The sequence below is a fragment of the Pararge aegeria genome, chromosome 26 (assembly GCF_905163445.1).
Source record: "Pararge aegeria chromosome 26, ilParAegt1.1, whole genome shotgun sequence".
NCBI lineage: Eukaryota > Metazoa > Arthropoda > Insecta > Lepidoptera > Nymphalidae > Pararge > Pararge aegeria.
In genome coordinates this window covers 3,911,865-4,033,760 of record NC_053205.1, presented here as the reverse complement: position 1 = coordinate 4,033,760, position 121,896 = coordinate 3,911,865, and the positions used below count along the sequence as shown (strand labels likewise).

Here is a 121,896-nt window from a genome sequence, read left to right as displayed (position 1 = left end):
CCATTCGCCATACTCATTTCTGCTGCGGATCAGCATTGCTGTGTTCCAGTAATAGCCTGCGTAACACGTTCATGAAGCTCAACCACGCCTCAGGTAGAAGAAGGTAGAATTCGTAGGAATTGTTTACATTGTAAACAGTGCAAGTGTTCTCGTCTTTCTCTTTTATAGTCGATGGTTTTCCGCTTATTACCAGGTAGGTCCACCATCTTCTTAGTCCTTCAAATCCTTGCGAATATAATTAATGTGAAAGTTTGTTTGTTTGCCCTTCCTTCACGTCTTAACTAAGCAGTGGCGTGCACTTCATACATGCACAAAAGCACTGCCTATCCTAATTGTTTGTATATACCTCGTATAAGAGGAGGATTTTAGTCGTTTTATGCAAGTTTCTTGATTGAATTTTTTTGAATAACCAATTCACTTGATTTTAGCCATAAATTAGTTGAAAGGACAAAGAGTAACATAGACTTATTTTTTTCCAGAAAAACAAACGATTTCGTTAATAAAAATATACACGCTACAGCTATTATATTTCTAAGAAAAAAATTAGTTCAGAAATTCAACTGTATTTGCCAATGTTATCGATATATGCAAGCGCATCACCACGCCGCATTTTGTTTACACATCGCAGTTCAAGCGAGAGTGTTATCATTCCTGATTTGTGTTTATTGTTTACACACGCTTTTTGTGTTCGCGCGTGACAGTGTGTTTAGCGAAGTAAACAGTGCAATTATGGATGTGATCAGTTGCGGTGAGTATATTATTCTAGTTTTCGATAGAAGCAGGCGTTATTTTGCGGAATTCCATGATAAACTATAAAAATTAAGCTTAATTTGTCATACTCCGCGAAAAGCAGTAGAATCTGTACAGTGTAATTTATAATTTCTTCAATCCTTATACTTCACATCAAACAGAACTTCGGCAATGTACTAAGCAAGTTTCGCTCCGATACCGAAGCATCCTTAGCATCCTAGCATCCTTAGCATGTTGACTGTATGAATAATTATTGTAAATTTCATAGTATAATTATAAATAAATAAATAAATAAATAAATAAATATACTACGACAATACACACATCGCCATCTAGCCCCTAAGTAAGCGTAGCTTGTGTTATGGGTACTGAGATAGCTGATAATTATTTTTTTATGAATATAATACACATAAATACTTATAATATACAGATAAACACCCAGACACTGAAAAACATTCATGTACACACAAACACTCTCCAGTTGTGGGAATCGAACCCACGGCCTTGGACTCAGAAAGCAGGGTCGCTGCCCACTGCGCCACTCGGCCGTCCAATTATTATAGTAACATTAAATCAATGATTTAATTAGTTACATTAATTAACAATGTTTTATTTATTTACTAGATATATAAATAGGTATTTATAACTATACTCACTGTTGCCCGCGACTTCGTCTGCGTTTGATTTTGTTTTTTGATGTGTGATTCAATTTAGTTCTAGTTCTAAAAAAATTCAAAGTATTCAGTATCGCAGGGGTTTGCTGCTGTCCGCTGAGAATTTCTGTCCTCTATCTCCGAGCACATTCATCAGATCTACACAAAGTTTGGGCAAAATTAAACACATATTACAACCGCTATAGTAAAAAGATAATTATTTAGATCGGTTATAATTTGTCGGAGTTATGGTGTAAAATCGTCAAACCCTTTCATCCCCTCTCACAAAGGAGCCGAGCTTGATGTCGGGATAAAAAGTATTCTATATTACTTCTAACACTTCCAAGAATATGTGCACAAAGTTTCATGAGGATCGGTTAAGTGGTTTTTACGTGAAATCGTAACAAACAACCTTACATTGACATTTATAATATTAGTAGGGATAGGGATAGGGAAGTAGGGATATTTTTATTTATTATAAAAGCTCCGATTTTATATAAATACTGCATCCAACTCGATTTGATATTTCAACATAGTATTTCTTATATCTATAATAATAATGTAATCTAAAACGTCTTCGTAACGACTGCAGCGAGGCATATTGCCTAAGATGCAATGCAATCATTCCAATACTAAGATCTTATCTATATATATAGCACATCTTTTTTTGGAGCCAGTAGTTAAGATGCCGACAACAAACTTGCCTGGGTATTCTTTTGTTATCACCATCTCCATTGCCGTTTAAAAATAAGTATTTAAAAAGCAACTTGGTTAGAGCAATAATAGACACCCAAGCTTTATTGTTTCGGTAATTCTGTATAGGACTTCAATTTAAGCTTACATTTTATACAAACTTTGAACTTTGACATCTCCGAGAAACTACCGGTTGACACAACCTGTAGTTTTACTGTAAAATTGTAGGTAGCAAAGTATACACTGCGACGTTAATTTCGATTTTAATGTGCAAATTATTGCTAAGAGAAATGTCCTATTAGAACTTTTTTTTTCTTTTATTCCACTACAAGTTAGCCCCTGATTTCTATCACACCTTATCGGAAGTGATGATGCTACTAAGATAGTAGCAGGCTAATCTCTTAGAAGTATGGCAATTAGAAGCTATAGCCCTAATCGGTTTCTACTGGCGTCGTACTGGATCGCTAAACCTCTTTGTCGGTAGGATAACTACCTAACTACTGGCAATAACGCAGATACAACTGAAATAATTTCTTTTTTTTTTCAATGGCACTCGGCATTTTAATGTATATTATAATAATAATTAATAAATGCTTTTAATTCATTCCAAATACCCATATGACAAAAATTTAAACAAAAAATACTGTGTGGATAAGCGAATACAAACTACGAAAATAAAACTTAAAATAAATTAAAATTGCAAACAAAACAAAAAAAAATTCTTTATTTAATTAATCGAATGGCTATTATATTTATCTATGATCATAAGTTGTTCTTACATATACTAATATATAAAGTGTATCACAAAGAAAATCCAGTTTATATATCATATTATCTGAGATTGTTTCATAAATAAACGAGACCGGTTTTGAAGCCGTCACCTCTTCAATGCGAGGCGAGCTGCATATCTGCTGAGCCGGAGGTAAAACTGCAAGTTACGTCATATAGTTTTGATTTGTCTTTGTCTAGTTTTTCTTCGTAAGTGAATGGAGTTTACTTCACTAACAAGTTTTAATAATTAACATTCTATAAAACCAGCACTACGTAGGTACAAAACAAGTTTAAAAATGTACAATGATAGCGCAGTGGGTAGGAGCTCAACTTCACTTTCGGGGGGCCGAGTTCGAATCCCAGCACGCACCTCTAACTTTTCTAAGTTATGTGCGTTTTTGGTAAATATAATATCACTAGATTCAACGGTGAAGGAAAACATCGTGAGGAAACCTGCTTGCCCTAGAGTTTTCCATAATGTTCTCAAAGGTGTGTGCAGTCCACTAATCCGCACTGGTCCAGACTACGGCCTTAACCTCTTCTCATTGTGGAAGGAGACCCGTGCCCTGTAGTGGGCCGGTAATGGATTGATATAATAATGAATGTGTATGACATTGTAATGGAATTGTAATTGAGTGTATATGTCTATGGCCTTAACCCCTTCTCATTGTGGAAGGAGACCCGTGCCCTGTAGTGGGCCGGTAATGGATTGATATAATAATGAATCTGTATGACATTGTAATGGAATTGTAATTGAGTGTATATGTCTATGGCCTTAACCCCTTCTCATTGTGGAAGGAGACCCGTGCCCTGTAGTGGGCCGGTAATGGATTGATATAATAATGAATCTGTATGACATTGTAATGGAATTGTAATTGAGTGAATATGTCTATGGCCTTAACCCCTTCGAATTGTGGAAGGAGACCCGTGCCCTGTAGTGGGCCGGTAATGGATTGATATAATAATGAATCTGTATGACATTGTAATGGAATTGTAATTGAGTGAATATGTCTATGGCCTTAACCCCTTCGAATTGTGGAAGGAGACCCGTGCCCTGTAGTGGGCCGGTAATGGATTGATATAATAATGAATCTGTATGACATTGTAATGGAATTGTAATTGAGTGTATATGTCTATGGCCTTAACCCCTTCTCATTGTGGAAGGAGACCCGTGCCCTGTAGTGGGCCGGTAATGGATTGATATAATAATGAATCTGTATGACATTGTAATGGAATTGTAATTGAGTGAATATGTCTATGGCCTTAACCCCTTCGAATTGTGGAAGGAGACCCGTGCCCTGTAGTGGGCCGGTAATGGATTGATATAATAATGAATCTGTATGACATTGTAATGGAATTGTAATTGAGTGAATATGTCTATGGCCTTAACCCCTTCGAATTGTGGAAGGAGACCCGTGCCCTGTAGTGGGCCGGTAATGGATTGATATAATAATGAATCTGTATGACATTGTAATGGAATTGTAATTGAGTGTATATGTCTATGGCCTTAACCCCTTCTCATTGTGGAAGGAGACCCGTGCCCTGTAGTGGGCCGGTAATGGATTGATATAATAATGAATCTGTATGACATTGTAATGGAATTGTAATTGAGTGTATATGTCTATGGCCTTAACCCCTTCTCATTGTGGAAGGAGACCCGTGCCCTGTAGTGGGCCGGTAATGGATTGATATAATAATGAATGTGTATGACATTGTAATGGAATTGTAATTGAGTGTATATGTCTATGGCCTTAACCCCTTCTCATTGTGGAAGGAGACCCGTGCCCTGTAGTGGGCCGGTAATGGATTGATATAATAATGAATCTGTATGACATTGTAATGGAATTGTAATTGAATAAAAAAAAACAGTTTTTTTTTTTGCGCAAACCTAACGCAAAAAGTTATGTGCATTTTAAGTAAATAAAATATCACTTGCTTCAACTGAGAAAGAGAACATCGTGAGGAAACCTGCATGCCTGAGAGTTCTACATGTTCTCGAAGGTGTTTGGAGTCCACCAATCCGCACTGGGCCAGCGTGTTGGACTATGGCCTTAACCCCTTCTCATTGTGGGAGGAGACCCGTGCCGTAGTGGGCCGATAAAAAGTTGATGTGATGATGATGAAGGATCTACAATCTATACAGGGTTAAATTAAAAATAACAGAAAGCTCTCGTTCTGTAGTTGTTAACATTAAAATTAAAAACTTTTGTTCTACGACAAAAATATTTAACGTAACGAATTTGTTATAATTTATTTTTTTCAATAAAAGACAAGTAAGAAAATATTGGTTTGGTTTTTTTAGGGTACTTCGTGAATGTATCAATAAATAATAGGTACTACCTATGTCCATATATAGGTGGAACTCTCCACGTCATTGCAGCATATTGACCTTTTGCTGACGTCAATAAACTTATTAATTTTCCGTTTTAACGAAGACCAATGCCCTCGGCTTTGGCAGCAAGTTTTTTCGTTATGGCGGCAAAGAGGATCGAATTCCACAGTGACCTTGGTGTAGGGTCCTATAGTGAAATATGCAATGTCATTTAAAGCTTTTACTGTACGGGAATTGCCCTTTTCCGATGTGACAGGGTTTAGTATTTAAAATATACATTTTTGTAGTAAAAACTTGTTTAGCGCACTGCACACAGATTTTTCCATAGGTAGTAAATAGAACTATTACTTAACCACGCCACTTTAGAAGGGTTTTTCGAACATACAATTTAGCAGTTGAGAGTAATGTTTTACCTCTAATGTTCTAAGCGTTCACTATTAAATGGGAAAATGGAAAAAAATACGGCTGATCCGTCACGCTATGAGGTGAAAGGGTCGATCGGGTGAACTCGGGACCACCGAGGGTACCCGAACGAGACAGATACAGCTGCTTTTCGCTGTAGTGTCGCTGCGTTTAGTATATATTATATATATATATTCATATCTAATAATTGTCTTTGTTAATTTGAAAGTTATTATATTTGTTATTTATAATAATAATCTCTTTATTAGAACAACTAAGGTCCGGTCCACCTTTGTTAGTAATACAACTTAAACGACTATGTTAGTATTAATTAATTATATTATAGAATTATATTATATAATAGGATAAATTCAAGACTGTTTGCTTCACCGTACAAGCACCGACATGAAGTGTTGCAAGATGGGTGAATCAAACTTTCCCGCTAACATATTCAGGATACTGTTGGAGCTCGACCGCAACCTTGTCAGGACGGATGACGTCTTTTTCCTTATAATGGCGTAAAAATCGTCGTTTCGCTCCTGAGCGAACATCCCAGACGCCGAACAGAACCTCGGCAAACCCAACAGTATCCTAATCCCATTATTATACTGTACACGTAATGTGTTCAGTGCCCTTTGAGTATAGTTAACCCACAGGCCTTACAAACCTATTGTAATTATCACACACTCATTCGCTGGAGACAACTCCAAGGAATGAACCATTCTCGAGTGCTAATAAAACCATTCAACAAAAGGGCCGCCTCTGAGGCATTAGCACTCAACAGAAAAAACCTATGCATACTGGTGCGAGCGCTTACGGGGCACTGTGGGCTTAATAGACACATGTTTAACCTAAAGCTGCAGGATACAGATCTATGTAGACTCTGTAAGGAGGCTGCGGAGACGCCGCTGCATTTGATCTGTTCCTGCCCCGCGCTGATGCATAAACGCAGCACTCTTTTGGGGAAACACATAATGCAACCAGAGGATGCTAAATTTCTTCCAGCAAGGAAAGTGCTGCTTTTCCTGAAGGCGACCAACGCTTGCTGGGAGATCTAGACAGCGGCGTCACAATAGATCGTAGCCGGTCGACGTGACACCAGGGACCAGACGAACCTAAGCCGCAAGCAGAAGAAGAAGAAGAAACCCACAGGCCTCCCGTGTAGAAGGTTTGACAATAGGCCTTAAACAACGTTACTTTCACTTCCTTGCTACGTCGAGCGAACCTGCGGGCCAACATGTTACATTTGACAGCCAGAGATCTACGTTCTCGTTCTATGCCGACGTGATCCTTAAGGTCCTCCATTAAATAATGGCCCAAATATTTAAATTGGGTCACACGATTAAGTGTTATAATTGGCTCGTATTGCACTCGCTTACGTGGGGCCTTAAAGATCAGGTTTTCACTTTTCGAGAAGAGGAAAATTGATGCTTTAGAGATGTGGTGTTGGAGACGTATGCTTGGAGTGTCATGGAATGAATTTCGCACCAATATTTCCATTATCCGAGAACTGGACATCAAGCAACGTCTCTCAAGATTAGTGCATAGCCGCATATTAAAATTCTTCGGTCACGTCTCCCGGAGAGACAGCAACTCCATAGAACGCCTTGTTGTGCAGGGCAAGGTAGAAGGCACTAGAGCACGCGGTAGGTCACCCATGCGATGGACCGATCAAATCAAATCTTCAGTGGGAGGTCCCTTGCATGAGTGTACCAGACTATCTGCAAACAGGGAGAAGTGGCGAATGATCGTGAGGCGAGTAACAACTGCCACAAACAATGTCCCACCGTGATGACCACGACCACTCTGGCAAGAGTGTTACGACAAAGAAGATTCACTTTTAGCCACATTGTATATCAGACCATGGCTAGTTAAGTTTTTTTTTTTTATATTAATAGCGGACAAACGAGCATGTGGGTCACCTGACGATAAGTGATCACCGCGGCCCATAAACATCTGCAGCACCAGAGGAGCCACCGATGCGTTGCCGGCTTTTAAGGAATTTGTTTATCCGCCCCTTGAATAACCCAAGATTGTATTTTTGAGGAAACACATCAGATGGGAGATTGTTCCGTAGTTTGCAAGTGCGCGGTAGAAATTATCTGGTATTTCGAAGAGTTGAAGAATACCAGGCATCCAGATGATGAGGGTGGAATTTATTTCTACGGCGTGAGGTGCGGTCAGAGAACAGGGAAGGAAGTATCAACGCAAACAACTCTTCGGAACACTCTCCATTATAGAATCGATAGAACACACAAAGGGAGCTAACATCTCTTCGGCGCCCCAGGGACTCCAAACTGCAAGTCAATTTTCGATTGTCAACAAGTCGAACTGCCCGCTTTTGTATCCGATCAAATAGAAGGAGTTGGTAAAGAGGTGCCCCAGCCCAAAGATGCGAGCAGTACTCCATGTGAGGTCTTACTTGCGCTTTATAGAGCTGGAGTCTATGCTATGACGCAAAGTAACGTTTTGCTCTGTTGAGCACACCAAGCTTTTTGGAAGCTAATTTAGCGTGTGTAATGTAAGCATAGATAATATTATATATTGAAAAAAAAACATCAAAACATTAAAGCTGCCCGTAAACAAAGGATTCTCACGGGATTTATAAAAACCTTAATAAATGCTGAAAAGAATAAAAAATCTAAAATAACTTGAATACTAATTAATGGTTTTAAATGAAATGTGTTTCTATAGTAATAATTATTTATTAACGACCGTCGCAGAATCGATGCACTGGAAATGTGGTGCTGGCGGCGACTGTTGTGGATCCCTTGGACGGCTTTTCGAACGATCCTGGAGGAACTAAAAATCAAAGAGAGGTTATCGTCGACTGTGCAGATACGAATCCTCAAGTTCTTTGGACACATAACTAGGAAAAAACACTCCACTGAGCGACTCCAGGGGAAAGTGGAAGGCAAACGGTCACGCGGTCGATCACCCACGCGTTGGAAATACATAATAATGACAATATTGCTTGGAAGCATCCGGCACCGCTTTCATCTTTCAAAAGATAGAAAAATGAATGTTAAAATACATTTTAACAATTTACAAATTGTTAATGTTGGAAAAGAGCAACTACTGAGTTTCTTGCCGGCTTCTTCTCGGTAGAATCTGCCTTCCGAACCGGTGGTAGAGTCACTACAAACAGACAGACTTGACGTTTCAATAGTGCTTATATTATTCCTACTTGAAAGAAATGAATTTAGAATTTTGAAAAGCTGCAACACAAACCTCCATAGTCCAATGTTTCCGAAACGCTGAAGATCGTAACAAGTGGAAGCGCAGTGGGGCTGCTGTAGCCAAAGAAAATAAATCATCGTCAATCACGACCAGTCTGTCAAGAGTGAACGACCAAGGAGGAGTAATCATTGATGGAGAAAGCAGATGGCTCAATTATACCATCGCATATAAACATGCCATTCATTTAGTCCAGCAAATTCGAAGTGGTTACACCGCCACTTGTCGGTCGCCAGAGCCAAGTCGGTTAGACAGCAGGGCGCACCACGCGCAGGTGAGGTTAGCACCTTGTGAGGCTGACTGGTACTCGCCTCCCACTTACACCCAGCTGGAGGCAATCGGCCCAGGACCGTGTATTGTAGAACTCCCTGCAAAAGACCCATGTCCAGCAGAGGACGTCGATTGGTTGACATGATGATATAAACATAGCAACACTTCGCAGGGCATGTAAGGAATCGTCTAGTACCCTTCTTCATGACCCTGACTATCAGATTACTACCTACTGATAATGCTACCTATCAGGACACACAATCAATCTCTGCACAGCGACTTCGCCGGGGAAGACGAGGTCTCCGACTTCTGACGTCATCCGGACGTTGGGGCATACGACCTCGGAGGCGTGAGCACGAATCACCGTCCAAAAATGGAGTTTCGGCCCTCCAAGCGTTGCCTGAGCCGAGGTTCGACCTCGCGTGCTCAGGCCGACGATCCCTTCGTTTCTCCGCGCTCTAAGGTTCAAACTCCTGGTAGAGCCAATACGCCAACAAGCCCACGTTACGCTGTTAAATCTTTAAAGTTCATCAGCTTCACACAATTTGTAGCCTTACTTCTCCGAACGAGCTCCGTCACAAAAACTCTTGGTACTATTACCCAAAAGTCAGCCAGTCCCGTTTTTTACTAGTAGAGGTCAGTGTTTTAAATGACAATGCGTCCACGGATTCCTTTGTTTACAATATTTTTAGTGCAACCGTACTAGACCGTTGATTGTTTTTATTTACTAAACAACCTTATCTGAATGTCGGTACAAAGTTGAATGCACTAGATGTTGATAACGTATTTTATTATTTGAATAAAGAGGACGCCGAAGGTCTTATCAAGGAATAAATAAAACTCTTATACTATTGGTATTAATTTATACAAAACCCGGCTCAGTTTGTTGTGGTCTCTAACCAAGTCGAAAAAACAGAGCACTCCAGAGTCTGCTGTCCATCAGCCCTTTTTTTCCTTATTCTTTCCCGTAGGGCAATGGCAAAGGTATACTACCGCACAGCCATGTCTTCAGCTTATTATGCATATATCTCATCGTCCACTAGCTCCTATCTCATAGGAGAGTGTTCTAGAGCATAAACATAGATAATAATTTTTATCTTTATCTAGATTGCTAGAAATAGCCGTAAATTTATGAAAATTTGATCAATAAAATACGTATACCTAATAGTAATCCATGTCACGATCTTGAAACATATTTAAAAAATTACCAAGGTCCTTTATAATGTGCATTTTATTTTATCATTTAGTGAATCCTTTGACTAACAGATGTTGTAATGTTAAAGAACCAAATTTTTATCGTTTTCTTACATAATAACAAAAAGCCACATTGGCTGTCTTTGATAAGTATGATCTTTAACGGCGGGGGTTGTACTTGATTCGACATGGTCCCTTGACGGTGCCACAATTTCCACACGCAGAACGTGTAGCTACAAACATTATGAAATGCTGAGCGAGCGTTAGAATTACATCATAGTCGGTCCGGTTGCGTTGTAACTCAGTAGAAAGTAGATATTTCCTTATAGATATAGCAATAATCCGTTGCGTCGCAAGCTTCCGTTTCTGATTGTTTTGATTATGAGCACGTTCGAGCTAATCAATAATCTATATCTCTTCCTGTGACGGCCGATTGGCGCAGCGACCCCGCTTTCTGAGTCCAGAGCTGTGGGTTGGATTCCCACAAACTGAAAAATGTTAATGTGATTAATGTTTTTCAGTCTAGGTGTTTTATCTGTAAACAATAAGTATTTATGTGTCCAGGGAGTCGTCCTCCGGCGGGTCGTTGCGATGCATCTAATCAAAAGATATCATCATTTAATTCATTGCCGGATTAAGACTGATGCCATAAGCAAGGGCTGTAAGGGCTTTAAATGTTGTTTTATAATAATGTTTATAATACTCCTTTCAATGTGTAGTTGAAATAAAGACGAAATTGCGTTTCTGTGAAAATACAAGAAGCAACATTTAAAGCCCTTACAGGTTACCTTAAAGGTCTTTAAAATCAAATAATTTCTTCTTAAAATAAACTCTTAAACATCTTTTTTAAATGTCATTTATCAATGTAAAAAACATTGGTGACTTTCAGAAAAGGTTCGATATATGAACTCGAGAAAAGAGTTCTTTACATTTATTCATTTATATTCTATTTCATACAGTCCTCCTAACCCTTTCTCTTCCCGCGGGTGTCGTAGGTACGAGGCGACTTAGGGAATACAACGTAGAACGGGCGATTCGGCCACGAAGAGTCTCTATCCGATGATTTTGACAAATTATCCCTCCGTCACAAGGTGACCTTGTATAACACGTGCATACGTCCCATTATGATATACGCCAGCGTCGTATTCGCCCACCGCCCTCACAGCTCCTACAGGAGCTTTCAAGTCCTGCAGAACAAGTTTATGCGTATGACCACGGACAGCCCGTGGTTCATGCGCAAAGTAGATCTCCACCGAGACCTCGATCTTCCCACCATAGCCCAGTTCATGAAATCATTATCAAAGACCTACTTTGAAAATGCAGTCCGACACCCCAACCCCCTAGTGGTCGAGGCGTCCACTTATACCCCCGTCCCCGACGTCGAGCCAAAGCGGCGACGTCCGAAGCATGTCCTTGACGACCCTGACGATAAAATAACTACCGACAACGTGTCCCAACAATACACACACACGCAACAAACACAGCGCCTTCGCCGGCGAAGACGAGGGCCCCGATTTCTGACGTCATCCGGATCCTTACCACTCCCCCCCCATGTCGTCGAGCCCTAGGGCTCTTCTCATGGCGAGCTTTCGCGCTCGCCCCACTCCCCCGGTGACGCCGTAGCAGCCCCTCAGGTGGTTATCGGCAAATGTCCTTCCGAAAAAGCAAAAAAAGTCCACGGAGATCTACTCTACTATAGTATAGTATAGTATAGTAAATCTGCTGCGATCTCAAAACGGTCTGCTCAGCGTGGTGACCATGGGCAAAGCCTCCATTTGGGAAAGGCCATTAATCCGGCAGTGGATTGACATAGGCTATTGATGATGGTATCTTCTCTGTATGTATCTCTATGCAGCATAAAAATATCTGTTAACTTCTAAATCACGCAACGGATTTTTTTTTCACCTTCGCTTAAATATTTTAATAAGATTGTTTATATTTTTAATAAAGCCTAATGAAGTTTTCTTTGTAAGGTAGAAAAATTAACATAACATTACAACTAATTCGCCATGCGTTCCAAATTTTATCAAAATCTGGGAAGTGGTTGAACCGAACATACAAACAACAAACGTACAAAGAAACAAAAGTATGGAAGTATGGTCTTATATAGTTTTGCAATTAACTTATTATATTTATATTTTAAATTCCAGATGTTGGACCGCGAGGGCTGTGCGGCTGGCAAGAGATTTTCACAGATTTTGACAGCTGGTTATGCAAATTCAGCAGGCATTTGAACCAAAAAAGGTAAACACCTTGTATGATCTTATTAGTAAAGGTTAAGCTTTCAAGTAGTATATAATTAGACTCATAAATTTAAAATTGGTAGAGCATATCTTTTTTAATTACGTACCTTTAGCTAGGCGAAAAGCAAATTTTTCAATTGCGTTATGTTAAGATTTTCTATCTATGTTTACTGATTCGACCGTGCGAGAGGTAAATTCAAATTCAAATTCAAAATTCATTTATTTCAAGTAGGCCTAATATAAGCACTTTTGAAACGTCAAGTCTGTCTGTTTGTAGTGATTCTACCACCGGTTCGGAAGGCAGATTCTACCGAGAAGAAGCTGGCAAGAAACTCAGCAGTTGCTCTTTTCTAACATCAACAATGTACATTTTGCATTTTAACATTCATTTTTCTATCTTGTTAGAGCTGAAAGCGGAGCCGGATGCTTCCAAGCAACCTTGTCATTAAAAAATTCATCACTTGTATAGTAACCTCGCTGTAATAAATGTGTTTTAACAAATTCTTTAAACTTGTGCATTGGCAGGTCCAAAATCACCTTAGGAATCATATTATAAAAGTTTATACTCAATCCCACAAATGATCCCTGTACCTTACGCAGACGATATGCGGTACGGTAAGGTAGTAAAGGTATGAAAAGAGTGCCGTTTACTTATTTTCAATGATGGAAAACGCTTGTAGGTAAAAAATCTTATATTAGGCACCCAGGATGTGTACGCGATTTTGGAGATCCGATTATCTTAGCCATAAAGGAAAAATCGGGCCCCCACCATAGATTGTACCCTAAAAATCCCACTGCAGAGAAATAAGCTTTTGTGTTGCTAAACTTATCTCTTTCTTTTTTACAGATCTTCACGTGTAATTAAATCTGTTGAATTAATAATAGAAGATTCTCCAATAAAAACTGTAAGCAACAAAGCCATTGCTGATGAAGAAAAAGAAAAAAAAATGGGTTCTTTAACATTACAACACCTGTTAGTCGAAGGATTCAGTATAGAAAAATGTACAATATCAAATGACAGAAGCAAAATGCACATTATGAAGGACCTGGGTCATTTTTTAAATATTTTCCAAGATGGCGACGAGTTTATGGATTACAATTATTTATTGGTTCGATTATTGAGTGGCGGAAAGAAGTATTTTTATCAATACACGAGATCAAAACTTTTATTTGGTTTTTTTTTTCATTCCTGGAATTTTACCGGGCACAATTATCTACAAGATATCCAAGTAATATAACTAGAAAATATATGGAGAAATGAACTATAGCTACTATATACTGAACCTTCAAAGCTTGCTTAGATTGGTTATAGTTTGTCGGAGTTATGGTGTAAAATCGTCAAACACTTTCATCTCCTCCCCAAAAAGAACTGAGCTTAATGTCGGGATAAAAAGTATCCTATATTACTTGTAACACTTCCAAGAATATGTTTACAAAGTTTCATGAGGATTGGTTAAGTAGTTTTTGCGTGAAAGCGTAACAAACAACTTACATTGACATTTATATTATAAGTAGGGAGTAGGCATAGGGATTATAAGTATTTATGTATCTGTATATTATTTATAAAATTATTCATCAGTCATCTTAGTACCCATAACACAAACTGCGCTTACTTTAAGACTAGATTGCGATGAGTGTATTGTCGTAGTAGACTTATTATTATTATATATGATGAGGGATGGTCACAACTGTATTCTGATTCTGATTCATTGCAGCAGTGTGGTGGGTCGAAGCTCTACCACTTTAAAAGGTTAATAAAAATTTATATAGATATTTTAAATTAAGATAGTTTGTATGTTTTAACGCGAATGAAACCGCGGATCACATCTAGTAATGTTGAAGGGGTTTTTTTTATTCCTTCTTTCTCCTCTACAATTAAGCCGTTGACTGCAATCTCACCTGGTGGTAAATGATGATGCAGTCTAAGATAATAATAATACATAAATAAATATACAACGACAATGCACACATCGCCATATGACAATGCACACAGCCCCAAAGTAAGCGTAGCTTGTGTTACGGGTACTAAGATGACAGTTGAATATTTTTTTGAATAATATACACTGAAAAACATTCATGCTCATCACACAAACATTTTCCAGTTGTGGGAATCGAACCCACGGCCTTGGACTCAGAAAGCAGGGTCGCTGCCCACTGCGCCACTCGGCCGTCAAGTCATACTCCTTTTTTCTTTGTGGCGTATTGACAAGCGAATTGACGGAAGTTACGTGGAACTCCCCACTCTAAAGGGGTATAGCCTAGCTAAAAACCACCACGGCATGTTATGCTTGATGGCTTTGTTAGACGTCCGGGGAAATTGAAGACCCCAAACGGTTTCTACGCGACATCGCACCGGAACACTAAATCGCTTAGCGGCACGTCTGTGTCAGTAAAAGTTTTATGTTTGTATAAGCTCTCTAATCTTAAGACGAAACGGTCCGATAAGAAAATTATCGCATTTGTGTTCGATAACCTGTTAAAGATTAAAAGCTGTAACTATATGACAATGCCCCGATAGAGTGTCATGTCATTTTTATAAATTTTAAATGCATATAAAAATTTTCGGAACCGACAGGATTTGAACCTGCGACTCTCGGGCAATCCACCACTGAGACGACTAAGCTATGCCTTTTTTTTGCTTTTTCGGAAGGACACTTGCCGATAACCACCTGAGGGGTTGCTACGGCGTCACCGGGGGAGTGGGGCGAGCGCGAAAGCTCGCCATGAGAAGAGCCCCAGGGCTCGAAGACATCGGGGGGGGAAATATACTAAGACTAAGCTATGCCGAAATTAGTATATTATGCATTTATATCAGTGTTATAGCGACTGTAGCGCCATCTAGTAGGGAGCATTGTAGTTTCGATCTACTTTTCTAAGGTCCATATTACAATGATACATTAAAATATAAATTACTAGCTGTTGCCCGCGACTTCGTCTGCTTTTGTTTTTTTGTTTTTTCATTTGGTATTACATTTAGTTGTAGATCTAAAAAAAAAAAAAAATTCAGTATCGCTAAGCCTTAAATGAGGGGTTTGCTGCTGTCCGCTGAGGAGTTCTGTCCTCTATCTCCAACCACAGTTTGGGCAAAATTAAACACATATCATAACCTCTATAGTACAAAAATAATTCTTTTAATCGGTTATAATTTGTCGGAGTTATGGTGTAAAATCGTCAAACACTTTCATCCCCTCTCCCAAAAAGAACCGAGCTTAATGTCGGGATAAAAAGTATCCTATATTACTTCTAACGCTTCCAAGAATATGTGTACAAAGTTTCATGAGGATCGATTAAAATAAATATATCCCTACTTTGTTACGCTTTCACGCGGAAACTACTAAACCCATCTTCATGAAACTTTTTAAACATATTCTTGGAGGTATTAGAAATAATATAGTATACTTTTCATTGAAAAAAAAAATACGAACGATAAAAAAAAAATCTGAAAAAATCGTATGTAGCAGTACGCTGCCTCCCCAAATTAGCGGGCGAAGCCGCAAGGCATATGTAGTAGAATATAAATAAATAAATACAACAAAATCGTCCTTGGGGGTCGACCAACGCTGCGTTTTCCGGTTCGAGGTCGCCATTCCAACACCTTAGGACCCCAACAGTGGCGTGCACTTCATACATGCACAAAAGCACTGCTTACCCTAAAATTGAAATATAGCTCGTCTAGGAGGAGGATTTTTGCCATTTTATGCAATTTTCCTGCCGTATGCATACCCCGGTGAGAAACCAAGTGCACGCCACTGGACCCCAACGTCCATCGGTTCTCCGAGCTATGTGCCTTTATACTTTAATATACCTACCTTGAAGTAAAATAAATAAATGCATAGCTAGATAAAGGTAATAAAAAAAGAAATATTATCGTGAGAATAATAATAATTTGTAATAATTAGTGATAAGAAAAAAATGACCTTTGTATGAAGTTACTTCACCATAGAGCTACACATTAGCAACACGACCAGCCAAAAAGAAACCCGTAACTAACCTAACAGCTGACTAAAAAAACGATTTTATTTCGTACTGGTTAGTGAGAGCACTTTTTTGAAAAATATATGAATAATAAAGTTTGGTTTATCCCAGCAATGTTTGGGAGCGGTAATAGGGAAAAAGGGCATTAACCGTTCAATAATTTGTTAGACAAAACATTAGTCTTCATAAGAAGATAATAATCAACCTACATAGGTACTTGAAAATGACAAACTAGTGTCAACGGCCTTACGTCCGCGAAAGGTAAAGAAATCATTTGATTATATCCATACGAACAATACTTAAAACTGTATCTGTTTGTTTCTTACATCTGATCGGATCAACCGCTGCACCGATCTTAATGAATTTTGCCACAGGCCTGTATTCTAAAAGTGGATAAATAATAGAAATTTTATAAATTTAAATTGCATATAAAAAATTTCGGAACCGACGGATTTAACCTGCAACTTTATAAATTAAATTTATAATATTGATATTACTACAATTGTAGGTAAAAACACTATAAAAATATAAAATTATAAAAGATATATGTCATGTATGGATGACTTCACGGGAAAGGTAGCTTTACCGCTATTCTGGATTAATAAAGCATACTTTTTATCTTGGAAGAACAACGACTTCAACCAAATTTTCATAAAATATAAAAATACGCAATAAAATTAATCCGAACCGGTTGAAGTGGCTACAAACAGAAAGACTTGATGTTTTACAAAACTTATACAGTAGGCCAGAATTTATTTGATTATATTATTTTCCATATTTGACAAAATCATACAAATATTTCAGTTACTTTGCGGAATTCCATGGCATACAATAAAAATTAAGCTAAATTTGCTATGCTCTGCAAAAAGCAGGAGAGTCTGTATGATGTAATTTATCGTTTCTCCAATATTTATACTCAACACCAAACCGATCTTCGGCAATGTACTCTCTACGCCCGTTTCGCTCCGACACCGGAGCATCCTCAGAATATGTTGACTTTACCAAGAATAATCTTAATCTATATATATAAAAGAGAAAGTGTATGTTCCGTATAGGCTCCGAAACGGCTGGACTGATTTCAATGAAACTTTCAGGGAATCTCCGGATTGACCTGGCGAGTAATCCTGTAAAGTTTGGTGACGATCGGAGCACTCCTGTTTTTGAACTGTCAAACTGTCAAATACAGCTTTTATTAAAAATTTGATGATGTAAGTTTATTGTTTTAATAAAATAAAGCAAAATCTAGCCCGGCGAAGCGGGCTGGGTACGCTAGTACTTAATACAATGTCGCGGAGCAAATGAACCAAAATTTTCAATGTATATATAAAACAAATACGTCGGTACGCATAAAATAGTACAAAATATATATATTTATTATCTTCATAATCATCATCATCATATTAACCCAATACCGGACCACTACAGCCGTATCGTAGACCTTAATCAACTAGACTGGAAATATATATACATATATTAAGTATTCTAATTATTCACGCAGTTAATCAAAATTTCCGCGACCCAGTGGTCCTGTACTTTGGCAGAAGGGAACGCAGCGAAACCAACTCTCCTTCGAGGAAAATACCGTGTTTGCAGCAGGCGTCATAATCACTGGCCTGTTCATTTTATAATAAAAAAAAAGTAGTAGGTTATACCTATATTTGAACGTGTTTTGTTTTTCATCAGTGGTTTATCAAGGAAATAATATTGTAAATGGTGGGTGAAAGTAAGGAATGGTGTGTAAAAGCACCTTGGGGCAACATTGCTTGTAAGTTTTATGTACATTTTATTTAGTTGGATCTCTTTTTATTATTTTAGAGCTTCTATTATTTTGCTAAAAAGTTTCTTTGGCTACATTTAAAATAATAAATACCGAACTATTGTGTACATGGTAGGAAAGTACTTAATTAAGAAAGTTGGATTTTTTTAAATAGGTATCCTAATACCTACAATACGTAGTAGGTACCTACCCTTTTGTTTTTAATTTGTTCAGAAGAAAAAGAGAATCTACTCTTTTTCTTCTTCGTACTCAGAAAACACTTATCACTGTCAGTGTCAGACTGCTGTAGTGATGTCTCAATCCAACAATACCGGTTATCGTTTCGATTCGAAAATCGATACTAATCGAACTTAAGATTAATAATTCAATAATTAAGTCTGCAGATATTTTTCTTTATAATAATTAATTAGCTAGCCAGGAAATCTCAATGAAGAAAAGTTTTGAGTATGAATCAATCAATCTGCAAATAAACGATTTGATTTGATTTGATTTTGATTTTATGAACTAAAATGAAAAACTAATCAGTTTTTGAGACAGATTTATTTCTCACAAAATATTTAGTTCTAGTTCTATAATTAAGCATTATGCTATAAGATTTATCAGCAGTAATACTTTCATAACAAAATGAACATTAAAAAAAAAAAAATAGACAGACGAACGTAGAAAACTTCTTTATATGTACAACTGACAGATAAAAAAGATGAAACTGTAAAAGGGTTTGGGCCCTTAAATTATTTACTTAATACTTATTTTTCCTGAGGCGTATCATGGGGTATACCACAAAATCGGCCAGTACTCATGGTTCACGGCTACATGGACACTGCTGCCACCTTCATACCGATTGTCAAGCATTTACCTGATGACTACTTTTATCTTGCAGTTGACTTACCTGGTAAGTTTGTTTATAATTACATTTACTATTATATTTTATCTGTGTACGTTCAGGTAAATAGGTATGTGTTATTCCTGATTTAAATTGAAGCGTAATATGGAAAAGACCGTTGCCAAGCTATGTAAACTGATTGATAGATGGTTTATTTATATTCCCAGGACATGGCAGGTCGGATCCGTTTCCAATTGGTCTCCTGATATCACACGTTCACCAAGTAGAAGCAATTCGTCGTGTTGTGGAATACTTTAAGTGGGACAAATTTGTGTACATGACGCATTCCGTTGGCTTTGCAATAGGTAAGTTACCAGAAATTATTTTTAGTATCAATAACAGCTTATGGGCTTCATACAAATAATTAACCAATCGATAATTTAAGCCAAATTGGGAATATGAAAACCTATGTTTTAAACAAATAAATATTATTTCAATTATTATTTGAACTCTTTATTGGTACACCACATCAAGTTAAGAATATATAAAAGAAAAACTGAATACGTGTATATTGGTTTTGTACAAATGTTCTTGCTTTACAGGAATTCTGTTCAATTTCTTCTACCCCTTTAAGATATTGAAGATGGTAAATCTGGACCCCGTGCCGCCTCTGTCGACATACTGCTTCCACGAGTACAGCCCCATGCTTTGGTACCAGTACCAGTATGATGATTATTATGAAAATTACTCAAGGTAACATGCAACCACAAAAACAAGTCTATTAAGGCATATTTTTGTACATTACGAACTCTTCGTCGCTAAGCTAGATATCAGCTTCACGTCTGCATGAAATATTATATTTAGTATATTGGTTAGGTTATTTAACAATATATTGTTGCCGAATTCTATTTGGTAAGGGGTTGTTTGCTTGAGGAATTTGGTGTACCATCCCCGAATCAGGAAGTTGCTGGTGTCGATGCTTCTGAGAGCACATAAGGCGGGCACCAGTTTTTTTTAATCCCAATCCTCTTAATGAATCCGGCCTAATATAAACAGCGCGGTCAGACAATGCTCATTATCTTTTCTCCCATGAAAAACAACTCAGGATTTGAAGCGAGAAACCTGACAATTTTTCACGATATTGCTTTGTAAATTCGATAAATTGATACATTATCAATATTTTCTTATTTTTTTTCATTTAACTGTCATAGTGGCAATCACTTATCTGCCACTATGATATAGCTACATATATGGTGTTTAAGTTGCTACGATGATTTTTTTTTGCAGATGGGAAAATCATCGCAATAAACAATACACATACGATCAAGCGCTTGATTTATTGGTACGAAGTAGGAAATTGTCAAGAGAACAGTCCGCAGTGGTAATGTCTAGAGTACTCATACCGTTGGGCGATGGTATGTATAGGTATGTAATAAAATATATGATAATATTAAATTGTTTTGGTAATTTATAGAAACTCCTTGGATACTTAAACAATAATAGTATTTGATTTCTTTTAAAAGCTAGATCTCATCTGGTGGTGAGTTATTATACAGTCTGAGATGGTACACTTTTTTTGTTTACTTTTAAAACATAGTGTCAATACTTTTAAACCATAAAAAGTTATGAAAAGATGATTTACGTTATAAGACAAGAACGAAGAAATAGGATTTAGCTAAGTGTCGTTAGGGGTATGGCAGTCATAGTATACCCATATCCCCAATCGGTTTCTACATGACATCGTCTCAAAACGCAGGGTGCTAACTAGCCACGGCAAAGCCTCCCACCAGACAAGACCCGAAAAAATTATGAAACATATGACATTTTACAGATTATCATGGGAGCCAACTATGAAAAAAGTTGTTGGCGTTGCTGTAACTGAAGATATGCTAAGTAGTATTGTTACAAAAAACGCGCCACCAATGCTAAACATCGTTGCATCGGTGGATGAAACAATAACAATTTTCAAGAAAAATGGCGTCCGGCTAATGAACAGATTCAAGAAATCCATACCAAACTTTTTCGTACTCAACGTAACCGGCTCTCATGACATCCACATAACTAACCCGGAATCTTTTGTCGACGATATTGTTGAGTTTTTGAATACCGATTTCAGTAGTTCGGTGAAGGCGAAATTATAGTATAATTATTGACCCAGTTTGCACAAACCGCGAGTCATAAAACTAAAATTTAATTGAATAATATAGTTATTATTAATTGGTTGTTTCCTTTCCTTATTCCCACTTAATACAAAAAAAAACTTAATTTTCGTAATTTACTTTTCGTATATAAACTGAACATAACGTTAACCACTAGACTAAGAATGTTCAACTACGGTTTACAAGGTTCTGGGGTCGAAACCCGGGTTTTTCCAAAAAATTATACAAGGCAAAAGAATTTTTAATACCTTGGAGTTAGGAAATTGGCGGTGACAAACCCCGTGCTTCGGAGAGTCGTTAGAGTTCGCCAACCCGCATTGGGGCAGCGTTGTAGGTCTATGCTCCGATACCATATCTACTATGAGAGAAAAGACGTGTTCCCAGCATTGGGACGATAATGAGCTGCGGATGATACTGTAAGCTGCACTATCGATTACCGGTTTTAATGTAATTCCAATCGTATAAGTACATCACTAATTTTCTAATGACAGTTACAATTATTTATATGATGCCATTAAAACATTATTGAATTTAATTGAGTATAAATTTATAAATTCGAATTCAGCATTGAACCGTCATGCGATGTTCTAATGCAATTATTTGTAAATTAGGACAAAATTAAATTTGTAAAAAATAAATTTGTGCAATCCCAAAACTTGTCTCAAACGATTCAATTCTTTCTTATTCAATGTAAACCTTGTGCATAAAGTCAAACGTGACGATTTTAATATATTTTAATATGCAGATCAGAGTGAACTTCGTATTATCCACAGAGTATAATAAAAGTTTGATCACAGTTAAAGGTAGCATATTAAGAACTCCTTTTAGAATCTATTGAAACTTTAAAGTAATCTATACTGTACCTACTGTATTATAAAAGACATAACAGATATGTAGATACCTGTACGATGTTATTTAAATTTTAATTTCAGTCAATAAAAACTGGTGACATTACAAAAGTAAAATGAAAATAATAAAGGAATGGTTTTTAAACGTTCATTGGGGGAAAATAGCATGTAAGTTATATTCCAAATAATATTGCTTTATTCTTTATGGAATTAAAATATCACTTGTTTTAATTGTGAACACAAACATTATAACTGTAACAATATAAATATTAGAAGCAAAAATAAACTTGTTGTGCAGTTTACTAGGCAACACAAAATTGCAAATTCATTCAATTGCAATTGTATATTATTTTATAACAAATTACCAAATGATGTCTTTGAGATGTCTAGAAGTAAGCTTACAGAATAATCCTTTTATAATATTAAGGATTACTTAAACAATAAAAAAGCTTGGGTGTGAATTGCTCTAGCTTCATAGCTTAATAAATTTACTGTGAGATGGTGATAACAAAAAAAATTTACCCAGCTAAGTTTGTTGTGGGCTCTTCTTAGACCAGGGCGCGTTTGGAACCCTCGTAGCTTTAGGTTTAAGTTGGCGAACGAAGCTATCACCATCCCCTTACAATTATGTTAACATGTATGTATGAATGCTTCATAAGTGCCTGTGATAGGCCTACATGAATAAAGAAATTTTGAATTTTGAATTTGAATTATGAGGAAACTGATGTACACTCTGTCACTGTGGTGGCTCAACAACTCGCGAAGTGCTGGAAAGTCAAAGTCATAGTCAAAAATATCTTTATATACATAGGCCCGTTGATGACACTTATGATGAGTACATTACATGTATTTCTACCGCGCACTTGCAAACTACGGAACAATCTCCCATCTGATGTGTTTCCTCAAAAATACAATTTTGGGTTATTCAAGGGGCGGATAAACAAATTCCTTAAAAGCCGGCAACGCATCGGTGGCTCCTCTGGTGCTGCAGATGTTTATGGGCGGCGGTGATCACTTACCATCAGGTGACCCATTTGCTCGTTTGCCTGCTATTAATATAAAAAAAATAAAAATTACATGAGAAATGTGTACACTCAGTGGCATGCGCTTGGTTTCTTACCAGGGTATGCATACAGCAGGAAAATGGCATAAAATGGAAGAAATCCACCTCTTATACGGGCTATATTTCAATTTTAGGGTATGCAGTGCTTTTGTGCATGTATGAAGTGCACGCCACTGTGTACACTGTAGTAAGGAGACTGCAATAACAATACCTAAAACCCTTCTCGTTCTGCGAGGAGCCCCATGCTCTGTAGTGGACTGGTAATGTTTTTATATTCATAATGGTAATGATTGTTTGATTCATTTAGGTTTTTTTGTTTAGTTAGCCAAAACAGTAATAGGAATGACAATAACCTAATAACAATGAGTCCGACGCGAAAAAGATTTTCTCCAACAAGACCAAAATTATATTATACTAGTGAACCCAGCCCGCTTCGCAGGGCTAGATTTTGCTTCATTTTAATTAAACAATAAACTTTCCTCATTAAATTTTTAATTTAAGTCTCATAATATATTAAATCATTTGTTTCTCTCTGTATTCATTAGAATAATGTTTGTATAAATGTTTGTAAACAAAAAGTTGATATAAACAGTCGACTAACTAGAAAGGGACATAAATTAGTGATATCTGCATAACGTCTGAGAAAAGTACAGAAATCCTTTGTGGGGATGGGTATATGCTTTTATAACATGATACCGAAGGTAATATTAGATCTACCTTTACCTAAGTTTAAACAATATATTAAAACACATTTAATAAATCGTGGTTACTACAGGATTGATGAATTCCTAAACGACAAGGCTGCTTGGAAGCAGGCCACTCCGCTCTCATCTATCACAAAACAGAAAAATTCTAAAGATTGTTAAACTTTAAAATGATGTTGGAAAAGAGCAATCTGCTGAGTTTCTTGCCGGCTCTTCTCAGTGGAATCTGCCTTCCGAACCGGTGGTAGAGTCACTACAAACAGACTTGACGTTTCAGAAGTGCTTATTAATTAGGCCTACTTGAAATAAATTAATTTTGAATTTTGAATTTTTGGAATTGTTTGAATTTTGTATATATGAAGGGAATATCGAAGACGAAATTGCATTTCTGTGAAAATACAAGAAACAAAATTTAAAGCCTTTACTTCAGCTCTTTAAATCAAATAATTTCTTTTTAAAATAAACTCTTAAAATCTATTTTTAAATGTCACTTATGACTGTAAAAAGAACTTTAGAAAAGAGTTCTTTGCATATATAACTTTGTATATATATTTCTCGTTAAAAAAGAATGACTGCAAATTTTTGTTTAAATAATAAAGACCGATTCGAATTATATATCCTGAATTTTTATTTTGGTTACTTTTTTCGCTATCTTTCAATTTTTTCAATTCCTTACAAGGTATGTTTGTCCCACTGCGCAGTATAGTTCTACAGCGTGCCGGTGACGGAGTACGAATAAAGTAACAGTCAGTATGGCCGGCGGCGAGAAAAAGTAGTTTGAATATGACTATACGTTGAGGTCACCGGTGACCCCCATGCCGCTATGATAGAGGCAGGGTGAGGTCACCGGTGACCCCCATGGCGTTTGACGTGTCAATAATTCTATTTAATAATATATACATATATATATTTATATAAACATTTTCAGTAATATCTTGGGGCAACACTGAAGGTGAGCCAGTTTTGCTCGTGCACGGACGTCAGGACAGTGCAGCTACCTTCTTGCCCCTCCTGGAACACCTGCCTGATGTGTACCACTACGTGGGGTTCGACTTTCCGGGGCACGGCAAATCTGATGGCTTTCCTATAGGTAACATAGTTCACTATCCATGTCAGCAGTGGCGTGCACTTCATACATGCACAAAAGCACTGCCTACCATAAATTTGATGACGGCCGATTGGTGCAGTTTGCAGCGACCCTGCTCTCTGAGCCCAAGGCCGTGGGTTCGATTCCCACTACTGGAAAATGTTTGTGTGACGAGCATGAATGTTTTTCAATGTCTGGGTGTTTATATGTATATTCTAAGTATTTATGTATATTATTCATAAAAATATTCATCAGTCATCTTAGTACCCATAACACAAGCTACGCTTACTTTGGGACTAGATGGCGATGTGTGTATTGTCGTAGTATATTTATTTATTTATTTAATTTATATATAATCGTATAGGGGGAGGATTATTGCCTTCTTATGTAAATTTCCTGCTGTATGCACAGTGGCGTGCACTTCATACATCCACAAAAGCACTGCCTACCATAAATTTGATGACGGCCGATTGGCGCAGTTTGCAGCGACCCTGCTTTCTGAGCCCAAGGCCGTGGGTTCGATTCCCACTACTGGAAAAGTCGCGAAAGGCGGCCTCGCTTATATAATACCACTCATCTCTGCCTGAGCGTAATTTTGTGGAGGGAAACTAATTAAGATGTGATATGTTGAATTGTTTTTGATGTCACAAAAACTTTACGACTTTAAAAAAATAAAATCAAAATTTCTTCATTCATGTAGGCAGGTATAACAGGCACTTATGAAGCGTTTATACATATATGTTTATTTTTAATTATTTTTTATTTATTTATACACTTTTTTTTGTACACCACAAATAGTAAAAAAAAACAATGGACACAACAAAAATAAACTTAAAAAGTAGGATACAAAGGGCGGCCTTGTCGCTTAGTAGCGATCTCTTCCAGGCAACCTTAGGATTAGGAAAACCAAGGGAAACCGATTGGTGGGAAGTATTATTATTATATACATACTTACGAACAATTACACACTAATACTTATCAAGATTACACACATAAAATACTAATAATAATAAATATAAAAAATAATAAACTAATATATACTCATCATCATCATCATCAGCCATTGTGCGTCCACTGCTGAACATAGGCCTCTTTCAAGCAGCGCCAACTTTTCCTATTTTCGGCTTTCCTCATCCAGTCGATGCCTGCCACTTTTCGGAGGTCGTCGCTCCATCTAGTAGGGGGGCGTCCGACACTCCGTTTACCGACACGCGGTCTCCACTCGAGAACCTTTCGACTCCAACGTCCATCGGTCCTCCGACAAACGTGACCAGCCCACTGCCACTTTAGTACGCTAACACGAAAGGCTATGTCAGTTACTTTAGTTCTTTGGCGAATCACTTCGTTACGGATCTTATCCCTCAAAGAAATACCAAGCATAGCTCTTTCCATAGTATATATCTCTTTCCATAATATATACTAAAACATACTTAAATATGAGTAAGAGTTAATCACTGTCGTCTTTATTGTTCAAGATAATGGGCTTTAACAGCATTTTTGAATATGTCTAGTGACCTTGACTGTCGTATGCTTATTGGGAGTGCATTCCACAGTTCAGTAGCTTGAACAATACATAATTGTAAGGGGATGGTGATAATTTCGTTCGCCAACAAATATACGAGTACAGTACAATCTCACTAATCCGGCACTATTAAAAACCGGCGGGTGCCGGATTATTGGAATGTTCGGATTACTGGGTTATACTGAAAAAATCATAGGTAATAAATAAAATAAAGCATTTCATACAGAGAATAAATGTACATAATGTATTAAATTAACATGTAGGTAGATATGTAATTAACTAGTTTTGAAATAATCCTTAATTGAGGTCTGACTGAGGTTAGACTGCTAGTCGACGACGCAGCGCAGCGCAGCGTATATATAAATATAATACACAAATAATTATAATATAGAGTTAAACCTTCAATTCAATTCAATTTTATTTATTTGCTGATACAGGTAAATAGGTGTTACAGGAAAAAAAAATATATATGCAGCTCTTAACTGTACCACGCCAAATTGGCATGCAAATCGTTGTCAGGGTAGTGTTTAAAATTTTAATTTGTTACTACTAGAAACATCCGTGTTCGTCACACATACATTTTTCAGTTGTGGGAATCGAACCCACGGCTTCGAGCTCGGAAAGCAGGGTCGCTGCCCACTGCGCCAAAAATAAAGAAGTTACTCTTGATAAATAAAAAAAAAATAAAAAAAATTACATTCACTTTTCAGGTGTGGCTATAACGAGATTCATTAATGTGGCAGCATTGGATGCTGTGCTTGAGCATCTAAGATGGACGCATTTCACTTACATTGGCCACTCTTTGGGCGTTGAAATTGGTAAGGCATTTTATATTAAACAGATACAAAATGCATTCTCAAGTTTTTTTTTTTTATATATATATTTTATTTCATTTGTTTTGTGGTAGCGGGCTTATCCGTTATAGTCGTAAAAATGTAATAGGCCCGTTTTGACATTTGTGCAAGACCATAGAATGAGATGGTGATAACAAAAAAAAAAAAAATACCCGGCTTAGTTTGTTGTGGGCTTCTTCTTAGACCAGGACGCGTTTGGAACCCTCGTAGGTTTATTTTTAAGTTTACGAATGTGGTTATCGCCATCATCTCACTACCGTGTGGTTCTTATGTACGCATCAAAAGTGCCACCTGTGGGCCTACTTGAATAAAGATATTTTTGACTTTGACTTTGAATGTAACTTGGAACGAAACTGAAAGAAACAATAAAATAAAAATCAATTACATACAGTGTTTTAAAAAATACGTAAATTTTTTTGGGACGTTAAATAATATGAAAGAATATATCGCGAGTATTCTTTTTGCGCTTACTTCATAGTAGCATGCAATTTATAATTGTTGCGAAACGTTCCGAAAACAGTTGCGTTCTCAGTCTTTTTTTTTTTTTTACTGAATATCGAAATTAAATATTGTGTTATCTTAGTTATCTTTACTGCAAAGAATCAGCTTGGTTCTCAAAATGGGTTCTAAATAATGAGTCTGAGTTGATGTATCTGACCAAGCGGCACATGACTGAAGCGTCCCCGCGCGCACTGCACAGTTTTTCGTTCCTCATCTTGTAAAGTTGACTGTGCGCTCGTTTAAGTTTGATATATATTGTTTGCTATTACGTTAACTATGGCTCATAGTGATTTGACTCGATTTTTGTGTTTGTTGTTATATAGTACTAACTCTGTTTCAACATGTTGAAAAGTGGACGTATAATCAACAGCCAGTCACGCGTATTGGTTGTGAAGTTAAAGGAATACTTTGAACGTACGAACACTTTACAATACATAATAATATCAATCAAGTACTGATACAAACTTGAATTGATTTATCGTGAGTATCGAGTCCCGAGTCTTATGGTTCCATAACTAGTTACGTCGCGATGACAAATGTCTAAACGGGCCTATTACTTTTTTACGACTATAGGGAGTATAGTAGTCATATACACACTAAATCGCTTAGCGGCACATCATTGTCGGTAGGGTTGTAACTAGCCACGACCGAAGCCTCCAGATGGACCAGACCGAAAAAATACTAAAGAAAATGTGTTTGAATCCAGTGTTCTGAGATGGTTTTTTTTCAGGAATGCCTCCTTCACGTTGCGCGTTTGGAAACCTCGAAGCTTTAGTTTTAAGTTGACGAATTTATTTACCGACATGAACTCACACCTATGTCATATTTTACATGTAATGTACGCATCAAAAGTGCCATCTATGTGCATATTCGAATAAAGGAATATTTAAATACATAAATAAATAAATATACTACGACAATACACACATCGCCATCTAGCCCCAAAGTAAGCGTAGCTTGTGTTATGGTTACTAAGATAGCTGATAAATATTTTTATGAATACAATACACATAATTACCTTTAAAATACAGATAAACACCCAGACACTGAAAAACATCTATGTTCATCACACAAACACTTTCCAGCTGTGGGAATCGAACCCGCGGCCTTGGACTCAGAAAGCAGGGTCGCTGCCCACTGCGCCAACCGGCTGTCTAATGACTTTGACCGTTATCGTCTTTTTTAGGGCTTTTCTTCAACGCCATATATCCAAACAAAGTAAGGAAGTTCATACTTCTAGATCCAGGGCCCGCCCTTCAACGGCTGGTGATCGATGTTTTTCCAAAATTCTACTTCTTCTATGACAATTATTATAAAAACTATAGTAAATTGAATAGAAATGACCGTGTGTACACCAAAGCTGAAGCCTTAGCCGCTGTTATGAAGGCAAGAGGTATGACGGAAAGTCAGGCGGACGTTATACTGTCGAGGAATTTGAAGGAAGTCGGAGAAAATCGGTACAGGTTGGTATATTTCGTGTTTTTTTTTATTCTACTACAAGTTATTCAAATTCAAATTCATAATTTCTTTATTCATGTAGGCCTTTCACAGGCGCTTATGAAGCGTTCATACATATATGTTTACATAATTGTAACGGGATGGTGATAACTTCGTTCGCCAACTTAAATCTAAAGCTACGAGGGTTCCAAACGCGCCCTGGTCTAAGAAGAGCCCACAACAAACTTAGCCGGGTTATTTTTTTTTTGTTATCACCATCTTCCAGTAAATTTATATTAAGCTATGAAGCTAGAGCAATTCACACCCAAGCTTTTTTATCGTTTAAGTAATCCTTAATATTATAATAGGATTTTGAACTGATTGAGAGACATCTCAAAGATTTAATTTGGTAATTTGTTATAAAATAATATACAATTGCCCTTGAATGAATTTGCAATTTTGTGCAGCCTAGTAAACTGCACAACGAGTTTATTTTTGCTTTTGCTCTGTCACAAAAAATCTGTGCTATTTGTAGTAGCAGAGATTATTTGCGACAGAGCTCGCCCTAGGAAGTACTAACGCATTAACGGCCATGGATTCAATTCACTCATGGGCTAATCTGTGTAATGTAATGTAATAAGCTAGAAGAAAAAAAATGATCTCAGATTCCAATTTTAATTTATCAATTAAGTTAGTTTTTTTTTTTTTTGGTTGGTGTACACAGGTTGGCACGTTGCAGGACATGTTCCATACATGCCCTACGTAGTATTGCTCTGTTTATAAGCGACGGTTTTCAACTCCCCATCAGGTGGGCCATCTGCCTCGTCCGTGCCGTTTTCACTAAATCTAGGAAACGCTTAAATCGGAAAAAACTTTCCTCCAGCACTTAGATGATGACTAACTATGTTAGGCGCCATCTAAAGTAACGACACCGATTCGGCGATGCGTAATGTTTAGGGAACTCGTAAACTGACACTTGACAGATGAAAAAAATAAAATCCATTTCCTTTGATACTTTAAATCCATTCGAAAAGTGAAAAATATGATAATACAAACACAAAATACCACACCTTGTGGCAGGAACCATAGACAAGTTGGGTTATGTGAGTTGCCAAGTGGTGTTGATTGGTGATAGGTAAATGTTTATCTTTTATTGCCTATAACGGGCATGCAGGTTTCCTCACGATAATTTCCTTCTCAGTTAAAGCAAGTGATATTTAATTATTCCAATCGCACTAAACTCTGTAAAGTTAGAGGTACGCGCGTGCTCTAGACACCATCGCTATCACCGCCATCTTGAATATAGTGTTTGGATTACCAATGTAAGTAAAACACGAATTTCGATGCAATTTTGTTTTTTTTTTAGCCTATCCTGGGACAAAAGAACAAAACTCATGCCACCTACTAACTACCCTCCGGAGTATTATTACCAACTATTTACAAAAAACTCCCCCCCTACTCTATGCATAAACGCAACGAAAAGCTACAATTTTTATATAGAAGGAAAGGATATTGTGGACAAACTTTTAGCTGATATGGAGAAGAATTTGAAGAACTTCACAATTCTGAGGGTGGATGGAAACCACGACTTTCATTTTCTACATCCTGAGAGAATTAGTGATTTTGTTTGTTCGTTTTTAGAAAAAGATGTTTTACTTAAAAATTCTAAACTTTAGTCTTAATAAGTCAAAATAAGACTAGTTCCGATTTCATACCTCTTAAATGCCACCCCCCACCAATCGTAACGGAACGCTGAATCGATTGGTCAGACAATTAGAATTTTAAAGCTTTCTAGGTCAAAGTTAAGTACTTTGACTTAAACAAGGAACTATGCGAGGTGGCGGATAGTTTAAGATATATCATCATTGATCTTCTGTTTTAAAAATGCATGCTAAAGAAATAAATTTTTTTTTTTTATAAAATATTGATTGTTACTAGGCAAAGATAAATACCCTTACAGCCTGATAAAATTTGCTAAATTTAAATATATTTTTTATATTGATTGTTTTTAAAATATGTTTTTGTTACTGCGTATGGAAGGGGAATATTGTAAAAATATTAAATTTAATAAGCATTTATTTAAATTGTATTGTTTTTTAATAAAATTGGACCTAATTCCAATTTTAGTCCCTCTAACACTCGTATTACCGCTTCACAACTTACCAAAAGGCCCAAATGGTGCCAATAAATTCACAAAAGCATAGTGACAACAGCCTGACCAAAGACAATAATAGACCTCTGTGGTCAATGTGTTAATGGCGTATGGCTGTTGCCATCTTGCAGTTGTCAGTTTCATATTAATCTATTACCAGCCCACTACAGAGCAAAGCTCTCCTCCTCGAATGAGAGTGGTTTACGCCGTTGTCCACCACGCTGGCCCAGTACGCATTGGTGGACTCCGTAGTGGAGTATCTGGCAACGTCATCAGAAATAATCCCCGGGCTGATCACATGCAAATCATGGTTCCCTGGTACCATTTTATATCTATAATTCCCGTTCAGCCAAGCGTTCTTATCCGATATACATTACCTAAGTGTGTACACACCCTGACTGATCTACCATGTCTTGTAGGCCAATATAGATAAAGTTGGTACGTCTGTTTATGTTTAATAGCTCTAAGGTCTCGCTGAGTTTAGCAACATTAAAAATTCGTACAACGTACGTAACAGTAAAAATAAATCATACTACTAGAGTAAAATTATTTATTTACGCATTATAACTTAGCAATACATAATCAAGAAGATATAATAACCCTCATTAAGCTGTTTGCGTGCAGTGCATTGCGTCTAAAACAGTAAAAAAGCCCCGCGTGTGTCTCACTTCACACCCGCGAAATGTTTCCCCATTTTATGGTAAACGTTTAGAACATTAGAAGTTAAATAATTACTGTCAACTGCTAAATGAAGTGAAGTAACAAACCGCCTGTTTGAGAAGCGCTACTAAAGTGGAGTGGTTTTTGATGCGTCAATAGTACTTGCGTATACGGTTGCCATATGTTCGTAATTATGTGCTTAGCAATATACACAAATGAGTTGCCATACACGATCTTTTGCTAGAAAATTACAATTTCGACATCTTCGGGTAACCCTCAAGTAGAAAACTGGCGACGTCATCAGAAATAGCCCCCGGGGTGTTCACATGCAAGTCGTGGTTCCCAGGTACCACTTTATATCTATAATTCCCGTTCGGCCAAGCGTTTTCATCCGACACGAAGGGAACATGCGTGTACAAGCCCCGATCTACCAATTCTTGGGCTAGTATAGCCAAAGTTGGTACGTCTGTCTGTGTGTACATTGCTCGTAGGTTTTCCGCCGTGAACGGCAGTACGAAGGGGCTTTTCATACGTTGGTCGTACGTTAATCTGGAATAAGGAGGCTGGTTTAGCACTGGAACGTACGCATCACACAAATTTTCCTACGAGTATAACCATACAAACTGGACTTGCATCAACAAAGCATTCCTTCACTGAACTAAGACGCCACCCAATGAAAGAGATCGCAAGTAATCTAATATAAATTTAAATAAAACAAATTACAAATTAAAATTAAAACGAAAAAATTACAAAATCATTCTTTTTTTATTTTAATTTTTTTTTTTTCTTTCAAAATTCATTTATTTCAAGTAGGCCTAATTAATAAGCACTTTTGAAACGTCAAGTCAGTCTGTTTGTAGTGACTCTACCACCGGTTCGGAAGGCAGATTGCACTGAGAAGAGCCGGCAAGAAACTCAGCAGATTGCTCTTTTCCAACATCATTTTTGAGTTTAACAATCTTCAGAATTTTTCTGTTTTGTGAGAGATGAGAGCGGAGTGGCCTGCTTCCAAGCAGCCTTGTCGTTAAGAAATTCATATATCGTGTAGTAACCACGATTTGTTAAATGTGTTTTAATATATTGTTTAAACTTGGGTAAAGGTACCTATATCTAATATTACCTTCGGTATCATGTTATAAAAGCTTATACCCATCCCCACAAAGGATTTCTTTACTATTCTCAGACGATGTGCAGTTTAAGTTAAGTTTGCTTTATATAATTTTGCCTGTTAAATTGTCAAACGTTTGTTAATAAGACCATAGATATAGGGAAGACATTGCCTCCTGTAACACAGTTTAACTACCGCGGGAGATAGGGCTTCACACCGATGAAATATAGGTATACGTTTTTCTGATAAAATAAAGATATTCTTCGCTGGTCAGAGATGATGGTTACTAATGCCCGTTTTAACTGTACATCGGTCGGTTCTATACCCATCCAAACTTAATTTACATCAAAAATAGTCACCCAATGAGAAAGATTGAACGTAATCATTGCGCTGGGCAGAGAGGATTGCGATCGCAGTGGATCATATTATAAAATAAATAAAAATAAAAAAAGCTTTTTATTTTTCCCTCATTGAAAATATAAACAAAAGAAAAACATAATAAATATTAAAATAAAAAAAGAATTTTTATTTTTCCCTCATTGAAAATATAAACCAAAGAAATACATAATAAATATTAAAATAGATAAGAACTTATATTGTTATCTATTGCAAATTTGTTACGTTTTTTCTTTGTGACAAATTGAGTTATGAAACCAAGGACCCCTTGTGTGTAAAGGCCTGCTCCATTTTCTGCCACTCAGCTCTGTTTAGGGCTTTTTCAAGCCAGTTCTAGCCAGCCACACTCTCAATTTCATCTGCCTATCGTGCCTTTGGTCGACCCCGTTTTTAATGCCCTTAATTACATAGGTACATGGTACAAACCAAGCGGGCGATGGAGAGAGCTATGCTCGGAGTATCTCTACGCGATCAAATTAGAAATGTGCAGATTCGTAGAAGAACCAGAGTCACCGACATAGCTCAACAAGTCGCGAAGCTGAAGTGGCAATGGGCCGGGCACATCGTTCGGAGAAAGGATGGACGTTGGGGCCCCAAGGTGCTGGAATGGCAGCCCCGAACTAGTAAACGCAGCGTTGGTCGACCCCAAACGAGGTGGACAGACGACATAAAGCGCGTCGCAGGTAGCCGCTGGATCCAAGCGGCACAGAACCGTGGAATTTGGAACTCCCTACAAAAGACTTATGTCCAGCTGTGGACGTCTATCGGTTGATATGAAAAAATGAACACCACGCGACCTAGCCACACTACAGTAACGCGTTGAGGCCTCGTTAATGCGTGCACTGTGTGAACGCTATTTCGCACGTTTGTTCGCAGTTTCCATTATCCTTTAATATTATATTAACACACAAAGGAAGCTATATTCCGTATAGCTATATCTTCCGTAGTCACCGATATATTCCGTAGTCGCTGTCGCTGTGACAACCCCACAACGATATTTTGATCTGTAATCAGCACACGGCATTTTCCAACTGTACCGTTAGAATATGTAGTGAAAAATAAAAAGTTACGAGTACCTATAAAGGCCATCGCCCATAGGCTCCAACAGTCGTTCCAAATTGCAATCCGCTGCTTCGTCGGTAAGACCCTGTACTTTAATAAACATCTCCTTGGCCTAAAACGAATAATTCATCATTGTTTATTCCCGACATTCATTGGCGGCCGACTGGCGCAATGGGCAGATACCCTGCTTTCTTGGTTTCTTCACACATCACACCCAAATAAGCGTAGCTTGTGTTATGGGTACTAAGATTGGTTGCGCCAAGTTATAATTAAGTCTTAAATAATAATTTAAAATTTCATTGGTGTTCCTATTCTCCCATATCCAACCTAAAACAGCACTGAACGATTCTCCGTGAAGAGACTGGCGCCCTCATACGCCTCAAAAACACTAGAACGCAGAGCTGTCACTTAAATTAACGGAAGCAAACGATTAAGACGTTTGCGGACGACTTGCTTTCCCATTGCAAAAAGTAACGGGCAATACGAGTTTACTGGCTGCCTGAAAATAAGCCATAAAATATCATAATATATCTTAGAAGTTTCAATAAGATCCTTTTAAGCATAATTCTATATTTATGTGTGTGCCGAAATATAAAATAAGTGGTGGTGTTCGAGAAGAGAAGACTTCGTGAGGAATATTTGGATCAACGGACGGCGTGCTCCTACCGGATACCCATGAAAAATAAGGTCAAGTAAGTGCTGTCTTCCTTGTGCTCTGATTCCTTTGTATCTTTCTTTTGTACACCAATTTACCGCAAAAATACAGTCCACTCATTCAAAATAAAAATCTTAAATAACTTAATATAACTTGGCGCATACAAAGATGACTGATGAATATTTTACGATAAACACACAGCTACTGAAAAATATTCATGTTCATCACACAAACATTTTTCATTTGTGGGAGAATGGGGCTGTCTTGGACTCAGAAAGCAGAGTCGTTACCCACTGCGCCAAATAAACGATTATATAGATACTTATTACAACTGTTGTTATTGAAGTAAAACGGTACGGTATAGGAGAAATTTTGTAGCAATGTCACATTTATACTATCAAAATTAAGCTTAATTTGCTATACTCCGCGAAAAGCAGGAAAATCTCTATGGTGTAATTTATAATTTCTTCAATCGTTATACTCCACACCAAACAGATCTTCGGCAATATACCCTCTACGCACGTTTCGCTCCGAAACCGGAGCATCCTCAGGAGATGTTGACTTTACAATGAACAACTGTTAAGTGTATTTAACAGTTGTTCATTGTTCATTGTTGTTCAGATTCTCCTGCTTTTCGCGGAGTATAGCAAATTAAGCTTAATTTTGATAATATATCATGGATTTCCGCAAAGTAACACCTGCTTCTATCCAATAAGTCACCTTTATTTAACGCGCCATATTTATTTCTAAAGGTGCGCTAACAATGAGCAAAATCCTATCTAAATAAACGTAGTCACGTTAGTTAAATCACGTATTTCTGTTACGCGCCTTGTTCATTTCTAAAACTCAGTAAGTAGTGACGTGAAAAATGATATTTCAATAAGTGATTGGCGAAAAAAAATTCATAATGTAAATGGCAAAAAGAATACTTAAAAGTTTATTCCAATTCCAGTGAACTTCTAACGGAAGTATGTATTTAAACCTTTTTGAAGTTATACTTCTTTAGCGGCGTTAGGAAAAAATCATGGGAGTGAAATTATACAATGTAACGAAATGCGCGCGCACATGGTTACACGATTTTAACAGGATGAAGGTAGTTGCGAAACTGAGATGGGAATATATCGTTCGTCAGCTCACTTTTTACGATGCGCGCGCACTTTCACAAAAAACCTGCATCCTGAAGTTAGCTATAAGGATTGACAGTGTACACATTCAGTTCTCAAAGTCTGCGGGCTCATTCCGGTGTTGTAATTGGTTCAATTGTACAAAAATCTCAAATTTTAATGTTCAGTGAAACTTGTAAGTCTGATAATGAGAACTATATAATGTGTTATAATAAAACTTTCAATGTATTAAATACCTTTTTCTCTACAAACGTAGAACAAGATACAATTTTTGAAAAGATTTTTATCTTGTAACGGCAAAGAAGTATAACTTCTAACGCGTGTACATAACTTCTAATACATTCAACAAGTGTGTGTGATTATGGTATATATTTGTTTTATAAATGTCATACAGAAGTTTCACTTCCTACGTGTGTAATACACACACACATTTTTTGACGTGACAACGTCTTATAATACGGTGGAGCCGGCTGCACGCACGAAAAAACATGACAACATGCGGCGTTACCTCGCTCCGAGGCGTTCCATTTAAGACTTGAAGTGCAAGCGAGAGCGCGGAACGAGCGACAAAGAGGCACAATGTCAGCGTGGACAGCTGCTATACAATAATACATTTACATGTTTTCGTCAAGTATGAAGTGCAGTGAAAAGTGAATGTGGTGTCAATTGTTTATAGCAACGATGATTATAGAAACTATGTACATTGTAAAAAAAATTGACATAATTGTATTCATGCGTACAAATAAATGTAACTTGATCAATTCAATTGTGATTTCAATCTATCTACTTTCTATGTCCATACAAAATATCTATCAAACAATTAAAATTAAAATTTTCTTTTGAAAAATGCAACCACTCCATAAGTATTCTCTTATGACATTGTCACGTTTAACTATCGTCAGTAAACCGAATTTACAGACAATCGATTTTTTATGCTAAAGTATATAATACCTGTTGGTAGGTATACAAAGGCGCCTTTTCCTTCCCACCGGTGTGTTTCCGGTACGCCTCATCGGAATAATGACCCCCGTACATCCTCTCGTACCATTTGGCGATCTCGTGGTACGCCACCGTATGGTACGCTGGTACGGGATCCAGTTCCACTATGCGTGTCATACGACCCGGGTACGCCATTTCGAAGAACTTACCTGACAAATATCAACCAGTAAGACCTGATCTTAAGTTATCACCATTATCATTGCCGATAAATGGCGGCCGATTGGCGCAGTGGGCAGCGACCCTGCTTTCTGAGTCCAAGGCCGTGGGTTCGATTCCCACAACTGGAAAATGTTTGTGTGATGAACATGATTGTTTTTCAGTGTCTGGGTATTTATCTGTATATTATAAGTATTTATATGTATTATATTCATAAAGATATTCAACAGCTATCTTAGTACCCATAACACAAGCTACGCTTACTTTGGGGCTAGATGGTGATGTGTGTATTGTCGTAGTATATTTATTTATTTATTATTTATTATTTATCATTATAGTTATATAATACTAGCTGTTGCCCGCGACTTCGTCTGCGTTTTTTTTTGTTTTTCAAAAGCCATGTTAAGTTCGATTTAGGTTTAATTCTACGCACTTTATGTATTTAGGATAGCTAAGCCTTAAATGACGGGTTGGCTGCCATCCGCTGAGGAGTTGTGTCCTCAATCTCCAATCACATTCTTCAGATCTACACGAAATTTGGGCAAAATTAAACACACATTATAACCTCTAAAGTACAATAGTTATTATTTAAATCGGTTATCTATGGTGTAAAATCGTCAAACACCTTAAGGCTTCTACCCCTCTCCCAAAAGAACTGAGCTTAATTTCGGGATAAAAAAAATCCTATATTAATTCTAATACCTTCAGAAATATGTGTACAAAGTTTCATGATGATCGGTTTAGTAGTTTTTGCGTGAAAGCGTAACAAACAAACTCACATTCACATTTATAATATTAAGTAAAGTAAAGTTAGTAAGTAAGGATTACTAGCGGACCCTCGCGACTTCGTCCGCGTATCAGTAAATCGAGAAGCTAGAATAGATATGCTAACACCATAATCTTCTATGTACCCACTATTACTTTACGTGGTATACTGAGTTAGTAAGTTGTCATTATTTTAGTTTATACATACATACATACATAGATACATCCATACATCCACCCTCACAAACTTTCGCATTTATAATATAAAGTACGCATACAGTATGGTACGCATGCATTCGAACGTTGTCCCATATGCCTTGCTACTTGCTGTTATTTGTGAAGAGTTATGTTCTTTATCTCCGACAATATTTATCAGATCTTCATTGAAATTAGACACTACATGTTTTATAGTATACACTTTAAAATAAAAAAATAATTATTAAAATCGGTTCGAATTTAACGGAGCTATGAAATTTTATTTAAATCCGTTCCGTTCCGTTCGAAATTTTCGTGTGATGTCCGGACCGACAGATAGACAGACAGACAGACAAAAATTAATTAAAAATCCGTTTTGGACTCTGTATCGATTATAAAGCGTCCCCCGGTTAAAATTTTCAAAATATATTGAATGTACAGAAATCTTCCAGTTACAGATTTATTATAAGTATAGATATAGATTATAGTTCTGTCACTAAAAAAAGAACATAACAACTGGGAAATGTTGTCTTACGATTTGCTCACTAGCAATCGAGGAGTCCTTTCCCATGTCAAACTCTGTATCCTCAAAGTAAAAAAAAATAATTGGAAAATCCAAAAGTGCACGACTCATAATGCTCATTTAATTATCAAATATTGAAAAATATAAAAAAAAAAAAGAAAAAAAAAAAATTTTAAAACAGCTGTACTAGGAAAGTGATGCACAGGCGCCCCGTGGTGGAATAAAATGTACATAATAGATATATCACCATCCATGTTAATTTTACATGGATAAATATAGATATACAGTCTTGCAGTTTTCGTTTTTTATTAATTGCAATTAAACTACACTGAATTAATTAATCATTCGCATTCAGTGACCTACAATCGTCGATTAGAATTTTTTTTTTTTTAATTTAACTCAAATAATGGATTTTTTCACAAGTTAGAGTGTTTTCGGGTTTCACACATGACGGACAGGAACATTTTTTGACCTATTTTGGTGTTTTTTTCCAATTCTATTGCAGTAAATCAATTTTTTAAAAGTATGGAATTTATCTCCATTAAATTATCTCGACAATAGTATGTAAAATATCTTGATTCCGTGAACTACTATAATAATAAAAATAGCCGCCGAAATGAGGCGAAAAAAATTTTTCGATCGTAAAGCACTCTCTGATGCTTCGCATCATGAGTCGTGCAATACTATATACAGAGTTCTGAGCTAACAAACATAAAAAAATATTACAACCGAATTTAGAACCTCCTCCTTTTTTAAAATGTTTAAATTCGTCTTCGTCTTCGTCTAGCTTTTCGTCTCAAATCTCTTTAAGAGTCGTTCTGATTTTTGTTTTACAAACGTCCTGTCAAAAATCCGAGCTACGAAAGAATTGTAGGCAAACTTGTGTTTTATTCAAATGGAAATAAGATCTATTTCACTCCGATGTTCAAGTAGCCTTAGTGCAAGATTGGCTTGCTCGCAATCTAAGTCGTTTTCGAGTATGCAAATAATTGAACAACAAACTTAGATCTTATTTCCATTGAATTAACGTTCAAATTTGCCTACACTTTCAGCTTACCACCTTACCACCAGGTGAGATTTCAGTCAAGGGCTAACATGTAGTAGAATAAAAAAAAAATTAAGAAAAAAACTACAAAAGACCTATGTCCGTCAATATTGTTAATCCCTACTAATATTATAAATGTCAATGTAAGTTTGTTTGTTATGCTTTCACGCAAAAACTATTCAACCGATCATCATGAAACTTTTTACACATATTCTTGGAAGTGTTAGAAGTAATATAGGATACTTACTTTTTATCCCGACAGTAAGCTCGTTTCCTTTGGGAGACGATTTTACACCATAACTCCTTCAAATTATAACCGATTTAAATAATTATTTTTGTACTACAGAGGTTATAATATGTGTTTCAATTTGCCCAAACTGTGGTTGGAGATAGAGGAAATAACTCCTCAGCGGACAGCAGCAAACCCCTCATTTAAGGCTTAGCCATACTGAATACTTCAATTTTTTTTAGATAAACAATTAATTTAATGCCACATCACAAAAACAATATCAAACGCAGACGAAGTCGCGGGCAACAGCTAGTGTACAATAAATTCGTTCATGTGAAGAGGAGAGCGCTGGCAACTATAATACGAGTATATATTAATACTTTAGTGGTCAAACAAAGTGGTATTATATGTTGAGATAATATTAAAAAGTAGGTAAACTCACCCACAGCCGCGCCGAGAGAATGGCCGATATAAGCGAATCTCTCCCAACCAAAATGCTCGACCACTTTCAAAACTGTCGGTATGAAATCGTATGTCGTGAAACGTAAGCCTTTCGGGAAATGATCGGAGAATCCGTTGCCTGGAAAATCTATCGCTACGTAATAAAACTTCTGCGGGAGTTTATGGACCAGAGGGCGAAAAGCTGAGCAGGGTTCGATACGGCCAGGTGCTAGCAATACGGGCGGATCCGATGGCTGACCCCATGTTAAACCTGAAACATTTCAACTAAGTTGTAGAACTTTTCGTGACTACTACCGCCATGCTCAATTCCGTCGCAAAGTAAGCATTGTTGCAGTGCAGTGCCAGGCGACGACACAGACGAAACTACATACAGATTTGACAGCCGGTTGGCGCAGTGGGCAGCGACCCTGCTTTCTGCGTCCAAGGCCGTGGGTACGATTCCCACAACTTGAAAGAATGTTTTCAGTGTCCGGGTGTTTATCTGTATATTATAAGTATTTATGTGTATTATATTCATAAAAATATTCATCAGCTATCTTAGTACCCATAACACAAGCTACGCTTACTTTGGGGCTAGATGGCGATGTGTTTATTGTATATATTTATTTATTTATTTACATAGTTTACAGCGCCGTCGCAATGTTGTCTGTTAATCCGTTTTTTAAAACCTCTGGGCGGGGCACATAGCCCGGAGAACCGATGGACGTTGGGGTCTTAAGGTGCTGGATTGGCGACCCCGCAACGGTAAGCGCAGCGTAGGTCGGCCCGCTGGTGGACATATGACATCAGGCGAGTCGCTGGGAGCCGCTGGAGGCGAGCGGCTCAGGTAGAAGCGGCTATTGTGGAACTCCCTACAAAAGACCTATGTCCAGCAGTCGACGTCAATTGGTTGAGATGATGGTGATGATACCTCTGTGTGTGTGCTCAGGAAGTTCACAATCTTGTTCCTCCGTTCTACCACAGAACAGCGAGCACGGCATTGCATCCTTACGTGTTATATATTCCATCCTTCCCTTACAATTATGTAAACATACCCTTGGACCCTTACAAAGAAGGTGGTGCACCGGCTCAAAGTGGCTCAGCGGGCAATGGAAAGTGCGATGTTAGGTTTGTCTCTATTAGATAAGATTCCCAACGTAGAGATCAGAAACCGAACTGGAATCACTGACATCGTTCAAAGAGCAGCGGCCCTGAAATGGAACTGGACGGCGGTGGAGCCGAGTGATTCTGGATTGGAAACCGCGCACTGGACACAGAAGCATTGGCCGACCACCAGCTCGATGGAGAGATAATATTGTAAAGGCAGTACGGAAGAACTGGATGCAGCTAACCAGCAATAGACCGAGATGGCGTGCGAATGAAGAGGCCTTAGTCCAGCAGTGGACTGAGATAGGCTGATGATGATGACGACATGTATGAACGCGATAGTATATAAACGATAGTATTCCAATTACCATCAGGGTCATCTCCTTGGTCCGGCTATTAAAATTGTCAAAAATAAATGTTTTGTTTTCTCAGGTTTAATGGTGTCCCATATCCTTTTCCGAATCGTAATTTCTAATCATAATCATAATTCGCGTGTGGACCATTATCGTAGTGTTTTTCAAAGATGAGTTGACGTTTGTCATTTGTCACAACAACAATTGCCTTATAAAGCTACATGATGCGTCAAATGAGGCCTATATGTAACTGGGCCTGCTCTAATTCAAGAAACTAGGAACGCCACTGTTAATGCAAACTATATTAATTATGCTGTCTGTTATACGAAGACGAACGACTTACCCGCAATATTTCCCCATGGCGCCTTTATGATCACTTCCTTTTCCGTCTCCCGAAATGTCATTACACTGTCGAAAATAAAAAAAGAAAGTGGTTACTATTTGGATTTTTTATTACAAAATTAGACATTCTATAGTCCTTTGGCTATGTTCGATGTTTAAATGTTTAAAAAAGTAGCTGTACTCGTGTATTATAGACTTTTCCCGCCATTATATAACCATTACACTACGGATCATAACGTCGGATTCGAGATTCGAAATAAGAAAAAGAAATATTAAGAGCTTAGAAATATTAGGTATTGGATTTTTCTTTTAAAAGCTCTCAGTAAAAGCCCAAGGCAGTTTGCGGTGTCCACCCATTTGCCTCGGATAGCACGTTAAGTCGCAACATAATAATAGTTAGAACCCACGAACCCGCTTTGGAGAAGCGTGGTGGGTCTAGGCGTCCTGTGCTCAGCAGAGGGATGTATTAAGCTAATGGCAACCCGAAGTGATACGTATAGCAACTACTAGTATTTAATAATTGTTATCTAAATATATAGTTTGATATTCATGACGTTTGCTTATCAGAGACCTAGCATAATATAAAATCTTATCTCGTATTTTTCTTTTATCGCTGTACGATAATAATATCTGCAAGGTATAGGTATGGAAAATGGTTAATATAGAATAACCTTTCATTTAAATTTTTATATTTTACAAGTTAATTACCTATTCATATTATTTTTGCAAGTCAGTGATCGTTTGAAACTGAAAACCCGGCCAATAATTAAAGTCGATCGCATACTAAAAGAGATGATGATACTAGAAATCAAAATTATGATAAACGTACGCACCAAAGAGCCGAAAGCCGTATTAAAAATAAGTTCGTCAAAGAGAAAATACATTATATATAATTTAGGTTTGTATTCTCTTTGCTTCCATACTTTTATTTGCAATTTTACCACATTTAATAAAGATAGGCGATGAGACAGAGCAAGGACATGGTATCGGAGCATGGTGGTGGTTATAACAGGTACCTACACATTATGTTATTTTTGTGTAACCATAACCGTAGTGTTTGTATCCTTAATGGATTTATCATGACAAAATCTATAGTCTGTGCTACTTACCTCTATGACATATATCCAAAGTTCAATGTTGTGCGTTCTCAGCTGTTAACAGTTCTGATTCAATTTTTGTAAACTTCTGAATTTCGTATTTATGAATTTGATGATTACTTATCTTTACGAAGGTCAAAAATACTTACAACTTATATATATTAAAATAAATGCACATTAAACTATAGTGTCAAGTAAATAACATTAAAATTAATTGTGTACAATTTTAAATTATAGATTTTTTTAAATTAAAATGACTCTAGAGAAAGAATGGTTTATTCAAGCTCCGTGGGGCCGATTATGCAGTAAGTATTATCTCGTTCAGCCGTACATATTATTTAATCCAAAAACCTATACAACACAAAGTTACAAAAATAGCTTTTTCAAAAATAAAACTAGTTTACCATACAATTATGCACAAAAACTACAGAACAATACACACGTACGTACATAACATATAAAACAAAATTTGTTATAATTCTGTTATTTTGTATTCCGAGAGACATGTGTCCATGATAATGATGTTGATGATGACTCTGATGATTATCATTCATAAATTGTGTTATCAATATATTTTTTCCATAGAGATAGTTAAAAAAAATCCCTAGCGCAGTGGTCGCTGCTGTGATCTTATAAGCGGGAGGTCCCAGCTTCGGTCAACTGAAGGGATACATTAGATGCAAAAGTTTTTCTTTGTTTGTCCTTACTTCATATCTTAACTAAGCAACTGACTTGATTTTTGGCACAGAGTTAGATGAAAGGACGGAGTGTATCATAGGCTACTTTTTATCCTGGTAAAACAAGCATTTCCCACAGGATTTGTGAAAAATGAAAAAAAATGAAAATGAAAAAAAATTGCTGGCAGCTAGTAAACTAAAACATTTAGTAACGTATGTATAAGTAGTAAGCTACATTTTTTGTTGGTTAAAAACAATTGAAATTTTATAAGCCTATAGGTCAATACTAGATACATTTATATGAAAAAAATTGCATCAATTTGATCATAAACTACATGTAATTCTAAACTTGCCTTTAAAATTTTTCCTTCCTGTTATTTTACTATTTTGTATTTAACATCAGAACTCTTAGTTCGAATTAAGTTAATATTTTTAGCCTTTTCCTCTTCGATCAAACATGTTCCAGGTATTGAGTTAGAGTTTAGAGTTGCTAGGCAAGTATTGGAGAGAGTGCAGAGGTATAAATATCTAGGCACTTGGCTGACTGAAAAATGGGACAGTAAAACAGAAATTAAAACCCGGATAGAAGTCGCCCGTAGTGCTTTTCAAAGCATGAAAAAAGTGCTCACTAGCCACCGCCTAAACATCGCATTACGAAAACGCCTTCTACATTGTTACGTATGGCCAATACTTCTTTACGGATGCGAATCCTGGACCATCAAAGAGGATCTCAGGAAACGTCTAGAAGCATTCGAGATGTGGGCCTATCGACGCATGCTGAAAATTAGTTGGACTCAAAAGGTTACCAAAGAGGAAGTCTTGTGACGAGTTGGTTGTCAGCGCGAACTTTGGAAGACCGTCAAAAAGAAAAAAGTTGCTTATCTAGGGCATGTGCTTCGGCATGATAGATACAGGCTACTGCAACTGATAATGATGGGCAAAGTTGCTGGAAAGAGACGCATCGGTCGCAAGAGGAAGTCTTGGTTGCGCAATATAAGGGAGTGGACTGGGATCGCGAGTGCCGCCCAGCTGTTTAGCCTCGCGAGAGAAAAGGAAAAGTATCAAAAACTGACGGCCAACCTTCACTAGTTGGAGAAGCACCTAAAGAAGAAGAATTAAAATAAGATATTCCAACAATTTGCCAATCAATGGCTTTATCACCAGAAAAGTAGTTATAATAAGTCCCCTCATGTTTTCAACTCATGAAATTTTTGACGTGTTGGTGTTGTCAGTCCAAGCAAATATGTTAGCGAACAGTAGCGTGCATAGAGGGTATGCACAGGGCATCTTCTTTTTCTTTTGTTCCTGGGCCATCTGGACTGGTCTGGCCTGAACCGTCAGTTGTATTTGTGGATGGGCTATAGGCTTTTTAGAACTCTTACAATGCCTATCCTTAATTTTTTTATAATGTGTTCTTGTATTTGTAATAATAACAATAATAATTTATTACAGTCGTAGCATGGGGCGATTGCTGTGACCCACCAGTGTTGGTTTGCCATGGAGCCAAGGACTCTGCTGCCAGCTTCAGACCCCTCATTAAACTATTACCAAAGAAATACTATTACATAGGTATGTATACATAGGTGTATAAGTACATAGGTGTGTATTACTATAGTCGACACATTTTAAATTAAGGCTTTGGGTCACAAATCATATTTATCTGTCTTTAGGTCTTATGGAGAGGTGTGTAGGCGTGTAGTGATGTGCGTAAGAATTGTAGACGTGCATATCGATAACGGGATGGGTACAATCGATATGCTAAATTTTGTTCAGTATTAAAAGGAATAATTTTTCACTATCTATAGTGTGTATACACCGGTTTACAAATGGTTATCTATGTTGGGAAACACTGGTTTAGCATGTGCAAAGAGTTTAAAGTATTTATTTATTTATTCATAAGACACACCAGCAATTCATTGTTATATTCACAAAAAATTAAACAGTGCTAGAATTGCAAATTCTGCCTAGTGCCATAACAACAATCAATTAAATATGTATTATTATTCTCTGGTAAAAAAAAACTATTTAAAATGATGATGATGATGAGGTAAATAATAATAATAAAATAAGCCTACTTGGACGCCTGGCAGACAGGGCAACGAAAGTGCGTTGCAGAGTCCCCTCTTAGCCAGCGTTTTGCTAGCACGCCGGTACTCTCAATGAGTATACAAATAATAATAATAATAATAATATCGTTTATTTCTTTCATCAAAATTGCACATATAATGAGTTGACGAACTGGCTACCCTAGCTAGATTTTATCTGTGTTAAGGATAACCAGCCCTCGCCCCCGGAACATACATAGTAAGATTGAAATTAAGACATTACTATTATGTAACTTTAATTGTAACTTAAAAGAAAAAAAGGAAATAAAAAAATAGTTAGTAAAGTGTATGTGTGTGTGTGTGTGTGTATGTGTGTGTATATGTGTGTGAGTGTGCGGGTGTGTGTGTGTGCGTGTTATTGTGTTATACAATTTTTTGGGTAGGGTTCACGTAACAATGACAATCAGGTAAATTAAATTAAAGTTTGTAAGAAATCTTCTGTTTCTTCGTAAGATTTACTAAGTGTAAAAAATGATGTTACTTTATTCTTACACTGAATGAGTGGTAAGTTATGAATGAACACTTCTGCGTTAAGCTTATTATACAAGTAGGGGCCCAAAAAGTAGCAAAACCGTTTTGTAAAGGCAAATGTAGGGGTACGCAAGCTACAAGAGTCTCGATATGTGAATAAGGTATATTTTTATGCTGATGTAAGATGACATTTAAAACAAACAGCTGTCTCTGAGCAAACCACACTCTTTGTATAATAAGTTGTCAATTATTTCATTAATTAATTTAGCACTTTTGCAACGTCTCACAGCTGGGCACAAACCTCGACAGGAGAGACAGTTTTAGAGAATACGCCCACCAAGCTGCTCGAATGCGGGTTGGTGAAATCATTATTACTTCAATAAGGTGATAATAACCTGGACCTACTGCTTTACGTGCTCTCCGAGGCACGGAGGCTGACACCGCCAACTTTCTAACTACGGGCTAGTACCGAATATTCTCTAACTCTATTCTCAGAAAACATAGTGTATATTAGAAGAAACACTGGGTGGTAAGTAATGTGTTCTTTGTTTAATTCTTTACCATTGTAGGTATGGAGCTACCAGGTAATGGGAAGTCAGATCCCATGCCCCCGGGGCTTATGATCAGCTTATACGACCTCGTGTACAGCATACAGGTGGTGGTCAAGCACTTTAGATGGGACAGCTTCATTTATTTGGGACATTCCATGGGATGTACTCTCGGTAAGAAATAATTTATGAAAAAAAAAAAGTGTATATTTTGTTCGAATTCTGTACAATTAACACTCATAACAATAAGTTTACAAGAACTAAAATTTTGCTGTATTGTTGTTGTTGAAAAAAACATTTTTCTAAATTGTTGTTGTTGACAACAACAAAAAATAATAGACTTTATTAAAAATATTAAAAAAGTAATTTCATTTCCAGGGTACATATACAACATCTCATATCCGGGAAAAATCACTAAAATTATTCAATTGGACCCAATCACCATCGGATTTGTGGTGCCGGTAGAAAAATTCTCTAATTGGTAAGATTTTTTTTTGTACAGATTGGTCAGAATAGGTCTGCTATGCCGACCGGATATTTTAGTATTCTTCTTTTGCTTGCAGCTCAGGTTTCTTTTTTAGGCAGGAGACAAAGTATTATATCCCCCGATTATATCCCCTGACAAGGAATATAATTATCGTGTCGACCTGCTAAACGGGAACATGAAGGAGAGAATGGGAGAAGTTTACCTCCGTTTAATATTATTTCAATATTATTTCCACTTGTGCGTCAGTGCTCTGAGAGTTGATAAAGCTGTAGGAGACGATACATTTTTATTCTTTCCCCGGGGATATAATGCTGGTGTCATGCCCACTGATTACGGTCTATAGCAGGGCTTCCCAACCTGGGCGCCGTAGACAGTACAGAGTTACACCGCGAGCCACTCCTTCTGTACTTCAAATAAATCAAGAAAAATTATTGATGGTTTTTGTGCAGCGCTGTCACGGGCTTGTCCCGCATTTTGAATAATTGTGTGGAGATCATTACGCTCAGCTATCCCATTGTTGGGTACAATTTTTTTTTTTAAATTTATTAATTATTTTTTATTATTAAAAATGTATATTTACATTTTTAAAATGAAGATAATACATCTATTACGGGGTAACAAATACCCGGGTCGAATCGGGTTCGGGTTTATTCGTACACCGGTTTTCATTGGTTATCGTCAGGAAACCTATGTGATATTCAATATTTTTTTCAGGTACAATGTATCATTTAAGAGCTATTTTGACAATTACGAGCGATTTAGTCGTCAAAACGCTGACAAGCCGAGGTATACTAGAGAAGAGGTAAGTAAATATACATTAGGTATTACATTTTGATGTTTATTCGGGGCAATCAATTGACATTGTCCATCTACTATGCAAAGTATTAGCATAATCGATGGACAAGATATTTTGTGAGCGACATTAATACGTACTTTTTTATATTGTCATTTTATATTTATTGCTATGAAATAATAATTTAATTTCAACTCGCGCGTCCGTGTTAATTACGGGTCTTGGCAGACAAAGTGATTCTATAAGTGTTCCTTTTTTTTCCTTTTGAAGTACGAACCCCTAATAACGCACATACCTCAGAAAAAGTTAGAGCTTTGGGAACGAACTCGTTCCCCCTGAAAAGAAGGCTGAAGTGTAAACCACTAGGCTATCAATGCTCCTACTGTGCTATCAACGCTGTCACTAGGCTATCAACACTCTTAATAGCCTATCAACGCTCTTACTAGGCTATCAACTCTCTTATTAGGCTATAAACGCTCTAAGCTATCAACGGTCTCACTAGGCTATCAATGGTCTTACTAGGCTATCAACGCTCTTAATAGGCTATAAACGCTCTTACTAGACTATCAACGCTCTTACAAGCCTATCAACGCTCTTACTAGGCTATCAACGCTCATTACTAGGCTATAAACGGTCTAACTAGGCTATAAACGGTCTAAATAGGCTATAAAAGCTCTAACTAAGCCATCAACGCTCTTACTAGGCTATAAACGCTCTTACTAGACTATCAATGGTTTAACTAGGCTATCAACGCTCTTACTAGGCTATAAACGCTCTTACTAACTATCAATGGTCTAACTAGGCTATCAACGCTCTTACTAGGCTATCAACGCTCTTACTAGGCTATCAACCGTCTTACTAGGCTATAAACGCTCTAACTAGGCTATCAACGCTCTTACTAGGCTAAAAACGCTCTTACTAGACTACCAATGGGTTAACTAGGCCATCAACGCTCTTACTAGGCTATAAACGCTCTTACTAGACTATCAATGGTCTAACTAGGCTATCAACGCTCTTACTAGGCTATAAACGCTCTTACTAGACTATCAATGGTCTAACTAGGCTATCAACGCTCTTACTATGCTATAAACGCTCTTACTAGACTATCAATGGTCTAACTAGGCTATCAACGCTCTTACTATGCTATAAACGCTCTTACTAGACTATCAATGGTCTAACTAGGCTATCAACGCTCTTACTATGCTATAAACGCTCTTACTAGACTATCAATGGTCTAACTAGGCTATCAACGCTCTTACTAGGCTATCAGCACCTACTTGGCTACCTCCAGCCTTTATACATTATTACATTAACATTGACAACTCTAAACATTATTTTTCCATCTGCAGGCAATAGGAAAATTAGTAAAGCGAAGGGGTTTCACCGAGCAAGCCGCGGAGGAAACACTGGTTAGAGTTTCAGAACCGGCGGGTGACGGTCTTGTTCGGTGAGTAGTTTTATTTTAGAACACAACTCTTCGGCGTTTGTAAAGTCTGTAATTAAATAATCTCAGTGGTAGATTGTTGATTACAATTAGTAATAAAAAGTGTGACGTGTGATAAAGGCGGATTAGATTACAGTTGTCACCACCCCCAACTCTTTTCGCGGGTGTCGCGACTAAGGAAATATAACGGAGAGCGGGCAGCATCGTTCTCTGTGCTATCACCATCTACTGCGGCCACCAACCCGTCTCCAACGCCCAGCGTGGTGATAACGGGTCAACCCTCCCGTTGGAAGAGGCCTTTAGTACAGCGGTGGACTGTTGTATGATTTTGACGATTGATTGAATAAAATTAATAAAATAAATAAATTCAAATGTTATAAGAGAGTAGGTGATCTAAGATAATAATTACATGTTTGAATGTTTTGTTTTTATTATTATTGAATTTTTGGTTATTGTTATTATTACTGTGTTTTTTTTTTTAATTCTTATTTTTATGTTTATTTTTATTATTTTTTTTTAAATTATTACTTATTGTTAAGTTCTTTTACTAGCCCCGGGGAGACGAATTGGGCAACTGTCTTCACGGGGTGCGTTGCTAAATAAATAAAACATTAAATACAAGTTGACTCTATAAAAATGCGTTCCGATAAACCCTAGCGTGTTTATAAATAAAGATAATGAGCTTGTTTTGGTTCGGTAAAATTCTAGAAGTTAACTCAGTCAGTAATTTTTAGGCTATTTTATATCTCGGAAAAATGTACGGTCCCCGGGGGATCAACAGGAACAGCAGAATATATCTTTAATATTATTTATTTCAGATTCACCTTCGACGAACGCATAGAAATATTGACTTACCCTCCAATATCGCCTGATTATATAAGAAAATTGTTTACAAACATTAAAATACCAATTCTAACTATAATTGCCGATGCGTCTAACAAGAGCGGCAAATACAAAGAGACGCCATTTTTGTTTGACGAGAAAGCATTCCCCAATAACAATCACAGGCTACGCGAAGTTTTTGGTAACCACGACTTGCACGTGATCCATCCTGAGAGAGTCGCATCGTTTGTGGCTCAGTTTCTGTTGTACGGAATCAACGGTTTAGACAATAAGGCCAAGTTATAAGGTTTGTGATTTATTTTAGGTGAATTGTATTACGACATTAGAAAACAGATAAAACGAGTGGAAAAATCCATATGAATTAATTGTGTCAAACTATTTAATTACCTTAACTCCAAACTTCCTTTTCAAAGGCGTGAAATAAACTTTTTGACATGTTCACTCTTGAAAAATTCATGTGATAATAATAGTATTAAGCCCGCCAACCCGCTTTTGAAGCAGTGCTGTGGGTCGAAGTTCTAGATCGCCCTCTCCTGTGCAAGAGGATATTAAGGCTTTGGGTGGTTAAAATTACGTCTTAAAAGGTATGGAACTATTGGGAATTGGCAAAAAGCCATGTACTAGGAATACATAATCTTAAAGAAGTGAAATTGTAAGGTTTAATAAAAATATTTTTTTTGTTGTTAACAACAACAGTGTTAAAAAAAACAGTTTTAAATTAACAAGCGTAAACGATAGATTATTCAATTTCTATGAAATATACCAGTTATCATTTTATGTTGTACAATAAGGAATTTTACGACGGCAGATTGGCGCAGTGGGCAGCGACCCTGCTTTCTGAGCCAAGGCCGTGGGTTCTATTCCCACAACTGGACAATGTTTGTGTGATGAACATGAATGTTTTTTTAGTGTCTGGGTGTTTATCTGTATATTATAAGTATTTATGTATATTATTCATATAATTATTCATCAGTCATCTTAGTACCCATAACACAAGCTATGCTTACTTTGGGGCTAGATGGCGATGTGTGTATTGGCATAGTATATTTATTTATTTTGTTGTTATCAACAACAACAGTGCTATTTTGTCGATATTTCGACCCAGTTGCATGGATCGTGGTCACGACATCGACAAATCCAAAATATTGTCGTGGTATGTACCCGTTAAACTAGTAAAAAGAAATGTTGTGTGTAGTATGAAGAAGTGCTAAAAATCTTGTCAACAATTTATATTTTTTTCATAAATACGGTCACACTTTTTTAAATTGGCGACTATTCTATAAGGCAAGAGTGGCATAGTTGAGATACATTGTACCTCGACACTTGCTTAATATTTAAAATGGTGGATGGTTTTGACCCTTAAACGTATAATGTACTTTAAAGTTTTGTGATTTTACATTTTGTTTGTTTTTTTAATTAGAATTTACTATAATATAATATAGAATGTAGCGGTGATAGTCCAGTGGGTATGAGCTCGACTTTACCTCTAACTTTTCTAAGTTATGTGCGTTTTGTTTTAAGTAATTAAACTATCAATTGCTACAGAGGTGAAGGAAAACATTGTGCGGAAATATGCATGCCTGAGTGTTCTCCATAATGTTCTCAAAGGTGTGTGGAGTCCACCAATCCGCACTGGGCCAGCGTGGTGGACTGTGGCCATAACCCCTTCTCATTGTGGGAGGGAACCCGTGCTCTGTAGTTGGCCGGGAATGGGTTGATATGATGATGATAATATATTATTTTTAGTGTTAAATGTTGTATTAACGTACTTAATAACTTAATTTTAATATACTAATTAGTATTTTATACTATATAATGTAAAACTATGGGACCAATTTATATAAATAAATGTTGCCGCCATTTTGGTATACACACACCAAACAAAAATGAACCTTAATTGACAGTTGTTAAAGTAGTTATTTCCAAAACTGCATATGCGCTATTTTTATGCTGCTCAGTATATGTAGTATATTTATACTTGTCAATTCAGTTATTTAAGAGTGGTATACAAATCTTCCAACATTATATTTACAGCTCCAAATATAGTTCAATCTTCTTCCTTAAGGAACAGTAAAATAACAGTAAAACACCGCAGATATACAGGCTGGCCGGTCAGTTGACGTCATAAAAAAAAATTTAGGTCCGGTATATTGTGGGGTATCCGAATCACCCCCATTTAAATTTAAGTTAATAGCTTAACTTACATTTTCAACTTTAAATTAAAAATCTAAGTAATAATTCAGATATCTAGACCATTTTCCTAAATTTCATCAAAGCTACGAAGCTGATTATTTTATGCATAAAACTACAACTCATGAGAATTCAAACGCCAAAAAAAAAACTAAAAAGTATTTTGCTTTTTTTTTTAATTTTTTAAAGATGGTCATTTTGAAATTCCTCAAAAAATCGAAAAGAAAATCATATCTCCGAAACTATAAAAAATCGCGGAACATTCATGGGGGTCATCCGAGTACCCCACCACATACCGGACCAAAATTTTTTTTATGACGTCAACTGAGCGGCCACCCTGTATCTTCTAAATACGCTTAAACAACGTGTTTTTTCATTGCTTGATGATACTATTACCCAAAAAGAACAAAAACATCTTTTAAAAATAAATATTTAAAAGAAAAACTCGTAAAAAAGGTACTTACTTAAAACTTTCTTTTTATAATAATAATTCAGTTTTAACTTTAGTATTAACTGTCAACATAGTTTAAATGACATCTTTGTGTTCATCAATTTAGCGACAGCATTGGTTTTATACAAAAATATATATTTATAGTGCAATTTTACTGGAAAGGGGTAATTTTTAAGACAACTATGTTGTACCTAGTTACCAATGCATTTTATTTATATGTTAAATGTTAATAATATTATTTATACAAAGTTATAAGTAAATAAAAATCATTTGTACACAAAATTAGTTTTCTTTCAACCTCAGTCGCATAAAACCATCATATAACTAAAGTGTATTTAATTTTGGACTTTAGAAGTAGGTAGGTAGTATATTTGTACGTGGAACACATGGGACTTTTATTTAATTTTTACATCACAAAAAGTTATGAAGCGGCGAAAATTATAAGATTTTATATATATACCATATATATTTTATTTGTATACCATTTCATAATGGAGGTGAATAAATTGTTACAAAAGACAAACCCTTTAGCATTGTCTACATTGATTTAATATGTTACTCAGATTAGCTATACCGAATAATGTAAAATTAAAATAAGTTGAAATAGAAATTTGCTAGATACTGCCGGCATTTAGATCAATAGTCTGTGCTAAATGTCACTTGTCTATGGATCTGTCACTTTGACAAGTTATGAGCCTTGAAACAGCTGTTATTACGAAACTTATTGCAACGAAAGCGATAATCACATTTTTGGGGTGCCTACAATTAGTATTGGTTATAAAATAAACTAAAGAAAGAGGCATTTGATATATAAAAAAACCTTTCAAGTTGTCTTTTAAAAATGCATATCGATAAAGCTAATGCAATAATTCTGTCATTAAATTTATGAATGTTGATAGCGACGGTTGCGATGAATCGATTCATAACACAAGTTTCGTAATACACCAACTTACAGGTTATTTATAAAAATCTGATTTTGCCTTTCAGATTTTTTTAGAATTGTGTTCACAAATAATAATATCAAAAAGAAATGCCTTGAAAACGCTGAAAATTCGATAAAGTGAGTGCCCATAAGTAATTGTGTATACTTTATTAATTAATAGAGTAATGCCGGTGATACTTCCGGGCTGAAATATCACAGCAAGAACGTAAGAAAACATGCTTATTTTCTTTTGCAAGGTATTTAAGAACCTTACCTTAACGATCGGTCCTCTCAGCTTTTTTACGAGAAACCGCAGGGAATTAACTAAATTGCTGCAAAAAGTACTACGCCGAACACGGCTTATTCGAGTCTGTTTTTATCTATATTCTTTATAGTAAGTTTAACTACTAGTATAAAATTTTTTTTTTTATTAATTGGGTAATATTGCCGACCAAGAAACACTTATAACTAATAGCGGCACCTACTAGTTGTGAAATTTGCCTTATCGCTAAAAAGTGATCTTTGCCTGGCAAAAAAATTTAATGTTTAGTACTTTAAATGTTTTTTTATTAACATTATTCCAGCCATAGAATTACGAATATACAGAATCCTCTTTCAGCTAATATTGCATGCGGTGCAGTGAGTCTAAAAAAGAGAAAACGCCCCGAGCATGTCTCACTTCACACCAGCAGAATGTTGGTAGCTCATAAACTTTCCTATTTTACTCATTTTATGGTAAACGTTTAGAACATTATAGGTAAAATAATTACTGTCAACTGCTAAATAAATAAAGTGATTAACCACCTGTTCAAGAAACACTACTAAAGTGGAGGGGTTTTGGCAACATTAGTTGGATTCCGTATGTTCTTAAATCTGTAATTCAGAGGCTCAATCATGCCTGTTATAAAGCAATGATGAAGATCAGAATTGGAGCACGCTTGCTTAGAAAACGGCTAGTCACTCTTGCCTTGAAGGTACTCAATTTATATGCTGCAGGACACACTGTTGCAAAATGTATTATGAGTGACAAGGGTAATGGGTGTTCAGAAACTGTAATATCTATTAATATATATACTAATGCAGATTTATTAAAACAACAGCGTTGTTTTAAATTAATTTTTACACATATTTAGTTTAAAGTTACAGCAGCATTAAGTTTACGAGGTATTCTTTTGAGGGTGAGAAATCACATCGTCAGAATTCTCATTTGTACACAGAACAGACACAGAATTTGTTCTATATCAGAACAAACATTCATCTAAGTTAGAATGTATTGAGCCAGTATTGGCCCATAACACAGTATAGGTTGCCCCTCAGAGTGAGAAGGTTTTATGCCATAGCCCACCAAACTGGACTTAATCAGTATTATATTCTATGCACAAAGTTAAGAACATACATATATATAGCTATATATACCTATATGTAAAGAACTCTTTTCTAGAGTTCATATAACGAACCTTTTCTTAAAATCACCAAAGTTTTTTACAGTGATAAGTGACATTTAAAAAAGATATTCAAGAGTTTATTTTGAGAAGAAATTATTTGATTTTAAAGACCTGAATTGAAGGGAGTATTATAAACATTATTATCTATATATATATATAGCTGTATATACAATTAATATTGAAGCATCAAAAACCAGTCCACTTTAGTTTCACAAACAGGTGGTTAGTCACTTCACTCTTTTTAGCAGATGGAATTATTTTACCTTAAAAGTTCTAACCGTTCATGATAAAATGTGGAAAATGGGCAAAGTTTTGTGTGCTAGCAACATTCCGCAGGTGTGAAGTGAGATGTACGTGGGGCGTTTTTCACTGGTTTGGGACACAGTGCACTGCATGTAATAATAGCGGAATGTGGGTTCTGTACATTCTTATATTCTTGTATTTCATATAAATTGAGGATGTTATATGTTATATATTGATATAAGTATTTATGTTATATATATTTACATCTTTATATATATATTTCTTGTGTGCGTGTGTATGTCACTGAACTCCTCTTAAACGGCTGGGCCGATTTGAATGAATTTTTTGGTATGCGTTCGGGTGGCGCCCTGGATGGTTTAGATTCACAAATCAGCCCGACAGATGGCGCTGGGGTCCGCTAGTATTTATATATTTTGTATACGATTGTTAGTAGTTTACATTAATTATAGGTAATTTCATGTATGTTTATATCTTATTTGTATTTATATGTAATATTTTTATGTATATATATATAATATATACATAATATATATATATATTATAGTTATGTATTTGCATAATTTTTAAATCTTATTGATTACACCACCTAACTCTTTTCCACGTTTTTTCCTTTTACGCCTTTGGTTGCCTGGAAGATATCGCTATGTAAATAAGACCACCAAATTGTACTCTCTCGCTTTGCATTTATATCTCTGTAACTACTTTTTTTTTTCAAAATTCAAAATTTCTTTATTCATGTAGGCCTATCACAGGCACTTATGAAGCGTTCATACATATTTGTTTACATAATTGTAACGGGATGGTGATAACTTCGTTCGCCAACTTAAATCTAAAGCTACGAGGGTTCCAAACGCGCCCTGGTCTAAGAAGAGCCCACGACAAACTTAGCCGGGTAAATTTTTTTTTTGTTATCACCATCTTCCAGTAAATTTATATTAAGCTATGAAGCTAGAGCAATTCACAGCCAAGCTTTTTTATCGTTTCTTTGGTGTACAATAAAAGTGTATTCATTTATTCATTCATTCTTAATTCTGTGGTTCTAAGCTGTTTTTAATCTGTAGGTAGAAGTTGATGAGCTTTTGATATGGAGGGTAGAGGTAAGGAGAGTCATCTGTGTATATGAAAAAGTGTCGTCAAAATGTATTAAATTAGGATGGCGCCACATTTGCATCAGGGTAACTCTTAAAAGAAGCGCCAAATATAAATACCGTACTATTTACTGTTTACGAAATAAAATCACTCTAAACGCACGTTTGGTTATAATAAATCTGTAAGGTTATATTTACCACAATATTTTGTACAACGTAAGTTGTTGAAATTCTCAATAATTAACTACTTTAGTCGATAATGACATTAAATTTTTTAACTCGGCATACTTCAATTCATCTACGATTGCTACATTCATACCATACCCTGTGCATCCACCAGCGCCATTGTGGAGGATTTTTGAACTGTTATTTAGCGCAACAACTGGACACTTTTTCAACTTTTCTCCCATATAAGATGACTCTCCTTACCTCTACCCTCCATAGCTTTTGATTCAAAAATTCTATCTCGTGTATTCCAGATGGCACTATTTATGAAACAGGACTTCACCCCCCCAATGCTATCGAGGAAATGGATTGTGATGAAAGTGAGACCCAATATGGTGAGTAACTTCTTAATGGTAAGGCTAAGGCTCCAATGATAAAATGCTATTATTTTTTAATTTGGATGTAGTAAAACACAAAGGACCCATCATACATTTTTCTTCATCTCCTGGGATTGTCTCTGTACTTGGTTGACCGGGACTAGGGTTCATGATTTCTCGAGCTTTTCAATTTCTCGTGTCTCGAGAATTCTCGAGGCTAATTTCTCGAGTCTTCTCGGGTTGTCGAGAAATTTACATTCACGTACGTTTTCTCATATTATTTGGTTCCAATAACGTCAACAAATTCAGTGGTTTTTCTCTCAAATAATAGTATCAAATTAATCATAAAACTTTTATTGATTATATTCAAAAATATTAATCTTAATAAGCTAATTAACTTTAAAAAAAAAAATACAGAAATAATATTATTTAAACTTATAATTATAATGGCTGGTTATTTAGAAATTATGAACAAAATTAGCTTCTATTAAACTAAACAAAAAATCATCATGAAAGAAAACGTTAATATCTATAACGAAACATGATTTCTCGAGTTCTCGACTTTTCTCGAGCTTGATTTCCCGGGAACAAAGCCCAACGATTTCCCGGTTCATTCCCAACGATTTTCCGGAATGAACCCTAACCGGGACCTTCTGTACGTAGTGCCACTGGTACGGCTCCCCGCTGGGTCACTCCAGCCAGTCGAGCTTGCTCCAGAAGCTTAGCAGGTCCAAGTCTCAGTGAGCTTCAGGGAGTGATGCTGGGGAGCCGAGGTATTCTGCGCGTTGTTCTGCCACTCCGTTCCATCGTGTGTGTGTCTTACGTGTGTCGGTGTTTCATCTGCCTCCATGCATACTCTGCACAGAGGACTGTCGGTTATACCTAAAATGTAAGGGTGTTTTTTTAGTGGGCAATGGCCCTGTTATCATGCTTACTACCGTCCTTAGTTTAACCCAGATAAGCCTGAAACTAAAATTTTCTGAAAATTTTGAAAAAAGTTACATTATTTAGTTTATTAGATCTTATGCAACATAAAAAAAATTATGAAAAAAAAATTAAGTGTAAGGCTTTCAGGGAAACAGCCGTCCTATATGTAGGACAGTAGGATAATAAGAGGAAATAAAAGACCATTTATGACAAAACAGAATGTAATCAAAAAGTGTAGTTTATTAGATAACTATTGATTATATTACCCATTGTTATATGTAATTTACTAGATTAACACTATTTATGAATGATATGTTTCAAAACACTTGACACACACTCCAACATCACATTTCTTGCAACGTGTCAAACATTTTTTGTGACATTGACGACAGTGCGTTTGCTTCGATTGAGGAATAACCAGATGATTCATTTGGTCTTTACGACTATCAGCATGTTCATGATGGGAGGGTCGGCTAGGCCCTCTTTTGGCATTTTTTCTGTTTGATTCAATCAAAGCAATTGCTACCCTTCTGCGAAAGCCAAGATGATCCAGTTTTCCATGATTTATTTTATATAACTGCCATGCATTATGTTCGGCAAGATCAATCATGTGTGTGAGCAACGGCATGTACCATTTCTTACCTCGTATACCAATTCGGTAATGTGAAATATTTTCATCAGACCGATCCACTCCTCCCATATATTTGTTATAGATGGACACCATATGTGGTTCTTCTATTCTTTTTGTGGTTCTTCTATTCTTTCTTCAGTGGTTATGTCTCCAGGCAAATTCTTTTTGACAGCATATTTATTGCTCTCTGACACCAACAACGAAATAACATCTTCATCTAAGAAGTTTTCAAACCACTCAATTGGGCGCTTATCTTGGCAAGCGCCTTGAACATCTGGCCAATTCACGGGATTTTTTGCCAAGTCCCGTGTTCTCCTACGCCTACGTTTAGTTCGACCTGTAGAATCAGAAGGTTCTTCTTCTGTATCACTCACCATAATCTGCCCTTGAATCATTACTTCAGCCGGTTGAAGCAGAATGTTTCGTGGCAAATTATTCAAAGTTACATTATCTTCTTCACCCGAATCTTCGTCAGTGAGACAGTCAGGATCAACAGGAGGAGGTAGAATACATATCAGTCGTTCTCTATAATCTTCTTCATTATCAGAAACATTTTCTAAAGCATCTAAAATTTCATGCGCAGCTAACGGTCTGTAAAGAAAAAGTTGTATTATTGTACTAAAATCATGTATATTATCCTACTGTCCTATATATAGTACGCTAGTATTTGTAACAAGTTATACGTAATTTATTTATAGTATTTTGCTAGAATATTTATTTAGTACAAAAGTTAAGGTTATCAACTAGATATTAACACAGAAAAAAAACAACTCACGAGTAAAATATAACTTTTTATACATACCTGTCATTTGCCATGTCTGCAACGCACTTTTATTACACACTTATAAGGTAAAATATAAGGTAAAAACTGTTAAAATAACTGTCTTTTTATTTTTTCTAATAAAGCTGACACGTTTCTTACTGCAAATCATAAGACTAAATAATCTTAGATAAAGAGGGTATTCTGATATTTTTTTTTATTTCTACTGTCCTAAATATAGGACAGTAGGCTTATCTGGGTTAAAGCAAAATTATATTGAACATGACCCAGCCCGCTTCGCCCGGCTAGATTTTGCTTTATCTTATATCTTTATACGAGCAATTCTTGTATATATGCACATTTATAAATGGAATCTCGGAATCGGCTCCAACGTTTTTCATGAAATTTCGTATACAGGGGGTTTCGGGGGCGATAAATCGATCTAGCCAGGATTCATTTATATTGGAATCTCGTACAAAAACTGCAAAAAATATCCTTTTTGAGAGATTCTGATGCGTGCGGTGCGAGAACGGTAAACGTTACGCCAAACGACGGAAGTATGGAGTAAGTATATCGGAATTGGCAAAATTGTAGTTTCTTAAATGTTCTATAAAACTGTCCGCGCCAACATACGAATAATTTTTCGAAGTCGGCTCATTCGCGGACGAAGTCGCGCGGGTCCGCTAGTTTTATTAAAACACTAAACTTACATCATTAAATTTTTAATAAAAGCTGTATTTGATAGTTTGACAGTTCAAAAATAGGAGTGCTTCGATCGTCACCAAACTTTATAGGATTACTCGCCAGGTCAATCCGGATATTACCTGAAAGTTGTTTTTGAGTGCTTCGATCGTCACCAAACTTTATAGGATTACTCGCCAGTCGCCAGGTCAATCCGGAGATTACCTGAAAGTTGTTTTTGAAATTCCATTGAAATCGGTCCAGCCGTTTCGGAGCCTATACGGAACATAGGAACATTTATATATATAGATGTAGTAAAACAAAAAGGATCCAACCTACATTCTTCTTCTTCTCCTGGGATTGTCTCCGTACTTAGTTGACCGGAACCTTCTGTTGGCTCCCCGCTGGCTCTTCTTCTTCTTCTGTTTTGAATTCGGTCATGTCCCTCTTGGCACACTTCTTTGTACTTATCTTTAAACCTTAAGCGAGGTCGGCCCACTGGCCTCTTAGCATGCGCCACCTCACCAAGAAGAACCTGCCGAGGCAAACGAGAATTGAATTTATCTAAGCCTTATATTAATACGCCGGTTGGTGGTCTCCGTAATTTGAACTATACCTACGGGCTAAGTTCTTGCGTTTAATCAAGGTCAAAGTCAAAGTCAAATAATTCTTTATTCAAATATGTCACATTTGATGCGTACATTACGTGTTAAATATAACATAAATAAATAAATATACTACGACAATACACACATCGCCATCTAGCCCCAAAGTAAGCGTAGCTTGTGTTATGATAGCTACTGGGTACTAAGATAGCTGATGAATATTTTTTTTATGAATATAATACACACAAATACTTACAGATATACAGATAAACACCCAGACACTGAAAAACATTCGTGTTCATCGCACATACATTTTCCAGCTGTGGGAATCGAACCCACGACCTTGGACTCAGAAAGCAGGGTCGCTGCTTACTGCGCCACTCGGCCGTCTCAATTGACATCTTGGAGATGTCTCTTAAAAAGTTCAAAGTTTGTATTAAACGTAAGCTTATAGTTTAAAGGACTAAGAAAACGATCAAAAAGCTTGGGTGTAAATTATTGCTCTAACCAGGTTGCTCTTCTAATAATTTAAAATGACATTGTGAGTTGGTGATAACAAAAAAAAAACACCCGGCTAAGTTTGTTGTGGGCTTCTTCTTAGACCAGGACGCGTTTGGAACCCTCATCATCATCATCATCATCATCACATCAACCGATAGACGTCCACTGCTGGACATAGGTCTTTTGTAGGGAGTTCCAAGTTCCACGATTCTGAGCCGCTTGGATCCAACGGCTACCTGCGACGCGCTTAATGTCGTCTGTCCACCTCGTTGGGGGTCGACCAACGCTGCGCTTACCAGTACGGGGCTGCCATTCCAGCACCTTGGGACCCCAACGTCCATCCTTTCTCCGAACTATGTGCCCGGCCCATTGCCACTTAAGCTTCGCGACTCGTTGAGCTATGTCGGTAACTTTGGTTCTTCTACGAATCTCCACATTTCTGATTCGATCGCGTAGAGATACTCCGAGCATAGCTCTCTCCATCGCCCGCTGAGTGACTCTAAGCCTTCTTATGAGGCCCATAGTTAACGACCATGTTTCAGAGCCATAGGTCATCACTGGCAACACGCACTGTTCGAAGACTTTCGTCTTCAGGCACTGAGGGATTTCTGACGAAAAGATGGCACGGAGTTTCCCGAACGCTGCCCATCCGAGTTGGATTCGGCGGTTCACCTCCTTCTCGAAATTGGACCTACCTAACTGGATCGTGTGTCCTAGGTATACGTATTCGTCAACAATTTCGAGTGCAGTGTTCTCAACGATTACTGGTTGAAGCGGAACATGAGCATTAGACATAATCTTCGTCTTGCTCATGTTCATTCGTAGGCCAACCTGTTGAGAAGCTCTGCTGAGGCCATCGAGCATCGTATTTAGGTCTCCCAGAGTCTCTGCCATTATGACTACATCGTCGGCAAACCGAAGTTGAGTGATGTACTCGCCGTTAATGTTGATGCCAAGTCCGTTCCATTCCAGAAGCTTAAAGACGTCCTCCAACGCAGCGGTAAATAGTTTCGGGGAGATAACATCTCCCTGTCGCACGCCTCGCTGCAATTGGATTGGTCTCGTAGTCTGATCCTGTATACGAACTGACATAGTGGCGTTTTTGTACAAACACTGCAACACTTGGATATACCGGTAGTCAATTCGGCATCTCTGCAGTGACCTAAACACAGCCCAAGTTTCCACCGAATCAAAGGCTTTTTCATAGTCCACAAACGCTAAGCAAAGTGGCCGGTTATACTCTTCAGTCTTCTGTATAACCTGCCGCAGCGTATGAATGTGGTCTATGGTACTAAAGCCCTTACGGAAACCGGCTTGTTCGGGAGGCTGGAAGTCATCAAACCTACGAGCGAGACGATTCGTAATGACTCTCGAAAACAGCTTGTAGATATGACTCAGCAGCGAGATGGGTCTGTAATTCTTCAACAAGGTATTATCACCTTTTTTGAAGAACAGAACCACCACACTCCTGTGCCATGCCTCTGGCGTTGTGCCTTGGTGAATAACGGAATCAAACAATCGCTGAAGGACTTTCAGTATCGGTTTTCCACCTGCCTTCAGGAGTTCTGCCGTTATTCCGTCATCACCCGGCGCCTTTCCATTTTTAAGCTGCTTGAGAGCCACACTAATCTCGTATAGGCTGACGTCTGGGATATCTTCGGTATAATGTCGAGTTAATTTGGCTCTAGGATCCTTAGCCAAATCTTCAACAGGCGTCTGTACTGTGGTGTACAACTGTCCATAAAAGTTCTCAACCTCACCCAAGATCTCAGGTTTGGAAGAGACAAGACTACCATTATTGGTCTTCAGTCGCATCAACTGGCTCTGACCGATAGACAGATCTCTAGCGAACACTTTAGAGCCTCTGTTTTGCTCGATGGCATTTTTAATACGCTCTGTATTGAAGTGCCGCATATCACGAGTCTGTGATTTAGAGATCTGCCTATTAATCCGCCGGTAAGCGGACGCGTCTGCTATAGACTGTAGTCTCATCTCTTGCCTCTCCGTCATAAGCTTGAGTGTATTGGTTGAGAACCTATTGGCCTTGTTTCTACGGTGGGCCTTGTAGAATTTGGACCCGACTGTTTGGACAGTTTCCACCAGCCTGTTGTTCAAATCGTCCACAGTGTCGCAATCTGCTAGGCAACCGAACCGGTTCTGTAGTTCTAGTTGAAAGCTCTCGGGGTTTTGAATATGGGCACGAGTAGGCCGGAGTGTAGACTTCACCAGTCTGACTCTTTCAAGTTGAACGTTTATACTCAATGTGCCTCTTACCATACGGTGATCACTTCCGGTTTTAACCCTGTTGATCACAGAGACATCATTGAATACATGCCGTTTGGTCGACATGATGAAGTCGATCTCGTTTCTCGTGGAACCATCGGGGCTTATCCAGGTCCATTTCCTGTGTGGCCGCTTCTTGAAGAAGGAGTTCATCATATAAAGGCCCTCCTTCTCCATGAAGTCAGCCAACATTTGACCCCTGTGGTTCCGTTGCCCATACCCAAATTGCCCCACCCTCAACTCTGAACCAGTTCGCTCGCCAAGCTTCGCGTTGAAATCCCCCATCACAATATTGTAGTAGGTGTTCGAGGCATGTATGGCTTTTGAAATGTCCTCATACAAAACCTCTACATCCTCGTCTGGGTGTGCCGAAGTCGGCGCGTATACCTGTATGACCTTCAACGAATACCGTTTGGTAATTCTGAGTATAAGGTATGCTACCCTGCTCGACACACTTTCGACTTTTACAACATTGTTGACGAGAGACTTGTGGACGATAAACCCGACACCACCCTGTGACTGTTGGTCACCCTCCCGGTAGTAAAACAAGTTGCCGGATTCCAAGATTATCGAGTCCTCCCCCTCTCGCCGGACTTCAGACAATCCTATAATATCCCAGCGCAACTTGCCACTTCTTCCAGCTCAATCACCTTTCCATCGGTCCTCAACGTGCGTGCGTTGTATGTTGCCAGGTCAAGTCGTCGGGGTTGGCAGCGGAATCTCTGCCGGAGATTCTTAACACCCCTTGCCCCGCCGTTACCATAACCGCTGCCAGAGCCAGGAATAGCGGGGCCGCCGGGAACTAGGGGCTGTGGTTTTTTTCTCCTTCCCATTAAAGATATGCCCGATAATGACCACGCTGGGCAGGCGGGTTGGTCATCGCAGGGCTAGACTGATCGCCCCGGCGTCGCTGCTGCCCGACACCGGTCTGTGCCATTTGTTCAGCCTAGCCAATTCGAAGTGGTTATACCGCCACTTGTCGGTCGCCAGAGCCTCGTCGGTTAAACGGCAGGGTGCACCACGTGCAGGTGAGGTTGGCAATTTGGGAGGCTGACTGGTACTAGCCACACCCACTTACCCCCCTTACTTGGAACCCTCGTAGCTTTAGTTTTAAGTTCACGAATGTGGTTATCGCCATCATCTCACTACCGTGTAATTCTTATGTACGCATCAAAAGTGCCACCTATGGGCCTACTTGAATAAAGATATTTTTGACTTTGACTTTACACATAAGTGAAGTGTTTAAAAAAAACTGTCCATTGCCTTCCAGCTAATATACAGCAGGGAGAATATTATAGCGATACTTGAAAGTGGCCTCCTATTCCGGGAAGACAGTGTCGAAGTTGAACAGGATGCACCTGATGTCGCGACGGCCTGGAAACACGCTGGAGGCACCAGTGGGGGCTGGTTCACATCTGGAGAACGGAATGTGGCTCTTTTGGCCACTGTCGCCCTGTTGTTAGCTTCACCACCAAGAAAGTAAGTGTTCTATCGTATCTAGGTTTGCAATACATTATATTAAAACCTAATGTACAGTTAAGAAATCTAAAACTTGGTTACTTAATAACTGAATACAAGTAGGTACCTGTATAAAGTTTTAAAACCTGATTTAAGCAAGTTTTCACTAAACCTAAAAATTGCCTTGATCAGATGCCTAGGGGATTCCTACAGAACGAATACGTTAGGCACCGTCTAAAGTTACGACACCGATTCGGCGAATCGCAAAGTTTAGGGTACTCGTAAACTGACACTTGACAAATATATAATTATTGCCTATGTTACTATCCGCTCTTTCTACCAACTCTATGCCAAAAATCAACTTGGTTGGTTGCTTAGAGCGTAAAGGAAGGACATACGAACACACTTTAACATTTATAATATTGGTTTCTTTGATCCCTTTTATTACAGTTCCATACGAATCCCGTGGAAACCTTATGTTTTCCTGGGATAATAAGTAGTTTTACGTTACTCTGCGTCCTTTCTACTAACTCTATGCCAAGTTGGGCGTAAAAGAAGGACAAACGAACACATTTTACATTTATGATATTGGTTTCTTTGTTCCCGTTTATTACAATTCTATACAAATCCCGTGGGAACCTTATGTTTTCTTGGGATAATAAGTAGTCTTACGTTACTCTACGTCCTTTCTACTAACTCTATGCTAAGTTGGGCGTAAAGGAAGAACAAACGAACACATTTTCACATTCATAATATTGGTTTCTTTGTTCCCGTTTATTACAGTTCCATACGAATCCCGTGGAAACCTTATTAACCCTATCCCAAGAAAACATTCTTGGGATAATAAGTAGTCTTACGTTACTCTACGTCCTTTCTACTAACTCTATGCCAAAAATTACTTCGCTGTTTGGGTCGTAAAGGACCTTTATAATATTGTTTATTATTCCCCAACAGTCTGCACCGCTGGTCGTTACTTAAGCTGGCGACATACGCTCTGGTGCCGGTGGCGACGCGTGCGACACATCGGTCGCGCTGTCGCGGCGCCCTCCGCACTCTACTGACGCTGATGCGCGACTACATGGCGCTCGCGCGACGTGCGACCGCCTGCTGTCGGGAGTACGCTGCGTTGCACGCGCGACTGTGAGTATAGTCACCATTAATCTGATGGGAGTACTTTGAATCTGAATATCGAACCTGGTGGGGTCTTTCTAATGGGAGTACTTTGAATCTGAATATAGAACCTGGTGACAAATGATGCCGGAAGCGATTTGCTCCGCACTCTAGTTATGGTTTGTATGTCACTCTGCTTCCGCTTCAAAACACTTGCGACCTGCATATGAGACGTACTAAACTCGCATAAAAGACACTTGCAATCTGGATACGAGGCGTACTAAACTCGCATAAAAGACACATGCAACCTGCATATGTGACGTACTAAACTCGCATAAAAGACACTTGCAACCTGCATACGAGACGTACTAAACTCGCATAAAAGACACTTGCAACCTGTATATGAGGCGTACTAAACTCGCATAAAAGACACTTGTAACCTGCATACGAGACGTACTAAACTCGCATAAAAGACAATTGCAACCTGTATACGAGGCGTACTAAACTCGCATAAAAGACACTTGTAACCTGCATACGAGGCGTACTAAACTCGCATAAAAGACACTTGCAACCTGCATACGAGGCGTACTAAACTCGCATAAAAGACACTTGCAACCTGCATACGAGACGTACTAAACTCGCATAAAAGACACTTGCAACCTGCATACGAGACGTACTAAACTCGCATAAAAGACACTTGTAACCTGTATACGAGACGTACTAAACTCGCATAAAGGACACTTGCAACTTGCATACGAGACGTACTAAACTCGCATAAAAGACACTTGTAACCTGTACACGAGACGTACTAAACTGGCATAAAAGACACTTGCAACCTGCATACGAGACGTACTAAACTCGCATAAAAGACACTTGTAACCTGCATACGAGGCGTACTAAACTCGCATAAAAGACACTTGCAACCTGGATACGAGACGTACTAAACTCGCATAAAAGACACTTGCAACCTGCATACGAGACGTACTAAACTCGCATAAAAGACACTTGTAACCTGTATACGAGACGTACTAAACTCGCATAAAGGACACTTGCAACTTGCATACGAGACGTGCTAAACTCGCATAAAAGACACTTGTAACCTGTACACGAGACGTACTAAACTGGCATAAAAGACACTTGTAACCTGTATACGAGACGTACTAAACTCGCATAAAAGACACTTGTAACCTGCATACGAGACGTACTAAACTCGCATAAAAGACACATGCAACCTGCATACGAGACGTACTAAACTCGCATAAAAGACACATGCAACCTGCATATGTGACGTACTAAACTCGCATAAAAGACACTTGCAACCTGCATACGAGACGTACTAAACTCGCATAAAAGACACTTGCAACCTGTATACGAGGCGTACTAAACTCGCATAAAAGACACTTGTAACCTGCATACGAGGCGTACTAAACTCGCATAAAAGACACTTGCAACCTGCATACGAGGCGTACTAAATTCGCATAAAAGACACTTGCAACCTGCATACGAGACGTACTAAACTCGCATAAAAGACACTTGCAACCTGCATACGAGACGTACTAAACTCGCATAAAAGACACTTGTAACCTGCATACGAGACGTACTAAACTCGCATAAAAGACACTTGTAACCTGCATACGAGACGTACTAAACTCGCATAAAAGACACTTGTAACCTGCATACGAGTCGTACTAAACCAGCATAAAAGACACTTGTAACCTGCATACGAGACTTACTAAACTCGCATAAAAGACACATGCAACCTGCATATGTGACGTACTAAAATCGCATAAAAGACACTTGCAACCTGCATACGAGACGTACTAAACTCGCATAAAAGACACTTGCAACCTGTATACGAGGCGTACTAAACTCGCATAAAATACACTTGTAACCTGCATACGAGGCGTACTAAACTCGCATAAAAGACACTTGCAACCTGCATACGAGACGTACTAAACTCGCATAAAAGACACTTGCAACCTGGATACGAGGCGTACTAAACTCGCATAAAAGACACTTGCAACCTGTATACGAGGCGTACTAAACTCGCATAAAAGACACTTGTAACCTGCATACGAGGCGTACTAAACTCGCATAAAAGACACTTGCAACCTGCATACGAGACGTACTAAACTCGCATAAAAGACACTTGCAACCTGCATACGAGACGTACTAAACTCGCATAAAAGACACTTGTAACCTGCATACGAGACTTACTAAACTCGCATAAAAGACACATGCAACCTGCATATGTGACGTACTAAACTCGCATAAAAGACACTTGCAATCTGGATACGAGGCGTACTAAACTCGCATAAAAGACACTTGTAACCTGCATACGATGCGTACTAAACTCGCATAAAAGACACTTGCAACCTGCATACGAGACGTACTAAACTCGCATAAAAGACACTTGCAACCTGTATACGAGACGTACTAAACTCGCATAAAAGACACTTGTAACCTGCATACGAGGCGTACTAAACTCGCATAAAGGACACTTGCAACTTGCATACGAGACGTACTAAACTCGCATAAAAGACACTTGTAACCTGTACACGAGACGTACTAAACTGGCATAAAAGACACTTGTAACCTGTATACGAGACGTACTAAACTCGCATAAAAGACACTTGCAACCTGCATACGAGACGTACTAAACTCGCATAAAAGACACTTGCAACCTGTATACGAGACGTACTAAACTCGCATAAAAGACACTTGTAACCTGCATACGAGGCGTACTAAACTCGCATAAAAGACACTTGCAACCTGCATACGAGACGTACTAAACTCGCATAAAAGACACTTGCAACCTGCATACGAGACGTACTAAACTCGCATAAAAGACACTTGTAACCTGTATACGAGACGTACTAAACTCGCATAAAGGACACTTGCAACTTGCATACGAGACGTACTAAACTCGCATAAAAGACACTTGTAACCTGTACACGAGACGTACTAAACTGGCATAAAAGACACTTGTAACCTGTATACGAGACGTACTAAACTCGCATAAAAGACACTTGTAACCTGCATACGAGGCGTACTAAACTCGCATAAAAGACACTTGCAACCTGCATACGAGACGTACTAAACTCGCATAAAAGACACTTGCAACCTGCATACGAGACGTACTAAACTCGCATAAAAGACACTTGTAACCTGTATACGAGACGTACTAAACTCGCATAAAAGACACTTGCAACCTGCATACGAGACGTACTAAACTCGCATAAAAGACACTTGTAACCTGTATACGAGACGTACTAAACTCGCATAAAAGACACTTGCAATCTGGATACGAGGCGTACTAAACTCACATAAAAGACACTTGTAACCTGCATACGAGGCGTACTAAACTCGCATAAAAGACACTTGCAACCTGCATACGAGACGTACTAAACTCGCATAAAAGACACTTGCAACCTGTATACGAGACGTACTAAACTCGCATAAAAGACACTTGTAACCTGCATACGAGGCGTACTAAACTCGCATAAAGGACACTTGCAACTTGCATACGAGACGTACTAAACTCGCATAAAAGACACTTGTAACCTGTACACGAGACGTACTAAACTGGCATAAAAGACACTTGTAACCTGTATACGAGACGTACTAAACTCGCATAAAAGACACTTGTAACCTGCATACGAGACGTACTAAACTCGCATAAAAGACACATGCAACCTGCATACGAGACGTACTAAACTGGCATAAAAGACACTTGTAACCTGTATACGAGACGTACTAAACTCGCATAAAAGACACTTGTAACCTGCATACGAGGCGTACTAAACTCGCACAAAAGACACTTGCAACCTGCATACGAGACGTACTAAACTCGCATAAAAGACACTTGCAACCTGCATACGAGACGTACTAAACTCGCATAAAAGACACTTGTAACCTGTATACGAGACGTACTAAACTCGCATAAAAGACACTTGCAACCTGCATACGAGACGTACTAAACTCGCATAAAAGACACTTGTAACCTGTATACGAGACGTACTAAACTCGCATAAAAGACACTTGCAATCTGGATACGAGGCGTACTAAACTCGCATAAAAGACACTTGTAACCTGCATACGAGGCGTACTAAACTCGCATAATAGACACTTGCAACCTGCATACGAGACGTACTAAACTCGCATAAAAGACACTTGCAACCTGTATACGAGACGTACTAAACTCGCATAAAAGACACTTGTAACCTGCATACGAGGCGTACTAAACTCGCATAAAAGACACTTGCAACCTGCATACGAGACGTACTAAACTCGCATAAAAGACACTTGCAACCTGCATACGAGACGTACTAAACTCGCATAAAAGACACTTGTAACCTGCATACGAGACGTACTAAACTCGCATAAAGGACACTTGCAACTTGCATACGAGACGTGCTAAACTCGCATAAAAGACACTTGTAACCTGTACACGAGACGTACTAAACTGGCATAAAAGACACTTGTAACCTGTATACGAGACGTACTAAACTCGCATAAAAGACACTTGTAACCTGCATACGAGACGTACTAAACTCGCATAAAAGACACATGCAACCTGCATACGAGACGTACTAAACTCGCATAAAAGACACATGCAACCTGCATATGTGACGTACTAAACTCGCATAAAAGACACTTGCAACCTGCATACGAGACGTACTAAACTCGCATAAAAGACACTTGCAACCTGTATACGAGGCGTACTAAACTCGCATAAAAGACACTTGTAACCTGCATACGAGGCGTACTAAACTCGCATAAAAGACACTTGCAACCTGCATACGAGGCGTACTAAATTCGCATAAAATACACTTGCAACCTGCATACGAGACGTACTAAACTCGCATAAAAGACACTTGCAACCTGCATACGAGACGTACTAAACTCGCATAAAAGACACTTGTAACCTGTATACGAGACGTACTAAACTCGCATAAAGGACACTTGCAACTTGCATACGAGACGTACTAAACTCGCATAAAAGACACTTGTAACCTGTACACGAGACGTACTAAACTGGCATAAAAGACACTTGTAACCTGTATACGAGACGTACTAAACTCGCATAAAAGACACTTGTAACCTGCATACGAGACGTACTAAACTCGCATAAAAGACACTTGTAACCTGCATACGAGTCGTACTAAACTTGCATAAAAGACACTTGTAACCTGCATACGAGACTTACTAAACTCGCATAAAAGACACATGCAACCTGCATATGTGACGTACTAAAATCGCATAAAAGACACTTGCAACCTGCATACGAGACGTACTAAACTCGCATAAAAGACACTTGCAACCTGTACACGAGACGTACTAAACTGGCATAAAAGACACTTGTAACCTGCATACGAGACGTACTAAACTCGCATAAAAGACACTTGTAACCTGCATACGAGACGTACTAAACTCGCATAAAAGACACATGCAACCTGCATACGAGACGTACTAAACTCGCATAAAAGACACTTGCAACCTGTATACGAGGCGTACTAAACTCGCATAAAAGACACTTGTAACCTGCATACGAGGCGTACTAAACTCGCATAAAAGACACTTGCAACCTGCATACGAGGCGTACTAAATTCGCATAAAAGACACTTGCAACCTGCATACGAGACGTACTAAACTCGCATAAAAGACACTTGCAACCTGCATACGAGACGTACTAAACTCGCATAAAAGACACTTGTAACCTGCATACGAGACGTACTAAACTCGCATAAAAGACACTTGTAACCTGCATACGAGACGTACTAAACTCGCATAAAAGACACTTGTAACCTGCATACGAGTCGTACTAAACCAGCATAAAAGACACTTGTAACCTGCATACGAGACTTACTAAACTCGCATAAAAGACACATGCAACCTGCATATGTGACGTACTAAAATCGCATAAAAGACACTTGCAACCTGCATACGAGACGTACTAAACTCGCATAAAAGACACTTGCAACCTGTATACGAGGCGTACTAAACTCGCATAAAATACACTTGTAACCTGCATACGAGGCGTACTAAACTCGCATAAAAGACACTTGCAACCTGCATACGAGACGTACTAAACTCGCATAAAAGACACTTGCAACCTGGATACGAGGCGTACTAAACTCGCATAAAAGACACTTGCAACCTGTATACGAGGCGTACTAAACTCGCATAAAAGACACTTGTAACCTGCATACGAGGCGTACTAAACTCGCATAAAAGACACTTGCAACCTGCATACGAGACGTACTAAACTCGCATAAAAGACACTTGCAACCTGCATACGAGACGTACTAAACTTGCATAAAAGACACTTGTAACCTGCATACGAGACTTACTAAACTCGCATAAAAGACACATGCAACCTGCATATGTGACGTACTAAACTCGCATAAAAGACACTTGCAATCTGGATACGAGGCGTACTAAACTCTCATAAAAGACACTTGTAACCTGCATACGATGCGTACTAAACTCGCATAAAAGACACTTGCAACCTGCATACGAGACGTACTAAACTCGCATAAAAGACACTTGCAACCTGTATACGAGACGTACTAAACTCGCATAAAAGACACTTGTAACCTGCATACGAGGCGTACTAAACTCGCATAAAGGACACTTGCAACTTGCATACGAGACGTACTAAACTCGCATAAAAGACACTTGTAACCTGTACACGAGACGTACTAAACTGGCATAAAAGACACTTGTAACCTGTATACGAGACGTACTAAACTCGCATAAAAGACACTTGCAACCTGCATACGAGACGTACTAAACTCGCATAAAAGACACTTGCAACCTGTATACGAGACGTACTAAACTCGCATAAAAGACACTTGTAACCTGCATACGAGGCGTACTAAACTCGCATAAAAGACACTTGCAACCTGCATACGAGACGTACTAAACTCGCATAAAAGACACTTGCAACCTGCATACGAGACGTACTAAACTCGCATAAAAGACACTTGTAACCTGTATACGAGACGTACTAAACTCGCATAAAGGACACTTGCAACTTGCATACGAGACGTACTAAACTCGCATAAAAGACACTTGTAACCTGTACACGAGACGTACTAAACTGGCATAAAAGACACTTGTAACCTGTATACGAGACGTACTAAACTCGCATAAAAGACACTTGTAACCTGCATACGAGGCGTACTAAACTCGCATAAAAGACACTTGCAACCTGCATACGAGACGTACTAAACTCGCATAAAAGACACTTGCAACCTGCATACGAGACGTACTAAACTCGCATAAAAGACACTTGTAACCTGTATACGAGACGTACTAAACTCGCATAAAAGACACTTGCAACCTGCATACGAGACGTACTAAACTCGCATAAAAGACACTTGTAACCTGTATACGAGACGTACTAAACTCGCATAAAAGACACTTGCAATCTGGATACGAGGCGTACTAAACTCACATAAAAGACACTTGTAACCTGCATACGAGGCGTACTAAACTCGCATAAAAGACACTTGCAACCTGCATACGAGACGTACTAAACTCGCATAAAAGACACTTGCAACCTGTATACGAGACGTACTAAACTCGCATAAAAGACACTTGTAACCTGCATACGAGGCGTACTAAACTCGCATAAAGGACACTTGCAACTTGCATACGAGACGTACTAAACTCGCATAAAAGACACTTGTAACCTGTACACGAGACGTACTAAACTGGCATAAAAGACACTTGTAACCTGTATACGAGACGTACTAAACTCGCATAAAAGACACTTGTAACCTGCATACGAGACGTACTAAACTCGCATAAAAGACACATGCAACCTGCATACGAGACGTACTAAACTGGCATAAAAGACACTTGTAACCTGTATACGAGACGTACTAAACTCGCATAAAAGACACTTGTAACCTGCATACGAGGCGTACTAAACTCGCACAAAAGACACTTGCAACCTGCATACGAGACGTACTAAACTCGCATAAAAGACACTTGCAACCTGCATACGAGACGTACTAAACTCGCATAAAAGACACTTGTAACCTGTATACGAGACGTACTAAACTCGCATAAAAGACACTTGCAACCTGCATACGAGACGTACTAAACTCGCATAAAAGACACTTGTAACCTGTATACGAGACGTACTAAACTCGCATAAAAGACACTTGCAATCTGGATACGAGGCGTACTAAACTCGCATAAAAGACACTTGTAACCTGCATACGAGGCGTACTAAACTCGCATAATAGACACTTGCAACCTGCATACGAGACGTACTAAACTCGCATAAAAGACACTTGCAACCTGTATACGAGACGTACTAAACTCGCATAAAAGACACTTGTAACCTGCATACGAGGCGTACTAAACTCGCATAAAAGACACTTGCAACCTGCATACGAGACGTACTAAACTCGCATAAAAGACACTTGCAACCTGCATACGAGACGTACTAAACTCGCATAAAAGACACTTGTAACCTGGATACGAGACGTACTAAACTCGCATAAAGGACACTTGCAACTTGCATACGAGACGTGCTAAACTCGCATAAAAGACACTTGTAACCTGTACACGAGACGTACTAAACTGGCATAAAAGACACTTGTAACCTGTATACGAGACGTACTAAACTCGCATAAAAGACACTTGTAACCTGCATACGAGACGTACTAAACTCGCATAAAAGACACATGCAACCTGCATACGAGACGTACTAAACTCGCATAAAAGACACATGCAACCTGCATATGTGACGTACTAAACTCGCATAAAAGACACTTGCAACCTGCATACGAGACGTACTAAACTCGCATAAAAGACACTTGCAACCTGTATACGAGGCGTACTAAACTCGCATAAAAGACACTTGTAACCTGCATACGAGGCGTACTAAACTCGCATAAAAGACACTTGCAACCTGCATACGAGGCGTACTAAATTCGCATAAAATACACTTGCAACCTGCATACGAGACGTACTAAACTCGCATAAAAGACACTTGCAACCTGCATACGAGACGTACTAAACTCGCATAAAAGACACTTGTAACCTGTATACGAGACGTACTAAACTCGCATAAAGGACACTTGCAACTTGCATACGAGACGTACTAAACTCGCATAAAAGACACTTGTAACCTGTACACGAGACGTACTAAACTGGCATAAAAGACACTTGTAACCTGTATACGAGACGTACTAAACTCGCATAAAAGACACTTGTAACCTGCATACGAGACGTACTAAACTCGCATAAAAGACACTTGTAACCTGCATACGAGTCGTACTAAACTTGCATAAAAGACACTTGTAACCTGCATACGAGACTTACTAAACTCGCATAAAAGACACATGCAACCTGCATATGTGACGTACTAAAATCGCATAAAAGACACTTGCAACCTGCATACGAGACGTACTAAACTCGCATAAAAGACACTTGCAACCTGTATACGAGGCGTACTAAACTCGCATAAAAGACACTTGTAACCTGCATACGAGGCGTACTAAACTCGCATAAAAGACACTTGCAACCTGCATACGAGACGTACTAAACTCGCATAAAAGACACTTGCAACCTGTACACGAGACGTACTAAACTGGCATAAAAGACACTTGTAACCTGCATACGAGACGTACTAAACTCGCATAAAAGACACTTGTAACCTGCATACGAGACGTACTAAACTCGCATAAAAGACACATGCAACCTGCATACGAGACGTACTAAACTCGCATAAAAGACACATGCAACCTGCATATGTGACGTACTAAACTCGCATAAAAGACACTTGCAACCTGCATACGAGACGTACTAAACTCGCATAAAAGACACTTGCAACCTGTATACGAGGCGTACTAAACTCGCATAAAAGACACTTGTAACCTGCATACGAGGCGTACCAAACTCGCATAAAAGACACTTGCAACCTGCATACGAGACGTACTAAACTCGCATAAAAGACACTTGCAACCTGCATACAAGACGTACTAAACTCGCATAAAAGACACTTGTAACCTGTATACGAGACGTACTAAACTCGCATAAAAGACACTTGCAACCTGCATACGAGACGTACTAAACTCGCATAAAAGACACTTGTAACCTTTATACGAGACGTACTAAACTCGCATAAAAGACACTAGCAACCTGCATACGAGACGTACTAAACTCGCATAAAAGACACTTGCAACCTGCATACGAGACGTACTAAACTCGCATAAAAGACACTTGTAACCTGCATACGAGACGTACTAAACTCGCATAAAAGACACTTGTAACCTGCATACGAGGCGTACTAAACTCGCATAAAAGACACTTGCAACCTGCATACGAGACGTACTAAACTCGCATAAAAGACACTTGCAACCTGCATACGAGACGTACTAAACTTGCATAAAAGACACTTGTAACCTGCATACGAGACTTACTAAACTCGCATAAAAGACACATGCAACCTGCATATGTGACGTACTAAAATCGCATAAAAGACACTTGCAACCTGCATACGAGACGTACTAAACTCGCATAAAAGACACTTGCAACCTGTATACGAGGCGTACTAAACTCGCATAAAAGACACTTGCAACCTGCATACGAGACGTACTAAACTCGCATAAAAGACACTTGCAACCTGGATACGAGGCGTACTAAACTCGCATAAAAAACACTTGTAACCTGCATACGAGACTTACTAAACTCGCATAAAAGACACTTGCAACCTGTATACGAGGCGTACTAAACTCGCATAAAAGACACTTGCAACCTGGATACGAGGCGTACTAAACTCGCATAAAAGACACTTGCAACCTGGATACGAGGCGTACTAAACTCGCATAAAAGACACTTTTAACCTGCATACGAGACGTAGTAAACTCGCATAAAAGACACTTGTAACCTGCATACGAGACGTACTAAACTCGCATAAAAGACACTTGCAACCTGTACACGAGACGTACTAAACTGGCATAAAAGACACTTGTAACCTGCATACGAGACGTACTAAACTCGCATAAAAGACACTTGTAACCTGCATACGAGACGTACTAAACTCGCATAAAAGACACTTGCAACCTGGATACGAGGCGTACTAAACTCGCATAAAAGACACTTGCAACCTGCATACGAGACGTACTAAACTCGCATAAAAAACACATGCCACCTGCATACGAGACGTACTAAACTCGCATAAAAGACACTTGTAACCAGCATACGAGACGTACTAAACTCGCATAAAAGACACTTGTAACCTGCATACGAGACTTCCTAAACTCGCATAAAAGACACTTGCAACCTGTATACGAGACGTACTAAACTCGCATAAAAGACACTTGCAACCTGGATACGAGGCGTACTAAACTCGCATAAAAGACACTTGCAACCTGGTTACGAGGCGTACTAAACTCGCATAAAAGACACTTGCAACCTGCATACGAGACGTACTAAACTCGCATTAAAGACACATGCCATCTGCATACGAGACGTACTAAACTCGCATAAAAGACACTTGCAACTTGTATTCGAGGCGTACTAAACTCGCATAAAAGACACTTGTAACCTGCATACGAGGCGTACTAAACTCGCATAAAAGACACTTGCAACCTGCATACGAGACGTACTAAACTCGCATAAAAGACACTTGCAACCTGGATACGAGGCGTACTAAACTCGCATAAAAAACACTTGTAACCTGCATACGAGACTTACTAAACTCGCATAAAAGACACTTGCAACCTGTATACGAGGCGTACTAAACTCGCATAAAAGACACTTGCAACCTGGATACGAGGCGTACTAAACTCGCATAAAAGACACTTGCAACCTGGATACGAGGCGTACTAAACTCGCATAAAAGACACTTGTAACCTGCATACGAGACGTACTAAACTCGCATAAAAGACACTTGTAACCTGCATACGAGACGTACTAAACTCGCATAAAAGACACTTTTAACCTGCATACGAGACGTAGTAAACTCGCATAAAAGACACTTGTAACCTGCATACGAGACGTACTAAACTCGCATAAAAGACACTTGTAACCTGCATACGAGACTTACTAAACTCGCATAAAAGACACTTGCAACCTGTATACGAGGCGTACTAAACTCGCATAAAAGACACTTGCAACCTGGATACGAGGCGTACTAAACTCGCATAAAAGACACTTGCAACCTGCATACGAGACGTACTAAACTCGCATAAAAAACACATGCCACCTGCATACGAGACGTACTAAACTCGCATAAAAGACACTTGTAACCAGCATACGAGACGTACTAAACTCGCATAAAAGACACTTGTAACCTGCATACGAGACTTACTAAACTCGCATAAAAGACACTTGCAACCTGGATACGAGGCGTACTAAACTCGCATAAAAGACACTTGCAACCTGGTTACGAGGCGTACTAAACTCGCATAAAAGACACTTGCAACCTGCATACGAGACGTACTAAACTCGCATTAAAGACACATGCCATCTGCATACGAGACGTACTAAACTCGCATAAAAGACACTTGTAACCTGCATACGAGACTTACTAAACTCGCATAAAAGACACTTGCAACCTGTATACGAGGCGTACTAAACTCGCATAAAAGACACTTGCAACCTGGATACGAGGCGTACTAAACTCGCATAAAAGACACTTGCAACCTGGATACGAGGCGTACTAAACTCGCATAAAAGACACTTGCAACCTGCATACGAGACGTACTAAACTCGCATAAAAGACACATGCCACCTGCATACGAGACGTACTAAACTCGCATAAAAGACACTTGCGACCTATATACGAGACGTACTAAACTCGCATAAAAGACACTTGCAACCTGGATACGAGGCGTACTAAACTCGCATAAAAGACACTTGCAACCTGGATACGAGGCGTACTAAACTCGCATAAAAGACACTTGTAACCTGCATACGAGACGTACTAAACTCGCATAAAAGACACTTGTAACCTGCATACGAGACGTACTAAACTCGCATAAAAGACACTTTTAACCTGCATACGAGACGTAGTAAACTCGCATAAAAGACACTTGTAACCTGCATACGAGACGTACTAAACTCGCATAAAAGACACTTGTAACCTGCATACGAGACGTACTAAACTCGCATAAAAGACACTTGCAACCTGCATACGAGACGTACTAAACTTGCATAAAAGACACTTGTAACCTGCATACGAGACTTACTAAACTCGCATAAAAGACACATGCAACCTGCATATGTGACGTACTAAAATCGCATAAAAGACACTTGCAACCTGCATACGAGACGTACTAAACTCGCATAAAAGACACTTGCAACCTGTATACGAGGCGTACTAAACTCGCATAAAAGACACTTGCAACCTGCATACGAGACGTACTAAACTCGCATAAAAGACACTTGCAACCTGGATACGAGGCGTACTAAACTCGCATAAAAAACACTTGTAACCTGCATACGAGACTTACTAAACTCGCATAAAAGACACTTGCAACCTGTATACGAGGCGTACTAAACTCGCATAAAAGACACTTGCAACCTGGATACGAGGCGTACTAAACTCGCATAAAAGACACTTGCAACCTGGATACGAGGCGTACTAAACTCGCATAAAAGACACTTTTAACCTGCATACGAGACGTAGTAAACTCGCATAAAAGACACTTGTAACCTGCATACGAGACGTACTAAACTCGCATAAAAGACACTTGCAACCTGTACACGAGACGTACTAAACTGGCATAAAAGACACTTGTAACCTGCATACGAGACGTACTAAACTCGCATAAAAGACACTTGTAACCTGCATACGAGACGTACTAAACTCGCATAAAAGACACTTGCAACCTGGATACGAGGCGTACTAAACTCGCATAAAAGACACTTGCAACCTGCATACGAGACGTACTAAACTCGCATAAAAAACACATGCCACCTGCATACGAGACGTACTAAACTCGCATAAAAGACACTTGTAACCAGCATACGAGACGTACTAAACTCGCATAAAAGACACTTGTAACCTGCATACGAGACTTCCTAAACTCGCATAAAAGACACTTGCAACCTGTATACGAGACGTACTAAACTCGCATAAAAGACACTTGCAACCTGGATACGAGGCGTACTAAACTCGCATAAAAGACACTTGCAACCTGGTTACGAGGCGTACTAAACTCGCATAAAAGACACTTGCAACCTGCATACGAGACGTACTAAACTCGCATTAAAGACACATGCCATCTGCATACGAGACGTACTAAACTCGCATAAAAGACACTTGCAACTTGTATTCGAGGCGTACTAAACTCGCATAAAAGACACTTGTAACCTGCATACGAGGCGTACTAAACTCGCATAAAAGACACTTGCAACCTGCATACGAGACGTACTAAACTCGCATAAAAGACACTTGCAACCTGGATACGAGGCGTACTAAACTCGCATAAAAAACACTTGTAACCTGCATACGAGACTTACTAAACTCGCATAAAAGACACTTGCAACCTGTATACGAGGCGTACTAAACTCGCATAAAAGACACTTGCAACCTGGATACGAGGCGTACTAAACTCGCATAAAAGACACTTGCAACCTGGATACGAGGCGTACTAAACTCGCATAAAAGACACTTGTAACCTGCATACGAGACGTACTAAACTCGCATAAAAGACACTTGTAACCTGCATACGAGACGTACTAAACTCGCATAAAAGACACTTGTAACCTGCATACGAGACGTACTAAACTCGCATAAAAGACACTTGTAACCTGCATACGAGACGTACTAAACTCGCATAAAAGACACTTGTAACCTGCATACGAGACTTACTAAACTCGCATAAAAGACACTTGCAACCTGTATACGAGGCGTACTAAACTCGCATAAAAGACACTTGCAACCTGGATACGAGGCGTACTAAACTCGCATAAAAGACACTTGCAACCTGCATACGAGACGTACTAAACTCGCATAAAAAACACATGCCACCTGCATACGAGACGTACTAAACTCGCATAAAAGACACTTGTAACCAGCATACGAGACGTACTAAACTCGCATAAAAGACACTTGTAACCTGCATACGAGACTTACTAAACTCGCATAAAAGACACTTGCAACCTGGATACGAGGCGTACTAAACTCGCATAAAAGACACTTGCAACCTGGTTACGAGGCGTACTAAACTCGCATAAAAGACACTTGCAACCTGCATACGAGACGTACTAAACTCGCATTAAAGACACATGCCATCTGCATACGAGACGTACTAAACTCGCATAAAAGACACTTGTAACCTGCATACGAGACTTACTAAACTCGCATAAAAGACACTTGCAACCTGTATACGAGGCGTACTAAACTCGCATAAAAGACACTTGCAACCTGGATACGAGGCGTACTAAACTCGCATAAAAGACACTTGCAACCTGGATACGAGGCGTACTAAACTCGCATAAAAGACACTTGCAACCTGCATACGAGACGTACTAAACTCGCATAAAAGACACATGCCACCTGCATACGAGACGTACTAAACTCGCATAAAAGACACTTGCGACCTATATACGAGACGTACTAAACTCGCATAAAAGACACTTGCTACCTATATTCGAGACGTACTAAACTCGCATAAAAGACGCTTGCAACCTGCATACGAGACGTACTAAACTTGAATAAAAGACACTTGTAACCTGCATACGAGACGTACTAAACTAGCATAAAAGATACTTGCGACCTATATACGAGACGTACTAAACTCGCATAAAAGACACTTGCTACCTATATACGAGACGTACTAAACTCGCATAAAAGACACATGCCACCTGCATACGACAGGTCGCAAGTGTCTTTTATGCGAGTTAAGTACGAGGATGTCCATTGGCGTGCATAGAGTTTTGATATCCAGTTTGCATAAAAAAGGAAGGCTTATTTTGCCAAATACCTTAAAAGCCTTAAACTTATACCGTTTGCAGTGAGTCGGTGACGTCAGCAGTGGAGTCGACCCACACGATGCTGTGTAGACAGCAAACCGAGTTGCTGATCTTAATGTCAAGGGCGTCGTCAGCTTTGCTTGGCAACGTGCCCTGGCTTCGCGGGGACGTCACTTACGAATGCCACAACGACAATCTGATGGTTAGTGGTCATGCTCCTTACGATTAATAATCACCTTACTGTTACCACAAGGCGTAGGTCACCTCACATTATGATAAGGATTCAGGCCGTAGTCCACCACACTGGTCAAGTGCGGATTGGTGGACTTCGCACGCCTTTGAGACCACTGTGGAGAACTCAGAGGTATTCAGGTTTCCTCACCATGTTTTCCTTCACCGTTAAAGCTGGTGATATTTAATTGTATGAATCGCTCATAACTTTACTTGTATTTACCAAAGATGGCCTGTAAGAGATTTTCTTGCTGCAATAAGGCCGGCTTTGTATGCCCCCAATTTTCTATTATGTTTTGTCTGAAAAAATAATAGAAATAGTTTTTTTTTTGTAGGAACATTTGTCTATAAGACAACTAGAATGTCAACTCGTTATAATCCTTTTTTAATATACTTCTTTTTTCTACATTTACAGAAAATCCACCATGCATTCTTAGTCGTCCAATCGACGCTGTTAAAGCACATAGCAATGGCTCATCACATGCCATCAGCGAATACACTGAAGCATATATACAAGAACCACAATGAACGCATATACTGGATCCACAACGTACTCATACACCATTTAATCCAAGAGTTCAAGGAAAACTACGAGTCTCTTGAAAGAATGTATAGGCTACTAAAGAACTATGGTGCCAAAGATAGTGCAAGTGCGATGAAAAAACCCGGTTCCGCCATCAACGATACCTGGCTCTACTCAGATGTCCACACGGGGATAGCTAGATCGTGTCTAGAACTCAAATTAGCTATAGACAAGTGTAGCAACCTAGACATGTTCCTTGATTCATGTGCGTTGAACAAACAGGAATTGGATTTGGATGTACTCGATAGAGATATCGATGAAATTATAGAGAACATCACTAAATGCTTATCGACAGTACAAAGCTCTCAAATAAGACTCAAGAAGATGCTCAATAAAGTTCGGGTTGAAGAAGATAATGTCCAGGAAGCTGAAGAAGATGAAGAAGTGTCTATTGTTAAAATAGAAGATAGAGATCCCGAAATAAAAGATGAAGTTTTCTATTGCGTCAAAACAGACGACGAGGTTGTCACATCACCTGTTGGTGATATTTTGACGGGACCGGGGAAGAAAGAGAAGGAGAATTCCAAAGTTGTGCTAACAGAATTAAAGAGGAAGCTAGTCAAACGGGAGGATTTGATGAGAGAAAGAGAGAGGCAGGCGCTAGCAAAAACAATGCCAGAATTACAGAATGTACCGGAGTTTCCGAGGCAGATTCCCGAAGAGTTCTCCGAGCGGAAAGGTTTCATATCCAAATTGGTAAGGAAGAGAAAACCAGTTAAACTGTTCAAGCAATATAAAATCAGTAGACACTTCAGAATGCGGAAGAAATATGAGAAGTTTAATGTTAAAATACTAAAATACGAAGACGATGGTGCATTACCAAGCAACGTTGTCGAAGCGAATGGAAAATGTGATATAAAAAGTGTTTATTTATCAATAACCAAAGTTCATTACGGCTACGATATAACAATATGGCGTAAATGTGCATTCGGAGAACTAAATTTCCGTCCGGACGATAGAAAAGATTTTCTGTCCAGCGGGCGTTCCGAATGCTCGAGCATGGTAGAGGACAGTACAGAGAGCAGAAATGTTAGCAACAACGTGATAGTGCGACAAAAGAAAATAAGTCACATGAACGACTTTAAATTTTCCAAAAAGGATCTCGAATTGTCGCCTTCATCATCCGAAACCGATTTGGAACTTATGCATAACGAAAAAGTAGCATTACTAGATGACATAAGGCGCCACAGAGTCGCGAGGAAAAAGAACGTTCCCGCCAAAAGGGCATCCGTAGACAATGTAGATGAAAGTCTCAAGCCCATAGAGTATAGTTTCGGCACAGGCATGGCTATGGCGTCTGTTTTACAAGTTAACAGTAAACCCAAAACGCCTTATATGTTGCAAGAGGAAGTTTTTATTGGGGACGGAGAGGTTTCTAATGACAGCGGAAACGATGAAGATGCTTAGAAATCAGGCAAGACATGTCCACACAGGACAGGCCACAAAATGTCGCTTTAATAGATAATAATTGTCACAGAGCCGAGAATAATGTTCCCGCTAAAAGGGCTTCCATAGACAAATTAGTCTTGTGTCTCTTAGGTCTACACCAGTCTGTACAGTCGGTTAAATGACAGTTTCTAAAGCCATCGGAAACTATGTGGATTAATAAAAGTAATAGACAAGGACTTTCACGTCACAGAGTAGCCATAGACATTGAGATAACAAAAATGTCGCCTCGATGACAAGATGTCACAGTCACTAGAAAACAACGTTCCCGCCAAAATTACGCATACATAGAACATTTTCATTTAAGTTAGATTCTAATCACAGTGGAATATATGCTGATTTTACCGCCATAGAGTAGCCATAGACATTTGACTGTTTCAAATCGTATACTCTACGTTCTGTTTAGAAATATACTGTGATATTTTGGCAGCTAGTTTGTTTAAAAATAAAAACTGTTGGTCTGACATGTGTTAGTCGGTCATATAACAAAATTATAAACTGTTGAAATTACTTTGTAATAGCGCAATATGGGTTATATAAAATATTGTGAACGGTTGCCGGTTGGACTTCTTATCTTATATCTTTAAACAGGCAATTCTATATATATAATTGGAATCTCGGAATCGGCTCCAACGATTTTCATGAAATTTAGTATACAGGCGGTTTCGGGGGCGATAAATCTATCTAGCTAGGATTCAGTTTTAGAAAATGTCATTTTATTTGTGTTTTCCGGTAATAACCGATTTGGTGCAGACGAAGTTGCACGGGTTCGCTAGTATTTATTTATGTCACAATTTTACACAAATCTTTCCTGTAGATTTGCGTGTACAACAGACATAAAAGTACGGACATATTTATCTCTGGTAACACCGTCACAAGATCCTATTTTGAGAAAGTTTGCAATGGCAATTTATGTCATATGACCCGAGAAGTTCTACTCCTAGCTCCTGCTTGCACCATTTTTCCAGTAATGTGACAATTTAATATACACAAAAATTTCTACCGAGACAATCTATCCGACCAAACCAATAACTCGAAGTTACATTCAAAATAATTGAAGTTTTCTACACCAGCGGTACAAAATAAAACATTAATTTCTACATTTAAAAAAATTGGTAGCAACTGTTCAAATTGAGTACCTATTAGAATATTTTTTATAATAACGCGTTTAATTGAAATCGTAGCGCCGCCGCACCGCGCCGCACGCACTCGATATAGGACACTTCTTTTTATTTTATCAACGTACAGCAGACTGGTCCAACTAACTGGGTCAATATTTATATTTATATATGCCAGTCACCTGCATGCATATATATAGTCAAAGTCAAAGTCAAATATTTCTTTATTGAAATAGGTACATATATGGCACTTTTGATGCTTACATTACATGTGAAATATAACATAGAAATGAGTTGATGGCGATAACTAAATTCGTTAACTTAAAACTAAAGCTACGAGGGTTCCAAACGCGCCCTGGTCTAAGAAGAAGCCTACAACAAACTTTGCCGGTTTTTTTTGTTATCACCATCTTAAAATGTCACTTAAAACTATTAAAGAAGCAACCTGGTTAGAGCAATAACTTACACCCAAGCATTTTTTGTTGACGTTAATGAAACAGCTGCCCGTATGTTTATGTTCGCAAAACTCATAAGTTCCTATGGGGACGGGAATTAATATTAAGCCATGGTCTTAGCCGAGCGTGGCCGGAAACAGTATTGTGTAATAAACTTAAACTAACTAATAAACTTCTCGTAATTAAGTAAAAAGTATTCAATTAATAAAATAATATTGTGAATCAATTTTTTCTTATTCGTCTCATAATGAAAACAATCTTATTGTTATTTTTTATTGTAACGTTTGTTCTAAAATTGCTAAAAAAGAAACATAAAAAAATCTCTTTTTGTTTAGTTTGTTTTTTTTATATTTAAAAATAGACTTTACAGTAAAAATTAAGAAATTGTTTAATTAAATAAGACAAGCTATAAAAAATGCAGTGTAAAGTTATAATTATTTTATGAATAAATGGAAATTCTTCTTTTAATTGACCGTGTTTTTATTTGACCGAATCCGAGCACGCACCTCTAACTTTTCTGAGTTATGTGCGTTCTAAGAAATTAAAATATCACTTGATTCAACAGTGAAGGAAAATATCGTGAGGAAACCGGCATGCCTGAGAGTTCAGCATAACGTTCTCAAAGGAATGTTGAGTCCACCAATCCGCACTGGGTCAGCTTGGTGGAATAATGACTATAACGATGATGGATTTTTTGTTGAGATTTCCATATACCACGTTCTTGTTCCGCTTGGATCCAGTATCTCCATGCGACTCGTTTGATGTCATCTGTGAATCTCGTTGGGTGTCGACCAAGGCTGCGTTTACCAGTGCGAGGTTTTCATTCCACCACCTTGGCCAGCCCAGCCTTCATCAGTTCTCCGGGCTATGTGCCCCACCCACTGCCACTTCAGCTTTGCGACTCGTTGAGCTAAGCCCGTAGCTGTGCTTAAACTTTTTCCGCGGATCTCCTCATTCCTAAGTTGTTCACGTAGAAATACTCGTGACATAGCTCTTTCCATCGCCCGCTGTGTGACTCCGAGCATTCTTATGGGACCCATAGTGATACGTCAATAGTTTTTTCAAATACCCATTCATAATTTTCCTAGCTATACCATTGTCGTCATCGCTTTTCGACTCTGGTAGCAAAATACCATACCAGAGTATACATCAATTAATACTGAATTTTGAAAAGTCGTTGAACAATAGTTAGTTTAAATGATAGGAAATACTAGGATATTATTTTTAATTTAATCCTTAAATAAAAACCGAAATATTACTTCTCAGGCTTTAAAGGAACATTATGTTCTGTCTCTGAGACTTATCTGTGAAACCGAAAACCTAATAGTTTTTACTGAAAAAAATAAATAAATTATATTACGACAACGCGCACATCGCCATCTAGCCCCAAAGTAAGCGTAGCTTGTGTTATGGGTACTAAGATGACTGATGAATATTTTTATGAATAATATACATAAATACTTATAATATACATATAAACACCCAGACACTGAAAAACATTCATGTTCTTTACACAAATATTATACAGTAAATGAGACACAGCTCTAACATCACATGCAAAATTAAAATCAAGTGACTCCTGTCACTTTATTAAGTACTAGCTGTTGTACGCGACTTCGTCTGCGTTTATTTTAGTTTTTCGAAAGACATGTGGCATTCGATTTAGGTGTAATTAGGATAGCTAAGCCTTAAATGACGGGTTGGCTGGCGTCCGCTGAGGAGTTGTGTCCCCTATCTCAAATCACATTCATCAGATCTTCACGAAATTTGGGCAAAATTAAACGGTCATTATAACCTCTAAAGTACGAAAGAAATTATTTAAATCGGTTATCATTTGACGGCGTTATGGTATAAAATCGTCAAACAACTTCTACCCCTCTCCCGAAAGAACTGAGCTTAATTTCGGTATAAAAAGCATCCTATATTAATTCTAATACCTTCAGAAATATGTACACAAAGTTTCATGATGATCGGTTTAGTAGCTTTTGTGTGAAAGCGTAACAAACAAACTTACATTCACACATTTATAATATTAGTAGGGATGCGTCGCATAGCGTAGCTACTATGCGCGTGTCGGTCATTTATCTTCAATAGGGTTGCCATAAGTAAACACTTAAAATGTGTTCTCTTCTTGTGATTTAATATTGTTACAGGGTGATACCTTATAAAATATACTTATGCACCCTTCAAAATTATTTCGTATTTTATCTGCAGCGTAGTTGGAAAGTCTCAGGAGTTTGACCACCGTGGTTTAAATCGGTCAGGGGACTGTTTAAGATAGCCTACTTATAACGGTTATATTAAATTCGATACGTAATTAATATAACAAGAGGTCAAACGATGTTGTACATTAGTTGTGTTGATAATATTTATTGCGCAAGATAACAAAATGTTGGTAATTAAATGTATTATGTCCAGTTTCCTCGTTGAAGATGCACGTAATTGGGATTTTGTAAGTATTTATTTATTAATCATTATAATAACTAGAGAATTTGATTAGTTACGTCAACCTCGTGTTGTTTTAAATGGGAGGTTACTAGTTCGATACCCGACAGGGGCAATCCGGGAATTATAATTTCGGAATTTTCTCTGGGTCTGATGTCACCACCTTTTTTTACCGCACCACAAGTTATCCTTTGAGACTGCAATCTGTCTTCTTAGACCAGGGCGCGTTTGGAACTGTCGTAGCTTTAGTTTTAAGTTTACGAATGTAGTTATCGCCATCACTACTCACTGCTATTATGTGAACATTTTGTATATAATAATCAATCATTTTATTTTATTTATTCATAAGACACCAGCAATTCATTTTAACAACATTCACAAAGAATTAAACAGTGTTAGAATCACAAATTGTCCAGTGCAATTCAAACAATCAAATTCAAAGTCCAAGTCAAATATTTCTTTATTCAAATAGGCACATTCAATAGAAGAAGAAGTGACATAGGTGGCACTTTTGATGCGTTCACGTTTGCAAGTTGTCATCTTATTTTCAATTTCTTGATCATTATTATATCCCGCCAAGAAAAAAACTAATATCCCTACTAATATTATAAATGTGAATGTAAGTTTGTTTGTTACGCTTTCACGCGAAAACTACTTAACCGATCATCATGAAACTTTGGGTACTTTTTCCCCTAAATTAAGCGCAGTTCCTTTGGGAGAGGTGATGAAAAAGTTTGTCGATTTTACACAAGGACTTTATAAAAAATGCTAAAAATGTTCTTCGTTAACCTAAACCTAGCACTAACACTAACAATGCGATTTCGATTCGTCCTATAACGATTACTACTTATTGTAAGTGATAGGATGAGCTGAGACTGGTCAGACAGTTCTTTACAGATGTTGTTTATGCGAAAAGTTTTTTTTTTTTTAATAAGAATACACAACTTAAAAAATTCAGTACAACTTCACCGAAATTTAATGTACATATGTCTCAAAAAACAAAAACAAGCGCAGACGAAGTCGCGGGCAACAGCTTGTAAGTAATAAACTAAAAACTATTAAAAAGGACAATGTAAGTTCTAGGTGAACTACTATGACAGAGTGATAAATAATAAAAATCGTCATCACATCCACCACTACAAAGCACGGGTGTCCTCCCACAATGAGAGGGTTAAGGTAGTCCACCACGCTGGCCCAGTGCGGATTGGTGGACTCCACACACCTTTGAGAACATTGTGTAGATCTCTCAGGCATGCAATTTTCCTTACAATTTTCCTTCACCGTTGAAGCAAGTCATATTTCAATAGGTATATTTCAATAGGTATTCTTACAGTATCTTCGCAATATATTTATAATAATATAGTCTTTGTGAGACAAAATATTACTCTTTATAAACAAAAAGCTGAAATTAACAATCGACTTACCAGAACGGACATAAAATAGTGATATCTGCATATCGTCTGCGAAAGGTGCAGAACTCCTTTGTGGGGTTGAGTATACCTACGCTTTTACAACATGATTCCTAAGAAAATTCTTGACCTACCAATGCATACATTTAAAAAATGTGTAAAAACGCATTTAGTACAGCGAGGTTACTATACATTTGATGAATTCCTCAATGACAAGGTAGATTGGAAGCAGCCAGCCTCGCTCTCATCTCCCGCAAGATAGCAAAATGATTGTAAATTTTGATCTTGGAAAAGAGCAACTACTGAGTTTCTTGCCGGCTCTTCTCGGTAGAATCTGCTTTCCGAACCGGTGGTAGAGTCAAAAGTGCTTATAAAGTAGGCCTACTTGAAATAAATGAATTTGAATTTGAATTTGAATTAATTAAAACGCACATAACTTAGAAAAGATAGAGGTGCTGGGAATCGAACTCGGTCGCCCGAAGTGAAGTCGAGCTCCTACCCAATGCGCTATCACCGCTTATATTAAAATAAAAATATATATTTCAGTACGATACTATTCCATCCGCAACTACCATTATGTAATTTGAATCTGCCTAGATTACTTTGTCTCAAACTACCTCCTTAAGTAGCGTTTGGCTACTCCCAATTGACGCAAATATTAATTTCAGATTTCTCTTTATACTTTTGCATGGGAATGCAACGTTTTCCTGGATGCCAATCTTAGATGATACCGAGATATTAAAATCTGCAACCGCATCATCTATAGCAAATAATGGTAAGAGTTACGCGTCTTCTTCTTTATTTCCTTTTATTAACACTAGCACGGCTAGTATGGGCAGGAAAAGGATAAAAAATGATCTTCTCCCACAGCTTTATCAAATCTCAGAGCATTGGGGCACAAGTGCAAATAATATTCAAATAATGTATGTGTAATTTTTTAATAAATTAAATATAGGTAACTTGCTTCAACGGTAAAGGATAACATCGTGAGGAAACCTGCATGGCTGAGAGTTCTCCATAATGTTTTCAAAGGTGTGTGGAGTCCACCAATCCGCACTGGGCCAGCGTGGTGGACTACGGCCCTAACTCCTTCTCATTTTGGGAGGAGACCCGTGCCTTGAAGTTGCCCGGTAATGGGTTGATGACGATGACGATATGTGTAATAATAAACGGGAGTAAACTTCTCCTATTCCATGTTCCCATGCTTTAGACACTTTAATTATATCCCTTTGCAGAGGATATAATCGGTGGATATAATTTTTGTCTCCGCAGGGCTAGGACAGGCAGGAGACAAAAATTATATACCCCGATAAATAACTTAATACTTATTAAATACCACGACAATGCACACATCGCCATCTAGCCCCCAAAGTAAGCGTAGCTTGTGTTATGGGTACTAAGATAGCTGTTGAATATTTTTGTGAATAATATAAATTAATACTTATAAAAAAAAAAAAAAAAGAAAACATTCATGTACATCACACAAACATTTCCAGATTCGAACCCACGGCCTTGGGCTCAGAAAGCAGGGTCGCTGCCCACTGCGCCAATCGACCGTCAATGAGAAAAGTCCAGAATTTATACGCCTTTGAGAACGTCATCGAGAACTCTTAAGCGTGCAGGTTTCCTCACTATGTTTTCCTTTACCGTTACAGCTAGATAAAACGTACTTTTGTTAAGTATGTTTATGTTATTTTGTTTTTTTTATAGCGACGACGTCCGCCCCTCCAATACAGTGCAAAACGGCGAGAAGCATAACGGGTTTGTGTGTTATACGGCAGCGTTGCGACTTCGGCTCTGGGAGTACAGATTTTACTTTGTACGCGCCACGATGGTACAAAAAGTAAGTCATAATAAGAACCGGCTAACTGCGAGCTCGCGGTCGCTAACTATGGGCCTCATAAGAAGGCTCAAAGTCACTCAGCGGGCGATGGAGAGAGGTATGCTACGAGTATCTTTACGTGATCGAATCAGAAATGAGGAGATCCGTAGGAGAACTAGAGTTACCGACATAGCTCAGCGAGTTGCGAAGCTGAAGTGGCAATGGGCAGGGCACATAGCTCGGAGAACCGATGGACGTTGGGGTCTTAAGGTGCTGGAATGGCGACCCCGCACCGGTAAACGCAGCGTAGGTCGCCCCCAAACGCGGTGGACAGCTAAAATCAGCGAGTCGCTGGGAGCCGCTGGAGGCAAGCGGCCCAGGACCGTGGATTGTGGAACTCCCTACAAAAGACCTATGTCCAACAGTGGACATCCATTGGTTTAAATGATGAAGTGCGAGCTGGACTTACAGTTTCGAAGTGTTGGCAGTGTTAGCTTCGGCCGTGGCTAGTTACTACCCTACCGACGACGTGCCGCTAAGCGATTTAGTGTTCCGGTGCGATGTCCCGTAAAAACTAGGGGTATGACTACCGTACTCCCTTTACAGTAAAGTCAGTTTAATTTCATAGTGTCGGTACACCAGCAGTGGAATTTGGCATTTTACATTTATGCTTTTTTACATAAATATTGCTTTTCAAGTGAGTACTTATGGTATAATGAATACCGATATAAATAATATAGAATAGTTAAAGGAAAATTTCAATGAAAAATATGAGTTGATAAGTGAAAGAAAAAAGGACACGCCATTTTGATCACGCGAAGTGTTAGGGTCATTATGTCCTACACCTATTTATAATAAAGGATCAAACGTCATTACGTTCTCAATTCATACTAAAATATCGATAACTAGCATAACATCTGTTGACGTAGGTACTACGTCAAGTATGAAACATCATTTTCTGCCAAACAAACAGAACCTTTCACTAATGGCACTGCGATATAAAATGCCAAATTCTCCTGCGGACGTACGTCGCACGCGGTAGTGCAGCCTTTGACATAATGCGGCACGACACAAAGGCGACAGTTTCTAAGCGAAAGTACTATCCCTACTAATATTATAAATGTTAATGTAAGTTTGTTTGTTACGCTTTCACGCAAAAACTACTTAACCGATCCTCATGAAACTTTGTACACATATTTTTGAAAGTGTTAGAAGTAATATAGAATACTTTTTATCCCGACATCAAGCTCGGTTCCTTTGTGAGAGGGGATGAAAGGGTTTGACGATTTTACACCATAACTCCGACAAATTATAACCCATTTAAATAATAACTTTTGTACTACAGAGGTTATAATGTGTTTCATTTTGCCGAAACTGTGGATGGAGATAAAGGACAGAACTCCTCAGCTGACAGCAACAAACCCCTCATTTAAGACTTAGCAATACTGAATACTTTAATTTTTTTTAGATCTACAACTAAATTTAAAACAAAAAACAAAATCAAAAACGCAGACGAAGTCGCGGGCAACAGCTAGTACACTATAATGAAAGACGTAGATTTTTTTTAATTTTTATTACATAGTATTAACATTTGTGCATCCACCATGTGCTAGCGAGTGTTGCCATTGGGAATGTTTTCCCACAGTTAGTGCACTTCCAATCTGGCTCGGTGGTATGCAATTCATCGAAGTGAGCCACCAGTTCCTCAACCAAGTCGGGGCCAGAAAACTTGCGGACGCACTGAACGCATTCCACCTCCACACTCGCATTAGACAACTGCACTGGCCCCAAGTATACTCTGTATATCGGTGACACGGTCTCTTCTAACTGTAAATCGTACTTCCTTGAGTTAATATCTGGATTTCTCACATCCGTATACAAATACCTTATATACGGATATTTGTTTGTATAACGTCTGTAACTTGACCTCGGTATAACTTTATCGGGCAGCAATCTCATATCCTTCCGGATGAATGTAAGTAAAGGCACCAATGTCGGATTTTCCTTCATCAATACACTGTCCACGTATGCAATGTATTGGTGCATAGATGCTGTGGCAGATTTATCCGCTTTAGCTGAACGGCTGATTTGTATTTCTTGCGGCAGAACTTTGAGGGGATTATAACGTGCCATCAAATTCTTGTTGACAAGCACATGGTTAAGTTTGTGTACAGTTTTACGCTCGTAAAAGAACGTTGAACCCCTTTGTATAGTTATTTTGATCTCCCACCAATTGAGTATGGCTTCTAGTGGTATGGAGTTGAGTTTTATTTGCGTTGGTTCCACATTTGCTCCGTTGAAAATAGAATCGTTCAATGATGGGTTTGGACGACGGAAGAATAGTTGATTCAGTTGATTCCTGGAGCATTTTATTTCCAAAACAATATTGTCACTTTTACTGTCATTGGTATCTAATGCCTTTGCATCAAGGGTTTTGTCTTTAATCAGTTTATTAACTGTACTTTTAGCTAGAGTTTGCGAGCGCTCTATGATTACCCTCAAATACTCTTTAAGATTTTGATAGTTGGCTTCCAACATTTTATTTAGTTTTTCCACATTGTCCTTGCTCTTCAATGTGTTGATATTTTTGTCAAAGTCGTCCCATTGCGGCCAGTCTTTCAAATACTTCTTCATTATCGTTAGATAGATTTCACCCTCCAATTCGTGGATATCCCATAAGTTAATGGAAAATTCTTTGTCAAGTATATCAACGATTTGAGCGTTTGTCAAAACTGTACTCTGCTTATTGTCATTGAATATCAGCCTTTTGAAGAGTTGTATGATCGGCTTATCTAGAAACAAAGTTGGTTTGTGTATTTAAAAAGTTGTGTAATGAATGAGTGGAGTGCCTGCCCAGATTAAACTGGTTGAAGCATGATGTTATATGACCTATGTCTTCTTCTGAGTACAAAAAATCCTGGAGGGATGAAATGCATCCGCCGAAGCGGGCCTCACTACAAGATATGTCTTTTTCAATAAATAGACTACCAAACCAAACTAGTTGTTCCTGAGATTACCACAATCGAAAACAAACAAACAAACTCAGCTTTAAAATAGTTGTACGTAAGTATACTGACTGATAGGATGGAAAACGGTTTGGAGTACTAGGCATTCATAACACAATTGGAGGTTTAAGTTCACATTAGGTCTTACAAGTGCTACAAAAGTGAGGTTTGGAGTACAAGGCATTCATAACGCGATTGGAGGTTTAAGTTAATGTTAGGTAAGTGCTCCAAAAGTGAGGTTTATTAATAACTGTTCTGAAGCGGTGATAGCGCATTGCGTTATGTGCACTTGCTTCCACTGTGAAGGAAAACATCGTTAGGAAACCGGTATGCCTGAGAGTTCTTAATAATGTTCTCAAAGGTGTGGAGTCCACCAAGCCACACTTTGCTGGCGTGGTGGACTACGGCCTTAACCCCTTCTATTTGTAGGAGGAGATCCGTGCTCTGTAGCGGTCCAGTAATTGATTGATGTGATAATGAAACACTGATCATGTTTAGTTACTTTTAAAGTTACCTGGGACTTCATCATCATCTGAATTTATTGCAACGACTTCCATTGGAGCTTCCTTGTCCATATTTGAATCGATTTATGTTGTTTATTTTGTATTCGTTAGTTCTTTGTCAGAGAAAATAACTTGTTTATTTATATCGCTCTTAATTAGATAGCCAATTTGGATTCTTTGCTTTTTGGATATACAGTCCGATTAAAGAAAGAAAAGTAATTTCCGATTGATTATTAAAACAGTGAAAAATATAAAAATGAAATCACAACATTGCAAGTGACAGTTGACTACTGACAAATGACATTGACCGTAGACATTACGTATTTTTAATCTAATGTTTTACGGCCTTGGGCTCTATCTGTTGTAGGTTAGCGATACAGACGAAATATTATAACATTGATCAACTGTATTTTAATTGGTGATACAGGAACAGGAACATTTTAGTTTTGTAGTTGCTTCCATAAAACGGCGACTAGCCGACAGATCATTTTTTTAGACGTTAAGGGTACACTTAAAAGCAAGGTCGTCCTAAATGTGGCATGGACACTTGTAAAGCCAAAGTTTGATATTTAAATTATTAATATTAGCTCATCGCTCATATTTTCCTCCTTTCTTCAATAGTTTTCCTGATAGTTGGTATTCAGTGCAGTTTAGTGTTCTCCATTAGCGAAGAGTTACCAACTGTCACCGTCAAATTATTAATTTTCATTTAGTACCAACGCTGGTACTGGTTTGCAAATTGTTGGAGTGATAAAAGTGGCCAGTTGCAAAGTAGAAAACGCTATAGAGCTTGTAAAACCCACCATGCAGCTTCAATACGGGTTCGCGGGCAAAGCTCGAGTAAAATGTTTTTTTTTCAGACCATGTAAAGTAGAAGAAGTATGCTGCCCTTACCAGTACGTCATGGTGCAGAGTCAACCGGAAGCACCTAGCGCTTCCGATGATAACTTTGACCTTGACGACGATTATTAGATGTGATTGGCCCAAAATGACAAAATATATTAACAGTGTGAGTATGGGTAAACACTCTAACCACCGATGGGTGAACCGAAGCGCCAAATCCGTTTTTGAAGATGTTTTGTCCACGACACTATCCGGGACCGGGCATTCAATCCATTCAATCACTTAAGAATTATAAAATTTTTGTCTACTTGTTGTGTTACATTTGTATTATTTATATATAATTTATATGTATAATTACGTATTGGTATCGACATCACTTTATTACAGTGATTGTCAAATTCAAATTCAAATTCAAAATTTCTTTATTCATGTAGGCCTATCACAGGCACTTATGAAGCGTTCATACATATTTGTTTACATAATTGTAAGGGGATGGTGATAACTTCGTTCGCCAACTTAAATCTAAAGCTACGAGGGTTCCAAACGCGCCCTGGTCTAAAAAGAGCCCACAACAAACTTAGCCGGGTAAATTTTTTTTTGTTATCACCATCATCCAGAAAATTTATATTAAGCTATGAAGCTAGAGCAATTCACACCCAAGCTTTTTTATCGTTTAAGTAATCCTTAATATTATAATAGGATTTTTCTGTAAGCTTACGTTTTATATAAACTTTGAACTTATTGAGAGACATCTCAAAGATTTCATTTGGTAATTTGTTATAAAATATTGTCGTTACGTATAGTCCGTTTAAAAGATTATGTCTTCGCGGAAGTTAGCATCGTTTGTAGCTTCGCGCAGTGATCTGTACCGTCCGATTGGCTGCTATCGATTGAATTCTGCGCATCGAAGCGCAAGTTCGAAAAGTCATATAGTTTGATTCGGACTAAGTATTAAGTACTTATTAAGACTGCAATTTGATGATTTTTGTACATTAAATATGTTTAGAAAATTTTAATTGGATGAAATCGATACAGAGAACACAAAACATTTGTTTTTAGGTTTTTTCTGCCTCGCGCATCTCTCGAAAACTTCTGAACGGATTTTAATTAGATTTAGTAAACATAGCTGTTACTTTGACGTAGGCTGTAGACTATTTTTTATCTCGAAAAACAATAGGATTTCCTAGAGATAGGCCATGAAAAAATTTGTTGATTTTACTCCATAGCTTCGTCAAATCATAACCGATTTTGTCAATTCTTTATTTACTGGAAACGTTGTATTATCAGTTTATTTTATGCCATTATTATTATTTTTTTTTTTATTTTTTTTTTTTTTATTTTTTTTTTTTTTTTATGTTTTTTTTATTTTATTTTATACATACGAATATTGGGTAAATATTATTGGTGATAGAGAGCAGAACTCCTCATCGGGCAGCAGAAAACCATTCACATAACTTTACGATATTAAATAAAATGTACGTATCACATGTAGGGAATTATGGCACATTATTTAGTCTATATATATAAAAAAGTTATGTTGGTTTGTGTACGCTTTAAAACTCAAAAAGTTCAGCACCGATCGAGCTGAAATTTTAGCATAATATATAATCCGCATCATCCGTTTTTATCTATTTTGTGCATCAGTCTCGTATCTTTGATTCTTTATATCTAAGCAGACAGGGGAAAAACAAAAAAATATTGTATATTCACAAATATTGCAAAATTAAACTTATATGTAATGCATTCTTTGTTTTGTTTCTAATTTCTCAACCATTCCAGCGAAGCGTGGCAGGGTACAACCGGTTGCAAATAAAATTGAAACGATCTAGCTGGTGTAGACCCCTGGTGTTTTTGACAAGACATGGTGATTTGCATGAATTTGTGAGGTTTTATGAATGTCACGTCACCGCACAAAGGCCTACTGAAAATAAAATAATATTGAAAATTAAAGATGTTTTATTATAAAATAAATACACAGTTATGCGCTTCATTTTCATTCTGTATGTAGCAAACTAATGTTACTTATTTACGTTTGGTAATACATGATTTTAATTTTAATTGAAAATTGATCCAATAAATTACTATGTTTCTTAAAATCTCATTAAGACATGGTAGAATGTTTTAGAATGTAAAGATTATCTGTCAAGTCCAAAACAAGCTATTTGACAGGCGAGTAACTATCAAATAGAGAACGTTATAAGGCGTCCCTTAATTTTTTCGCGATCAGTACTATACTCCGTCGAGTATAGTACTGATCGCGGACTAATACTGCGCCTTGCATTTTTCAAGGATAAAAGACTCGGACGACGTCATCTGCGAGTGAAACATTCTCCAGTACTGAAAATGCTAATGACGTCATCAGTGCGCGCCGCGAGCACCGGATTTTCAGTGTAGACCTGAAAATTGTAATGACGTCATAAGTAGCCGCCGCGTTACGCGCACCGTACGCCAACTAACGACGCCATAGGCATGATGACAGTAACTGTCGCTAAAATATTTTATTTATCTAATGATATTTGATTCATATATTATTAAAAACGTAGTTCTAGTTATATTAGTAATTATCCTCAAGAAATAAACCTGCAAAATCTGGTAAAACGTGGAATTCAATATTATGACGTCACGTCTACACATAATTCTGTACCGTTTGAACATCAAAAATCTCTGCGTATATCAAGTATTTTGTGATTTTAAACTGTCATTTGCCAAGTTTTTTTGCTGTCAATACCAAAATAATCTTTAACTATTACAAGAACTTACTTAAGCTCTAATTTGACTATGACTTCATAGTCACATTATCCAAGACTATGACGTCGGGTGTCATATTTCGCGAGCGTTTTCGCGGGAAATATTTTCTTCAAATATAATTTGCAATTAAAAATTTATTTATGAATACCACATTTCAGCAAAAATTAGATATCTTTTGGATATAGATTACATACTACATCATAGGGCAGTTCTTCAAAATTAGTCCCCATGCTTACTCAGCACTGACTGCCTAGTCCGTGAATTTCTTTCTTCGTTTACGTATTCGAAAGCATGACATCTTTGGTATTTTTTGTTTGTATTATCATATTTTTTCACTAGGCATTCGATTTAGATGCCTAGGTTTCGTGAAAAGGCGATTAGTTCCATACGAAAAATATGATAATACAAACACAAAATACCGCTACTTGTGGCAAGGACCATAGACAAGTTATAACAACGCCAAGGGTCTTACCACAGAATTAAAAACATACAGCCATTCTAAAAACTGTGAAAAAGCCCCGCGCACATCTCACTTCACACCCACAGTGTTGCTAGCTTAAAAACTTTTCCCATTTTCCCCAACTTTTTGATAAACGTTCAGAACATTAGAGATAAAATAATTACTGTCAAATGCTATATAGTATAGAGTGACTAACCGCCTGTTCGACAAACACTACTAAAGTTTAGTAGTTTTTGATGATTTAATATTAGTCGTGTACACGATTTCTATATGTAAAAGTGGTGTAAACCTCGGAATAGGTTGTGTTCAGTATTATGTCACGCCGCGCTCTGACATTTGAAACTAGTCTCAGTTGACTGTAGGTTTGATCCCAGATATGGAGGGTAGAGGTAAGGAGAGTCATCTGTGTATATGAAAAAGTGTCGTCAAAATGTATTAAATTAGGATGGCGCCACATTTGCATCAGGGTAACTCTTAAAAGAAGCGCCAAATATAAATATTGTTAGAGTAGGCTTGAAAAATAAACAAGGAAGTATGGAGATACAAGGAAGTAAGGTTATATTTACCACAATATTTTGTACAACGTAAGTTGTTGAAATTCTCAATAATTAACTACTTTAGTCGATAATGACATTAAATTTTTTAACTCGGCATACTTCAATTCATCTACGATTGCTACATTCATACCATACCCTGTGCATCCACCAGCGCCATTGTGGAGGATTTTTGAACTGTTATTTAGCGCAACAACTGGACACTTTTTCAACTTTTCTCCCATATAAGATGACTCTCCTTCATAATCCCAGAGTCGGGCTAATGAATATGGGGTTTTCCATCAAGAGCTCCTTAGTACCAGTCCGGAGCACGTAAAGCTGTCATGCCCACGTCTGAACTCTTTACGGTCGTGATGGATCTGACTATGAGAGTGAACCTACAATACGACCTCCGTTGCGCAGCCGTGAGCGCTATGAATCTAAGAACGCTTTATTTTTACACCAGAAAAAGAAAAAGACTGGGAAAAGACTATAAGAAGAAACTTACAAAGTAGGATACAAAGGCGGCCTTATCCTGCGTCGCTACGTAGCGATAAAGCCGCCAAATTGTATACGCAGTGTTTTGTATTATCTTTTGACGACCCCCCTGGCGCAACGACGAGCGCTGTAAATTAAAATAGGAGGTCTCGGAGTCGATTCCCCGGGGGGTATATTTAAAATTTTTGAATTTCCTCCGGTCTGGTCCGGTGGGAGGCGTTGGCCGTGGCTAGTTACCCTACCGACAAAGACGTGCCATACTCCCTAACAGGTTAGTCCGCTGACATCTTAGACTGCAATATCGCTAACCACCAGGTGGGATCGCAGTCAAGGGCTAACTTGTAGTGACAAAAAAAAATATCTCACGTAGTCGGAAAATCACTGTGGATATTGACCACAGGGAAACTGTGCTCTCAGTTGAAGTGTGGCAAAATGCTGATTATCGCATCCACTTTTTTTTTTTTTTTTTTTTTTTTAAATTCTTTATTTATTCGGGACTTTTCTTAACAATAAGAATGTGACACTTTTTTGTTATACAACTTTTTTCTTAAGACCCATAGAATTAAGATCATACGGAAACCGCGTACACGACTAGTATTGTAGCATAAAAAATCACTCCACTTTAGTAGTATATCTCGAACAGGCGGCTTTTAGGGTTTAAGTATACTTAATAATTGTAAGAGCTACAGTTGGGGCAGCGGCGAGCCTTCTTCCCCCGGCGACATTTGTACTCGTAGTTCCTTGTTCGGTCCCTCGAGTCGGATCTGTTGGAGACACACTATATATATATAATATATATATATATTATACTTGCGGACCCCTTCGCCATCGGTCGGGCTGATTTGTGAATCTAAACCATCCAGGGTGCCACCCAAACGCATAACAAAAAATTCATTCAAATCGGTCCAGCCGTTTATGAGGAGTTCAGTGACATACACACGCACGCACAAAAGAATAATTATAATCGATATTGTTATCGATTTTGTATTTGATAACAAAAATCGATATAGTTATATTAATCGATTATCTTAATTGATATCAAAGTTGATGTCAATATTGATATCATAATCGATATCCCAATCGATAATTATAATCGATATCGTAATCGATTACGAAATCGATAACAATAGACGATTCTTATAATCGAAATCGAAATCGATACCGATCTCGATATTAAAATCGATAGTTATCGATATTAAAATTTTGATATCGATATAAATAATAACTATCGATATCGACATGGATATCTTTATCGATATCGATATTAAAATCGATGTCTTTCTCGATATCGATATAAATAATAACTATCGATATCGATATAAATAATAACTATCGATATCGATATCGATATAAATAATAACTGTCGATATCAATATCAATATCGATATCGATAGTTATTATTTATATCAATATCGAGAAAGACATCGATTTTAATATCGATATCGATAAAGATATCCATGTCGATATCGATATCGATATGGATTTTAATATCGATGTCTTTCTCGATATTGATATAAATAATAACTATCGATATCGACATGGATATCTTTATCGATATCGATATCGATATAAATAGTAACTATCGATATCGATATTAAAATCGATATCTATATCGATATCAATATTGATATTGATATCGACAGTTATTATTTATATCGATATCGATATCGATAGATATTATTTATATCGATATCGATAAAGATATCGATGTCAATATTGATAGTTATTATTTATATCGATATCAATATTGATATCGATTTTAGTATGGATATTGACATCGATAGTGATTATTTATATCGATATCGATACTATAATAACATGTTGCTGCAGTATTTGACAACTGCAGCGCTGATTTTCAGGTATCTATATCAATATCGATATTAAAATCGATATCTATATCGATATCGATATTGATATCGACAGTTATTATTTATATCGATATCGATATCGATAGTTATTATTTATATCGATATCGATATCGATAGTTATTAATTATATCGATATCGATATAGATATCGATTTTAATATCGATATCGATAGTTATTATTTATATCGATATCGATATCGATAAAGATATCCATGTCGATATCGATAGTTATTATTTATATCGATATCGATAATCAAATTTGGATATCGATATTTAATCGATATCGAAATCAATATCTTTATCAATATCGATATTAAAATCCATATCGATATCGATATCGATATTAATATTTGGATTTTAATATCGATATCGATAGTTATTATTTATATCGATATCGATATTGATATCGATTTTAGTATGGATATCGACATCGATAGTGATTATTTATTTTATATCGATATCGATAAAGATATCGATGTCGATATTGATAGTTATTATTTATATCGATATCGATATCGATAGTTATTATTTATATCGATATCGATAAAGACATCGATTTTAATATCGATATCGATAAAGATATCCATGTCGATATCGATAGTTATTATTTATATCGATATCGATATCGATTTTAATATTGCTAAAGATATCGATTTTAATATCGATATCGATATCCAAATTTTAATATCGATATCGATATCGATATTGATATCGACAGTTATTATTTATATCGATATCGATAAAGATACCGATTTTAATATCGATATCGATATGAATAATCACTATCGACGTCGATATCGATATCTTTATCAATATCGATATCGATAGTTATTATTTATATCGATATCGATTTTAATATCAATATATATTTTAATATCGATATTAAAATCGATATCTTTATCGATATGAAAATCGATATCTATATCGATATCGATATAAATAATAACTATCATTATCGACATCGATATCTTTATCGATATCGATATAAATAATAACTATCGATATCGATATAGATATTTAAATCGATATATTTATCGATATAAAAATTTGGATATCGATATTGATAAAGATATCGAGTTTAATATATCTTTATATATCGATATTGATATTGATATCGACAGTTATTATTTATATCGATATCTATATCGATTTTAATATTGCTAAAGATATCGATTTTAATATCGATATCGATATCGATATCCAAAATTTAATATCGATATCGATATCGATATTGATATTGATATCGATAGTTATTATTTATATCGATATCGATATAGATATCGATTTTAATATCGATATCGATATGAATAATCACTATTGACGTCGATATCGATATCTTTATCAATATCGATATCGATAGTTATTATTTATATCGATATTGATTTTAATATCAATATATATCGATATCGATTTTAATATCGATATTAAAATCGATATCTTTATCGATATTAAAATCGATATCTTTATCGATATTAAAATCGATATCGATATAAATAATAACTATCAATATCGACATCGATATCTTTATCGATATCGATATAAAATAAATAATCACTATCAATGTCGATATCCATACTAAAATCGATATCAATATCGATATCGATATAAATAATAACTATCGATATCGATATCGATATAAATAATAACTATCGATATCGATATAAATAATAACTGTCGATATCAATATCAATATCGATATCGATAGTTATTATTTATATCAATATCGAGAAAGACGACATGGTTATCTTTATCGATATCGATATCGATATAAATAGTAACTATCGATATCGATATTAAAATCGATATCTATATCGATATCGATATTGATATTGATATCGACAGTTATTATTTATATCGATATCGATAAAGATATCGATGTCAATATTGATAGTTATTATTTATATCGATATCGATATTGATATCGATTTTAGTATGGATATCGACATCGATAGTGATTATTTATATCGATATCGATACTATAATCGATACTACAATTGATATAAATAATAACTATCGATATCGATATCGATATAAATAATAACTGTCGATATCAATATCAATATCGATATATAAAGATATATTAAAATCGATATAGATATCGATTATAGTATCGATATCGATATAAATAATCACTATCGATGTCGATATCCATACTAAAATCGATATCGATATAGATATCGATTTTAATATCGATAAAGATATCGATTTTAATATTGATATTAAAATCGATATCGATATAAATAATAACTATCGATATCCATATCGATATATATTGATATTAAAATCGATATCGATATAAATAATAACTATCGATATCGATATTGATAAAGATATCGATATCGACGTCGATAGTGATTATTCATATCGATATCGATATTAAAATCGATATCTATAACTGTCGATATCGATATCGATATAAATAATAACTGTCGATATCAATATAAATATCCATGTCGATATCGATAGTTATTATTTATATCGATATCGATATCGATTTTAATATTGCTAAAGATATCGATTTTAATATCGATATCGATATCGATATCCAAATTTTAATATCGATATCGATATCGATATTGATATCGACAGTTATTATTTATATCGATATTGATATCGATATCCAAATTTTAATATCGATATCGATATAGATATCGATTTTAATATCGATATCGATATGATTAATCACTATCGATGTCGATATCCATACTAAAATCGATATCAATATCGATATCGATATAAATAATAACTATCGATATCGATATCGATATAATTAATAACTAACGATATCAATATCAATATCGATATCGATAGTTATTATTTATATCAATATCGAGAAAGACATCGATTTTAATATCGATATCGATAAAGATATCCATGTCGATATCGATATCGATTTGGATTTTAATATCGATATTGATATAGATATCGATTTTAATATCGATAAAGATATTGATATCGACAGTTATTATTTATATCGATATCGATTTTAATATCAATATATATCGATATCGATTTTAATATCGATATTAAAATCGATAAATATATCGATATTAAAATCGATATCTATATCGATATTGATAGTTATTATTTATATCAATATCGAGAAAGACGACATTGTTATCTTTATCGATATCGATATCGATATAAATAGTAACTATCGATATCGATATTAAAATCGATATCTATATCGATATCGATATTGATATTGATATCGACAGTTATTATTTATATCGATATCGATAAAGATATCGATGTCAATATTGATAGTTATTATTTATATCGATATCGATATTGATATCGATTTTAGTATGGATATCGACATCGATAGTGATTATTTATATCGATATCGATACTATAATCGATACTATAATTGATATAAATAATAACTATCGATATCGATATCGATATAAATAATAACTGTCGATATCAATATCAATATCGATATATAAAGATATATTAAAATCGATATAGATATCGATTATAGTATCGATATCGATATAAATAATCACTATCGATGTCGATATCCATACTAAAATCGATATCGATATAGATATCGATATAAATAATAACTATCAATATTGACATCGATATCTTTATCGATATTAAAATCGATATCGATATATATTGATATTAAAATCGATATCGATATAAATAATAACTGTCGATATCAATATCTTTATCGATATTAAAATCGATATCTATATCAATATCGATATTAAAATCCATATCGATATCGATATCGACATGGATATCTTTATCGATATCGATATTAAAATCGATGTCTTTCTCGATATCGATATAAATAATAACTATCGATATCGATATTAAAATCGATATCTATATCGATATCGATAGTTATTATTTATATCGATATCGATATCGATAAAGATATCCATGTCGATATCGATAGTTATTATTTATATCGATATCGATATCGATTTTAATATTGCTAAAGATATCGATTTTAATATCGATATCGATATCGATACTGATATCGACAGTTATTATTTATATCGATATCGATATAGATATCGATTTTAATATCGATATCGATATGAATAATCACTATCGACGTCGATATCGATATCTTTATCAATATCGATATCGATAGTTATTATTTATATCGATATCGATTTTAATATCAATATATATCGATATCGATTTTAATATCTATATTAAAATCGATATCTTTATCGATATTAAAATCGATATCTATATCGATATCGATATAAATAATAACTATCAATATCGACATCGATATCTTTATCGATATCGATATAAATAATAACTTTCGATATCGACATGGATATCTTTATCGATATCGATATCGATATAAATAGTAACTTTCGATATCGATATTAAAATCGATATCTATATCGATATCGATATAAATAATAACTGTCGATATCAATATCGATATCGATATCGATATTAAAATTTGGATATCGATATCGATATCGATATTAAAATCGATATCTTTAGCAATATTAAAATCGATATCGATATCGATTTAAATAATAACTATCGATATCGACATGGATATCTTTATCGATATCGATATGGATATAAATAATAACTATCGATATCGATATTAAAATCGATATCTATATCGATGTCGATATCTATATCGACATCGATATAAATAATAACTATCGATATCGACATCGATATCTTTATCGATATCGATATAAATAATAACTATCGATATCGATATAGATATTAAAATCGATATATTTATCGATATAAAAATTTGGATATCGATATTGATAAAGATATCGATTTTAATATATCTTTATATATCGATATTGATATAGTTATTATTTATATCGATATCGATTTTAATATCAATATATATCGATATCGATTTTAATATCGATATTAAAATCGATGTCTTTATCGATATTAAAATCGATATCTATATCGATATCGATATAAATAATAACTATCAATATCGACATCGATATCTTTATCGATATCGATATAAATAATAACTATCGATATCGACATGGATATCTTTATCGATATCGATATCGATATAAATAGTAACTATCGATATTGATATTAAAATCGATATCTATATCGATATCGATATAAATAATAACTGTCGATATCAATATCGATATCGATATCGATATTGAAATTTGGATATCGATATCGATATTAAAATCGATATCTTTAGCAATATTAAAATCGATATCGATATCGATTTAAATAATAACTATCGATATCGACATGGATATCTTTATCGATATTGATATGGATATAAATAATAACTATCGATATCGATATTAAAATCGATATCTATATCGATATCGATATAAATAATAACTATCGATATCGACATCGATATCTTTATCGATATCGATATGAATAATAACAATCGATATCGATATAGATATTAAAATCAATATATTTATCGATATAAAAATTTGGATATCGATATTGATAAAGATATCGATTTTAATATATCTTTATATATCGATATTGATATAGTTATTATTTATATCGATATCGATTTTAATATCAATATATATCGATATCGATTTTAATATCGATATTAAAATCGATGTCTTTATCGATATTAAAATCGATATCTATATCGATATCGATATAAATAATAACTATCAATATCGACATCGATATCTTTATCGATATCGATATAAATAATAACTATCGATATCGACATGGATATCTTTATCGATATCGATATCGATATAAATAGTAACTATCGATATCGATATTAAAATCGATATCTATATCGATATCGATATAAATAATAACTGTCGATATCAATATCGATATCGATATCGATATTAAAATTTGGATATCGATATCGATATCGATATTAAAATCGATATCTTTAGCAATATTAAAATCGATATCGATATCGATTTAAATAATAACTATCGATATCGACATGGATATCTTTATCGATATCGATATGGATATAAATAATCACTATCGATGTCGATATTAAAATCGATATCTATATCGATATCGATATAAATAATAACTATCGATATCGACATCGATATCTTTATCGATATCGATATAAATAATAACTATCGATATCGATATAGATATTAAAATCGATATATTTATCGATATAAAAATTTGGATATCGATATTGATATTGATATCGATTTTAATATATCTTTATATATCGATATTGATATTGATATCGACAGTTATTATTTATATCGATATCGATATCGATAGTTATTATTTATATCAATATCGATATAGATATCGATTATAGTATCGATATCGATATAAATAATCACTATCGATGTCGATTTCCATACTAAAATCGATATCAATATCGATATCGATATAAATAATAACTATCAATATTGACATCGATATCTTTATCGATATCGATATAAATAATAACTATCGATATCGATATCGATATAAATAATAACTGTCGATATCAATATCAATATCGATATCGATATATATATCGATTTTAATATCGATATCGATAGTTACTATTTATATCGATATCGATATCGATAAAGATATCCATGTCGATATCGATAGTTATTATTTATATCGATATCGATAAAGATATCGATGTCGATATTGATAGTTATTATTTATATCGATATCGATATAGATATCGATTTTAATATCGATAAAGATATCGATTTTAATATCGATATCAAAATCGATATCGATATATATTGATATTAAAATTTGGATATCGATATCAATATCGATATTAAAATCGATATCTATATCGATATCGATATTGATATTGATATCGACAGTTATTATAAAGATATCGATGTCAATATTGATAGTTATTATTTATATCGATATCGATATTGATATCGATTTTAGTATGGATATCGACATCGATAGTGATTATTTATATCGATATCGATACTATAATCGATACTATAATTGATATAAATAATAACTATCGATATCGATATCGATATAAATAATAACTGTCGATATCAATATCAATATCGATATATAAAGATATATTAAAATCGATATATTTATCGATATAAAAATTTGGATATCGATATTGATAAAGATATCGATTTTAATATATCTTTATATATCGATATAGATATCGATTTCAATATCGATAAAGATATCGATAGTTATTGTTTATATCAATATCGAGAAAGACATCGATTTTAATAACGATATCGATAAAGATATCCATGTCGATATCGATAGTTATTATTTATATCGATATCGATATAGATATCGATTTTAATATCGATATCGATAGTTATTATTTATATCGATATCGATATCGATAAAGATATCCATGTCGATATCGATAGTTATTATTTATATCGATATCGATATCGATTTTAATATTGCTAAAGATATCGATTTTAATATCGATATCGATATCGATATCCAAATTTTAATATCGATATCGATATCGATATTGATATCGACAGTTATTATTTATATCGATATCGATATCGATATAGATATCGATTTTAATATCGATATTAAAATCGATATCGATATATATTGATATTAAAATCGATATCGATATAAATAATAACTATCGATATCGATATTGATAAAGATATCGATATCGACGTCGATAGTGATTAATCATATCGATATCGATATTAAAATCGATATCTATATCGATATCGATATTAAAATCGATATCTATATCGATATCGATATAAATAATCACTATCGATGTCGATATCCATACTAAAATCAATATCAATATCGATATCGATATAAATAATAACTATCGATATCGATATCGATATAAATAATAACTATCTATATCGATATCGATATAAATAATAACTGTCGATATCAATATCAATATCGATATCGATAGTTATTATTTATATCAATATCGAGAAAGACATCGATTTTAATATCGATATCGATAAAGATATCCATGTCGATATCGATATCGATATGGATTTTAATATCGATATTGATATAGATATCGATTTTAATATCGATAAAGATATTGATAACGACAGTTATTATTTATATCGATATCGATATAGATATCGATTTTAATATCGATATCGATATTGATAGTGATTATTTATATCGATATGGATATTAAAATCTATATCGATATCGATAGTTATTATTTATATCGATATCGATATCGATAGTTATTATTTATATCGATATCGATAAAGACATCGATTTTAATATCGATATCGATAAAGATATCCATGTCGATATCGATAGTTATTATTTATATCGATATCGATATCGATTTTAATATTGCTAAAGCTATCGATTTTAATATCGATATCGATATCCAAATTTTAATATCGATATCGATATCGATATTGATATCGACAGTTATTATTTATATCGATATCGATAAAGATATCGATTTTAATATCGTTATCGATATGAATAATCACTATCGACGTCGATATCGATATCTTTATCAATATCGATATCGATAGTTATTATTTATATCGATATCGATTTTAATATCAATATATATCGATATCGATTTTAATATCGATATTAAAATCGATATCTTTATCGATATTAAAATCGATATCTATATCGATATCGATATAAATAATAACTATCATTATCGACATTGATATCTTTATCGATATCGATATAAATAATAACTATCGATATCGATATAGATATTAAAATCGATATATTTATCGATATAAAAATTTGGATATCGATATCGATATCCAAATTCGATCGAAAAATCGATATTGATATCGACAGTTATTATTTATATCGATATCGATATCGATTTTAATATTGCTAAAGATATCGATTTTAATATCGATATCGATATCGATATCCAAAATTTAATAACGATATCGATATCGATAAATATATCGATTTTAATATCTATATCGATATCGATAGTTATTATTTATATCGATATTGATAAAGATATCGATGTCGATATTGATAGTTATTATTAATATCGATATCGATATATATTGATATTAAAATCGATATCGATATAAATAATAACTATCGATATCGATATAGATATCGATTATAGTATCGATATCGATATAAATAATCACTATCGATGTCGATATCCATACTAAAATCGATATCAATATCGATATCGATATAAATAATAACTATCAATATTGACATCGATATCTTTATCGATATCGATATAAATAATAACTATCGATATAAATAATAACTGTCGATATCAATATCAATATCGATATCGATATAGATATCGATTTTAATATCGATATCGATAGTTATTATTTATATCGATATCGATATCGATAAAGATATCCATGTCGATATCGATAGTTATTATTTATATCGATATCGATAAAGATATCGATGTCGATATTGATAGTTATTATTTATATCGATATCGATATAGATATCGATTTTAATATCGATAAAGATATCGATTTTAATATCGATATTAAAATCGATATCGATATATATTGATATTAAAATCGATATCGATATAAATAATAACTATCGATATCGATATTGATAAAGATATCGATATCGACGTCGTTAGTGATTATTCATATCGATATCGATATTAAAATCGATATCTATATCGATATCGATATAAATAATAACTGTCGATATCGATATCGACGTCGTTAGTGATTATTCATATCGATATCGATATTAAAATCGATATCTATATCGATATCGATATAAATAATAACTGTCGATATCAATATCGATATCGATATCGATATTAAAATTTGGATATCGATATCGATATCGATATTAAAATCGATATCTTTAGCAATATTAAAATCGATATCGATATCGATATAAATAATAACTGTCGATATCGACATGGATATCTTTATCGATATCGATATCGATATAAATAATAAATATCGATATCTTTATCAATATCGATATCGATAGTTATTATTTATATCGATATCGATTTTAATATCAATATATATCGATATCGATTTTAATATCGATATTAAAATCGATATCTTTATCGATACTAAAATCGATATCAATATCGATATCGATATAAATAATAACTATCAATATTGACATCGATATCTTTATCGATATCGATATAAATAATAACTATCGATATAAATAATAACTGTCGATATCAATATCAATATCGATATCGATATAGATATCGATTTTAATATCGATATCGATAGTTATTATTTATATCGATATCGATATCGATAAAGATATCCATGTCGATATCGATAGTTATTATTTATATCGATATCGATAAAGATATCGATGTCGATATTGATAGTTATTATTTATATCGATATCGATATAGATATCGATTTTAATATCGATAAAGATATCGATTTTAATATCGATATTAAAATCGATATCGATATATATTGATATTAAAATCGATATCGATATAAATAATAACTATCGATATCGATATTGATAAAGATATCGATATCGACGTCGTTAGTGATTATTCATATCGATATCGATATTAAAATCGATATCTATATCGATATCGATATAAATAATAACTGTCGATATCAATATCGATATCGATATCGATATTAAAATTTGGATATCGATATCGATATCGATATTAAAATCGATATCTTTAGCAATATTAAAATCGATATCGATATCGATATAAATAATAACTGTCGATATCGGCATGGATATCTTTATCGATATCGATATCGATATAAATAATAAATATCGATATCGATATTAAAATCGATATCTATGTCGATATCGATATAAATAATAACTATCGATATCGACATGGATATCTTTATCGATATCGTTATTAAAATCGATGTCTTTCTCGATATTGATATAAACAATAACTATCGATATCTTTATCGATATTGAAATCGATATCTATATCGATATATAAAGATATATTAAAATCGATATCTTTATCAATATCGATATCCAAATTTTTATATCCATATATATCGATTTTAATATCTATATCGATATCGATAGTTATTATTTATATCGATATCGATAAAGATATCGATGTCGATATTGATAGTTATTATTTATATCGATTCCGATATAGATATCGATTTTAATATCGATATTAAAATCGATATCGATATATATTGATATTAAAATCGATATCGATATAAATAATAACTATCGATATCGATATTGATAAAGATATCGATATCGACGTCGATAGTGATTATTCATATCGATATCGATATTAAAATCGATATCTATATCGATATCGATATAAATAATAACTGTCGATATCAATATCAATATCGATATCGATATCGATATTAAAATTTGGATATCGATATCGATATTAAAATCGATATCTTTAGCAATATTAAAATCGATATCGATATCGATATAAATAATAACTGTCGATATCAATATCAATATCGATATATAAAGATATATTAAACTCGATATCTTTATCAATATCGATATCCAAATTTTTATATCGATAAATATATTGATTTTAATATCTATATCGATATCGATAGTTATTATTTATATCGATATCGATAAAGATATCGATGTCGATAATGATAGTTATTATTTATATCGATATCGATATAGATATCGATTTTAATATCGATAAAGATATCGATTTTAATATCGATATTAAAATCGATATCGATATATATTGATATTAAAATCGATATCGATATAAATAATAACTATCGATATCGATATTGATAAAGATATCGATATCGACGTCGATAGTGATTATTCATATCGATATCGATATTAAAATCGATATCTATATCGATATCGATATAAATAATAACTGTCGATATCAATATCAATATCGATATCGATATCGATATCCAAATTTTAATATTGATATCGATATAGATAATAACTATCGATATCGATATTAAAATCCAAATATTAATATCGATATCGATATCGATATGGATTTTAATATCGATATTGATAAAGATATTGATTTCGATATCGATTAAATATCGATATCCAAATTTGATTATCGATATCGATATAAATAATAACTATCGATATCGACATGGATATCTTTATCGATATCGATATAAATAATAACTATCGATATCGACATGGATATCTTTATCGATATCGATATAAATAATAACTATCGATATCGATATTAAAATCCAAATATTAATATCGATATCAATATAAATAATTACTATCGATATTTATATCGATATTAAAATCGATATCGAAATCAATATCTTTATCAATATCGATATTAAAATCCATATCGATATCGATATCGATATTAATATTTGGATATCGATATCGATATCGATATTAAAATCGATATCGTAATCGATAATAATAATCGATAACATTAATCGATATCATAACATATACTAATGTAAGAACGCTTCATAAGTGCCTGTGATAGGTCCAAATGAATAAAGAATATTTGGATTTGAATATGTGTGTCTGTCTGTGGCATCGTAACTTCGAACAAAGGAACCGATTTCAATTCTAATTAATATTATTATAACGCAATACCTGGATCGTGAGCGTGACAGACGGCAGGTAGAACGACTCTTGGGCAGTTCCACCTCTTCCTCGATCTGACCCTTGAACAGAATGCCCCGGTACTGGTAAACAAGGTAGGCTAGGGTAAGCAGTGCTGCCACCTAAAGTATAAACGAAAATCACAGTAAGATTTGAAAACACACACACACACACGCACACGCACGCGCACACTCACACACACACACACACACACACACACACACACACACACACACACAAACACGCGCGCGCGCGCGCGCGAACACACGTCAAACTAATAACACCCCGTCGTTTTTGCGTCGTAGGTTAGAACAAAAAATTAAACTCTTCACCTTTCTATACATAGCTTATATACATATTATAGGTACTACTGTGATACATCCTAACGATGCAATGTAATGATTTAATGGTTGCTTTTAAGCAAATTACGCTTTAACGTAGAGCTATTAAGTGGGAGAAAGGGGGGGTAAATCCATTAATGTCTTACCCAACCTGTCTCTATCGTACATTAATTCCATCTACCAAGACTTTAGTTATATTTTACTTTCAAAACGGTAAGGCTGTATGATTTAAGTAACAAAAGTGTTTCCATTTATAACAGCTTTATAATATACTAGCTGTTGCCCGCGACTTTGTCTACGTTTGATTTTGTTTTTGATGTGGCAATTTAGTTGTAGTTCTAAAAAAAAATAAAGTATTCAGTATCGCTAAGCCTTAAATAAGGAAGTTCTGTTCTCTATCTTTAACCACATTCAGTTCTACACAAAGTTTGGGGAAAATTAAACTCTTACATATTATAACCTCTATAGTACTAAAATAATTATTTAAATCGGTTATAATTTGTCGGGGTTATGGTGTAAAATTGTCAAACATTCTCATCCCCTCTCCCAAAGGAACCGAGCTTAATGTCGGGATAAAAAGTATCCTATTTTACTTCTAACACTTCCAAGAATATGTGTACAAAGTTCGATCGTTTAAGTAGTTTTTGCGTGAAAGCGTAACAAACAAACTTACATTGACATTTATAATAACGAGAACATGAATGTTTTTCAGTGTCTGGGTGTTTGTATGTATGTTATAAGTATTTATGTACATATTATTTATAAAAATATTCATCGGTTCAACCTATAACACAAGTTATGTTTACGTTTAAAAAAAACACCCGGCTAAGTTTGTTCTGGGCTTCTTCAGGACGCGTTTGGAACCCTCGTAGCTTTAGCCTCGTAATACTCATAATGTGCGCATCAAAAGTGCCACCTATGGGCCTACTTGAATAAAGATATTTTTGACTTTGACTTTTGACTTTGTGGCTAGATGGCAATGTGCGTATTATCGTAGTAAGTATATTTAATTATTTATTTATTAGCATGAAAAATAATTCAATCCTTAGAAGGAATTAGTGTTGACCAATGTCCCAATGTCCTGTGTACATGGTGTATTGAAGCGTCCATCATGTACCCGCATTTAATACGCATAGGTACGTAGGTACTTCAATGCTGGTGTGTTAAGACTGTCGTCGTAAAAATGTAATAGGCCCGTTTTGACATTTGTGCAAGACCATAGAATGTAACTTGGAACGAAAATGAAAGAAACAATAAAATAAAAATCAATTACATACGGTGTTTTAAAAAACACGTAAATTTTTTTAGGACGTTAAATAATATGAAAGAATAAATCGCGAGTATTCTTTTTGCGCTTACTTTATAGTAGCATGCAATTTATAATTGTTGCGAAACGTTCCGAAAACAGTTACGTTCTCAGTCTTTTTTTTTTTTATACTAGAGCTGTAACCATTTTTTTACTGAATATCGAAAATAAATTTTGTGTAGTAATCTTTATTGCAAAGAATGAGCTTGGTTCTCAAAATGGGTTCTAAATAAAGAGTCTGAGTTGATGTATCTGACCAAACGGCACATGACTGAAGCGTCCCCGCGCGCACGGCGCAGTTTTTCGTTCCTCATCTTGTAAAGTTGACTGTGCGCCCGTTTAAGTTTGATATATATTGTTTACTATTACGTTAACTATCGCTCTTCTATTTTGGACATTAATTTAAACATAGTGATTTGACTCGATTTTTGTGTTTGTTGTTATATAGTACTAACTCTGTTTCAACATGTTGAAAAGTGGATGTATAATCAACAGCCAGTCACGCGTATTGGTTGCGAAGTTAAAGGAATACTTTGAACGAACGAACACTTTACAATACATAATAATATTAATCAAGTACTGCTACAAACTTGAATTGATTTATCGTGAGTATCGAGTCCCGAGTCTTATGGTTCCATAACTAGTTACGTCGCGATGACAAATGTCAAAACGGGCCTATTACTTTTTTACGACTATAGGTCAATGCTAATGCTATTGCTCTCTCTCTCTCTCTCTCTCTCTCTCTCTCTGCCATTAGAGACGAGGACTGTGTCCAGCTTCTTTAATATGTGATGACATATTTGTACTATCACAGTAAAATGGCGGAAAAATATAAATACAAAAAAGCAGACCCTTTACGTGTTAAATCTAAACTCATCTTTGCTGTCAGAAGCTGCTGCCTACTTATATGTAGTAGCTCCCTAACACGACCAGGCGAAGATTGAAGGGGTCAAAACCCGTACCGGCTCAAACTCTGGAACGTACTCTCAGAACTCTCAATGACTCTCATGTCCAGAACTCGAACATAGAATTCGGAACAAAAGCTCGACCGTCTCTCATTGGTACGTTGAAATAATGAACAATTTGTATTCTTTTAGCAATGGCTATGAAGTGCAAAGAGGAAAGAAAACCAACCGCAATGTTGAGTTGTCGAACTCGGACAAAGTCGCCGATAGCGTCTGCGAGGGCATCCATCGCTCACGCCTACGCCTTGTACGCGAAATTCTGCAAAGAGACCAGCCTACACGGCCTTAAGCACACCGTAGCTGAGAACTTCTATGTCTTCGAAAGGTGCACGCTAATTTTTATTTCTTCCCTACTTTGCACGGAATTTTCTTTTTCTTCTTTGGGTTAATGTCTTTTTAACATGTCTGCACGGTAGCACGGAATTTTACGTATAATTTTCAATATTTATTAGGGAATTTAGTTATTACATCGTGACACGTAAAATTTTTGCCTCGTTTGACTTATTTTGTGACGTTTCTCTTTTTGAATCTTAATGTGTTTTTCATTGTTAGCCAGAGATTTTTGCAGACACACTTCCTTTGGAATGGTGCCATAGAGGCACTTTTTGTTATTATTTACACCATTGAATTAATATTTTTCGGACACAAACACACAAGCGAATTATAATATACATTTGGCCCTCTCTTAGTTTTATATTTCCGTGTTTATTATATTTATTTTTCAATATCTTAATTGGTAGCATTTACGTATATTTTATATGTATTAGTTTGCATTCATTATCCCCAATATCTTTTTTACTTTAAAATGTTTTCGAAATGCAATTTCTGTATATGATCATGATAGCGTTTTGGTGGCGCTTTGCAAAACTTTGCAAAATTTATCACTTTTTATCTCTTAATTTGCAGGATTATCTGGCTAATTCTTACGATCAGCGCTTTTGGCGGTGCAGTGTACTGTGCTTTGAACCAGCTCGCTAGGTACAATTCCGAGCCCGTTGTGGTATCCCTGCAAAGAGATTATAGGTGAGCATTGGGCATTAGAGGTGATAACTAGTTTTTCTTTTTAATATTCCGCTACAAGTTACGCCTTGACTGCAATCTCACCGGCTAAGTGACGATGCAATCTAAGATGGAAACGGGCTAACCTGTTTGGGGTAAGGCAATGGCAAATAGGTATCTTTACGGTAGCCTCACAATATATTTATAACAATATAGTATTTGTAAGACAACATATTAGTCTTTAAAAACAAAAAGTGGATATAAACAGTCGACTTACAAGAAATGGTCATAAATTAGTGACATCTGCATATCGTCAGCGAAGGTGCAGAAGTCATTCAAAATTATCTTAGGAATATGATTCCTAAGATAATTTTGGACCTACCAATGCATAAGTTTAAAGAATGTGTTAAAACACATTTATTACAGCGAGGTTATTATACAATTGATGAATTTCTTAATGACAAGGTTGCTTGGAAGCATCCGGCTCCGCTTTCATCTCGCACAAGAAAGAAAAATGTATTTTAAAATGTAAAAGGTAAATTGTTGATATTGGAAAAGAGCAACTGCTGAGTTTTTTGCCGGCTTCTTCTCGGTAGAATCTGCCTTCCGAACCGGTGGTAGAGACACAGACAGACTTGATGTTTCAAAAGTGCTTATATTAGCCCTACTTGAAATAAATGAATTTTAAATTTTGCAGTTAAATCAATCCTATACCCCTAATCGGTTTGACCGCGACGTCGCGTCGTACCGGAATGCCGAATCGCTTATGGTAGGGTGGTAACTAGCCAAGGCGGAAGCCTTCCAACAGGCTGGACTAGAGAAAATTCAGAAATAAATTCCCAAATTGTCTCCGCCGAGTATCGAACCAAGGACCTCCAACTTAAAACTAAAGCACTCGCCACTGCGTCAGAGAGGTCGTGAAACGGGCGGTCGTAAAGGGTAGTGGTTTAAGAGGGGGTGTAAAGCAAACTCGCTACTTTTAAGTTTGATTTACCCCAAAAAAACATAAAACTTGACTTCGGCGTCCCAAATGTTTTCGTTACTTTGTACTCACCCGTAACTTTTTTTTTTCTATGGTTATAGACGAGCGCTTGACTGCAATCACACCTAGGTAAACGATGATGCCTAAAGTGGAGCGCGCTTGCCAAAAAGATGCCTATTCACTCTTGATTTGAAGGTACTCATATTGTAGAAACTAGGGGAAAAGGGAAGTTGGAATTTTATTATATATTTCTCGCTAGGGGTTGGTCGACGGCGTTCCCTGCGGTCACCGCGTGTTTTCTTGAGCGTGTGGATCCTAACAAAGCCAAGGAAGTTATTTACGGGTAAGTTCTCATAGCTTGTATGAATGTAGAATAATAAAGAAAAGAAGAAGAATCACTTTATTGCACGTATAACATACAGGAAAAGAAACAGTACGGATTATAGAGTAAACAACGCAACGCAACGCAAAACAAGCAATCTCTTATAGGAAACCTTTGTAGACTTTATATGCGTATTAAAAGCAGAAGGGGAGGCTCTCGCCCTGCTGTGGGATTCTATAGGCTAGATTAAATTAGATTAGAAGATGTATCCCACTACGCTGGATTTTTGCAATGACAGTCGATTTTTTATGTACCAATAGTAGAAGGGGGACATAACCATACCTCTAATACAGTTGAGACCAGCTGAAAGTTCTTCATCAGATACTTCAGACCTTCTATTTTTGACATCAATTGAAGTGGCCTGCCAAGTTGAATAATTTTTGTAAAGGCGGTATGTCGGTCTCTAATAGTTTGGTTGGGCTCTTTTATATTCTAATCAGGGTCACCAGGTACTCCAGATCTTCGATTTTCCTATTTTTTATAGTTTTCCCTTTATGTGGCCATTAAACCCTAACTCTGTACCAAATTTCAGCTCTCAGAGTTTATGGGAAGTAGGTACTAGTTCTATTTTCATGATCATGAGTGAGTGTCATAAAAGCGAAACTTTACATTCGCTTACCTTCGCAACTAAATGACCAATAGACTTGAAATTTTGGATTTTAAGTATGTGATTATAGCTTACTGGATGACGAAAATTTCTGCGTTCTGGTCTTAAATAGAGGCCTGAAAATGCGGCGAAATGGTTCCAGTAAAGGATGGAACGGCAGTGTTTGCTTCGCGCTTGTGTCGTGCGCGAGTCAAACTCGCGCTCGGCCTGTATTTAAATTTTGTTCATTCAGAATCTGGAACGTAACAGAGGACTCCGACTTAGAGAAATACCAATATTACTACGAGTTCGTCGAGCTGATTGGCGAGATATCGTTTCGCGGGAACCTGCAGAACTTCTGGAAGTACCAGAACGATGAGTCGGTCAACCACATCGACCTGTTACAGCTGGCGATCAGAGTACACCCGAATCTGCCTTTGAAGGTCACCACTTCGCAAAATAAGGAGGTAATGTCACTACTACAGGGCACTGGTCTCCTCCCAAAATAAGTCAGGTTTAACTCCACACAGGGCCAGCGTGGTAGACTACGGCCTTAACCCCTTCTTTTTGTGGGAGGGGACCCGTGCCCTGTAGAGGGCAGGTAATCTTATCTTAATATATCTCATATATAAAGCTGAAGAGTTTTTGTTTGTTCGTTTACTTGAACGCGATGATCTCAGTAACTACTTACTACAGTACTTTGCTATTCACAATTGATCCGTTCGATCGAAATAAATAATCCTAAATGATTATGATATTTGCCACTATCTGGCGTATAAATCAAGAAGCGTGGAGTATATGACATATACTTACGACCAATCCAAATTATTGTTTTTAAATAGCGGAAAATACACAGACGTCTGACGTAAGCGTTAATTGCGTCAGAAAAAATCTGAGTTACTCCCTCGCGCCTAAAGAATCTTTACTTCAAAATACAGGAAAAATTATTATGAAAAACTAGTTCAAACGATGTGTACAATAAGGTGACCTTATCGCTACATAGCGATCTTTTCCAGATTTATGATGTTATTAGGTGCAATG

At 36.5% G+C, this 121,896-nt stretch overlaps 9 protein-coding genes across 14 annotated transcripts in view; 7 read left to right on the top strand and 2 right to left on the bottom strand.

Annotated features, from left to right (window-relative positions):
• The first annotated feature begins 636 nt into the window (after positions 1-636).
• On the top strand, positions 637-18,125 carry LOC120635029. Its single transcript, XM_039905937.1, has 4 exons — positions 637-748; positions 12,453-12,546; positions 13,393-13,718; positions 18,019-18,125. Exons 1-4 carry the CDS (start codon positions 730-732, stop codon positions 18,123-18,125), a joined length of 546 nt encoding a protein of 181 aa, XP_039761871.1. The 5' UTR covers positions 637-729.
• A 4-nt stretch (positions 18,126-18,129) lies between these two features.
• On the top strand, positions 18,130-21,287 carry LOC120635307 (serine hydrolase-like protein). Its single transcript, XM_039906278.1, has 6 exons — positions 18,130-18,285; positions 19,058-19,189; positions 19,348-19,485; positions 19,723-19,873; positions 20,408-20,545; positions 20,952-21,287. The coding sequence occupies exons 1-6, from the start codon at positions 18,231-18,233 to the stop codon at positions 21,259-21,261; spliced, it is 924 nt and encodes a 307-aa protein (XP_039762212.1). The 5' UTR covers positions 18,130-18,230; the 3' UTR covers positions 21,262-21,287.
• A 522-nt stretch (positions 21,288-21,809) lies between these two features.
• On the top strand, positions 21,810-31,288 carry LOC120635451 (serine hydrolase-like protein). Of its 2 annotated transcripts, XM_039906476.1 has the most exons (6): positions 21,810-22,082; positions 22,212-22,295; positions 24,823-24,984; positions 27,214-27,321; positions 29,045-29,321; positions 30,662-31,286. In XM_039906476.1, exons 2-6 carry the CDS (start codon positions 22,244-22,246, stop codon positions 30,969-30,971), a joined length of 909 nt encoding a protein of 302 aa, XP_039762410.1. In that variant the 5' UTR covers positions 21,810-22,082; positions 22,212-22,243; the 3' UTR covers positions 30,972-31,286. The 2 variants fall into 2 exon arrangements, with proteins under 2 accessions (XP_039762410.1, XP_039762411.1); XM_039906477.1 differs by lacking the exon at positions 27,214-27,321 and having other exon boundaries at positions 30,662-31,288.
• Positions 31,289-31,983: 695 nt separating this feature from the next.
• On the bottom strand, positions 31,984-43,424 carry LOC120635404 (serine hydrolase-like protein). 2 transcript variants are annotated; one of them, XM_039906412.1, is made up of 6 exons: positions 43,316-43,424; positions 42,609-42,673; positions 40,807-41,076; positions 37,404-37,600; positions 34,688-34,785; positions 31,984-32,656 (listed from the first exon to the last, which is right to left on the bottom strand). In XM_039906412.1, exons 1-6 carry the CDS (start codon positions 43,387-43,389, stop codon positions 32,356-32,358), a joined length of 1,005 nt encoding a protein of 334 aa, XP_039762346.1. In that variant the 5' UTR covers positions 43,390-43,424; the 3' UTR covers positions 31,984-32,355. The 2 variants fall into 2 exon arrangements, with proteins under 2 accessions (XP_039762346.1, XP_039762347.1); XM_039906413.1 differs by lacking the exon at positions 43,316-43,424 and adding an exon at positions 43,019-43,097.
• Positions 43,425-43,764: 340 nt separating this feature from the next.
• Positions 43,765-51,433, top strand: LOC120635405 (serine hydrolase-like protein 2). Its single transcript, XM_039906414.1, has 7 exons — positions 43,765-44,009; positions 45,834-45,950; positions 47,527-47,679; positions 47,884-47,986; positions 48,707-48,794; positions 50,135-50,232; positions 51,048-51,433. The coding sequence occupies exons 1-7, from the start codon at positions 43,958-43,960 to the stop codon at positions 51,355-51,357; spliced, it is 921 nt and encodes a 306-aa protein (XP_039762348.1). The 5' UTR covers positions 43,765-43,957; the 3' UTR covers positions 51,358-51,433.
• A 2,986-nt stretch (positions 51,434-54,419) lies between these two features.
• On the top strand, positions 54,420-85,564 carry LOC120635287. 3 transcript variants are annotated; one of them, XM_039906258.1, is made up of 7 exons: positions 54,420-54,468; positions 54,701-54,773; positions 57,912-57,992; positions 65,633-65,841; positions 66,775-66,960; positions 82,921-83,080; positions 83,525-85,564. In XM_039906258.1, the coding sequence occupies exons 3-7, from the start codon at positions 57,912-57,914 to the stop codon at positions 85,097-85,099; spliced, it is 2,211 nt and encodes a 736-aa protein (XP_039762192.1). In that variant the 5' UTR covers positions 54,420-54,468; positions 54,701-54,773; the 3' UTR covers positions 85,100-85,564. The 3 variants fall into 3 exon arrangements, with proteins under 3 accessions (XP_039762192.1, XP_039762189.1, XP_039762190.1); XM_039906255.1 differs by lacking the exon at positions 54,420-54,468 and having other exon boundaries at positions 54,479-54,773; XM_039906256.1 differs by lacking the exon at positions 54,420-54,468 and having other exon boundaries at positions 54,479-54,861.
• A 3,551-nt stretch (positions 85,565-89,115) lies between these two features.
• On the top strand, positions 89,116-98,673 carry LOC120635332. 2 transcript variants are annotated; one of them, XM_039906309.1, is made up of 5 exons: positions 89,116-89,163; positions 91,234-91,340; positions 92,276-92,408; positions 96,756-96,904; positions 98,518-98,673. In XM_039906309.1, exons 1-4 carry the CDS (start codon positions 89,144-89,146, stop codon positions 96,865-96,867), a joined length of 372 nt encoding a protein of 123 aa, XP_039762243.1. In that variant the 5' UTR covers positions 89,116-89,143; the 3' UTR covers positions 96,868-96,904; positions 98,518-98,673. The 2 variants fall into 2 exon arrangements, with proteins under 2 accessions (XP_039762243.1, XP_039762242.1); XM_039906308.1 differs by lacking the exon at positions 98,518-98,673 and having other exon boundaries at positions 96,756-96,995.
• On the bottom strand, positions 93,946-96,175 carry LOC120635330. Its single transcript, XM_039906307.1, has 2 exons — positions 95,907-96,175; positions 93,946-95,179 (listed from the first exon to the last, which is right to left on the bottom strand). The coding sequence occupies exons 1-2, from the start codon at positions 95,965-95,967 to the stop codon at positions 93,972-93,974; spliced, it is 1,269 nt and encodes a 422-aa protein (XP_039762241.1). The 5' UTR covers positions 95,968-96,175; the 3' UTR covers positions 93,946-93,971.
• Positions 98,674-118,040: 19,367 nt separating the features above from the next.
• Positions 118,041-121,896, top strand: part of LOC120635028 — a 25,814-nt gene continuing 21,958 nt past the window's right edge. Inside the window, exons 1-5 of the mRNA XM_039905936.1 lie at positions 118,041-118,231; positions 118,813-118,929; positions 120,147-120,230; positions 121,109-121,322; positions 121,889-121,896. The exon at positions 121,889-121,896 is cut by the window's right edge and continues 166 nt beyond it. Of these exons, the coding sequence (XP_039761870.1) occupies positions 118,041-118,231; positions 118,813-118,929; positions 120,147-120,230; positions 121,109-121,322; positions 121,889-121,896 (614 nt within the window). The remainder of the gene's footprint in view (positions 118,232-118,812; positions 118,930-120,146; positions 120,231-121,108; positions 121,323-121,888) is intronic.

Coding starts and splice junctions, on each gene's coding strand:
- LOC120635029 (XM_039905937.1), top strand. Junction 12,547..13,392: donor AGGCATTTGAACCAAAAAAG/GTAAACACCTTG, acceptor TCTTTTTTACAG/ATCTTCACGTGTAATTAAAT. Junction 13,719..18,018: donor GAGATCAAAACTTTTATTTG/GTTTTTTTTTTC, acceptor TTATTCACGCAG/TTAATCAAAATTTCCGCGAC.
- LOC120635307 (XM_039906278.1), top strand. CDS start 18,231: ATGGTGGGTGAAAGTAAGGAATGGTGTGTAAAAGCACCTTGGGGCAAC. Junction 18,286..19,057: donor ACCTTGGGGCAACATTGCTT/GTAAGTTTTATG, acceptor ATTTTTCCTGAG/GCGTATCATGGGGTATACCA. Junction 19,874..20,407: donor TATTATGAAAATTACTCAAG/GTAACATGCAAC, acceptor TTTTTTTTGCAG/ATGGGAAAATCATCGCAATA.
- LOC120635451 (XM_039906476.1), top strand. CDS start 22,244: ATGAAAATAATAAAGGAATGGTTTTTAAACGTTCATTGGGGGAAAATA. Junction 27,322..29,044: donor CTCTTTGGGCGTTGAAATTG/GTAAGGCATTTT, acceptor CGTCTTTTTTAG/GGCTTTTCTTCAACGCCATA. Junction 29,322..30,661: donor GTCGGAGAAAATCGGTACAG/GTTGGTATATTT, acceptor TTTTTTTTTTAG/CCTATCCTGGGACAAAAGAA.
- LOC120635404 (XM_039906412.1), bottom strand. CDS start 43,389: ATGCGATCGACTTTAATTATTGGCCGGGTTTTCAGTTTCAAACGATCA. Junction 37,601..40,806: donor TTCTCTCGGCGCGGCTGTGG/GTGAGTTTACCT, acceptor GATATTTGTCAG/GTAAGTTCTTCGAAATGGCG. Junction 32,657..34,687: donor ATGGGCGATGGCCTTTATAG/GTACTCGTAACT, acceptor TCCTTATTCCAG/ATTAACGTACGACCAACGTA.
- LOC120635405 (XM_039906414.1), top strand. CDS start 43,958: ATGACTCTAGAGAAAGAATGGTTTATTCAAGCTCCGTGGGGCCGATTA. Junction 44,010..45,833: donor TCCGTGGGGCCGATTATGCA/GTAAGTATTATC, acceptor AATTTATTACAG/TCGTAGCATGGGGCGATTGC. Junction 48,795..50,134: donor CGAGGTATACTAGAGAAGAG/GTAAGTAAATAT, acceptor TTCCATCTGCAG/GCAATAGGAAAATTAGTAAA.
- LOC120635287 (XM_039906258.1), top strand. CDS start 57,912: ATGGCACTATTTATGAAACAGGACTTCACCCCCCCAATGCTATCGAGG. Junction 66,961..82,920: donor GCTGCGTTGCACGCGCGACT/GTGAGTATAGTC, acceptor TACCGTTTGCAG/TGAGTCGGTGACGTCAGCAG. Junction 83,081..83,524: donor GCCACAACGACAATCTGATG/GTTAGTGGTCAT, acceptor CTACATTTACAG/AAAATCCACCATGCATTCTT.
- LOC120635332 (XM_039906309.1), top strand. CDS start 89,144: ATGCACGTAATTGGGATTTT. Junction 91,341..92,275: donor ATCATCTATAGCAAATAATG/GTAAGAGTTACG, acceptor TTTTTTTTATAG/CGACGACGTCCGCCCCTCCA. Junction 92,409..96,755: donor GCGCCACGATGGTACAAAAA/GTAAGTCATAAT, acceptor TTTTTTTTTCAG/ACCATGTAAAGTAGAAGAAG.
- LOC120635330 (XM_039906307.1), bottom strand. CDS start 95,967: ATGGACAAGGAAGCTCCAATGGAAGTCGTTGCAATAAATTCAGATGAT. Junction 95,180..95,906: donor AGATGATGATGAAGTCCCAG/GTAACTTTAAAA, acceptor CTTTGTTTCTAG/ATAAGCCGATCATACAACTC.